This window comes from Jaculus jaculus, chromosome 1, assembly GCF_020740685.1.
Source record: "Jaculus jaculus isolate mJacJac1 chromosome 1, mJacJac1.mat.Y.cur, whole genome shotgun sequence".
Classification (NCBI taxonomy): Eukaryota; Metazoa; Chordata; class Mammalia; order Rodentia; family Dipodidae; genus Jaculus; species Jaculus jaculus.
This window is the reverse complement of record NC_059102.1, coordinates 105176478-105320147: the sequence shown is the minus strand read 5'-3', so window position 1 is coordinate 105320147 and position 143670 is coordinate 105176478. Positions and strand designations below refer to the sequence as shown.

The following is a 143670-nucleotide window of genomic DNA, read 5'->3' as shown; positions in this document are numbered from 1 at the left end:
ACCTCCCCATTACAATCATTGTAATTACATATATACAATATCAACCTATTAAGTATCCTCCTCCCTTCCTTTCTCCACCCTTTATGTCTCCTTTTCAACTTACTGGCCTCTGCTACTAAGTATTTTCATTCTCACACAGAAGCCCAGTCATCTGTAGCTAGGATCCCCATATGAGAGAGAACATGTGGCGCTTGGCTTTCTGGGCCTGGGTTACCTGACTTAGTATAATACTTTCCAGGTCCATCCATTTTTCTGCAAATTTCATAACTTCATTTTTCTTTACCGCTGAGTAGAACTCCATTGTATAAATGTACCACATCTTCATTATCCACTCATCTGTTGAGGGACATCTAGGCTGGTTCCATTTCCCAGCTATTATAAATTGAGCAGCAATAAACATGGTTGAGCATGTACTTCTAAGGAAATGAGATGAGTCCTTTGGATATATGCCTAGGAGTGCTATAGCTGGGTCATATGGTAGATCAATCTCTAGCTGCTTTAGGAACCTCCACACTGTTTTCCACAATGGCTGGACCAGATTGCATTCCCACCAGCAGTGCAGAAGGGTTCCTTTTTTTCCACATCCCCGCCAACATTTATGATCATTTGTTTTCATGATGGTGGCCAATCTGACAGGAGTGAGATGGAATCTCAATGTAGTTTTAATCTGCATTTCCCTGATGACTAGTGACGTAGAACATTTTTTTAGGTGCTTATATGCCATTCGTATTTCTTCCTTTGAGAACTCTCTATTTAGCTCCTTAGCCCATTTTTTGATTGGCTTGTTTGATTCCTTATTGGTTAACTTTTTGAGTTCTTTGTATATCCTAGATATTAATCCTCTATCAGATATATAGCTGGCGAAGATTTTTTCCCATTCTGTAGGTTGCCTCTTTGCTTTTTTCACTGTGTCCTTTGCGGTGCAAAATCTTTGTAATTTCATTAGGTCCCAGTGGTTAATCTGTGGTTTTATTGCCTGAGCAATTGGGGTTGTATTCAGAAAGTCTTTGCCAAGACCAATATGTTGAAGGGTTTCCCCTACTTTTTCCTCTAGCAGTTTCAAAGTTTCCGGTCTGATGTTAAGGTCTTTAATCCATTTGGACTTAATTCTTGTGCATGGCGAGAGAGAAGAATCTATTTTCATCCTTCTGCAGATATTTATCCAGTTTTCAAAACACCATTTGCTGAAGAGGCTGTCTCTTCTCCAATGAGTATTTTTGGCATTTTTATCGAATATCAGGTGGCTATAGCTACTTGAGCTTACATCTGAGTCCTCTATTCTGTTCCACTGATCTACATGTCTGTTTTTGTGCCAGTACCATGCTGTTTTTGTTACTATGGCTCTGTAGTATAGGTTAAAATCAGGTATGGTGATACCACCAGCCTCTTTTTTGTTGCTCAGTATTATTTTAGATATTCGAGGTTTTTTGTGATTCCAAATGAATTTTTGGATTGTTTTTTCTATTTCCATGAAGAAAGCCTTTGGAATTTTGATAGGGATTGCATTAAATGTGTAGATTGCTTTAGGTAAGATTGCCATTTTCACGATATTGATTCTTCCAAGCCAGGAACAAGGGATGTTTCTCCACTTTCTAGTTTCTTCTGCAATTTCTCGCTTGAGTGTTTTAAAGTTCTCATTGTATAGATTCTTTACTTACTTGGTTAGGTTTATTCCAAGGTATTTTATTTTTTTTGATGCAATTGTGAATGGAAGTGATTCTCTGATTTCATCCTCTGTGTGTTTGTTGTTAGCATATACGAAGGCTACTGATTTCTGTGTATTTATTTTGTATCCTGCTACATTGCTGTAGGTTTTGATCAGCTCTAACAGCTTGCTAGTAGAGTCTTTAGGGTCCTTTATGTATAGAATCATGTCATCTGCAAATAATGATAACTTGATTTCTTCCTTTCCAATTTGTATCCCTTTTATATGTGTCTCTTGCCTTATTGCTATGGCTAAGACTTCCAAAACTATATTAAATAGAAGTGGAGACAGTGGACACCCTTGTCTTGTTCCTGATTTTAGTGGAAAAGCTTCCAGTTTTTCCCCATTTAGTAATATGTTGGCTGTAGGCTTGTCATAAATAGCCTTTATTATATTGAGATATGTTCTTTCTATTCCCAGTCTCTGTAGGACTTTTATCATGAAGGGATGTTGGATTTTGTCAAATGCTTTCTCTGTATCCAATGAGATGATCATGTGATTTTTGTCCTTCAACCCATTTATGTAATGTATTACATTTATAGATTTGCGTATGTTGAACCATCCCTGCATCTCTGGGATAAAGCCTAGTTGGTCAGGGTGAATGATCTTTTTGATATACTCTTGTATTCTGTTTGCCAATATTTTGTTGAGAATTTTTGCATCTATGTTCATGAGGGAGATTGGTCTGTAATTTTCTTTTTTTGTTCTATCTTTGCCTGGTTTTGGTATCAGGGTGATGCTGGCCTCATAGAAGGAGTTTGGTAGGATTCCTTCTTTTTCTATTTCCTGGAAAAGCTTAAGAAGCACTGGTGTTAGCTCTTCCTTAAAAGTCTGGTAAAATTCAGCAGTGAATCCATCCGGGCCTGGGCTTTTTTTAGTTGGGAGATTATTGATAACTGCTCGGATCTCCATGTTTGTTATAGGTCTATTTAAGTGATTAATCTCATTTTGATTTAATTTAGGTAGGTCATATAGATCAAGGAAATCATCCATTTCTTTCAGATTTTCATACTTTGTGGAGTATATGCTTTTATAGTATGTCCCTATAATTTTTTGAATTTCTCTGGAATCTGTTGTGATGTTACCTTGTTCATCTCTGATTTTATTAATTTGTGTCTCTTCTCTCTTTCTTTTGGTCAGATTTGCTAAGGGTTTATCAATCTTGTTTATCCTTTCAAAGAACCAACTCTTTGTTTCATTAATTCTTTGGATTGTTCTTTTTGTTTCTATTTCATTAATTTCTGCCCTAATCTTTATTATTTCTTCCCGTCTACTACTTTTTGGTTTGCCTTGTTCTTCTTTTTCCAAGGCTTTAAGGCGGAGCATTAGGTCGTTTACTTGCAACCTTTCTAATTTCTTAATATAGGCACTTAAGGCTATAAATTTACCTCTTAGAACTGCCTTCATTGTGTCCCAGAGATTTTGGTATGTTGTGTTCTCATTATCACTTGACTCTATAAATTTTTTGATTTCCTTTTTGATTTCTTCATTGACCCACTCATCATTTAGTAGTGTATTGTTTAGTTTCCATGATTTTGTGTATGCTCTATAGCCTTTCTTGCTACTGATTTGTAGTTTAATTCCATTGTGGTCAGATAGAATGCAAGGAATTATTTCAATTTTCCTGAATTTGTTAAGATTTGCTTTGTGTCCTAATATATGGTCTATTTTAGAGAATGTTCCATGTGCTGCTGAAAAGAATGTATATTCTGCAGCCTTTGGATGTATATATCTGTATATATCTGTATATATCTGTATATCTGTATATATCCTGTATATATCTGTTAGGTCCATTCCTTCTATGACCTCATTTAGTCCAGATGCCTCTCTGTTTATTCTTTCCCTGGATGACCTGTCAATTGATGAGAGTGGGGTGTTAAAGTCACCCACCGCCACTGTGTTTGGTGTTATCTGTGACCTTAGATCTAATAGTGTTTGTTTGACGAATTTGGGAGCCCCCATGTTAGGTGCATATATGTTTAGGATTGTAATGTCCTCCTGTTGGAGTGTGCCCGTAATCAATATAAAGTGACCTTCCTTATCTTTTTTGACTAACGTCGGATTAAAGTCTACCCTGTCTGATATTAGGATAGCAACCCCTGCTTGTTTTCTAGGCCCATTTGCTTGAAACACCGTCTTCCAACCTTTCACCCTAAGATAATGTCTATCCTTTGTAGAAAGGTGAGTTTCTTGGAGACAACAAATTGTAGGATCCTGCTTTTTAACCCAGTCTGCAAATCTATGTCTTTTCGTTGGGGCATTGAGACCGTTGATATTAAGAGATATTATTGAAAGGTGTGTATTTATGTTTGCCATTTGTGTGTGTGTGTGTGTGTTACTTGTTCTACCTGTGCTCTCTTCTGTTAACTGGTATTTGAGTATAGCTGTTTTTTTCTAGGTTCCTTATATGTGTGCTTTTCCTTTTGTTCAGCATGGAGGATTCTATCAAGTATTTTCTGTAGAGCTGGTTTTGTCTTCAGATACTCCTTTAACCTGCTTTTGTCATGGAATGTCTTTATTTCTCCATCTATTTGGATGGATAGCTTTGCAGGATAAAGTAACCTTGGTTGACAGTTGTTATCTTTCAGAACTTGGAATATATCACTCCAAGCCCTTCTGGCTTTAAAAGTTTGTGTTGAATAATCTGCTGTAATCCTGATGGGCTTGCTTTTGTAGGTAACTTGATTTTTCTCTCTAACTGCTTTCAATATTTTTTCTTTGGTTTGTGTGTTTGGAAGTTTGAGTATAATGTGGCGAGGAGAGTTTCTTTCTGGGTTTTGTCTGGCTGGGGTTCTAAAGGCTTCCTGTATCTGTATTGGCACCTCTTTCCCAATTTGGGGAAAATTTTCCTCTATGATTTTGTTGAAGATGCCTACTATGCCTCTGGAGTGGAGTTCTTCTCCTTCTACTATGCCCTGAATTCTTATATTGGATCTTTTCATAGTGTCCCGAATATCTTGAAATTCCCACTCATACTTTTCTATAAGTTTGTCTTTCTCTTTGTTGGACTGCATTAGGTCTGCCACCTGATCTTCTAGCTTAGATATTCTGTCCTCTCCCTCATCCATCCTACTGGTGAGATTTTCTACAGAGTTTTTTATTTCATTAACTGTGTTCTTCATTGCTAGTAATTCTGACTGGTTTTTCTTTATTATTTCTATTTCCCTATTTATGTCTTGTATTGCCTTCTTTATTTCATTAAATTGGTGTCCTGCCTCTTCTTTGATTCCTTTGATTTCCTCTTTGATTTCTTCTTTGATTGTTTTCATGTGTTCTTTGACCTCTTTGAACATATTTATAATTATTCTTTTGAACTCTTTCTCAGGCATTTCCTCTAACTCTTTCTCACTGGAGGACATTTCTGATGCATTAATACTTTTAGGTGGATTTATATCGTCTTGCTTTTTAGTGTTTCTTGTGTTATAATGTATATATTTTTGCATCTTGGATTAAGTTAATGCTTGGATTTTCTAGCTAGCTGTGTATTCTTAGCTGTATCAATTGATTTGATGTAATATATTTTCAGGGTAGGACCTTAAGGTATTAGGTGTGGCTCTTAAGACTCTCAGAGTATCTACAAAGATGTTCTTAGGGGTTGAGTTTCCCTGCTATAGGAGTATTCAAGCAGGCTGAGTGGAATAAAATACTGGTAGATTCTAAAATTTAACTAAACACTGTACACATTCAATCAAAAACAGCCCCGAGTATGTATGCAAGAGTAGTTATTATAATGACCAGATCCTCTATCAACAAAGAGGTTTAGATTTCTGGTCTGTTGAGGTATCCAAGTCAGCTTGTGCCCAAGTGAGACCCTTCCCTGGTGCAATCCCAGTTACCTTGGGTGATTGTGGTCTCAGTCAAGTTGCTGCCTGGGTCGTCGGGCTGCTGTTCTGATTTCTGGAGCTGGGCACTTGCTTTTCCTACGGGGCAAACTGAGCCGCTGCTGCTGCCCCGAAGCCGCTGCTGCGGGATCTGCCGCCGCTGCCGCTCCTGGGTCCGCTGCTGCTGGGGCCACTGGTACCGGTGCTGGAGCCGCTGAAGTTGCTGCCGAACTCTGCTCCTGCTTGGGTCCTGCTGTCAGCCCAAGTTGGCGTGGCCGGTCCCGGGCCGCTGCTGTGTTCGCTGGAGCTGGGTTCAGGCGGCAGGGGAGGGGAGGGAGCCGCGGCTGTTCTGGTTGTATCGCTTCTCCACGTGTGCTTTTACCTCGCGGTCTGCTCCTCCCTCCGTTGCTCGCTGCCGCTCTCCCCTCACGTTTCCCGAGTTGCGGAGAGCGCGGTGTGAGGGGAAAATCCCGCACCTGGCTTGTCCTGCGGCTCGAGCCGAGAGTCCGGCGGCTTTCTGCCGCTCCGCGGCTGCGGCGGGTGGCCGAGCCGCCCCGGAGCCGCTGTTCCCGCCTGTGCAGGCTCTGGATGCTCTGGAACTCTTCTACTTCTCCGCTGCCGCCTCAATTTCCTATACACCTCACTTTTTAGTAAAAGTGTGTATTTTGCTGAGTTTTTTTGGTCTTTTTCCCCCGTAGGCTGCTTTGGCGTGGTACCTATGCCGCCATCTTAACCGGAAGTCTGCTTAGTTTTTTGAGACAAGATCTCACTCTGTAGTCCAGGCTGGGCTGGAACTCATAGCCCAACCTGGCCTCCAGTTTATAGCAATTCTCTTGCCTCAGCTTCCCAAGTACTGGGATAACAAGCATGACCCAGCATGTCTGGCTTATGTCTAATTTTGTGTTTTGTTTTTTTCAAGGCAGGGTCTCACTTTAGCCCATGCTGACCTGGAACTCACTCTGTTGCCCCAGTGGCCTTGAACTCATGTCAATTCTCCTACCTCAACCTCCCAAGTGCTAAGAATAAGGGCATACACTGCCACACCCAGACTAATTTTTTTAAATACTTATTTATTTATTCATTTGCAAGCAGAAAGAGAAAGAGAGAGAGAGAGAAAGAGAGGGACAGAGAGAAACGCAGAGAGAGAGAGAGAGAGAGATCAAGAGAATGGGCACACCAGGCCTCCAGCCACTGCAAATGAACTCCAGATGTACACACCACTTTGTGCATCTGGCTTATGTGTGCAGTGGGGAATCAAACCAGGATTGTTAGACTTTGCAGAAAAGCTCCCTAACCACTAGGCAATCTTGCCAGCCCTGAGTTTTTAAAAATTATTTTTATTTATTTATTTGAAAGTGACAGAGAGAGAAAGAGGCAGATAGAGACAGAGAGAGAATGGGCACGCCAGGGCCTCCAGCCACTGCAAACGAACTTCAGACGTGTGCGCCCCCTTGTGCATCTGGCTAACATGGGTCCTGGGGAACCGAGCCTCAAACTGGGTCCTTAGGCTTCACAGGCAAGCGCTTAACTGCTAAGCCATCTCTCCAGCCCCCTGATTTTTTTAATTGTTTTTTTTTAAAACTGAGATTCAACTATTCAATTTATCTGTTCTTTGCTTTGAAACAGAATCAAATAGCTCAGGCTGGCCTTGAAATCTACATATAGCCTATATGTGGTCTTGAACTCCTGATTCTCCTTCCTCCATTGGCCAATTACTAGGATACAGGTGTATGCTACCACACCATAGGTTATGGTGACTGTTCTGGTTTGGGGTGAGGATTTGCAAGGGTGAAAGATTAAGAGTCTGAAAGGAGCTGGGTGTGGTGGCGCACGTCTTTAATCCCCCAGCACTCAGGAGGCAGAGGTAGGAGGATTGCCATGAGTTCGAGGCCACCCTGAGATTACATAGCAAATTCCAGGTCAGCCTTAGCTAGAGTGAGACCCTACCTCGGAAAAAAAAAAAAAAACCAAAAAAAGAAAAAGAAAAAAAAAGTCTGAAAGTAAGAGAGAAGTCTGCAAAGCCAGTTGTGGCAGAGTTTGGAGGAAGGCCTTAAGTAACACTAGCCCTTGGGCTGCATAATACAGGAATAAAATGGTTATTGCTGCCCTAACACTCTCCCTTGTCCCCATAATGCCCCAGTGGGAGGTGGGGAGAAACCTCAGAATCTGTGGCTGGGAAAAAGGAGCTGAGGCGTCTGGAGCTAGGCAATGCCAGGCTAATTTTGTGGTCTCACCACCAGAGTGGGAAAATTCCAAGCCCTCCTCATAGAGTAAATCTGAAACGTAAGTATTGCTAGGAAAAAACTGTCTTAAGACACAAAAGACAGGGAGGGCCTGAGGCTAGACATGGTGGTGGCCCGCGCCTTCAGTCCCAGCTGAGGTAGAAGGATCACTATGAGTTTGAGGCCAACCTGAGGCTACAGAGTGAGTTACAGGCCAGCCTGGACTAGAGTGTGACCCTACCTTGAAAAAAAGAGAGAGAGAGAGAGAGAGGACCTGGAGAGATTGCCCAGAGGTTGAAGGCTTGGTCCTGGTTCACTTCCTCAGTACCCATGTAAATCCAGATGTACAGAGTGGAGCATGCGTCTGGAGCTCTGTTGCAGTGGCAAGAGGTCCTGGAATGCCCATGCTGCGCCTCTTGTGTTGGTTTGATTCAGGCCTCCCCCATAAACTTAAGCGTTCTGAAAGCTACTCTTCCTAGCTGATGGCAAGTGGAAATTAAAGCCTCCTGGAGGCAGTGTAGTGTTGGGGGTGGGCTTGTGGGTGTTATAGCCAGTTTCCCCTTGCCAGTGTTTGGCACACTCTCCTGTTGCTATTGTCCACCTGGTGCAGCCAAGGGGTGATGTCCACCCTCTGCTCATGCCATCATTTCCCCCTGCCATCATGGAGCTTCCCCTTGAGTCTGTAAGTCAAAATAAACCCTTTTATCCCAAAATCTGCTGTTAGTCAGGTGATTTCTGCCAGCAATATGAACCTCACTGCAAGCATTATGAACCTGACTGCAACACCTCTCTTTCTTCTTCTCTTTCTCCTTGCAAATAAATAACAAAAATATTTTAAAATATAAAAGAGGGCTGGAGAGATGGCTTAGCAGTTAAGGCATTTGCCTGTAAAGCCTAAGGACCTGGTTCAATTCCCCAGTACCCATGTAAGCCAGATGCACAAGGTGGTACATGAGTCTGGAGTTCATTTGCAGTGGCTGGAGGCCCTGGCTTACCCATGTGCTTGCTCTCTCTCTCTCAAATAAATAAAATAAAATTATATATATACATATACATATATGTATGTATGTATGTATACAAACACACACGATTACAATAGTTCCCTTTTGTCCATAGGAGACCCACTTCAAGACCCCTACCAGGACCCCAAAAGAATAAACAGTACTGAGACGTATATGTTTCCTATATATACTCAAGATAAAGTGTAATTCATAAATTAGGCTCATTAACTAATCAGCTTCTTCAGCTCAGAAACATGAAATATGCAAGGCGCTCCTTCACCAGAAGACAGACCTCCCAGTCACTTCTATACGACCCCGGCCATGCTCTTCCTTGGGAGGCAGAACCTCCATCATTTATGACTCAATGCAAACTTACTCCTGAGTCTGTGCAACTTTCCCTGGCTTGCAACAGATGGCTCGGTGTCACTCATTTCAAGGAATCCTTGCCTAAATCTTTGTATAGGTTCAGTGTTTTCTGATGTAACACGTTCTTGTTAATTAGAATCCATCCTTATTTCATGTTTGCCACTCACAAATCCCTTTTGCATCTTTTTTTTTTTAAAGTTTTTTTTAAAATTATTTATTTATTTATTTGAGAGCGACAGACACAGAGAGAAAGACAGATAGAGGGAGAGAGAGAGAATGGGCACGCCAGGGCTTCCAGCCTCTGCAAACGAACTCCAGACGCGTGCGCCCCCTTATGCATCTGGCTAACGTGGGACCTGGGGAACCGAGCCTCGAACCGGGGTCCTTAGGCTTCACAGGCAAGCGCTTAACCGCTAAGCCATCTCTCCAGCCCTCCCTTTTGCATCTTAACTTGGCATTTCTCTCACACTGTGGCCACAACTCTTGCGGGTAGAAGTGTGACAATAAAGAAAAAAAAAACTAGCATGGATCTTGTCTTGTTGTTTACATTTTCAAGGATGGGAGATTTGTTTCTATCACAGAACTCAGCTGTCTCAACATATGATTTCTTTCCTTTTCTTATACCAATAATTTTCACCTGTTCACTTAAATACTTTATGAGTACTGTTTAGTATATACAGATGGCCAGCATCATCACTCTGAGCTTGAGGCCATTATTAAATAGAATAAAGGGTACTTGATGGGCTGGAGACATGGCTTAGTGGTTAAGGTGCTTGTGTTTGAAGCCAAAGAACCCATGTATGACTCTCCAGATCCCACATCAGGCAGAAACACAAAGGTGAGGCAAGTGCAAAGTCACACGTGCCCACTAGGTGGCGCAAATGTCTGGAGTTTGATTTCAGTGGCTGAGGCCCTGGCCTACCAACCCTCTCTCTCAAAAAGAAAAGAGCTGGGTGTGGCAGTGCACACCTTTAATCCCAGCACTTGGATGGCAGAGGTAGGAGGATCGCCACAAGTTCAAGGCCACCCTGAGACTACATAGTGAATTCCAGGTCAGCCTGGGCCAGAGTGAGATCCTACCTCGAAGAAAAGAAAAGAATACAGGGTACTTGAACAAAAGTTCTGCAATAACACCAGTCACTCTGAAAACCCAAAAGGCTACTGAGTGACGTGGGAGGGTAGGATACGCAGCATGGCTACACTGACAAAGGGATAATTCCATTCTTTTTTTTTTAAATATTTTTTGTTCATTATTTATTTATTTATTTGAGAGCGACAGACACAGAGAGAAAGACACATAGAGGGAAAGAGAGAGAATGGGCGCGACAGGACCTCCAGCCACTGCAAACGAACTCCAGACGCGTGCGCCCCCTTGTACATCTGGCTAACGTGGGACCTGGGGAACCGAGCCTTGAACCGGGGTCCTTAGGCTTCACAGGCAAGTGCTTAACCGCTAAGCCATCTCTCCAGCCCGGATAATTCCATTCTTGGTGTGATTAAGGAGACTGGGATGAGATTTGATCATGTTACTTACTCAGAAGAGTACACTATTTCTTTCTTTAGATTTTGATTTCTCTTTAGCACAGGCTGACCAGGAATGAACTTTGTAGCTCAGGCTGGCCTCAAACTTAAGGCTGAATCTCCTCCCTATATAGTCAAGTGTGAACTTGAGTTGCTGCTCTTCTAGCCTCCACCTCTGAGGGCTGGGATTACAGGCTCAGACTGCCATGCCACATGTATGTGGTCATGAGAACTGTACCCAGGGCTTTCTGCTTGCTAGGAAAGTGGTCTACTAACTGGGAGCCTATGTGGACAATTTAAAACTTGTGAATTTTTTATTTCTGGAATTTTCCATGTAACATTTTCTGACCATAAATGACCATGGGTAACTAAAATGTGAGAAGCAAAATCACGGTTAAAGAAAGCCTACTATATTGGACTTCCTTTCAGTGGAATGCTTACCCCAATTGGAAGCACTAGAATGTTATAATTCTATAGAGCTGCACAATTTGAATGATTTCCTGTAGACTAGGCTATTTTACAGTTCTCTAAAAGTTCAAATACACTTGTAAACTCAATCTTGTCCTTGTTCATAGCAATGAAAATTAATTTTGTCTGATAAACACACAATTAATTTATCCTCTGAAGAAAATATAACGCCAGATAGTATATCTTATTGCACATGTAGAATATTAAATAATTTCGTCTCATAGTTCATCTTAGTTGAAGTTTTACTTACTTTTTTTTTTACTGTTTTTTTTTTTGGTTTTTGAGGTAGGGCCTCACTGTAGCCCAGGCTGACCTGGAATACACTTGATAGTCTCAGGGTGATCTCACACTCACAGTGATCCTCCTATCTCTGCCTCGCGAGTGCTGGGATTAAAGATGTGCACCACCACCTCTGGCTGCTTTCTTTCTGAAATAAATTCTCTCTGTGTAGCTCAGACTGGCCTCAAACTCCCAAATGCAGGGGTTACAGGTATGAGCCAAAATAACTTTTTTTGTATAGTATGTTGTTATAATTGTTCCTATTCTCTTTTTTCTTTTTTTAAAGATTGATTTACTTATGTATTAGAGACAGAGAGAGACGGAGACAGAGAGACGGAGAGAGAGAGAGAATGGGCACACCAGGGCCTCCAGCCACTGCAAACTCCAGATGCATGTGATACCTTGTGCATCTGGCTTACATGGGACCTGGGGAGATGAACCTGGGTCTTTGGCTTTGCAGGCAAATGCCTTAACACTGAGCAATCTCTCCAGCCCTGACCTTAAACTCTTGGTCCTCTTTGTCTCTCTCTGTAGTCCCAGATGGCCTGGAACCTATTGTGTAGGGCAGGCTGGGCTCAAATTTGTAACAGTCTCCTGCCTCTGCTTCCCAAGAGCTGAAATCAGAGGTATGAGGCACCATGTCCAGCCTATCTTGGTGGGGAGGCGGGAGTTGAGACAGGATCTCAATCTGTAGCCCAAGCTGGCCTTGAACTCACAGTGATCCTCCTGCCTCAACCTTCCAAATACTGTGGTTATGGGTGTGAGCCACTGTGCCTGGCTTCCCAGGAAATTTAGAAACGTATTACCGTCCTAATTTTGCAGGCAAATAAGAAAGCATTATGAGGGGATGGTAACATCCATTTGAAGAGCAAATCATGTAAGTGGGAAATTCCAATAGTGGGTCATGAGCCCGCGTGGTTAAAAGGAGTCACTGTAAACAGTGTATAAAACTAAACAAGCAGGGGAGTGAACGGACAGCCAGCAAGATTCACGTCATAAACAAGAAAAACCAGTGCGGAGGCTTAGGTGGTGCGTTTAATTACCAGGGCAGAACTTGAAGGCTTTCTTAGATTTCTTTCTTTCTTTGAGGCAGTGTCTCACTCTAGCCCAGGCTGACCTGGCACTCACTCTGTGACCTGGAATGGGCTGGACCTCATGGCAATTCTCCCACCTCCGGCTCTGCAGTGCTGGGATTATGGAAGCATGAGCCAAGATCACCCTGTTCCTTCAGTCCTCACTTCATAGCAATCCACCAACCCCCCCCCCCCACACATGCACACTTTTCTCTGTCTGCCACCTTTTCTGAGCAAGAAAGGAAGTTCAGAATCCACGTCAGCACCTGCCTTCCTCCCTCCTGACTTGCCCTAGCAAGTACTCAGGGGCCAGAAGGCAGCCTGATGGTCCAGATAGACATGAACAGCCTCTGTGACATTTCCTTTCTTTTCTTTTCTTTTTATTTTTTTCAAAAATATATTTTATTTATTTATTTGAGAAAGAGGCACACCAGGACCTTCAGCCAATACAAATGAACTCCAGATACATGTGCCCCCCTTGTGCATCTGGCTTACGTGGGTCCTGGAGAACAGAACTGGGATCCTTTGGCTTTGCAGGCAAGTGCCTTAACCACTAAGCTATCTCGCCAGTCTGACATTTCCTTTCTAAACCACAAGATCTTTGATGACATCTGCAAAATGTCATCAGGCTAGAGTTTAAAATGGGTTATATTTTTTTTCTGTGCTTGTCACTATACTTATTTCATGAGAAATAAATTTACTCCAAAAAACTATGGCTGGGGAGGTCTTAAACCCTAGGGGGAAGACTACTACTGTTGTCTGGCTAAATGGATATAATATGCAATCGAACTGCTCTCTAAATACTATGGTTATACCTGTGTGTGTGTGTGTGTGTGTGTGTGTGTGTGTGTGTGTATTTTTTTTTTTTTTTTTTGAGATTAGGCCAGGGCTGACCTGGAATTCACTATGTCTCAGGGTAGATCCTTCTACTTCTGCCTCCTGAGTGCTGGGATTAAAGATATGCTGATTTGGAGCAAAGTAAATTAATTTTGGGCACAATGACATGTGCCTATAGTCTCAGCTACTTGGGGGGACCACTGGAGCGCAAGGAGTTTAAGGACACCCTGAGCAACATGGCAAAACCCCCACCTCAAAATAATAAACAAGTGAACAAATAAGTAAATGTAAAGAAAAAGGAAGGAAGTTAGCTTATTGTTTTGACAAGGAGAGTGGGGAAGTGGGGAATGTTTAGATTATTTGTTTTGACTTTGACTTCAGCAAAGAGAAGAGAAAGAAAAAGGAGAGCGGGCAGAGCGGGGACGTGGTACCGAGCCCCGGGACTTCCTGCTGCCGCTGCCGCTCCCAGATCATGGCCTCTTCCAGTCAACTCTGGCCTTCCCAGAGAGCACCCTTCTCGTTCATCTTCTGCTGTATAGGCGTCCTACTCTTTTTTGTTGTTGTTGTTTTATTTTGTTTTTTGTTTGTTCAAGGCAGGGTCTCACTCTGGCCCGGGCTGACCTGGAATTCACTATGTAGTCTCAGGGTGGCCTCGAACTCATGGCGATCCTCCTACCACTGCCTCCTGAATGCTGGGATTTGTGCACCACCATGCCTGGCTCTGTCTCTCTTTTTTTTTTTTTATAATACTTTATTTATTTTTTATCGGCAATTTCCATGATTGTAAACAATAGCCCGTGGTAATTCCCTCCCTCCTCTCATTTTCCCCTTTGAAACTCCACTCTCTATCATATCCCCTCCCCCCTCCAATCAGGTGTCCTGTTCTTTTTTTAAAATTTTATTTATTTATTTATGAGAGGGGAAATATACAGATAGAGAGAAAGAGAGAATGGGCATGCCAGGGCCTTTAGCCATTGCATACAAACTCCAGACACATGTGCCCCCTTGTGCATCTGGCTTATGTGGGTCCTGGGGAATCGAACCTGGGTCCTTAGGCTTTGCAGACAAATGCCATAACCACTAAGCCATTTCCCCAGTCCCCAGGTGTCCTACTCTTGAACAACCTCTCTTGTGAATTTAAATTCATAGAGATCCAACAAAAAAAAAAGATATGCTGGAAGGCTGGAGAAATGGCTCAGTGGATAAGGCGTTTGCGTAATGACCCGGGTTTGTGTCCCCAATACCCACATAAAGCCAGATACACAAAGTGGCACATGCATCTGGACTTCACTTGCAATGGCTAGAAGCTTTGATGTTCTCATACTCTCTGTCTCTGTCTCTCTGTCTTGCAAATGAACAAATAAAATTTAAAAAATAATTTAAAAAAGATCTGCTGGGCATGGTGGCACACACCTTTAATCCCAGCACTTGAGAGGCAGAGGTAAGAGGATCACCATGAGTTCAAGGCCATCCTGAGGCTACATAGTGAATTCCAGGTCAACCTTGGCTAGAGTGAGACACTACCTTGGGGGGAGGCAGGGGAAGGAAGATCTGCTGGGATAGTGCATGTCTCTTGAGGCCTCATTTTCTCCTCTCCCCAACAACCCAGCCCCAGCATTATTTCTTAGTAGGGAGCAGACTTTGAGGGCTATGCTCTCCAGAGCAGCTCGCCTGGTCCTTCTGCTGCATTACACTCATGCAGACCCACCCTAGTACTGTGAAGGAATCTGGGCTTCCAGCTATGCTTGGGTGTGACTCCAGAAAGGCACTCTTTGCTCCTCTGCTGGGCACCTGTTGCTGAATGGTGAAACAAGGGAACATTTTGCTGGAGGCAACCCGGACCCACCGGAGTCGAGAACAGATTTTGCTGCTGCCAGATCCAAAGGCGCATCTGAGGACCACCTGGTCTCCACAGACAACACAGGTGGGCAGGATTGCCCTGGAACTGCTGCTGTGACTAATACCTGCGTCAGAGGCTTCCCAGCATTCATGCCTCAGCACCCTCTTTTTTTTTTTTTTTTTTTTTTTAACCCTTAACACCTCATTAGGAGCCTGGTCACTCTGACCGTCCTGGTGCCTCCAGGGCACTTCCTCATCCAGACTCCTATCCACAGTGCCTCAGGAGAAAGCATTTGATTCCCTCTCATTTGGCCAAAATCTCTTTGTCCATAGTAGCTCAGGCTCCTATGACAACCTTTGGTTGAGCACTGTGAACCCCAGACGCCTACAGCTTCACAGTCCCCTGACAGCTAGGTGCATTTGTCATCTGTGATAGGAAGAATTTGGCTGCTCTGGTGTCATCACCGTGGAAACAAATCCCTTGGCATATCCATTAGGGCTTTTCTAGATTAGGTTCATTGAAGTGGGAAGACCACGCCCCCCAACTGTGGGTGGTGCCATCACATGGGCTGGGGGTCCTGCACTGTATAAAACAGAGAAAGATGACTTAGCACAGGTGTTAACCGCTCTCTGCTTTCTGACTGTGAGTGCAACGTGACCAGCTGACTTCCTGCCAACATGCTGTCCCCAGAACTATAAGCCAGAAGGCCTTCCCGGAGGCCTGGTCCTGAGACCTTCCACATTCCTGGCTTGAGCTTTGGGCTCTGAAAGGGAGTGAAAGGAAACCCATGTGCCTGTCTTTCTCACAAGGAGGCGGCCATGCACTGCGCTGTGGTGCAGGAAGGCACACACGTGCTGCTCTGAGCCAGGATGAGTGCAAGACGGGAGAAGAGACCAAAGGACCCTGTGGTGCCCTCATAGGAGCAGGTAGGGAGAGAAGTTAAGTCAGGAAAGCCTTGAAAAGCAGACCTCAAGCCCATCAAGGCGAGAGTCAAGGAGGTTCAATGTGTCACAGGCCTAGAGGTAGACCAGGGTTGTGGCTGCTGATTTTTTTTTTTTTTTTTTTTTTGATTAATAGCATCAGGAAGGTGGTGGGCCCCAACACAGACTGGAAGAATTAAGGAATGTCAAGTGAAGAGCCTGTGGGCAGCTGGCTTGCCATGTCAGTGTTTGGAAAGGAAGGAGAGGTGGCTTCCCTAGGAGAAGGATAGGATGGTAGAGAGAACTGGTTTGGGTTGGTTGGTTGCTTTGTTTGTTTTTGTTTTTAAGTTTATTTGCTTATTTGCAAGCAGAGAGAGAGAAGAGAGGCAGGCAGAGAGAGAATGGGTACGTCAGGGCCTCTAGCCACTGCAAATGAATTCCAGAGGCATGTGTCCCTCATGCGTCTGCCTTGCATGGGTCCTGGAGCATTGAACCTGGGTCCCTTGGCTTCGCAGGCAAATGCCTTAACCGCTAAGCCATTTCTCCACCCCTGTTTTTTTTTTATTGACAACTTCCATAATTGTAAACAATATCCCATGGTAATTCCCTCCCTCCCCCACTTTCCCCTTTGGAATTCCATTCTCCATCATATCCCCTCCCCCTCTCAATCATTCTCTCTTTTATTTTGATGTCATGATATTTTCCTTCTATATTGATGGTCTTGTGTAGGTAGTGTCAGTCACTATGAGGTCATGGATATCCAGGCCATTTTGTGTCTGGAGGAGCACGTTATAAGGAGTCCTACCCTTCCTTTGGCTCTTACATTCTGCCACCTCTTCCACAATGGACCCTGAGCCTTGGGAGGTGTGATTGAGATGTTTCAGTGCTGAGAACTCCTCCGTCACTTCTTCTCAGCACTATGGTACCTTCTGAGTCATCCCAAGATCATTGTCATCTGAAAAGAGAAGGTCCTCTAACCAAAAGTGAGAGTAGCATTAATATATGGGTATGAACATTAAAGGAAGTGCTTACTGGGCAGTTTGGTGAGTGTAGTATATACTTTTAGCCAGACAGCAGCAGACATTACACTCCTAGGGCTCATGACTACCCCTGTTGTAGGTTTTCAGTATCAGGGATGTATTCCCTCCCATGGAGCAGGCCTCCAGTCCAATTGGAGGGCAGTTGGTTTCCACCATGACAGACACTATTGCACCTGTTGGCTCATTTGGCCTGGCTGACCAAATAAAAGGCTTGCAGTGTCTACTGTTGGGTATCTTCACTGGTGATTTCTCTCTCTCCCATTGAAGTGCATGCAGGTTGGCTTTTTCCAGCTTTCTGCCAGCTGGTCTACATGGAAGAGGTTTTCAGCTCAGCTCCAGCAGGGTTTCTCAGTGACCTTGTAGCCCAAAAATGTGGAGTCTTCAGCAATAGGGTCTTACCACCTATCCCTGTCCACCCTTGTTTTTAATTTTTTTTTGATACACACACACACATAATGTATGTAGTTGAGAGAGAGAGAGAGAGAGAGAGAGAGGGAGAGAGAGAGAGAGAGAGAAAATGGGTGTGCCAGGGTCTTTAGCCACTGCAAATGAACCCAGACACATGTGCCACCTTTTGAATCTGGCTTACATAGGACCTGGGAAAGCAAAACTGGGTTTTTCTTTGCAGGCAAGCGCACTAACCACTGAGCAATCTCTCCAACCTGTTTGTTTCCTTTGCTTTTGCCATAGAGGAATATGTTAATACACAGAGGGAAAGTGCTTAGAGAAAGGAAGACACTGAAAATATAAAAGAAACAGGAAGTAATTCACAGAGCCTGGTCTGGATGAGAAGCCATATGTTACTTGAGGCAGACTGCAAGGCACTAGGGTGCAGAGGCTGACAAGGCTAGGAGGTGGGTTTCAGCTTAGCCTAAAGGTAGCATCTCTTTCATTCCTGTTGTTTTGAGGTAGGGACTCACTGTAGCCCAGGCTGACCTGGAACTCACCTTGTTGTCTCAGGTTGGCCTCAAGCTCACAGAGATGTTCCTACGTCTGCCTCCTGAGTGCTGGGATTAAAGGTGTGCGCCACCATGCCTGCCTCACCATCTTAGGATCTTATTGGCACACGAGCCTAGAACTGCAAAGCAGTCTCATGAACAAGATGGACACTGGTAGGGAATGACCAAAGGATCAATGTGACTAGTTCACCAGTCCTTGCAGGTACTGGTCCAGTGCACTTCGGCAGGTGCATAGCAAAAGGACTTGAAGGGAAGAAAAAGAACATCAGCACCCAAGCGTGCCCACAGACGCACACACATCAACCCACAGAGCAGGCTCAACTCCTTTTTTTTTTTTTTTTTCAAGGTAAGGTTTTACTCTAGCCCTGGCTGACCTGGAATTCACTATGTAGTCTCAGGGTGGCCTCGAACTCAGAGTGATCCTCCTACCTCTGCCTCCCAAGTGCTGGGATTAAAAGTGTGCACTACCATACTCAGCGAATTTTGTTTTTTAGAGATATCTGGCTTACCTGGGATCTGGAGAACATGGGTCCTTAGGCTTCGCAGGCAAGCACCTTAAACTGCTAAGCCATCTCTCCAGCCCTTGAGAAGAATTTTAAAGTGCAAGAACAGATGCCAGATGTAATAATGGCTGAAGTTTGGTCCCCAACACCGCAAAAGCCAGGTGTGGTGGCCTATGCCTGTAATCCCAGCACTTGGGAGGCTGAGGCAGAAGGATCAGAAGTTCAAGGTCATCCCCAGCTACAGAATGAGTTTAAAGCCAGTCTGGGGTACATGTTCCCTCCCCCCAAAAATATTAATATAGTACTGAGGCCCCGTGAATAAAGCATTTGCTGGCAACTCTGGGTTCCTGAGTTTGGATCCGCAGGCCCCATCTAGAAGCTGGAAGCTGTGGAAGGTTCCCAGTGTGCCTATGAGAAGAAGGGAGGTGGAGACAGGAGAATTTCCTAGAAGCCTGGAAATAGACTTGTTCACTAGAGATCCTGCTTCAAATGGGATAGAGGGAGTTGTCTTTTGACTTCCACATGTGCTGTGGCATGTGTATGTGTGCATGTACTCACACACATCAAATAAGCTCAAAAAAACTAAAATAAGGACTGGAGGAATGGCTTAACAGTTAAGGTGCTTGCCTGAAAAACGTTAAGGACCCAAATCCTATTCCCTAGGATAAGCCAGTTGCACAAGGAGGCACATGTGCCCAGAGTTTGTTTGCAGTGGCTAGAGGCCCTGGAACACCCATTCTCTCTCTTTATATCTGCCTCTTTCTCTCTCCCTCTTTCTCTAATAACTAAATTGAAAAAATAAAAATAAATAAATAAATAAAATTATTACTTCATAGATACAGTAAGATGGAGCTAAAGAGATGTCTCAGTGATTAAAGGCCCTTGCTTACAAAGCCTGCTGGCGGGGTTCAACGCCGCCCCCCCCCCCTGCCAACTATCCATATAAAGCCTGACATAAGAAGTAGCTCAAAGCCAGGTGTAGTGGCACATGCCTCTAATCCCGGCATTTGGGAGGCAGAAGTAGGAGGATTGCTGTGTGTCTGAGGCCAGCTTGGGACTACATAGTGAATTCCAGCCTAGGCTAGAGTGAGACCTGACCTCAAAAAAAAAAAAAAAAAAAAAGTAGCTCAAGCATCTGGTATTGTGGTTGAAGATGCAGGAGGCCCTGGAACCCTCCCTGACATGTGCAAATAAACAAGTAAAATTTTATTTCTAAAATATGTTATTTGGGCTGGAGAGATGGCTTAGCAGTTAAGCCCTTGCCTGTGAAGCCTAAGGACCCCAGTTCAAGGCTCGATTCCCCAGGACCCATGTTAGCCAGATGCACAAGGGGTCCATGTGTCTAGAGTTCATTTGCAGTGGCTGGAGGCCCTGGCTTGCTCTCTCTTTTTCTCTCTCTCTCTCTCTCTTCCTCCTGGCTTGCTCTCTCTTTCTCTCTCTCTCTTCCTCTTTTTCTGTGAGTCACTCTCAAATAAATAAATAAAAGTAACAAAAACTTTTTTAAAATATGTTATTTATCATTTATTGGCAAGGAGAGAGAAAGAGAAAATGAGAATAGGTTCACTAGGGCCTCTTGCTCCTGAAAATGAACTCCAGATGCCTGCGTCACTTTGTGCATCTAGCTTTATGTGGGCACTGGGGAATCAAACACAGGCCATGGAGCTTTCAAGCAAGCACCTTTAACCACTGAGCAATCTCTTCAGCCCAATAAGTTAAAAGTTAAAAGATGGCCAGATATGGTGGGACATACTCTTTGGAGAGGTATCTCTTCCAAGCTCCTGAGGTTATCTCTTTGGAAATACTTCCAACCTTAGAAAAGTTAACTGTTGGGCTGGAGAGATGGCTTAGCGGTTAAGCGCTTGCCTGTGAAGCCTAAGGACCCCGGTTCGAGGCTCGGTTCCCCAGGTCCCACGTTAGCCAGATGCACAAGGGGGCACACGCGTCTGGAGTTCATTTGCAGAGGCTGGAAGCCCTTGCGTGCCCATTCTCTCTCTCTCCCTCTATCTGTCTTTCTCTCTGTGTCTGTCGCTCTCAAATAAATAAATAAAAAATTAAAAAAAAAAAAAAGAAAAGTTAACTGTTCTTACTACTGTTGGCTGGCTAAATGCATATATTTTGCCCACCAATCTGCCCTCTAAACACTTAGGTTTATGCCCATATACTAATGCTTCTCTCACTTTTGGTTAGAGAAGCTTCTCTTTTCAGATGGTGGTGACCACTAAGGTGACCCAAAACTCACCAAAGTGCTGAACGGAAAGGACAGCGGAGTGTTCAGCACTAAGTAAGTCATCTCTATCACATCCTCCAAGGCCCAGGAATCACTGTGGAAGAGGGGGCGGAAAGAATATAAGAGCCAGAAGAAGAGCAGGACTGCTTGCAATACTGTCTTCCAGACACAAAGTGGCCCAATGTTCATGACCTCACAGTGGCTGATGCTATCTACACAGACCTGTATAATAGGAAGGAAAAAATAATGATATCAAAATAAGATACTAGTTGGAAAGAAGAAGGCATTCAAATGTCCTGGCCAGCGGGGAGTTGAACAAGGACCCGAGGAGAAGCTAACCTGAATGATAAAAGGCAAACAGACACAAGAAGGAGACCATGCTAGATGTTTGTCAAGGCCTCAGAGTATTTATTTTTTACACAGTGGTTATATATATTTTTAACATAGTGGTTATATAGGGAATAAAAAGGGGGGGAATAAGCTGGCTGATGTGATTTTAGGGCTTTGGAATTGTCAGGACACCTAGAGGGGATGTAATTAGGTGTTCATCTAATCTTGCCTTAATGGCTTAACATCCTGACTGCACCAGGCTTCACATCCTGACTATAAACTGGCCTTTTGCAAAAGGTAAGATTCTGTAAGCAGTCTGCTGACCCGTTCCAGAAGTACCTAACAGAAAGCTGGGTGGGCCAGGCAAAATGGAGAGGCTTTTGCTCTATGGCTCCAGACATTCAAAGGAGGGGGGATTTGGGAGAAGGAAAAGGGAGGGTGGTGGGAAGGGATTACGATCATGGTATATTGCTTATACTTATGGAAGTTGTCAATAAAAATGTTTTTATTTTTTTTTAACAGAAAATTTAAAGCCAGGCATAGTGGTACACGCTTTTTATCCCAGTACTCAGGAGGCAGAGGTAGGATCGCCGTGAGCTCGAGGCCACCCTGAGACTGCACAGTGAATTCCAGGAGAGCCTGAGCTAGAGTGAAACCCTACCTCGAAAAACAAACAAACAAATAAAAACAAAAGAAAGAAAGAAAGAAAAATCAACTGTTCTAAGATCAATCAATAGTAAATGGCAGAGCCGGAATTCAAACACAGCTTTGATTGAGTTCAAAGCATTCCTACTTTTACGGTCTGTCAGCCAAGGTGAAAAGAGAGACAGAGAGAGGTAGAGAGGGGAGAGGGAGAGAGAGGCTTGGCTTGCAGGAAGGTTTGGCATGGGAGAAGAAGGATGGCAGTTTCTCTGAAAGGGTCTTTGCCTTTGGGAAGTCAGTCTAATGAGTCATAGTGTGGGATTTGGTAGAAAAAGTTCCCTAACTGAAGCTTTCACATTCTGATCGGACTGTAAATCCAAAGAAGAAAGCACTGGACTTTAAAGGGAGATCCGTAGGGGGTATGTGCACAACCTATGCTACCCTGACATTTTATGTTGGGGAACTAATGACCCCTCCCACCACGAGGCATGACATGGCTACAAGCCGCATAAGCCAAGAAAGTAGAAAAGCCAAAGAGAGAGTGTCTTGTAGAGCCTACAGAGGGAACACAGACCTATCGACACTTTGGCTTTGGACTTTGGTTATCAAATCAAAGGTGTGAGGGAAAACTGGGCATAGCGGCACACGCCTTTAATCCCAACACTTGGGAGGCAGAGGTAGGAGAATAGCTCTGAGTCCAAGGCCATCCTGAGACTACATAGTGAATTCCTGGTCAGCCTGGGCGACAGTGAGACCCTACCTCAAAAAAAAAAAAAAAAAAAAAGAGCTGGAGGGACTGGAGAGATGGTTTAGCAGTTAAGGCGTTTGCCTGCAAAGCCAAAGGATCCCGGTTTGATTCTCCAGGACCCACATAAGCCAGGTGCACAAGGGAGTGCATGCATCTGGAGTTCATTTGCAGTGGCTGGAGGCCCTGGTGTGCCCATTCTCTCCCACCCTCTGTCTGTCTCTCAAATAAAAATAACTTTTGAAAAAGGGGGTGCTGGAGAGATGGCTTAGCAGTTAAGGCATTTGCCTGCAAAGCCAAAGGATCTCTATTTGATCCTCTAGGACCCACGTAAGCCAGATGAACAAGTTGGCGCATGGGTCTGGAGTTCGTTTGCAGTGGCTGGAGGCCCTAGTGTGCTCAATCTCTCTCTCTCTCTTTGCCTGCCTCTTACCCTCTTTTGCTCTCCCAAATAATAAAAAATAAATAATTTTTAACAAGTGTGAGAGAATAAACTGCGTGTGGTGGCGCACGCCTTTAATCCCAGCACTTGGGAGGCAGAGGTAGGAGGATCACTGTGAGTTCGAGGCCACCCTGAGACTACATAGTGAATTCCAGGTCAGCCTGAGCCAGAGTGAGACCCTGCCTCGAAAACAAAAAACAACAACAAAAAAAAAGTGTGAGAGATTACATTTCTCTTGCTTTACGCTAGTTTGTGATCAGTCACTATGGAAGCCACAGGAAACTAATGGGAAAATTCATTGGTCCTTATCGCTAAATGAAAATGAATCTGAGCCAGGCATGGTGGCACATGCCTTTAATCCCAGCACTTGGGAGACAGAGGTAGGAGGATCACTATGAGTTTGAGGCCACCCTGAGACTACATAGTGAATTCCAGGTCAGCCTGGGCTGGAACGAGACCCTACTTCAAAAAAAAACAATTAAAAAAAAAGAAAGTGAATCTGAAATATAGAGGCACAAACATTATTTCATTAAAGGCATATAGACCTAAGCCCTAATCTTATTTACAGAAGATAAAGAACAATGGAGCTACATTTCCTAATCTAGAGTAGCTAAAAGTTTATATAGTCGTTAGCTCAGATACTTCAGGGCTGGAGAGATGGCTTAGCAGTCAGGAGACTTGCCTGCAAAGCCTAAGAACCCAGGTCTGATTCCGTAGTACTCACATAGAGCCAGATACATCTGGAGTTTTTTTTTTTGCAGTGGCTAGATGCCCTGGTGGACCCATTCTCCCATTGTCTCTCACTCTCTCTCTCTGCTTGCAAATAAACAGATGAATAAATAAATGATTTTTTTTAAAAAAAAAAAGAACATCAGGGCTGGAGAGATGGCTTAGCAGTTAAAGCACTTGCCTGTGAAGCCTAAGGATCTAGGTTCAACTCCCTAGCACCCACATAAGCCAGATGCACAAGGTGGCGCATACATCTGGAGTTTGTTTGCAGTGGCTAGAGGCCCTGGCATGCCCCTTCTCTCTCTCCCCCTCTTTCTCTCTCTCTCTCTCACACCAATAAGTAAATAAATAAAATATTTAAATTTTTTTCCTGTCTTTCTTTTTTTGAGGTAGAGTCTCATTCTGTAGTCCCAGGTTGGCCTCGGACTCACAGAAATCCTCCTACTTCTGCCTCCAAGCGCTGAGATTAAAGGCATGCAACGCCATGCCCAGCTTTCCTTTTTTTTCCTCCTTTCATATGTTTCTTTCTAATGAATTGCTTTAAATAATCTAAGATGTTTAAACACCTGATTTTTTTACAGTGAGCCCATTGGGACTACTTCAGATTATTTGGAAGAATCAATCTCTCCTGTGTGGGAACACAGAAGTTCGTACATTTATTGAGATCTTCTAAGTCTTCTAATAACGTCTTTGTGGTGGTGTGAATCAAGTGTCCCCCATGAGCTCATGAGTTCTGATTGCTTGGTCCTCAGGTGAGGGCAATTTTGGGAGGCGGACCCTTGCTGGAGGTGTTTTGTTGAGGGTGGACTTTGGGGTGATAGAGTGCAGCTTCCCCCTCGTCGGAGCTCAGCTCTCTCTGGCTGCTCTCTTCCACTTGCTGTGGCAAGAAGTGACGTCCTGCTTCTGTTCTGCCATGCCTTCCCCTGCCGTCATGAAGCTTCCCCTGAAAACTGTAAGCTGAAGAAAACCCATATTCCTCCTGCCAACAGTGATGTCTTCAGAGTGACCTGAAACTCAGTGTGTAGCCCAGACTGGCACGGAACTCCTAGCAATCCTCCTGCCCCAGTCTCCTGAATGCTGACATGATGGGCGTGGACCATCATGCCCAGCCAGTCTTTTTTATTGAGTGTGGATATATGTCTGTGCAGGGGTGTGGTGTGTGTATATGTAGGGTGGTGTGCGTGAGCAGGGGTGGTGTGTCAGTCTTACACATTTTAAATTAGGGTAAAGCCAGACGTAAAGTGCAGCATGCATCTGGAGTTTTGTTTGCAATGACAAGAGGCTCTGGTGCACCCATTCACACTGTCTCTCTTTGAAATAAATATTTTAAAATCTATTTCAGGGCTGTGGAGATGGCTCAGTAGTTAAAAGAGCTTGCCACTTCAGGATGAGGGCCTCTCGGGCTAGTGACTGGCAAGTTCAGCTCCTTGGGACCTATACAGAATGTTGAGTGTAGTCATGCGCATCTGTAACCCCAGCCTGGGGAATGGAGGAGAGACAGAGACAGAGACGCTCTGGGGCTCACAGACAGACAGATGGCAACTCTGTATGGAGGAAGCAACCCCATCTCAAGGAGGTATACAGATGGATTATAAGAGAAGGATATCCATCCTCTGCTGGGGACACGCGTCTACACACATATGTGCACTTATCACATATCACACATGCCACACCACATAATGCTACATACACACAACATGTGCAAAAAAAAAAAAATCCACTTCATACACAGGGTGTGGGTAGAACACACCTGTAATCCCAGCCCTTGGCAGGAGGAAGCAGGAAGACCAGAAGTTCAAGGTCATCCTGGGCTACATAGCAAGTTTGAAGCCAGCCTGGGCTACATAAAATCCTGTCTCAAAATATATATATATATATTTCACTTGAGCATGGTGGCGCAAGCCTTTAATCCCAGCTCTTGGGGGGCCAAGGTAGGAGGACTGTTGTGAGTTCAAGGCCAGCCTGAGATTACAGGGTGAATTCTATGTCTGTCTGGGTTTGGAGGGAGACCCCACCTTGCAAAAAGAAAAGAAATCATATTTCATACAACTTTGGGTTATGGCAGTCCAGAAAAATGTGCTCATTTTGGTTTGTCTATGCACTTCCCATTCTATTCACTCATTTTTTTGAGATAGCAATAAAATATAATATCTTCTTATAAACAGATCTCCTCCAACCACCTACTTCTTATTCATTTATCTCGAGAGTTTTTTCCCTCCAGGTCACCCAGGCTGGTCTTGAACTGGCTATATAACCGAGGATGACTTTGAACTCCTTATCTTCTTTTTTCTTTTAATTTTTATTAACATTTTCCATGATTATAAAATATATCCCATGGTAATTCCCTCCCTCCCCACCCCCCCTTTCCCATTTGAAATTCCATTCTCCATCATATTACCTCCCCATTACAATCATTGTAATTACATATATACAATATCAACCTATTAAGTATCCTCCTCCCTTCCTTTCTCCACCCTTTATGTCTCCTTTTTAACTTACTGGCCTCTGCTACTAAGTATTTTCATTCTCACTCAGAAGCCCAGTCATCTGTAGCTAGGATCCACATATGAGAGAGAACATGTGGCGCTTGGCTTTCTGGGTCTGGGTTACCTCACTTAGTATAATACTTTCCAGGTCCATCCATTTTTCTGCAAATTTCATAACTTCATTTTTCTTTACCGCTGAGTAGAACTCCATTAACTCCTCATCTTCTTGCCTCTACCCTCGGCTTACAGGTGTGTACCACCGTGCTCAGTCTTGGCCCCACTATGTAGCCCGAGGTGACCTCAGACCCAAGGTTCTGCTCCATCCTTTGACGTGCTGGGATTACGTGCACCCCCATGCCCACAAAGGTCCACTACATGGAGTGGGAAGCCCCGCGGCAGATAAGGCTCCGTGCAGTTAGGTCACTGTGCACGTGAGCATTTACCAATGACAGGGTGACCATACTTGATAACAAGCAGATCACCAACCAGTGTCCCTTTGTCAACCTTCTCGCCTGGGGGGCTCCCTGGGCCCTAAAAACCTAAGGAGCATTCTTTATCATCGGTGGCACAGGGGCTGGAGGGATGGCTCAGCAGTTAAGGTACTTGCCTGAAAAGCCTAAGGACCTGGATTCAATTGCCTAGTATGTTCATAAAAGCCAGATAGATGGTGGCACGTGTGTCTGGAGTTAGTTTGCAGAGGCTAGAGGCCCTGGAACACCCATTCTCTCTACCGCTTTCTCTCTGTGTGTTTCTCAAATAAACAAATAAACTACAGCACATTTTATTTATTTATTTTTCAATTTTTTTTAACTGTTTTTGTTCATTTATTTATTTGAGAGTGACAGACACAGAGAGAAAGGCAGAGAAAGAGGCAGAGAGAGAGAACGGGCGTGCCAGGGCTTCCAGCCACTGCAAACGAACTCCAGACGTGTGCGCCCCCTTGTGCATCTGGCTAACGTGGGTCCTGGGGAATTGAGCCTTGAACCGGGGTCCTTAGGGTTCACAGGCAAGCGCTCAACTGCTAAGCCATCTCTCCAGCCCCAGTTTTGTTTTTTTTTTTTTTAATAGAGAAAGAGAAAAAGGCAGAGCGAAAGAGATAATGGGTGCGCCAGGGCCTCCAGCACTGCAAATGAACTCCAGACACCTGCACCGCCATGTGCATCTGGCTTACATGGGTCCTGGGGAGTCAAACCTGAGTCCTTTGGCTTTTCAGGCAAGTACCTTAACTGCTAAGTCATCTCTCCAACCCTGCAGCACATTTTCTATCCTAATATAGCTTAGATAAAATGCAATGCTATTGATTTTCCCCTAATCCACGAAACCAAATGTTCTAAATATCTTGAAGTTTGAGATTATTAGAAATTCTTTAAAGTCCTTGTTTAATCTCTTTATTTATTTCCTCAAAATAGCATATCAACAAATGTTCTGAATGGACCTGAGTGTGAAAGCAATGTGAAAGAGACTATTGAGGTTTTGGTTGCAGATACTAGGATTTACATTCAAAAACTCAGATTTAAAAAAAGAAAAAAAAAACCCTTTCGGGCTGGAGAGATGGCTTAGCGGTTAAGGCATTTGCCTGCAAAGCCAAAGGACCTTGGTTCAGTTCCCCAGGACCCACATAAGCCAGCTGCACAAGGGGGCGCATGAGTCTGGAGTTCCTTTGCAGTGGTTGGAGGGAGACCCTGGCGCGCCCATTCTTTCTCTCCCTCTGTGTGTGTGTGTGTGTGTGTGTGTGTGTGTGTGTGGTGTGTGTCTGCCTCTTTCCCTCTCTCACTCTCTCAAGTAAATAAATAAAAATAAATAATAAATAATAAACCCCTTCTTTGAAAAACAAAGCCAGTGGGTAGAGCCGTTTATCAAGAACAGGGAAGTAACTCAGGTGAAACTGCCCTACTTTCAAGCACTGCCCAGGAATACAGGAACAAGTCAGAGCCAGGGTGTTTTTTTTTTTTTTTTCTTTTCTTTTCTTCCTTTTCAGTGAGGCGGAGCTTACAGTGTGATCTGGAGTTCAGATGCTTGTTAATGACTGCTCCGAGCTCACCCGAGAGAACAAGCAGCTGCTCAGCGCAGTAATTCAGAGCGCACCAGGGAAGAAAGCCTGCGCTGGGGATGGAAAGCCACACGCGTCGCCACCCGGAGTCGCGCAGCCGGGGACCTCACGTAAGTTCAGAAGCAAAGTGCCCGGCACTGCTGCTATTGCTGCAGAGGAAAGCTTTCCTTCTAGGTCCGTCACGTGCATTATTTTTTGATGTCTTTTTACAAAACTGCTCACACTGGCGAGACACTGTATGGTTGCTATTTGGTTCTCAGTCTGTGCTGAAACTCATGGTCTCTTTGCATTTCCAAACAGCAAGCTAAAAACATTCTTTCCTTCCGATTCTTACTGCTCTCATCAGACAGAAAGGTTTTGCTTTGATGTGTTTTTTCCTTTTTTTTTTTTTTCCGAGGTAGGGTCTCTGGTCCAGGCTGACCTGGAATTCACTATGTAGTCTCAGGGTGGCCTCGAGCTCTCAGCGATCCTCCTAACTCCTAACTCTGCCTCCTGAGTGCTGGGATTTAAGGCGTGTGCCACCAAGCCCGGTTTAACCTGAATATTTACTGAGACATATGGACAGACAGAGGTTTTACCAAATCATCATATTCCAATCTCACATTTCAGGAATGGTTAAGGAACTGCTTATAAGAACTTTTCAAGAGAAGGAGCCTAAGAATGAATGTGTCCAAAGTACATGATATACTTGAAAGAAACTTTTTTTTACATTTTATTTATTTATTTATTTATTTATTTATTTATTTGAGAGCGACAGACACTGAGAGAAAGACAGATAGAGGGAGAGAGAGAGAATGGGCACGCCAGGGCTTCCAGCCTCTGCAAACGAACTCCAGACGCGTGCGCCCCCTTGTGCATCTGGCTAACGTGGGACCTGGGGAACCAAGCCTTGAACCGGGGTCCTTAGGCTTCACAGGCAAGCGCTTAACCGCTAAGCCATCTCTCCAGCCCGAAACTTTTTTTTAATAAAGCCATTACTGTGTACAATGAATATATATCAATAAGATCTGTATTAAAGCCGGGTGTGGTGGCACATGCCTTTAATCCCAGCACTTGGAAGGCAGAGGTAAGAGGATCACTATGAGTTCGAGGCCACCCTGAGACTACAGAGTGAATTCCAGGTCAGCCTGAGCTAGACTGAAACCCTACCTTGGGGGAGGGGGGCAGTGCTGGCGAGATCTGTTTTAAAAGAAAAGAAATAAAAGCTGGATGTGGTGACTAACCTATAATTCCAGCACTTGAAAGGCTGAAGTAGGAGGATCTTTGTGAGGTCACGGCCAGTTTGGGCTACAGAGTGAGTTCCAGTTCAGGTTAATCTGAGTCTGGGGTAGAGTGAGGCCTTGCCTCAGGAAAAAAAAAAAAAAAAGGAGAAGGAGGAGAGAATACAAAAGAAATAAGCACAGAAAAAATAAAAAAAATAAAAAACTTGTGCAATTGCATATCATTCATTTATTTTCTTTTTATTTATTTACACATACACACACACACACATACACACACACCCGCACCAGGGACTCTTGCCATTGCAAATGAATGCCAGACCCATGTACCACTTTTTAAGCTTTGCAGGCAAGTGCCTTAACTGCTGAGCTGTCTCTCCAGCCCTCAGTTTTCTTCCCCCCCCCTCCTTTTTGACATTTTTTTGAGGTAGGGTCTCTCTCTAGCCCAGGCTAACCTGGAATTTACTTTGCAGTGTCAGCCTTAAACTCATGGCTATCCTACCTCTGCCTTCTGAGTGCTGGGATTAAAGATGTGTGCCACCGTGCCTTGCTCAATATTTCTTCTTCTTCTTCCTTTTGTGGTTTTTCAAGGTAGAGTTTCACTCTAACCCAGGAGGACCTGGAATTCACTATGTAGTGTCAGGGTGGCCTCGAACTCACAGCAATCCTCCTACCTCTGCCTCCTGAGTGCTGGAATTAAAGCTGTGCACCACTATGTCTGGCTTCTTCTTACATGAGAATTATTTTCAGTTTTAGTTGTATACTTATTAAAATTGATGGTTAGACTTTTCTGAACTTCTTGCTGAAACTGCTTCCCCCTCATGTCTTCACTGAAATCTATTAGGCAGCAGTCTCTAGTTATGAATGCAATTGTTACCCTAAGCAATCTTTCCATCTCCCCACCTATTTTTATATGACATTTTCATTGCAGCCTGGAATTATCAGTTCATTCATCTGCCTGACATTTCTGTCGTTTCTATGACCACATCCGTTCTGAAGTTCTCTACTTGGCCTTCAAATTACCTCCTAAGGTTTCCCACTTAATAATCCAATTATATTTTACAATATTAATCAGCAAAACATTTCTCCTGTCAGACTGGGCTCTCATTTTACTATCTTCAATCATACAATGTTCTCTTCCAGAAGGATTCTTTTAAAAAATAAAATTGAAGCCAGGTGTGGTGGTGCATGTCTTTAATCCTAGCACTCAGAAGGCAGAGGTAGGAGTTTGAGGCCAGCCTGGAGCTACAGAGTAGGTTCCAGTCAGTCTGAGCTAGAGTGAGACCTTACCTCAAAAATAAATAAAATAGGACTGGAAAGATGCCTTAGTGGTTAAGGCACTTGCCTGTGAAGTCTAAGGACCCAGGTGGCATATGCGTTGAAAAAAATAAAAATAAAAAAATAAATGGTAGGATTTCATGGCATACAAAATATGAGCACTGAAGGACAGAAAGAAGTCAAAGGAACCTTCCAGGTTACTGGGTAGATGGTAATTTTATTCACTGGGAACAGCAACAGTGGAGAAAACCCAGGCATATGAAGATAAGGAAAACTTCATTGAGACCAAGTTGACTTGCAGAGTCTGTGGGACGCATTCAAATAAAGTTGTCCTATAAACAGTTGGTTAGTGGGTTTGGAGTGTGAAGACCCAGCCAGAGTTTCATATGTAGGAATAACTTTAAGTGATTGTTAAGCCACTCAAGCAAATGAGGCCAACTTGGATGAATAAATACTAAAGTGACTTGCAAGGAAGGCTAATACAGAATCCTAAGAGACAAGAAGGTTTTACCTAGAGCTTTGGGGAAGTTTAGCAGCCAGAGAGGTTGGAGGTAGCTAGGAAATCAGGTGTCTGAGAAGCTCAGGAAAGAAAATGTTCTCAGAATGAGGCAGCAGCCCAGTGTAGCCGTGGAGGCCTGTGAGACCAACACTTGAGAGGTGGAGGCAGGAGAACCTGCTCAAGGTCATCTGTGGTTCATAGCGAGATGAAGGCCGGGCTGGGCTTCAGGAGAGCCTGTCTCAGAAAGAAATAACAGCTTAAAAAACAGGTTACATTGGTCTAGAGAGATGACTTAGCGGTTAAGGCACATGCCTGCGAAGCCTGAGGATCCAGGTTTGATTCTCCAGGTCCCACATAAGCCAGATGCACATGGTAGAGCATGCATCTGGAGTTCCTTTGCAGTGGCTGGAGGTCCTGGCATGGCCATTCTCTCTCTCCCTTTCAAATAAATAAATAAAATGTTTTTAAAATTGTTAAAAAAAAAAAAAAGAAAGAAAGAAAACAGATGACATGTCAGGTGTGGTGGCGTAAGCCTTCAATCCTAGCACTTGGGAGGGCAGCCTGAGCTAGAGTGATACCCTACCTCGAAAAACCAAAAAAAAAAAAAAAAAAAGTGGGGGCTGGAGAGATGGTTTAGTGGTTAAGGCATTTGCCTGCAAAGCCAAAGGATCCCAGTTACATTCTACAGGACCCATGTAAGCCAGATGCACAAGGGGGTGCACTCATCTGGAGTTTGTTTGCAGTGGCTGGAGGCCCAGGCACACCCATTCTCTCTCTCTCTCTCTTTCTCTGTTTCTTTCTCTCAAATAACTTAATTAAGTATTTTTTTAAAAAGAAATTAGTAGTAATCTGAATCACTTTTTTAAAAACTCTGTGGATGCTCAAGTCCCTTATAGAAAATTGCAAAGAATCTGCATGTAACTCACACATATTTTCCCATATACTTTAAATTTCTAGGTTGTTTAGAATATGTAATACATTGAGATACTATGTAACTAGTTATAATACTGCATTATTTGGCAAATGATGGCCAGAAATAAAACCTGTGCACTTCAGTACAAACTTTTTTGTTTGTTTCTTTGTTTTTTCGAGGTAGGTCTCACTCTAGCCCAGGCTGACCTGGAATTCACTATGGAGTCTCAGGGTGGCCTCGAACTCACAGTGATCCTCCTACCTGTGCCTCCTGAGTGCTGGGATTAAAGGCATGCGCCACCACGCCTGGCTTGTTTGTTTTTTTGAGATAGGTTTCACTCTAGCCCAGGCTGGCCTAGAATTTACTATATAGTCTCAGGCTAGCCTCAAACTCGTAGCAATCCCTCTACCTTGCCTCCTGATTGCTGGGACTAAAAGCATGTTCCACCACATCCAGCGTAAATATTTTCTTCTGAATACTTTTTGCTTAAATTAAATTTTATTTTTAAAAAGTTTTATTGACAACCTTCCATACATATAGAAAATATACCATGATCATAATCCCCTCCCACCACCCTCCCTTTTTCCCTGTCCCAAATACCCCTCCACTAAATTCCTTCTTCTTTTTAATTTATCTTCTGTTTTGATGTCATAATGTTTTTCCTCCCATTATCCAGGTCTTGTGTAGGTAGCATCAGTGGCTGTGTGGTCATGGATACCAAGGCCATTTTGTGTCTAGAAGACAGTATTGTAAGCACTCCCTTCCTTTGGCTGTTACTTCTTTCTGCCACCTCTTTCACAATGGTCCCTAAACCTTGAAAGGGGATGACAGAGATGTCTCAGTGCTGAACACTCCAGTGTCTCATCTCAGTATTTTGATGAACTTTGATTGTCCCCAGTGGTCAGTGCCCTCTTAAAAGAGACACTTTTCCAAATAGTTCTCTTCTTAGTTCTTTGAAACTATGGATGTGGAACTTGTAGGTACCAAAGGCTGACTGTACTATAAGATTTCTGAATAAACCCAAAGTATCACTAACTGGGAGTCAGGTGGCAAATTGGAAGTGAGGATGGCAAGAACATCCTAGAAGCCTTGGGCTAAGAGGAACATTATACTGCCTTTGTCGTCTTCTTTTTCTTTCTTTTTTTTTGGTGGGGGGAGGGCAGGGGGTTCGAGGTAGGGTCTCACTCTAACCCAGGCTGACCTAGAAGTCACTGTGGAGTCTCAGGGTAGCCTTGAACTCATGACAATCTGCCTCCCAAGTGCTGAGATTAAAGGTGTGCGCCACCACACCCGGGAGCATTATATTTCAAAACAGATACAAGGTTTATGGAATTAATCGTGCCTAGGACATATCTGTATCTCCAACCCATAATTTCCTCCAGATCCTTAATCTCATGAAAATCTACTATAGGTTTTGCAAATTTAACATATCCAAAACTACCACCTCAACTATTTCACCAGCTGATCCTCAAATCTGTTTCTGTTCTCTTTCAAACAACACCATTGCCAGTCGTTCACCTGAAACAGAGGACTCAGTCACTCTCTCAACCTGGTGCCTTCATTGGCATCTCTGCCATCAAGTTCTAATACGTTCTCCACATTCTTTTGATTCCATTCTCAGGATTCCTTCTCTCCTCCCTCTTTTCCCTCTCCCCTGACTTCCTCCTCCTTCCTCCACCCTCCCCTGCTCACCTCTCTTTTGGATTTTTTGTTGTTTGTTTTGAAGCAGGGTCTCCTCTAGCCCAGGCTGAACTAAAACACTCTGTAACCTAGGCTGGCCTCAAACTCATAGCGATCCTCCTACCTCTGCCTCCTGAGTACTGGGATTAAAGGTGTGTGCCACCATACCTGGCTTTTGACTCCATTTTTGTGTGGAGGGGGCAGACTTTGAGGCAGGATCTCACTCTAGCCCAGGCTGACCTAACACTCACTGTGTGGTCCCAGGCTGGCCTCAAACTCAGAGTGATCTTCCTACCTCTGCCTCCCGAATGCTGGGATTAAGGGCATGGGCCACCATGCCTGGCTTGACTCCATTTTTATTGACTGTTTTTTTAAAAAAATATTTTATTTACTTAATTGACAGAGAAAGAAGTTGAGAGAGAGAGAAAGAGAGAGAATGGGCATGCCAGGGCCTCCAGCCACTGCAAACGAACTCTAGACACGTGCACCCCCTTGTGCATCTGGCTAGCGTGGGTCCTGGGGAATTGATCCTGGGCCCTTTGGCTTTGCAGGCAAATGCCTTAACTGCTAAGCCATCTCTCAAACCCTGTTGACTGTTTTTTTACATAAGGTATATTCATGGAACTATCAGAGAGACAAACATGGGGTTGATTTCAAGGAACTTATGATCTGATTAGAGAAGTAGGTCACATATCATGAGGTAACTAATATGACTGGTTTTCTCCTAATACATCAGATGCGTAACTTTGCAGTTACAGATATGTCCATTCCAAGACAATAGATAAGAGGGTTGGAGGGATGGCTTAGTGGTTAAAGTGTTTGCCTGCAAAGCCAAAGGACCCAGATTCAATTCACCAGGACCCACGTTAGTCAGATGCACAAGGGGGTGCACAAATCTGGAGTTCCTTTGCAGTGGCTGGAGACCCTGGCACACCCATTCTCTCCCTCTCTCTCCCCCTCTTTCTCTGTCAAATAAATGAATAAATAAAATATAAATAAAAGACAATAGATAATTAAGTATGGACTGGACCGTCAAACCTGTGCTACAGGAATGTAGTGAAGGAAAGGTGACCTTTGGGCTACAGAGTTCAGATTAAGATTCAGAACAGAGGTGAGGTTTGTAAGGAGAAGAGACAAGCCACAGCCTTCTAACTGGTCAACAAGGTAAAGAAGGAAGTGTTCAAGACAGAAGGATGTGAAGTCAGCAAGAGGTTAGGGACTTGAGGCCCCACATGAGACCCCCCAGGCATACGCATCCTGTAGGGAATGTGGAGTCATTACAACTTTTCTTCAAGAGCTCCTTTGCTGACATGAGTCTTGTAAGGAGATTAATCAGATAGTAGTGTGCAAGGCAGGCAGGGAGCAGAACTAGAAAAAAGCACAGTAATCTAGATCTTGCAGCCGTCTAGTTTTGAAACACTTGTAACAGATATTTAAAACTTTGAAACTATTTTAAGAGCTAGAGAGATGGCTTAATAGTTAAGGTGCTTGTCAGCAAAGCCAAAGGACCCAGGTTCGATTCCCCAGTGCCCACGAAAAGCCAGATTGTGCAAGGTGACACATCATCTGGAGTCCTAAAAACAAACAAAGGGAGAGAGGGAGAAAGAGAAAGAGAGAGAGGATGAGAATGACCAGGTACACATGGACCTCTCGCCACTGTAAATTAACTCCAGATGCATGTGCCATTTTGTGCATCTTCATAGGAACTGAGGAATCTGACCCTGGACAACTCAGGCTGGCAAGCTTTGTAAGCAAGTATCTTTTTTTCTTTTAGAGAGAGAGAGATAGACAGAGGGAGGGAGAGAGAGTTGGTGTGCCAGGGCCTCATTCACTGCAATAGAACTCCTGACACTTGCGCCACCTAGTGGGCATATGCGACCTTGTGCTTGCTTCACCTTGGTGTGTCTGGCTTACATGGGATCTGGAGAGTTAAACATGGGTCCTTAGGCTTTGCAGGCAAGCACCTTAACCACTAAACCATCTCTCCAGCCCTGCAAGCAAGTGCCTTTATCAGCTGATCCATGTTGCTAACCCATAACAGATTTTTTCCATTTAAAATTTTTTTTTTATATTTTATTTTTTATTTATTTGACAGAGAAAGAAGGAGGGAGGGGGAGAGAGAGAATGGGCACTCCAGGGCCTCCAGCCACTGAAAACAAAGTCCAGATGCATGCACCCCCTTGTGCATCTGGCTAATGTGGGTCCTGGAGAATCAGACCTGGGTGGTTTGGCTTTGGAGGCAAATGCCTTAACCACTAAGCCATCCCTCCTGCCCCCATGACATATTTTTAAAACTTTTTTATTGACAACTTCCATAATTATAGACAATAAACCATGATAATTCCCTCCTATCCCCTACCTTCCCCTTCACAAATCCCCTCTCCATCATATTCTTGCCCCCTTTCAATTAATCTCTCTTTTATTTTGATTTCATTATCTTTTCCTCCTATTATGAGGGTCTTGTGTAGGTAGTGCCAGGCACTTGGAGATCATGGATATCCAGGCTGTTTGGTGTCTGGAAGAGTGCATTGTAAGCAGTCTTACCCTTCCTGTGGCTCTTACATTCTTCATGTCACCTCTTCTGTAATGGACCCTGAGCCTTGGAGGGTGTGATAGAGATGTCTCAGTGCTGAGCACTCCTCTGTCACTTCTCAGCATCATGGTGCCTTCTGAGTCATCCCAAGGTCACTGCCATCTGAAAAGAGAAGTTTCTCTAGCCCAAAAGTGAGAGTAGCATTAATATGAGTATGAATATTAAGAGAAGTTCTTACTGGGCAGTTTGGTGAGCATAATATATGCAGTTAGCCAGATACCAGCAGGTGTTACACCACTCGGGCTCATGACCTCCCTGTCATAGGTTTTCAGTACCAAGCATGTATTCTATCTTGTGGAGCAGCCCTCCAGTCCTGTTAGAGAGCAGTTGGTTTCCCCCATAACAGACATACTACTATTGCATCCATTGGCTCATTTGGATCTGGCTGACCAAACTTAAGACTTTCAGTGTCCACTGGTGTTTATCTCTACTGATGACTTCTCTCTCCCACAGGGCTATGTGCAGCATAGCTCTTTTCTGCTTTCTGTCAGCTGGTCTGCATGGGGGAGGCTTTCAGCTCAGCTCCAGAAGGATTTCTGTGTGACCTTGCAGCCCAAGTAAGTGGAGTCTTCAGCAATAGGGTCTGTGGTGGTTTGATTCAGTGTCCCCTACAAACTTAGGTGTTCTGAATGCTAAGTTCCCAGCTCTTGGAGATTTGGGAATTAATCCCTCCAGGAGGCAGTGTGTTGCTGGGGGCAGGCTTATGGGTGTTATAGCCAGTTTCCCCTTGCCAGTGTTTGGCACACTCTCCTGTTGCTGTTGGTCAGAAGGTGATGTGAGCCCTCTGCTCATGCCATCATTTTCCCCTGCCATCATGGAGGTTCTTTCCCTCTAGTCTGTAAGTCAAAATGAACCTTTTCCCCACAAGCTACTTTTGCTCGGGTGTTTTCTGCCAGCAATGTGAACCTGACTGCATGCGACAGGGTCTTAGAATCTATTCCTGGTGGGAAACCCAAGGGCTTGGCAATGGCCTGTAATGTATTAGAGGCATCAGGGACTTCCCTGGCCAACAACTCACTGGAAGGTATCCCATCTCTGGCACTGAAACTGACCAAAAAAGTAGGTTTCTGTGTGACTTATTCATACCCTCTTAAATTTTCATTAACTCTCTCCTCACCCTTCCTTTAGTCAATCTCTTCCCCTGACCTCACTTAGGCCTTTCCACACACAGTAACCTGTTCCTCTGCTTACATGTATACAGTACCATCCCCTTAAGACCTCCCCTCTACTCCCTACCTTACAGCCCTTTTCTAGCTTACAAGCTACTGATTTTTGTCCCAATTCATATACAAGTTTAAGCATTTGTAGCTAGGATCCACTGTGACAGAGAACATCCTGTGTTTTGCTTTCTGGGCCTGGGTTACCTCCCTTAGTACAATCCTTTCCAGATCCATCCACTTCCCTGAAAATTTCATACTTTCATTTTTATTTTTTCTTTTAAATATTGTTTATCATTTTTATTTATTTATTTTTGACATAGAAATAGGGAGAGAGCACACGTGCATGTGAGAGAGAGAGAAAGAGAGAGAGAGAGAGAGAGAGAATGGGCACACCAGGGCTTCCATCCACTGCAAACAAACTCCAGATGCATGTGCCCCTTGTGCATCTGGCTATCATTGGTCCTAGGAAATTGAACCTGGGTCCCTTGGCTTTGCAGGAAAATGCCTTAAAAAAAGCCATCCCTCCAGCCCTCATAATTTCATTTTTCTTTACTGCTGAGTAGACCTCCATTGTATAAATGTGCCACATCTTCATTATCCACTCATCTGTGGAGGCACATCTAGGCTGGTTCCATTTCCTAGCTATTGTAAATAGAGTGGCAATAAACATGGATGTGCAAGTATCTCTAAGGTAATGAGATAAGTCCGTAGGATATATGCCTAGGAGTGCTCTAGCTGGGTCATATGGTAGGTCTATTTTTAGCTGTCTCAGGAACCTCCACACTGATTTCCACAATGGCCATACCAGATTGCATTCCCACCAGCAGTGTAGAAGGGTTTCTCTTTTTCCATATCCTCATCAGCATTTATTGCCATTTGTTTTCTTTTATTTTTATTTAGTTTTTTAGTTTTTTGTATATCCTGGATATTTTAAGGTTTTTCATATTGTATTTATTTATTTGAGAGAGAGAGACAAAGAGAGAAGCAGAGAGAGAGAATGAGTGTACCAGGGCCTCTACCTTCTGCAAACAAACTCCAGATGCATGTGCCACCTTATGCATCTGGCTTACATGGGTACTGGGGAATTGAACCTGGGTCCTTAGACCTCACAGGCAAGCACCTTAACTACTAAGGCACCTCTCTAGTCCCCCAAACAGATTTTTATAATAAAAACTAGTAGACTTAGGCAGGTCATGCTTTTTGTTTGTTTGGTTTGTTGGTTTTTATAATTTATTGTTTTTATTAACAGCTTCCATGATTGTAAACAATATCCCATGGTAATGCCCTCCCTCCCACCACTTTCCCCTTTGAAATTCCATTCTCCATCATATCCACTCCCTCTCTCAATCAGTCTCTTATTTTGATGTCATCATCTTTTCCTCCTATTATTCCCCTTTGAAATTCCATTCTTCATCATATCCACTTCCTCTCTCAATCAGTCTCTTATTTTGATGTCATCATCTTTTCCTCCTATTATGATGGTTTTGTGTAGGTAGTGGCAGGTACTGTGTGGTCATGGATTTCCAGGCCATTTTGAGTCTGGAGGAGCACGTTGTAAGGAGTCCTACCCTTCCTTTGGCTCTTAACATTCTTTCTGCCACCTCTTCTACAATGGACCCTGAGCCTTGGAAGGTGTGACAGAGATATTGCAGTGCTGAGCACTCCTGTCACTTCTTTCCAGCACCATGATGCCTTCTGAGTCATCCTAAGGTCACTGCCATCTGAAAAGAGAAGCTTCTCTTACCAAAAGGGAGAGTAGCATTAGTAATGTAAAGCACCCACATTTATAAAGGACTTGCTCAAAGACGGTCTCACATAGAGAGTGTGCATCAGTTGTTAGGGAACTACAGACAAGACATGTTAGGCAAAACCTCAAACCTGGACCTCTCGTGTTAAAGATGAGGAAACTGGCTGGGTGTGGTGGTGCACGCCTTTAATCCCAGAACTCTGGAGGCAGAGGTAGGAGGATCACCATGAGTTCCAGGTCACCCTGAAACTACATAGTGAATTCCAGGTCAGCCAGGCTAGAGTGCAACCCTACCTTGAAAAACCAAAACCAAAACCAAAAAAAAAAAAAAAAGAAAGAGGCTGGGCATGATGGCACATGCCTTTAATCAAGGGGAGGTAGTGGATGTAGGAGGAGGATCTGTATGAGTTCAAGGCCAGCTTGGAACTACATAGTAAATTCCAGGTCAGCCTGGGCTAGAGTGAAACCCTACCTGGAGTAGGGGGAAGAAAGGTGGGGGGGGGGAGAAAGAAAACCTTGGGATTGAAGAGATGGCTTAATGGTTAAAGGTGGTACTTGCTTGCAAAACTGACCAGACTGGGTCGCGCGCACACACACACACACACACACACACACACACACACACACACACTGGGTCTAATTCCCCAGTACCTACATAAAGCCAGATGCAATAAGTGGTACAAGCATTTGGCATTAATTTCTAGTGGGAGGAGACCCTGTGGGACCTTCCCTCATCCTTAGCTGTATGGTGACTGACAAATGTGGATCCTAGTCCGCTCCAGGAGTTGTGGATAAGTATTGTGGTTATTTCCTCTCTAAAAGTTTGTTTCTAGTACTGAATGTTGTTGATTATAGCTAAATCCTTGAAAGTCCAAAAGAACAACTTTTTTTTTTTTGAGGCAAGCCCAACAGACTGGCCTTTTTTATGAGAGAGAGAGAGAGAAAGAGAAAGAGAGAGAGAGAGACAGAGAGAGAATTGGCATGCCGGGGCCTCTAGCCATTGCAGTCAAACTCCAGATGTGTGCGCCCCCTTGTGTGCATGTGTAACATTGCATGCTTGCTTCACTTGTGTCTGGCTTATGTAGGACCTGGAGATTTGAATGAGTCCATAGGCTTTGCAGGCAAGCACCTTAACTATTAAGCCATCTCTACAGCCCCTTTCTATAACTTCTAATGAGCAGCTACTCTAAAACATGATTATGTTAGTGCAGCATCTTATGTTAAAGGAAAATTAGTTGTTTTAGATACATTTTTAAATTTATCATTTATTTATTTGAGAGAGAGAGAGAGAGAGAGAGAGAGGGAGAGGGAGAATGGGTGCACCAGGGCTTACAGCCACTGCAAATGAACTCCAGATGCATGTGCCACCTTGTGCATCTGGCTTCCATAGGTCCTGGGGAATCCAGCCGAGGTCCTTTGGCTTTCCAGGCAAGTGCATTAACCGCTAACCCATCTCTCCATCCCCAAACTAGTTTTTAATACTTTTCCAAGTCTTGAGCTAGTTAAACTTACTGAACTTCTATTAGCCAGGAATAGCTGTACACTTCCTGATTTACATTGTCTCCTTAGCAGCCAGATAATAAAATCTTCTTTTTTGTTGAAGTAAGGTCTTACTCTAGTCCCAGGCTGGCTTCAAACTCATAGTAATCCTTTTACCCATGCCTCCCAAGTACTGGAATTGAAGGTATGCGCCACCACACCCAGCATAATAAGACATTTTATCTTCATAGCATATGATGAAAAAAAAATTTTTAAATCTCAATAAAGGATAATATGCTACAAAATAAGCACAATGCCATTTTATTTATTTGTATAACTCATCTATAGCTGGGAAGGCTAACACAGAGTGGCCTTATCACAGGAACTCTAAAAGGCAGGATAAACTGATTATTAACCAGGGCTATGAAGTGATTTGAAATATCAACTTGAACAAGGCTGCCCTTCCAGTTATGAACACCTTAACCAGTCCATTTGTGAGCCTATTTTAATCTCATACCTTTCAACTGTTGCATAATATCATATCCTTCAACTGAGGTTGACTTATGCAGTTTAAGGTGTTTCTGAATTCTTTTTCAGCCAACGTATTCATAATCCTTAAATGTTTTTCCTGGAGGAGAATTGCTTTCCTTGTGTAATGTTCCTTCATAAGGTCACTCAGTACAATAGGAGCAATTCTTGCCCTGGGGAGGTTATAAACAATAGAGAGAAAGGTGTGTTTTATCTCCATCCTCTAGACACTCTAGCAATTAAAAGCATATGAATACAGTTGAGAGGCTGAGGTAGGAGTTCAAGGCCAGCCTAAAATTACATGGTGAGTTCCAGGTCAGCCTGAGCTAGAATGAGACCCTAACTCAAAACACCCAAAAATAAAAAAGTTTATGCATATAAAGCTTCATATGGTAATTGGTTGCTTAGTTTTTTGTTTTGCTTGATTTTAAATATTTTATTTGAGAGAGAGAGAGAGAAAATGAATGGGCATAGCAGGGCCTCCTGCCCCTGCAAATGTAATCTAGACTCACATGCCACTTCATGCATCTGGCTTTGCATGGGTACTGGGGATTTGAACAAGGCCCACAAGCTTTGCCTAGGCCTTGTTTTGTTTTGTATTTGAGATAAGAGCTCACTCTGTAGCCCAGGCTGTCCTGAAACTTAGTGTGTAGAGCAGGCTAGCCTTGAACCCATGATGATCCTCCTGCATCACCCTCCTGAATCTGGGACCACCCAGGGTTGTCACCTGTTGGTAGATTCTTCCTGATGCTGGCTCGGCACCGAGATAGGCCACGTGCAGCAATACCCCTGCTCCCCTGCCAGGCCCCTTCTGAACAACGCAGCACATCCCGAGTCCCCTTTCCCACCAAACTCTTTTTTAAATTCATTTCCATATTTATCGAAGTTAGTCACAATTCCTATTTCAAAATATTCCATAACTTGGGCTGGAGAGATGGCTTAGCAGTTAAGGCGCATGCCTGCGAAGCTTAAGGACCCAGGTTCAATTCTTCAGGTTCCAAGTAAGCCAGATGCACATGGTGGCACATCATCTGGAGTTCATTTGCAGTGGCGAGAGGCCCTGGTGTGCCCATTCTCTCTCTCTCTCTCCGTCTCTCTGTCTCTAATAAATAAATACATAAACATTTAAAAACTATTCCACAGCCGGGCATGGTGGCGCACGCCTTTAATCCCAGCACTCGGGAGGCAGAGGTAGGAGGATCGCCGTGAGTTCGAGGCCACCCTGAGACTACATAGTGAATTCCAGGTCAGCCTGAGCCAGAGTGAGACCCTACCTCGAAAAAACAAAAAACAAAACAAATAAAAACTATTCTACAACGTGAATGGGAAGAGTATTTCAGCTGCTTTGAAAGAGTACAAGTTGAGTTAATGCAAATTTTAGAAATATAGTTTAAAGTAATTTTTCATAAGACAGGAATTTAATAAATGTGAATCTTTGTACTATGTTACCAAAGGGATGTAACTCCCCGAAAAGTCCTTGCATATAAAAAGTTCAAGATGAAACTGAAGGAGGACACAGCACAGGAAGGATTGGTGACCCAACACATCCTGATCAGGGACACATTCAGCTGCAGGGAGACACAGTGTAACAAAATATAGCACCTTTAAAACATCAAGCGATTAGTGACACGTCTGTAAAGTTGTTCTGAGCTTTAAATAGCTACATGAAAGTAATGTGTACAGGAAGCAGTAACACAACCGAGCACTTTGAGAAGTGTAATGTTACGGCTTGATTGTAAATGTAACAATACAGAACGCTGAAAGTCAAATTTACATCCACAGAACTCCAATAAAGAAAAAGCTGTCATGGCATCCTTACTGGAGATTTAAACCTGGGCAGTAAATCAGCACACATTAATACAGGAATGAAAGTGTAGGCCCTGCTTAGAAATTCAAGCAGCAGTGAAGTATACTCAGGGTTTCTTTTTATTACACACCAGTGAGGAGCTTTATTACAAGACTTCAGTGGAATTCAGAATAAAATTAGTATGTTTCAGATGATCTTTGGAAATTTTTAGTTATGTAAGTACCATAAGAGATTATCATAACATGATTGTTAAAAAAAAATATATGGGCTGGAGAGATAGCTTAGTGGTTAAGTGCTTGCCTGTGAAGCCTTAGGACCACGGTTCAAGGCTCGATTCCCCAGGTCCCACGTTAGCCAGATGCACAAGGGGGCGCACGCGTCTGGAGTTCGTTTGCAGAGGCTGGAAGCCCTGGCGTGCCCACTCTCCTCTCTCTCTTTGCCTCTTTCTCTCTGTCACTCTCGAACTCATGGAGATCCTCCTAACTCTGCCTCCCAAGTGCTGGGATTAAAGGTATGTGCCACCATGCCTGGCTTATATTTTATTTTTATTTTATCTGAGACAGACAGACAGAAGGAGACAGAGAGAGAATGGGCGCACTGGGGCCTCTGCAAATGAAAACATGCCCCCCCCCTTGTGCATCTGGCTTATGTGGGTTCTGGGGAATCAAACCTAGTTCCTTTGGCTTTGCAGGCAAGTGCCTTAACTGCTAAGCCATCTCTTCAGCCCCATAACATACTTTTTATAAGATACTTCTACAATATGAAAGAGCTTTTTATCAGCCAGAAATCTGAGAGCAATATGATCTTTCTTTTAACCAGTGGGCAAAGTATGCACCCGTATTTTTTTCTAACCTCTTGTAATTCTTACAGGTTTTATTTACGTGGTTAATTGAAATAAGAACAAATTTACTTAACAAGTAATTTCAGCAGCCTATAAAGATCTACACAGACTATTTTCTTGGGGCTGGATGCAGCTCAGCAAGAGAGCTCTTGCCCTACCTGCACACGGCCCCGGGTTCTATCCCCAGCACTCCCAACTCCTCCACAAAAGAAAGAAAAATCTCTGCTTGTGACATTTGCTTCAGTGTTGTTTTCAGACGCTGATACTTTACACCGTAAGTCCTACCATAGCAAGTGATGTCCATACTCCAAATGTTGATGTGAATCTTGAATGCCGCCTTCTGACTTGAAAAGGTAGATTGTAGGTTCTAACACATTTTTCAAGAAGTTGTTACCATTTCGTATTTGCTTTCATTTATAAATATGAATGTCACTGGCAAGTATCATAATGTTAAGTTATTAAACTAATTTCTAAATGTTGATTGTAAAAGCCTTGAGCATATGTTGCAACAAACAGTAAAACCAGTTATTGCAGTCCAGTTCGCATTGCTGGTAGAAATCACCCAACCAAAAGCAGCTTCTGGGAAAAAGAGATTTATTTTGGCTTACAGGCTCAAGGGGAAGTTCCATGATGGCAGGGAAAACGATGGCATGAGCAGAGGGTGGGCATCACACCCTGGCCAACATAAGGTGAACCTAGCAACAGGGGAGTGTGCCCAACACTGGCATGGGGAAACTGGCTATAAAGCCCATAAGCCCGCCCCCAACAATACACTCCCTCCAGGAGGCATTAATTCCCAAATATCCATCAGCTGGGGAGCTAGCATTCAGAACACCTAAGTTTATGGGGGACACCTGAATCAAACCACCACATTCTGCCCCTGGCCCCCATAAACTGATATCCATACATGATATAAAATACAATGCATTCAGTCTGACTTTAAAGTCCCTATAGTTTTATCAATCCTAATGATGTTCATACATCCCCATAGTCCAAGATCTTTTAACTGACACATAATACCAAAAAATAACCTCAAAAAACCCATAATGGCACAGAATAAATATTCACACTGCAATAGATGGCATTGGGCATAGCAAAGAAACATTCAACCAATACAAGTTTTAAAACAACCAGGGCAAATATCAAACTGTAGCTTCAAGTCCAGCAACTCTAGCCAGTGACAAATCTCCAAATCCAATAATTCTAACCAGCAACAAGTCTCTGGCATTCCAATTCCACCCCTCCAGCTAGGCTACTCACAGTCCTGGGAAACTTCATCGGGGCCGGCAGCTCCTCGGCAGCCATCTCATGGTCCCGGCATCTCCACTGGGTCTCCACTGCAAGCCACTGTTCATCCTCATGGCCCCATGGGGTCTCTATGCAGGCAACCAGCAAACCCGCTTCACACTGCCCATGGCCATTTCCAAAACACAAGACTGTGTTGCAAACTCAATGACCCTCTTTCCAGCATTTCCACAATACCAGGTAGGGTGCCAATTTGTTAATCCAGGGGGGGAATAAAGCAGACTTTGAAGAACAGGACACTCCTTAAGCACTCAGGCCCCTTCAAAAGAGTCTACATTCTTCTTGTTGCCCCAGAGCAGGTCAGCTAGCCCAGTCTCAAAGGTTGTAATCTCTCAGTTGCAGCTGAACAGGCAACAGTTCGCCCAAATATTTTTCTTTCTGTGCCATATCCCTCTGCACACACCAGTTCATTTCTACGCAAAGCAACCCTGCACAACTTCTCAGGACATGGGCACAAGAGCAAGCTTCTCACACAAACTGCTAGCCCAGTCCAAGCACAGCTCTTTCTCACCCTCATAAGCCAAACCTCACAGTCCATAGTTCTTACTGCATTCAGGTCTTGCAGCTCTGACCAGAATAGTCCATCAAGCTGTACTTACAGCACTGCAAGGCATCTCTTAGGCCAAGGTTTCAACTCCTTCCACATTCCTCTTGAAAATCAGCTCCAAAAGGCCGAAGTCACACAGTCAGGTGTCTAGCAGCAATCCCACTCCTCGGTACCACTTTACTGTTGCAGTCTGGGTTCGCATTGCTGCTAGAAATCACCCAACCAAGAGCAGCTTCAGAACACCTAAGTTTATGGGGGACACCTGAATCAAACCACCACACTAGTTAAAAAAAAAAAAAAAGGTTTTTTCAGGTTATATTCATTCAATTATTTTCTAAATGATCTAACCTACCCAAGAGTTTCTAATATTTGCAAAGTTCTTAGGAAACATAGATGTGGACAGTATGAAGACAAATGTTGACAAACACTGTGTGTGTTACTTGTATTTCAAGAGACAATTCAGTCCACGACATTGTTATGAAGGTGTTTATTTCTATTAACAGTTGGACTCAAGTGATCCTGGTTATTCTGGAAAAAGCACCTTGTTTTTATCATTTAATCAAACTTTTCCACAGTCACTTCTCCATAAAGCACCTGTCTTCTTTGACGCAACATATGAAAATAAAATTGTGGAAACAATGGTAGTTACGGGGCCATGGTTATAAGAAGAAAATGATAGTAGTCAAAAGAGACATTGTATTTGTTAGGAAGCCTTACTGAAAACATTCCCAATTTCTTCTTGTAAGGCAACGTAATGTATATGGCAAGAAGTTCCCCAGCATCTCCAGCAGGATATAAGATAATTTTTAAAAAAGTTATAGCCGCTTTATATTGTGAGCGATGAGCCACTCCATGAAGATTCCCGAGCTTACTTGGGCCTCAGTCGCAAGCACAGAAGTAGGAACAATTCCAATGAAACAGTGCACTGTCTCAAGCAAAAGCAAATGTTTGGAAAATTTCCAGCGTCTTCTGAATACTTCTGTGTAAACCTCTGTGTTCCCTTTTCCATATAAAAGTGGGCCGTGGCAACAGCTAACACCAGCCAGGCGGTGGCCAAGCCCCCCAGGCGCCTTGGCTGGCTGGGGGGCTCCTTCCCCTCGCTCGGCCAGGGAAGCAGCGCCCCATCACCCCCCAAACTCTTGCTGAGCCTGTGGGTCTCCGCAGTTCTCCAGGCAGCCGCTGTCAGGGATGGGGATGGAAATGGTCCTCCCCGGCTCGCGGTTTGTTCTGAGGATCTTCCGATGTCAAAGAACAGGTGTTTGTAGAAAAGTGGACACATCGAATGGGACACGTTAATGGAGATTGAAAGGCTTGGCCGACGCCAGGAACCAGGTCAGTAAAGCTGGTTCAGGTTTATTGGCCCAGCTCTCGGGCGAGGTTCACGGCTCCCAATATGGAAGGCCAGGGAAGTCGCACCCGGACCTAAGGTGCAGGGCTTTTAAAGGGGTGGGGGGTGCTAGCTAGAAACCAGGGGCAGGCTGAGGCAAGTGACTATTTCAAGGATGGGGGAAGCAGAGGTCTCCTAACAAGGTTCCAACTGGTGGGGAGGGGGGGCAGCTGTTGGCCGGCAAGGGAGGCTTGAAACTGCTGATGCCTGATCGTGCCCAGGAATGTGGGTGGTGGGGTTATTGGAGGGCATGGCTGTCATGTTAGGTGCTTTGTTCTGAGCACGGTCCCGCCTAACATTCCGACCTTTTTGTGCATATATGGGTGTCCACTTAAGTCCTGGCTACTTCAAGCTGGTTGGGGGCGTCGTGGGGGAGGGGTGTTGGAAGTCGGGTGGGTCTGTGTGCAAGGGAAGAGCATCTGGTTGACAGCCACCCTGGAAACTTCCCGGGTGCGCTCCTGGAGGAAGCGGAGGGCGCAGGGGCTATTAGAAGAGGAAAAGCCATCATTATTAATGGACTCATACGTGGGGCTAGGCGGGGTACAGGTGGGGATGGCCATCAGCTCGGGTAGTGAAGCTGCGTTTGAGGTCTTCCCCCAGTGTCTGGAGGGTTTTTACTCGGGTCTCCACCAGGCCTGATTCATTTATTCATGTATATCGCAGCAGTATTCTTCCCAGAGAGAGAGACATGTCTCCCCCTTTTGCTGTTAGTAGGTCCAGAGCCCTCCTGTTTTGTAGAGTTACCTGTGCCAGTGAGGCCAGCTGGAGCTGTAGGGCTGGTATGGCCATTGTGGTGGTCTCTTTCATGTCTGTGAGCCTTCCAGTTAGGCCAGTGAGCTCTTGGGGAAAGTGTGGGGCTGTCATCAGGCTGTGCCCTAGGCCTCTGCCCACCAGGCCTGGTGCTGTGATGGATGTGACTAAGCTTATTACTTCAACGAGTACAGTCAGTATTGTTCCTCTCTTTCTGTCTGTCTTTTTCTTTTTCTTTTTTTGTAGCAATTTCGGGGCACTTGAATATTGTTGATAATATAAATTTAAGTTTTTTTAAAGTATAGACTGTTAGACTGGGGATCAAGGTGATTGGGATGCATGGGACTTTCCACTGGGGGAAAGTATAGCGGTAAAATGATGAGTTACAAAGGAATAATATCCCTTCTGAAACAAGGTTATGGGTTTGTGTGGCAGAGGGACATTGTATCCCTGCTGGAGGCCAGCATTCAGAGGACATTGAGATATAAGGGTATGAACAGAAGAGAGGAGAGGTGATATCTTGGCTAATTACCTTTAGGGGTAACTGAAGGATTAATAGCCTTCCAGGAAAACTAAAGGGAACTAAATAGTTAATAGCTATCCCTAAAGTTTGCGGGCAAAAAGAAGTTTGGCATCCTTCCCTGATTGATGTATCCTCCTTAGTCTAGATGGCCCTTAGACATTCCTGGCTGAAGAAGCCTATTCTGAACAAGGACACAGACAGCTACAATTCTCTTATCAACTGCACCTGTAACAGTCTGTTTGCCTTAGGATCCTCCTTATAAACTTACACCCTAGCCTGGCCCCATGCCAGGGAAAGCTGAGGGCCCTCGCTAAACAGTCTATCTGTAGAGACCAAGTCCGGTGTTCTCTTTTGCTTTCCTCTTACACTTTCCTTACAGTGACATAGGGCTTTGTTGGAAGAGGAATAAAGGCATGACAAAGAAAACACATCGTGGAATTAAGAGACGTGCAGTCACACATGGGACTGAGAGTTATGTTTAATATTTTATTCATTTATTTATTTGCAAGCAAAGAGAGAAAAGGCAAGCCAGAGTCTCTTGCCACTGTATACAAACTCCAGACACATGGGCCGTCTTTGTGCATCTGACTTAACATGGGTGTTAGGGAATCAAACCTAGGCCATCAGGCTTTCCAGGCAGGCACCATTAACTGCTGAGACCTATCTCCAGCCCATGACTAAGAATTCTCTTTAAAATACTTTTTAAATTAATTAATTATTTATTTGTAAGCAGAGAGAGAGAGAGAGAGAGCGAGAGCGAGCAAAGGGCGGGGGAGGGAGAGAGAGAGACGGAGAAAAGGGGTGTGCCGGGACTTCTAGTTGCTGCAAACAACTTCTAGATGTATGTTTCCCTGCGCATCGGGCTTTATGTGGGTACTGGGCCATCAAACCTGACCTTTAGGCTTTTGCAAAGCAAGCACCTAAACTGCTGAGGCATCTCTCCAGCCCATGGCTAAGAACTTTGAGAGGGGAAAATTGTCCTGCACTACTGGGTAGGCCCGATCCTAAGTCTTCTTAAGTGAAAGGGGGCAGGAAAGTCAGTGGTAAGAAAAGCAGTGGTCAAGGGCCCAAGCAAAGGACTGTGGGTAGCTTCCACAATGAAGAAAAGTTAAGGAACATATTCTGTCCCGCAGCCTGCAAATAAAACAGTGCTGACAGCTTGACGTTAGACCCTGCAGCCCTTTCTTTGCTCCTAGCCTCCAGAAGTGTAAGACGAGTTTGTGTTTACGTTTGTAGCACTTTTCTAACAGCAACAACAGACAACGAGTGCACCATGAGATTGTGTGTAGGTTCATGTATTTTACTACTCACGTAATAGCTCCATGTAGCTATCTCCCAAGCATCCTGATTACATTATATTCCAAATTAAAAATTTACTTTCCTTTCCCAAACCTGTCCATTCACTTCCCTATCCTTAGTCATCTTAGTAAATGGCACAAACACCCACCTAACTGCTAATAATAAGAAAGTCATTTTTTTATTTCTTCCTGTTATCCCCTTATAGCTAATCCATAATGTCCATCAGTTTGACTTCCAAAATAAATTTTAAAAAATTTATGTATTCATTTGAGAGTGACAGACAGAGAGAGAGAGAAAGAGAGAGAATGGGCATGCCAGGGCGTCCAGCCACTGCAAATGAACTCCAGATGCATGCGCCACCTTGTGTATCTGGCTTAAGTGGGTCCTGGGGAATCAAGCCTCCAACCAGGGTCCTTAGGCTTCACAGGCAAGTGCTTAACAACTGAGCCATCTCTCCAGCCCTCAAAATAAATTTTATATGTATTTGCTTCAGTTGAATTTCACTGACACCTATTCTTTAACCACTTAGCCATTTACAAAATATTTTATTTCCATGAAAGAGTGACAGACAGACAGACAGAGGCATTGAGATAAAAGTACGGGCGTGCTAGAACCTCTTGCTGCTGCAAAGGATTTTGTGTCTTTATGTCTTTACGTGAGGTACTGGGAAACTGAACCTGGGTTTGCAGGCTTTGCAAGCAATTGCTGAGCCATATCCCCAGCCCCTGATTCTTGATTCTCAATGAATCCATATCTACCCAGAAGCCACCAAAAAAAACCAAACAAACAAAAACACTTGTGGTAACTTTTTTTTAAAATGAGATAGAAGTCTGGCTATGTTGATCAGGGTAGCCTTGAACTCCTGATTCTCCTGTGTTCTGTTGTGGTAATGTTGAAATAGTTGTTTAAAAAAAATGTTTTTCTTTTTCTCCTCTTGTTCTAGCCCAGGTTGACCTGGAATTCACTATATCTCATGATGGCCTTGAACTCACAGTGATCCTCCTACCTCTGCCTCCCGAATGCTGGGATTAAAGGTGTGCGCCACCACACCTGCATAAAAAAAAAAAAAGTTTTAATACTTTGTGACAACTCAGTTTCTTAGTAACAGAGACTCAGGAATTTTTTTAAATGTACTTATTTGAAAGTGACAGAGAAAGAGGCAGATAGAGAAAGAACGGGTGCGCCAGGGCCTCCAGCCACTGCAAATGAACTGCAGATGTGTGCACCCCCTTGTGCATCTGGCTAACATGGGTCCTGGGGAATTGAGCCTCGAACCGAGGTCCTTAGGCTTCACAGGCAAGCGCTTAACTGCTAAGCCATCTCTCCAGCCCAAGACTCAGGAATTTGAGAAAATAAAACGCTAAAACTCTTTTTTTAAAAAAATATATTTTTATTTGTTTATTTATTTGACAGAGAAAGAGGGAGAGAGAGAGAATGAATGAATGGGTGTGCCAGGGTCTCCAGCCACTGCAGACAAACTCCAGATATGTGTGCCCCTTGTGCATCTGGCTAACATGGGTCCTGGGGAATCAAACCTGGGTCCTTTGGCTTTGCAGGCAAATGCTTTAACCACTAAGCCATCCCTCCAGCCCAAAACGCTAAAACTCTTCATCAAAAGCCAGGTACAGTGGCTCATGCCTGTGACTCCAGCACTTGGCAGGCTGAGGTAGGAGGATTGCTGTGAGTTCAAGGCCAATCTGGGTCACAGAGTTCTAGGTCAGTGAGCTTTAAGTGAGAGAAAAAAAAAAATTCATCTAGAGTTAGCTATGCCAGCCACTTTCCTGCCGAATGTCTTCATTAAAAAAAATTTTTTTTTATTTATTTACGAGAGGTGGGGGGCAGATATATAGAGAATGGGCGTGCCAGGTCTTCCAGCCACTGCAAACGAACTCCAGATGTATGTGCCACCTTGTGCAGCTGGCTAACGTGGGTCCTAGGGAGTCGAACCTAGATCCTTTGGCTTTGCAGGCAAGCGTCTTAACCACTAAGCCACCCTCCCACTCACCCCCGCCACGTCTTTAGAAGTCCCTGGGCCTTGGGACTTCCCCAGGGCTCGCAGGAGAGGAGGCCAACGCAGAGTTGCCAGGCTTTCCAGCATGCCAGGCACTCCTCTCGCAGAAGTGCGAGGCCTCAGTCTGCAGCCGGTGGGCACCACAGCACGGCTTGGGGCCCTGCTCTATGAAATGAGAGAGGGGCCTGCAAGGCTGGTGGGAGCGCCAGGCCGAAGCGGGGAGCGCAGCCCGGGGGCGGAAGCGGAGGCCGGCGAGCTCCTCTGCAGACCCAGCGCCGCCACGACAACGGAAGGCGCCCCGCCAGCCGCCCCGAAAATCCGCCGGCGCCGGGCGGCGCGGGGCGGGGCCGGGGAGGTCACCAATCACCGAGGTCCCCGCGGTGTCGTCAGGGCGCCACCGGCGCGTCGGCGCGGCGCGGGAGGGAGGGAGGGAGGGACGAGGGGGTTCGGCCAGCGAGAAGCGGGGTTCGGCCGAGCGGCGGACGAGTCGTCGCCCTCCCTGCGCTGGTGGCGGAAGCCGGGGTCCGCTGTCCCCGTCCAGGGCGGCGGCGGCGGCGGCGGCGCAGGACGGAGCCTGGGCGGGCATCTGGTGAGCGCGCGGCGGTGGGCACTCGGGAGAGCATCCTGCGGGACCCCGACACCTCCCCCGCCGGGCCCCAGCTCCCCGCAGTCCCTCCAGCCCCTGGGCCTCGGTCCCGGGTCCCCCGGGGCTCCTGCGGCAGCCGCCGGGCTCGGGGTGCCGCGGGCACCGGGGCGGCACCGTGGCGGGGCTGGCCTAGCTCCTCGCTCCATCCGCACGTGCCGCGTGGTCCACCCGGAGGACACCGGCCCCTCGCCCGAGGAAGGAGAGCTGCGGGCTGGACAGAGTGCCCGGGGGCTGGAAAGGGTCGGACACAAAGGTGGAAGCCGAGGCCAGCGTGAGTCATAGCTTCCTTGGAAGTTTGATGGTCATTTTCTGCTCAACCCTGAGCACGCTTGTAAAACGCTAAGAACACGGGGTGTTGCTCTGCCCTCAGCTAGGAGGGGTGAAGTGGGGGCACAGCTTGGCCCAACTGTAGGAGCTCTAGAAGGAAGGCTAGGTAGGCAGATAGGTTCTGGGTTTCAGAATACTGGACAGCTCTGCCCTTCTTCCTGGGTGAGTTTCATCACATCTTCCAGGAAGGTTTGCGCTAGATGTTTTTGGAATGAACGCAAAGCTAACTGATCCGAAAGCAAGACGAGTGTCCAGACTTCGGTGTTTGATCCTGTCAATCATTAAGTATCGAACTGTGTATGAGGACAAACCTAAATTATTGTCTCCATGCCCGTCTGTAAAACGGGGCGAATAAGAGGGCTGGAAGGAAGACATGAGTTGGAGCTTATAAAGCTGTTAGCACCGTGCTTGGTAAAAGTGCTCGGCAAATGTTTACTGTTTATGATTGTTTATTGTAAAAGTGCTCAGCACGTGTTTACTGTTGTTTACTGTTTCCTCTGTTCCCCATGCTTGTGCAGATGTCCACTGTTGCAAGTTAACCACCTAAAAGAATTACCAAGACCTCTTTACAGTTGAGTGGAACTATTATTATTATTATTTTGCAAAGGGATAATCACTTTTGGGTACTGGCAGTTTTGAGTTTAAAGTAGAGATTGTTAGCGAGTTCAAGATGAAGACATGTTTTTCTGGATGCCAGGCATCTATGACTCTGGTTACAATTATGGAATTCAAGGTTGAAATGAATGCAAATATCTATGTCCTCCTTGTAACTTTTAGTCTTGAGGTAGATTAGACAATATCGCTGTTCATCTGTTTATTATTCTTTTTGCAATGCTAGAGATCAAACCCAGGCCTTCAAGTATGCTAGGCAAGTTGTTATCAATGAGCTACGTTCCCAGCCCCAAGATTTCTCCTTTTTAAAAATATTTTATTTTTATTTATTTATTAGACAGAGACGAGAGAGAGAATGGACATGCCAGGGCCTCTAGCCACTGCAAATGAACTCCAGATGCATGCACCACCATGTGTATCTGGCTTACATGGGTTCTGGGGAGTTGAACCTGGTCCTTAGACTTCACAGGCAAGCGCCTTAATAGCTAAGCCATCTCTCCAGCCAGATTTCTCCTTTTTAATGAAATATTTCAAATATCCTGAGGACAAGCTTCATTATGATGCCCTCTACCCACTACCAAAATGTATCATAAAGTAACACGTTGCTGTGTTTCCTTCTGATATTTGTGGTACAGGTTTTTTTTTTTTAATATTTTATTTATTTGAGAGAGAGAGAGAGGGAGAGAATGGGTGCACCTGGGCCTCTATCCACTGCAAATGAACTCCAGACGCATGCGCCACCTTGTGTACCTGGCTTACTTAGGTGCTGGGGAATTGAACCTGGGTCCTGTAACCTTAGCCTTGACCACTAAGCCATCTCTCCAGCCCTGCTTTTTCCTTTGTGCATGTGTGTGTGTATGCACATGCTGACTTGGGGTGAATGGAGAGGAATATCAGGCATTCCCAGTGCTATTCTCTTTTTTTCTTTCTTTTTTTTTAGTTTTTCTAGGTAGGGTCTCGCTCTAGCCGAGGCTGACCAGAAACTCACTATGTCGTCTCAGGCTGGTCTTGAACTCAATGATCCTCCTACCTCTGCCTCCTGCCTCCTGAGTGCTGGGGTTGAAGGCCTTCACCACCACACCTGGCTTTTTTTTGTGTGTGCTGCAGTTCTTTTTGTTCTTTTTATTTATTTATTTATTTTTGGTTTTTCGAGGTAAGGTCTCACCACTCTAGTCCAGGCTGACCTGGAATTCACTATGCAGTCTCAGGGTGGCCTTGAACTCACAGCGACCCACCTACCTCTGCCTCCCGAGTGCTGGGATTAAAGGCGTGCACCACCACGCCCGGCTATGCTGCAGTTCTTAATTAAATAGTTAATTTATTTATTTGACAGTGACAGAGAGAGAAAGAAGCAGAGAGAGAGAGAGAATGGGCATGCCAGGGCCTCCAGCCTCTGCAAACGAACTCCAGACGTGTGCGCCCCCTTGTGCATCTGGCTAACATGGGTCCTGGAGAATTGAGCCTCGAACCGGGGTCCTTAGGCTTCACAGGCAAGCGCTTAACCGCTAAGCCAACTCTCCAGCCCCAGTTCTTAATTAAGGTGATGTCTCCTACTGATCCTGGAGCTTGCCTGGCCCAGTGTAGACAATGCTCAGGTCTCTGCTCTACACTGGATTGGTGTTACAGGAGTGCCTGGCCACACCCGGCTGTGTATGTGTCCTGGTGATTGAATTCCATAGGTCTCTCAGACCTCCTCAGCACCTCATGCTTGCACTGAAAGTGCTTGTAATCACTGAGCCATCTCTGCAGCCTGTACAGCTTGTTTTTAAATAAATGTTTATGTAGACAAGTAAAGCCTTTTCACTATCCATTTTCCTTTCTTTCTCCTCTCTCCCTCTCCATTGGTAATTACTTTTCTGAGTTGAGGAGTACACATTTCAAAACAATATAAAAATTACTTTGTTGTAGCTGTATCTTTAGAATTTGCTGTTATTCACTAATGCTGTATTTAAGATTTATCAATACACATTTACTATCCTTTTCCAAAAATGCTTGTGACTTAGAGTGGTTTTTTTTTTTTGGACTTTGGAATATTGGCTTACATTTATGAGATATCTTTTGTGGGTTTTTTTTTTTTTTATTTTTTAGGCAGTATTCTTACTTTAGGCCAGGTAGACCTGGAACTCACTGTGTAGCCCAGGCTGGCCTTGAACTCATGACAAACCTGTTATCTCAGCCTCTCAAGTGCTGTGATCATAGGTATGAGCCACCATGCCTGGCTATAATGAGATAGCTTGTCTAAATATGAAATTGATTTGTTTCATATATGCCTTATACAGATAACCAAAAGGAAATTTTATAGTGTGTGTGTATATATACATATTTTAGTTGTTTATTGTCATTTTATATATTATTATTTATTTATTTATTTGAGAGAGAGACACAAACAGACAGACAGAGAGAAAGAGAGAGAGAAAATGGGTGTACCAGGGCCTCCAGCCACTGCAGACAAACTCCAAATGCATTTGCCACATTGTGCCTCTGACTTATATGGGTCCTGGGGAATTAAACTGAGGTCCTTTGGCTTTGCAGGTAAATGCCTTAACCACTAAGCCCTTTCTCCAGCTCCTTTTGGCATTTATTTATTTGTTTTATTTATTTTTGTGTTCTGAAATAGGGTCTTCCACTGTAGCCAGGCTATCCTTGAAGTCATGGTAATCTTCTTGCTTGTACCTCTGGATTGCTGATTGCAGGCATGAGCCACAATACACACTTAAAAAAATATATTTATTGAGCCAGGCGTGGTGGTGCACACCTTTAATCCCAGCACTCGGGAGGCAGAGGTAGGAGGATCCCGTGAGTTCAAGGCCACCCTGAGACTATAGAGTTAATTCCAGATCAGCCTGGACTAGAGTGAGACCCTACCTCGAAAAACAAAACAAACAAACAAACAAAAATCTATCTATATCTATCTATCTATCTTTATTTATTTACTTACTTACTTACTTGAAAGAGGGGGCAGGAAGGATGGGTACGCCATGGCTTCCTGCCACTGCAAACAACAAGTCCACTTCCACTGGGTCTTTTGTTTTCATTGAGGTAGGGTCTCGTTCTAGCTGAGGCTGACTGGGAATTCACTATGTAGTCTCAGGGTGACCTCAGATTTGCAGCGATTCTCCTATTTCTGCCTCCTGAGTGCTGGGATCAAACTTGTGCCACCATGCCTGGCTTGGTCTTGTTTTTGAACTGGAGTCTCTTTTTTCCTGCTTCTCAATTTGTGTGGCTCTGAAGATTCCCAGGTCTCTGCTACCCTGGTGTCATAGGCGTGTGTGGCCCATGCTTAGCTGTTCACTTGACATCTAGAGACTTTGAGGCTGGCCGTCTCAGGCCCTCAGGTCCTCATGTTCAGAGAGGACGTGCACGTAACAACTGAGCCATCTCTCCAGCCTCATGCCCCGCTTCATACGGTATTTGTTTTTATTTTGCTTGTTTTATTTTCCAAGGGAGAGTCTCAGTCTAGCCCAGGTTGACCTGTAACTCACTCTAGTCCCATGTTGGCCTTGAACTCACAGTGATCCTCCTGCCTCTGCCCCTGAGTGCTAAGGTGTGCACCACTAGGTCTGGTTTAGTATTTTCTTTTTTTTCCAGGTAGGGTCTCACTCTAGCTCAGGCTGACCTGGAATTCACTATGTAGTCTCAGGGTGGCCTCGAACTCCTGGTGATCTTCCTACCTCTGCCTCCCAAGTGCTGGGATTAAAGGCATGCACCGCCACGCCTGGCCTCGACATAGTATTTTTTATTTAATTGTATTATTTATTTATTTGACAGGGAGAGAGAGAGAGAGAAAAGAGTGTGCCAGCCCCCTTCCCCCCGCCACTTACAAATGAACTCCAGATGCTTGTGCCATCTTATGCATCGGGCTTTAAATGGGCACTGAGGAATTGAACCTGGGTCCTTTGGCTTTGTAGGCAAGTGCTTAACTGCTGAATCACCTCTTCAGGCACCCCCCCACACACACGCACACTTTTTTCTTTGTTTTTTCAAGGTAGGATCTTGCTCTAGCCCAGTCTTACCTGGAATTCACTATATAGTCTCAGGGTGGCCTCAAACTCATGGCGTTCCTCCTACCTTTGCTTCCTGAGCACTGAGATTAAAGGCATGCACCACCACACCTGACCCTTATTTGTGTCTTATGTATTTATTTGCATGTGTATGTGTGCACGCGTGCATACACCAGAGTGTCTTGTCACTGCAAACATATACCTATCTGGTTTTACATGGGGCTAAAGAATTGAACTGGGCTGGCAAGTTTTTAAGCAAGCATACTTAATCATTGAGCCATCTCCCTCACCCCCTATTTTACAGTGATTTTAATAATTGTGTGCCTGAAGCAAAGTTTCGTAGTGTTAATTTCTATTTGTTGTCAATAAGTTTTATTTGAAAGATATTCATTTTCTCAAAATAGAAAAAATACAAATTAAAAGCAAGCATACTTATACTATTTCTTAACTCTCATTACCATCATGCAAATCTTTGAAGTATTGGAGTATGATTTAATACATACAGCCTTTGAAAGAGATTTGGTGGTATTTTAAAAATTAAATAGGGCTTGGGCTGGAGAGATGGCTTAGTGGTTAAGAGCTTGCCTATGAAGCCTAAGGACCCCAATTTGAGGCTCGATTCTCCAGGACCCACATTAGCCAAATGCACAAGGGGGCACACATGTCCAGAGTTCGTTTACAGTGGCTGGAGGCCCTGGCATGCCCATTCTCTCTCTCTCTCCCTCTCTTCCTCTTTCTCTCTCTGTCTGTTGCTCTCAAATAAAAATAAACAAAAAAGATTTTTTAAAATCAAATGGGGGGACTGGAGAGATGGCTTAGCAGTTAAGCGCTTGCCTGTGAAGCCTAAGGACCCCGGTTTGAGGCTCGATTCCCCAGGACCCACGTTAGCCAGATGCACAAGGGGGCACATGCATCTGGAGTTCGTTTGCAGTGGCTGGAAGCCCTGGCATGCCCATTTCCCCCCCCCCCTCTCTCTCTCTCTCTCTCTCTCTCCCTCCCTCTTTCTCTGTCTGTCACTTTCAAATAAATAAATAAAAATAAACCAGAAAAAATCTAAAAAATCAAATGGAGCTGGAAAGATGGCTTAGCAGTTAGGGCTCCTGCCTTGGAATACTCAGGACCCGTGTTCTAGTCTGCAGATCCCACATTAGCCAGATGCACAAAGGTGAGGCAAGCACAAGGTTGCAAATGCCCACTAGGTGGCGCAAGCGTCTGGAGTTCAAATACAGTGGCTGAGGCCCTGGGCCAATTCTCTATCTCTCTTCTCTTTTTCTAAAATAAAGTAATCAAATGTATTCATTCCTTTACTCAATAATGCTTTAAACTAAATAAAACTACTACCATATATAAACTGTTACTACTAATATATGGAATGCTATGATTTCATTTTCTAGTTGTATTTGCATTGGCAAAAGAGTGATAACAACTTCAGTGTCCACATCATGACATGGGTAGGACTTCATTACTAAGCAAATATGTGTCAAGTATTTGGCTCGTATCAAATGAAGTGAAAATAAATCTACAATAGTAAAAGAAAAAGGAGATTGCAGAGTAATATATCATTTCTGTTAAAAAAAGCAAAAACACAATTATTCTTATAGGATTGTGTGCTCATGGAAAAACGAGTAGAACGTTACTAACATTGTTTGCCTCAGGAAAGGGACCCCAAGACTATGACTGGCTACAAAGGATGGCGAGTGTTTGCTTGTGATGTATGCTGAGGGTTGAACCCAGGGCCTCACAAGTTAATCAGTTGTTTTTACCCTGAGCTACAACACCTCCAACCCAAAGTTAAAAAAACCAAACAGTTAACCACTTTCATTGTTTCACTAGTTGGAATTAAACAAAAATCTTGTTCTTTTGGATATAGGTAAATTTTTTTTTTTTTTTTTTGTTTTGTTTTTCAAGGTAGGGTCTCACTCTGGCCCAGACTGACCTGGAATTCACTATGGAGTCTCAGGGTAGCCTTGAACTCATGGTGATCCTCCTACCTCTGCCTCCCAAGTGCTGGGATTAAAGGCGTGTGCCACCACGCCTGGCTGGTAAATAATTGTTTTTGAAAATACAAGCTTTAAGGCAGGTGTGGTGGCACACGCCTTTAATCCCAGCACTTGGGAGGCAGAGGTAGGTGTATTGCCGTGAGTTTAAGGCCAACATGGGACTACAGAGTGAGATCCAGGTCAGCCTGGGCTAGAGTGAGACCCTACCTCAAAAAAAGAAAGAAAGAAAGAACAACAACAACAAAATTTTTAGAATTTTTTTTTAAAAGAGTTTTATTTCCGTAAGCTTTTCCTTTAAACCAGAACACCTGGTGAATTCTAAGCACTGCCAGATAGAAAGTTTACTGTTCTTTGTAAAGTAAACAGGAATTGATCAATCAGGAGTGATTTACTTTGGCTCACCCAACAAATTAAATATCACCAGTAATTTAGTCAGCTCACATTTGATCAGTGAAAGAAGGAATATGAGAAATTATGTATAAGATCACTAAGACAACCACTTTTAGAAGAGCAGTTTGGTCTACTTAATAATTAGGAACTCTTGTCTGAATGCTCGTTTTCCTATTTTACAAGCACTTTCCATTGAGTGGATTAGCTTTTTTTGGGGGGAAGGGGTTGAGGTAGGGTCTTGCTCTAGCCCAGGTTGACCTGGAATTCACTATGTATTCTCAGGGAGGCCTCCAATTCATGGCGATCCTCCTATCTCTGCCTCCCAAGGGCTGGTATTAAAGGTGTGCACCACCACGCCTGGCTGGATTAGTTTTTACTAGGGATTCTGCTTTTAGAGCAGGCCTCATGTTGGGGCAATTTATATGGTTGGCATCCTACCCTATGCGGTACCAACAGCGTAGAGCTCCTGATGGGTACCCAGTGAGTTTCACAGGGCCAGCAGCCCCACTTGCATCAGTGTCCTTACTCAAGTTCAAGTTCTAAATATTGATGCAGTTCCTGAAATCGATGCATTAAGATCAGAGTCCATGACGTGCAACTTTACATTGATGTAGAAAAGTTTAAAATGTTCTATGGGGGCTGGAGAGATGGCTCAGTGGTTAAAGGCCCTTGTTTGCAGAGCCTAATGGCCCAGGCTTTGATTCCCCAGCACCCACATGGAACCAGATGCACAAAGTGGTGCCTGCATCTGGAGTTCATTTGCCGTGGCTAGAGACCCTGGTGCACCCATTCTTTCTCTCTCTTTGCAAACAAATAAAAATACTAAGATGTTCTAAAAAGAACCAGATACTTCCTGCCCCAAATTTTAAAATTTATCTATTTGTTTACTTGAGGGAGGGAAGCAGATACAGAGAGAGAATGGACAGCAGGGTCCTCTAGCCACTGCAAACGAACTCCAGATACATCTGCCAGCTAGTGCATCTGGCTTTGAGTACTTGGGAATCAAACCTGGGTCCTTAGGCTTTGTAGGCAAGTACCTTAATGGCTGAGCCATCTCTCCAGCCCCCAATTTTTTACTTAGCACTGAATAGCAGGCAGGCAGGGGAATGGGTGAGCAAAGGAGTTGAACAAAAGTATATTTGTGTATACTAGGGGCATGGTGTTCACAGAAAGGTAACAAAGAGGAATGGGGCGTGGACCTGAGATCTATGCGAAAACCTTTCCAAAAGAAGTGATATTTAGGGTTGGAGAGATGACCTAGTGGTTAAGGCGCTTGCCTGTGAAGCCTAAGGACCCATGTTCAACTCTCCAGATCCCATGTAAGCCAGATACACAAAGGTGAGGCAAGTGCAAGGTTGCACATGCCCACTAAGTGGTACAAGAGCCTGGAGTTAAATTGCTGTGGCTGAGGCCCTGGGCCAATGCTCTCTCTCCTTTTTCTCTTTATTTATCTATTTTTTTAAGCTTTGAAAGATTTTATTTTATTTTATTTATTTGAGAGCAACAGAGAAAGAGGCAGAGGGAAAGAGAGAGAGAGAGAGAAAGAATGGGCATGCCAGGGCCTCCAGCCATTGCAAACAAACAGACATGTGCGTCCCCTTGTGCATCTGGCTTACGTGGGTCCTGAGGAATCGAGCCTCGAACCGGGGTCCTTAGGCTTCACAGGCAAATGCTTAACCGCTAAGCCATCTCTCCAGCCCATCCCCATCTCTCTTTTACTCTCTCTACAATAAAAAAATTTTTTTTTAAGTAGTAATACTTAGACTGAATTTGAAGCATGCGTGGGAGTTAGGCAAGAGGGAAAGGAAGATTTATATAGAAGTACTTGTATCTAAAGACACAGAGGCTAAATTGTGGGCTTTTTGGTATGGCAGATACCTTGGCACACAGTAAATGTAGGTAGGGTTTTAAAAGTGTGTGAGGCTGGGAAGATGATAAAGAACTTGCTGAGCAAGCATGAGGACCTGAGTTTAGATACCCAGATTTCATGTTAAAAACCCTGCACGTGGTGGGCACCTGTAACCCAGAACTGGGGAGATGGGGACAAGAGGGTGTTGGCAGCTAGTCTAGCCAAACTGGCAAGCTCCAGGTTCAGTGAGAGAACCTATCTCAAAAAAAAATAAAGTGGAGAGAGACTGAGGAAGACACCAGTGTCAACATCTGGCTTCCACACACACATATACACAAACACACGTGGATCGGCATGTGTTTAGACATATATGAACATGTGTACACAAATGCATGCACACCACACACAGGCATGACACATACACACACACAATGGATGGGCTCCTGGACCCCATCCCATAGTGATGCATCCTGTTTAGCATGATAATGAGGTCTGTGAACGTTGGAGGAATCACATTGAATTGGGGAGTCAAGGGAGGACGTGAGACAGGCGCACCACTTTGACAGCTATTTCAAGTAGCTGAGACCCAAGAGACTGGAGTAGAGGAAGGGCTAGTGGGGGTGAGGAAGAGAAGACAGATTTGAAAGATATTCGGGGCTAGAGAGATGGCTTAGCAGTTGAAGTGTTTACCTGCAAAGCCTAAGAGCTCAGGTTTGATCCCTCATAACCCATGTAAGCCAGAAGCAAATGTTGGCATTGGTGGCACAAGTGTTCGGATATCGTTTACAGTGGCTAGAGGCCCTGGTATGCCCATTCTTTCTCCCTTCCTCCTTCTCTCTCTCATAAATAAATAACTGAGAAAAAATTTGTCTTTGCTGGGTGTGGTGGTGCATACCTTTAATCCAGCACTTGGGAGGCAGAGGTAGGAGGATCGTGACTTCCAGGCCAGCCTGAGATTACAGAGTGAATTCCAGGTTAGCCCGGGCTACCCTATTTCAAAAAAAACAAAACCCACAGATACTCAGGGGGCAACTGATGGGGCTTAGGAACACTAGTGAGAAATATAAAAAACAAAGATATCAAGATATTTGGACAAACTGTAATGCATAATTGAGTTAGAGAACAATTAAGGAGAAGCAGGCTTAGAAAAGAAAATGAGTTCAGTTTGGGACATTGACTTTAAGGTGCCTATGGGACATATCCAGGTAGGCATTGTGGTTGCCAGTGTTGCAGGCACTAGTATGTTGGTGCCAGTGAGGTCTTAAAGGTAAGGGTTTTATCTACTCATCCTGCTCCCCGGGACTGAACACATGCTTCGTATTAAAGGAAGTATATCGTGTGAGGCCAGGCACTGTGTTCATTAAGATGTGACTTCAATCTTGGGGAATGCTTTCCTTTCTAGACCTGTGTTTCCTTTTCTGTAAAATGAGGGAGTTAATTTTCTACACCAAATGAGTGTCTTATCAAATTTTGTTAACAGGGCTGGAGAGATGGCTTAGCAGTTAAGCGCTTGCCTGTGAAGCCTAAGGACCCTGGTTCGAGGCTTAGTTCCCCAGGTCCCACGTTAGCCAGATGCACAAGGGGGCGCACGCGTCTGGAGTTCGTTTGCAGAGGCTGGAAGCCCTGGTGCGCCCATTCTCTCTCTCTCCCTCTATCTGTCTTTCTCTCTGTGTCTGTCGCTCTCAAATAAATAAATAAATAATTAAAAGAATTATTAAAAAAATTTTGTTAACAGTCAGGTATGTTGGGCTCAACTGTGAGGTACAGCAAGTAATTTTTATTTTTAGTAAGTACTTTTAAAAATTTTTTTAAATTTTATTTTTCAAGGTAGGGTCTTGCTCTGGCTCAGGCTGACCTGGAATTCACTATGTAGTCTCAGGCTGGCCTCAAACTCACAGGGATCCTCCTACCTCTGCCTCCCGAGTGCTGGGATTAAAGGCGTGCACCACCACACCGGGCAATAAGTCCTTTTTACTGAACAATTGAAGGCCTGATGTTTGTTCATCTTTTGAGGGAGAGTTGGCTCTATGTCGCTCCCCACTTGCATTCCAGTGTGCTTGAGTAGGAGAAAGGGATGGAGCTGGTCAGCCTGCTGGAATTTCATAATGAGGGTGGCACACAGCGGCAGGGGTGGGAAAAAACAAAAGATTACAGACTTCTACTAAGTCGTAGGACTGACGACTGAAAAGTTGGGTTTATTAAAAAATCATTTGTTTATTTGTGTAGATCGGTGCACATGCCATGGCACCTACTTGGAAGTCCGAGGGCAGACAGGGTCCCTTGCCACTTAGATGAACTGCTAGACTGTAAACAAACTGAGAGGCTGGCCCACGAGCTTCCGATGCAGCTGGCTTTTCGTGGTGCCCACGCAAAGGTGGATGCTTGGGCATTGAACCTGGGCTGCCTGCTGGCTTCTTGCAGGCACCTACCTTTCACCGCTCAGCCGTCTCCTCAGCCCCGCGTCTTGTGTTCATATGTAGGGCCTTTTCTAATTGCAAACAGTAATTTTATTTTTTGTGACTTCAGGAACTCTATTTTCAGAAGCTCTCAAGTCAAAAGAAGCCCATCATGGAGAAGAACGGGAATAACCGGAAGCTTCGCGTTTGCGTCGCGACCTGCAACCGGGCGGATTATTCTAAACTCGCCCCCATCATGTTTGGCATTAAGACGGAACCCGAGTTCTTCGAGCTTGATGTGGTGGTGCTTGGCTCCCACCTGATCGATGACTATGGGTAAGGTCAAAGTGAGTTCTTACGTGTGTGTGTGTGTGTGTGTGTGTGTGTGTGTGTGTGTCTACGCAGAAGCCAGAGGAGAATGTTGGGTAAGCTCTATCCTTTATCGATGTATTTCCTTGAGACAGTCAAACTTAACCTGGAGCTGCCTTCCAAGTACCCCAGCAATTCTCCTGTGTCTGTTTCTGGGGGGGAGGGGGGATTTCAAACACGTGACCACACCCAGCTGTTATGCGGAGGAGGGGGACCCAGCTCAGTCAGCAGCAGCTCCTCTCCGGCTGTAGGGCTTGCAGGCAAATGCTCCTACTCGCTGAGACATCTCCCAGCCCATGTTCTTACTCTTCAGTGCAACAGTATGCGGGAGAGAACCTGGATTTTATAGCCATATGGACCCAGTATGAAATCCCAGCTCTTAGTCTCACTTAGTCTTTGTGGGACTTCAGAGGACTTGCTTAGCCTCTCAGAATGTTTCTCAATTAAAAAATAAAATAAGGGCTGGAGAGATGGCTTAGCGGTTAAGCGCTTGCCTATGAAGCCTAAGGACCCCGGTTCGAGGCTCGGCTCCCCAGGTCCCACGTTAGCCAGATGCACAAGGGGGCGCACGCGTCTGGAGTTCGTTTGCAGAGGCTGGAAGCCCTGGCGCGCCCATTCTCTCTCTCTCCCTCTATCTGTCTTTCTCTCTGTGTCTGTCGCTCTCAAATAAATAAATAAAAAATTTAAAAAAAAAACTTCAGCAAATGGTGTTGGGAAAACTGGATATATATCTGCAGAAGGATGAAAATAGATTTTTCTCTCTCGCCATGCACAATAATTAAGTCCAAATAGATTAAAGACCTTAACATCAGACCTGAAACTCGGAAACTGCTAGAGGAAAAAGTAGGGGAAACCCTTCAACATATTGGTCTTGGCAAAGACTTTCTGAATACAGCCCCAATTGCTCAGGCAATAAAACCACAGATTAATCACTGGGACCTCATGAAATTACAAAGATTTTGCACCGCAAAGGACACAGTGAAAAAAGCAAAGAGGTAACCTACAGAATGGGAAAAAATCTTCGCCAGCTATATATCTGATAGAGGATTAATATCTAGGATATACAAAGAACTCAAAAAGTTAAATAATAAGGAATCAAACAAGCCAATCAAAAAATGGGCTATGGAGCTAAATAGAGCATTCTCAAAGGAAGAAATATGAATGGCATATAAGCATCTAAAAAGATGTTCTACGTCACTAGACATCAGAGAAATGCAGATTAAAAAAACTACATTGAGATTCCATCTCACTCCTGTCAGATTGGCCACCATCATGAAAACAAATGATCATAAATGTTGGCAGGGATGTGGAAAAAGAGGAACCTTTCTACACTGCTGGTGGGAATGCAATCTGGTCCAGCCATTGTGGAAATCAGTGTGGAGGTTCCTAAAACAGCTAAAGATTGATCTACCATATGACCCAGCTATAGCACTCCTAGGCATATATCCGAAGGAATCATCTCATTTCCTTAGAAGTACGTGCTCAACCATATTTATTGCTGCTCAATTTATAATAGCTGGGAAATGGAACCAGCTTAGATGTCCCTCAACTGATGAGTGGATAATGAAGATGTGGCACATTTATACAATGGAGTTCTACTCAGCGGTAAAGAAAAAAGAAGTTATGAAATTTGCAGAAAAATGGATGGACCTGGAAAGGATTATACTAAGTGAGGTAACCCAGGCCCAGAAAGCCAAGCGCCACATGTTCTCTCTCATATGTGGATCCTAGCTACAGATGACTGGGCTTCTGGGTGAGAATGAAAATACTTAGTAGCAGAGGCCACTAAGTTAAAAAAGGAGCCATAAAGGGAAGAGAAAGGAAGGGAGGAGGGTACTTAATAAGTTGATATTGTATATATGTAAGTACAATGATTGTGATGGGGAGGTAATATGGAGAATGGAATTTCAAAGGAGAAAGTGTGGGGGGGAGGGAGGGAATTAACATGGGATTTTTTTTATAATCATGGAAAATACTAATAAAAATAAAATAAAATAAAACCAGGGCAGGAGAGATGGCTTAGCGGTTAAGGCACTTGCCTGCAAAGCCAAAGGACCAGGTTCGATTCCCCAGGATCCACGGAAGCCAGGTGTACAAGATGGCGCATGCATCTGGAGTTCATTTGCAGTGGCTGGAGGCCCTGGTGCATCCATTCTCACTTTCTCTATCTGCCCCCCCTCAAATAAATAAATAAGTGAATAAATAATTTTTAAAATATTAAAAAATAAATTAAGCAGATTAAGGAATAGATGTGTGATTTAAAACACCTTGATAAGTAATAAGTGTAGATAATATGACTATTTGTGATTGCATTCAGAAGAAATGTCACTTGTGCATTCATAGTACCTGATGACTATAGCTGATTCCACGTCCTCATCTTTCTGGTGCCAGGTTTGAACCCGGGGCCTCTTGCATGTTAGCATGCGCTCCGCCACTGAGCAGACCCCGCTATGCTCAAGCTTGTTTTGTGAGTTCCAGAGGCAGTTCTTCAAAACTAGTTTACTTGCCTGTTGTGATGGTGTATGCCTATAATACCAGTACTCAGGAGGCAGAGGCAGGAGGATTGCCTTGAGTTTCAGGCCAGCCTGGCTTATATGGTACGTTTGAGGCTCTCCATGGCTATATAGCAAGACCCTGTTTCAGGCAAAACAAAAACTAATTGGCTTACAGGTCAACAGCATACAAAGTGGCATATCTGAAATAAAATTTATAAAAATATAATTGTCTGTGAGGTAAAGTAGAATGTTACATGCCAAGACCAAGACCTTTTTTTTTTTTTTTTCTTGAGGTAGGTCTCACTCAAACCCAGGCTGGCCTGGAAATCAGTATGTAGTCTCAGGCTGACCTTGAACTCACAGTGATCCTCTTACTTCTGCCTCCTGAGTGCTGGGATTAAAGATGTGTGCTACCATGCCCAGCAACCTTTGGCTTTTTTGTGTGTGTGACATTGGGATTGTACTGATCATAGGATATATTTGAAAAAATGAAAGGCTGTCTTTGAGAACAAGTATATAAATCAGAAATGAATGTTCTCTTTGTTATATGCAGTAAAGTGGTATTTAGTGCACCCTGGTGGCATGAAAATGTCCATGCACTCTCCAAAGATTGCAATAAACACATTACCATATAGGAAAGAGGTTTGTGTTAAAGTTGTCCTTCCTGGGGCTGGTGAGATGGCTCAGCAATTAAAGGCACTTGCTTGCAATCCTTGATGGCCTGGGTTCAATTCCCCAGGACCCGTGTAAAGCCAGACACAGTAGCACATGGGACTGGAATTGTTTGTAGCAGCAGCAGAAGGCCATGATGTGTCCATTACACACACTCTCCCTTTCAAATAAATAAATAAAATATTTTAAATAAAATTGTCCTTTGGAGACTATCCTTTAAAAACACGACAGGGGCTGGAGAGATGGCTTAGCGGTTAAGCGCTTGCCTGTGAAGCCTAAGGACCCCGGTTCGAGGCTCGGTTCCCCAGGTCCCACATTAGCCAGATGCACAAGGGGGCGCATGCGTCTGGAGTTCGTTTGCAGAGGCTGGAAGCCCTGGCGCGCCCATTCTCTTTCTCTCCCTCTATCTGTCTTTCTCTCTGTGTCTGTCGCTCTCAAATAAATAAATAAATAAATTTAAAAAAAATTAAAAAATAAAATAAAAACACGACAGTAACAGTAAAGCAAATTTTATACACACACACACACACACACACACACACACACATACACACATACAATTATTTCTGACTAATCCAGTTGGGTGATAGGACAGGGTCAACATTTTAGGGCTGGGGAGAGATGGCTGAGCAGTTAAGGTACTTGCTTACAAAGCCTTAAAGGCTTGAGTTTGACTCCCCAGTATCTGCATAAAACCAGATGCACTAAGTGTTGCATGCACCTGGAGTTCTTTTGCAGCGGTTAGAGGCCCTGGTGCACCCATACTCTCTCTCTCCTTGTACATGAATAAGTAATTTTTTTTAAAAAAAGAAATTTTAGCAAGAGATGAATGTCTGAGTAATTTGTTTTACTTCACTTTTCTTTAAAAAAAAATTTAAAATGTTTTTATTTATTTGCAAGGAGAGAGAGAAAATGGGCATGCCAGAGCCTTTAGCCACTGCAAAAAACTCCAGATACATGTGCCAACTTGTGCATCTGGCTTATATGGGTTTTGGAGAATCAAACCTGGGTCCTTAGGCTTAGCAGGCAAGTGCCTAAACTGCTAAGCCATCTCTCTAGTCCTGTTGTTCTTTTTTCTTTCTTTCTCTCTGTCTTTCCTTCTTTCTTTTTTTTTTTGAGGTAGGGTCTCAGGCTAATCTGGAACTCACTCTGTTAGTCATAAGCTGGCCTTGAACTCACAGCAATCCTCTTGCCTCTGCCTCCTGAGTGTTAGTATTAAAAGTATGAACCACCACGCCCAGCTGGGTTCTTTTACTTCTATAATAAAGCTTTGACAGAAAGGCTAATGGGAAAGCGGCTCCCTGGGAAATTGCAGGGTTCTTATTGCCTACCATAGTAACTAAGAAATGTTTGCCTGGTGAGACATAAATAGGAAATATGTTTTAAAAATTTTATTTATTTATTTGAGAGTTACAGACAGACAGAAGGAGGGAGGGAGGAAGAAAGGGAGAGAGAGGGAGGGAGGGAGGGAGAGAGAATGGGCGCGCCAGGGCTTCCAGCCTCTGCAAACAAACTCCAGACGCGTGCGCCCCCTTGTGCATCTGGCTAACGTGGGACCTGGGGAACCGAGCCTCGAACCGGGGTCCTTAGGCTTCACAGGCAAGCGCTTAACCGCTAAGCCATCTCTCCAGCCCAAATTTCCTTCTATATATAATTCATTCTAGTAATTCTGTTCCTCTAGAGAACCCTGACTAATACACTTGATTACAGGGGAATTGACCCAGGGTCCTTAGGCTTCGCAGGCAAGTGCTTAACTGCTAAGCCATCTCTCCAGCCCTTAAGTAGGAAATTTGACTAATGCTTAAAGTACCTTTTTATTTTTGGAGACAAGGTCTCATGTACCTCATGTTGGAACTTGTCACCAGGAACAGTTTTATTCAGTGCTGGGGTTGGAACCTAGGACTTTGTGACTGCTAGGCACATACTGTATCCACTAAGCTATATCTTCAGCCCCTGCATAAAGGGCATTCTAACTTAAGAAACTGGTTGCTTCTAGGGTGACAAATTGGGTAACTTGAAGACTAAGAGACTGTACTATATCACCTTTTGAATTTCTTTTTTTTTTTTTTTGGAGGTATAGGGTCTCACTCTAGCCCAGATTGACCTCAAACTCATGGTAATCCCAGCCCTTGGGAGGCAAGAGACAAAAGGATCACTGAAAGCTTAAGACTAGTTAGGGCTTTATAGTTTCAGGTCAGCCTGGGCCACATAAAAAGACCTTACTTCCAAAAAAATAAAAAATCAAAACACCACAAAAATAAGCCCATAATCCCTGCACTTGGGAGACGAAGGCTAGAGAATCATCCTTGGCTAATAATGAGTTTGGGGACAGCCTGGGCTACATGAGACTGGTCTCAAAGAAGCCAAACCAGGGGGGCTGGAGAGATGGCTTAGAGGTTAAGGTGCTTGCCTGTGAAGCCCAGGGACCCAGGTTCTATTCCCAGTACCCACATAAACCAGGTGCACATGGTAGAGCACATGCCTGGAATTGATTTGCAGTGGCTAGAGGCCCTGGCACGCCCCCTTTCTTTCTCTCTCAAATAAATAAAAAACCAAGGGGCTGAAGAAATGGCTCAGTGGTTAAAAGTGTCTACTTGCAAAGCCTGCTGGCCCAGGTTCAATTACCCAGCCACACACCTACAGCCATACAGGCATTCGTTTGTAGGGCAAGAGACCCTAGCATGCCCCCCAACCCACATACCCACCCATCCCAAAAAAACATTTAAATCCAGAATCAGCTAGGCGTAGTGGCGCACACCTATAACCTCAGCACTGGGGAGGCAGATGTAGGAGGATCACTGTGAGTTTGGCGCCAGCCTGGCCTTACCTCAAAAAAAAAAAAAAAAAAATTATGGTTTTAAGAACTTTCATTACTAAGGGGAAATGAGTAATACTGTGTGTGTGTGTGTGTGTGTGTGTGTGTGTGTGTGTGTGTGTGTGTATACATATATATATATGTGTGTGTGTGTGTGTATGTGTATATATATATATATATATTTATATATATATATGAAGAGAGAGTCATATATTCAACTAAAGTTTTAGACTACTTTAAAATTTATTTATTTATGAGAGAGAGAGGGGGGAAAAAAGAGAGAAAGAGAGAATGGGTGCACCAGCGCCTCTAGCCACTGTAAACAAACTCCAGACACATTTGCCACTTATATGGATCCTGGGGAATCAAACCTGGGTCCTTGGGCTTTGCAGGCAAGCACCTTAACTGCTAAGCCATCTATCTTTCCAGCCCTAAATACTTATTTTTTTTTTAAGAAAAAGAAATTCCAGTTCTTTTTGTTTTAATTTTTGTTTATTTTTATTTATTTATTTGAGAGCGACAGACAGAGAGAAAGAGGCAGAGAGAGAGGAGAGTGGGCATGCCAGGGCCTCCAGCCACTGCAAATGAACTCCAGACGCATGTGCCCCCTTGTGCATCTGACTAACGTGGGTCCTGGGGAATCGAGCCTCGAACCGGGGTCCTTAGGCTTCACAGGCAAGTGCTTAACCGCTAAATCAGCCCTCCAGCCCTCCAGTTCTTTTAATCAGAGTAGCAAGTAACAGAACAGCAAGTAGCAGAATAGCATCTGATTAATCCTCTCACAGCTACCTTTCATAAACTCTGAGAAATTACTTTTTAAAGTTTGAGCCAGGTGTGGTGATGCAGGCCTATCTTTCCACCTGCTTGCAGGGCTTAGGTAAGAGTGTCTCAAGTTCAAGGCCAGCCTTGTCCATTTGAGAGATTGTTTAGAGGTTCTAGCAAGCGAGCACAGACCAGTCCTCTATTTGGGGAAGGCTGCCGTCTTCTGAGCCGGCATGAAGATTCAGGTAGGAACTGTAGGGATGCCCATGAAGTAGTGAGGAAGGAGACACCTGCCTAGCCAGCCACATCAACCCTGGCCATCAGTGGAGTGACACATGTCGCAGCCAGGTCGCCCTCACGTCCTCAGCCTTGTCAACTCAGTGAGACCCTGTCTCAGAACAAAAACAAGGCTGCAGATAGAGTTCAATGCTTGCGTAGTGTGCAGGAGATGCCAGATTCAATCTGTAGTGCCACCAAAAAATAACAAGAAGAAAACACAATTGAAAAAGCTCAAGAAAGCCATGGATCAAACTAGAAATCAAAGGAGAAATTAGGAAGTATTTTGAATACAATAATAACTATTATAGTACATCAAAATTTGTGGAGTATGGGCTGGAGAGATAGCTTAGCAGTTAAGGCACTTGCCACCAAAGCCAAAGGACCCAGGTTTGGTTCCCCAGGACCCACGTAAAGCCAGACACACAAGGTGGCCCATGCATCTAGAGTTCTTTTGCAGCTGCTGAAAGCCCTGGTGTGCCCATTCACTCTCTCCCTCAAATCAATAAATTTAATTAAAAAATATTTTAATTAAAAATTTGTGGAGTATGCAAGAGCAGTGCTTGGGGGAAATTTACAGCTTTAAATACTTATGTTAAAAAAAAAAAGTTAGCCGGGTGTGGTAGCACTCACCTTTAATCCCAGCACTCCGGAGGCAGAGGTGGGAAGATCACCATGAGTTCTAGACCACCCTGAGACTACATAGTGAATTCCAGGTCAGCCTGAGCTAGAGCAAGACCCTACCTTGAAAAACCAACCAACCAAAAAAAAAAAAAATTTAGGGGGCTGGAGAGATAGCTTAGCAGTTAAGGCACTTGCCTGTGAAGCCTAAGGAACTAGGTTCAATTCCTCAGTACCCACATAAGCCAGATGCACAAGGTGGTGCATGCATCTGCAGTTTGTTTGCAGTTGATGAAGGCCCTGGCATACCCATTCTCTCTTTCTCTCACTTTCAAATAAATAAATAAATAAATATTTTTAAAAAGTTTAGGGCTGGAGAGATGATTGTTCAGTGGTTAAAGGTGCTTGCTTGCAAAGCCTAATGGCCTGGGTTAAATTCCCCAGTACACATGTATAGCTTTAGACCAACAAAGTGGTGCTGGCAACTGAAGTTCATTTGTAGTGGCAAGAGGTCCTGGTGTGCCATTCCCCCCCCCCAACATCCTTTCTCTTTCTGCTTGCCTATAAATAAATAATTTTTTAAAGTTTAGAATTAATGATAATGTAAGAGTTAGTGATTAATGTCTTCACTCTAATTTAAAAAATTAAACTCAAAATAAGTGGAAGAAAGCAAAACATGGACATCAGTGGAATGTAAAATGGATAAAAGGGACCATAAGATGGGTGTGACGGCGCACTAATCCCAGCAGGCTGGGAGCAGAGGTAGAAATGGCCTGAGTTGGAGTCTAGCCTGGAACTACAGAGTGATTCCAGGTTAGCCTGGGCTATAGCGAAATGCTATCTCAAAAAGAGAGAGAGAGGGAGTCCCCAAAATACTTTTGATATATTAATAATAAAAGCTACAAACATCTAGCAAAACACAAAGAAAAGAGAGAGAACAAATGAGTTAATAAGCTATGGATGACAATAGGGACACTACACAGACATTAAAAGGATAAAGAGGGGGCTGGAGAGATGGCTTAGCAGTTAAGTGCTTGCCTGTGAAGCCTCAGGACCCCGGTTCAAGGCTCGATTCCCCAGGACCCACATTAACCAGATGCACAAGGGGGCGCACACCTCTGGAGTTCGTTTGCAGTGGCTGGAGGCCCTGCCGTGCCCATTCTCTCTTTCTCTCTTCCTCCTCTCTGTCTGTCACTCTCAAATTAAAAAAAAAAAAAAAAGGATAAAGAGGGACTAAAATGTCAGAAAATTCAACAATTTAGAGGAAATGGACAAATTTGAGGAAAAAAAGTAGCTATAACATTTCACAGCCCCTTTAATTCTGTAAAAGCTACATATTTCATTCCAAAAGACTCATTCTTGGATTAATGGTACCATACAAAGAGAAATCAGAAGGAAATTTCGTTTTTCTCCTGGTTATTCAAGGTAGTATCTCACTGTAGCCCAGGCTGACCTGTAATTCACTGTGTAGTCTCAGGGTGTCCTTGAACTCATGACAGTCCTCCTATCTTGGCCTCTCAAGTGCTGGGATTAAAGGTGTGCACCACCACGCCCAGTCAGAAGGTGATTTCTATCATTTGGTGTAGTCTTGGAACCTAAGGAGGCCTGAGGGGAACAGAACTGCTAAAAAGCAGACATGTCTGGAAGGCGCTGGGCAAGGCCTGGACAAGGGAGCACACAGCTCTGCTTAAAATGGAAATGGTTTAGTCTGAGATAAAACTGAGTTCTGCTTGGGCAAGAGATGTGTTTATGTACAAAGCAAAGACTATGGTGGAAATCAGTAATCTGGAGAAAAGGTTACTTGGACCCATGGCTGAGACCAAGTTTCAAAATAACCTTCCTGTGAAGGCCATTAGAAATGTCATCTGCTGGGATGCTGTTACTCCTCAGGATTTCTCAAGTTTCACATGGAAGCACAAAAGACCCCCAATATCCAAGGCAGCCCTGAAGAAAAGGAACAAACCTGGAAGTACTGCAGTATCTGATTTCAGACTGTACCACAGAACCATAGTAATAAACTCAGCAAGGTGGTGGCACAAAAACAGACATGTATATCAATGAAATAGGATAGAAGACCTGGAGGCTAGAGCTAGGTTCAATGAGAAACCCCACCTAAAAGAATAAAATTGGGACTGGAGAGATGGCTTAGTGGTTAAGACGTTTGCCTGCAAAGCCAAAAGATGCCGGTTTGATTCTCCAGGACTCACATAAGCCAGATGCACAAGGGGGTACACGCATCTGGAGTTCCTTTGCAGTGGTTTGAGGCCCTGGCATGCCCATTCTTGTCTCTCTCTCCCTCTCTGTCTGTCTGTCTCTCTCTCAAATAAATAAATAAAATATATATTTTTTTAAAAAAGAATAAAATTGGAGGGCTGGAGCAATTGCACAGCAGTTGCCTACAAAACCTAATGACCAGGGTTCGATTCCCCAGTACCCACATAAAGCCAGATACACAGTGGCGTATGCCATCTGGAGTTTGTACGTAGTGGCTGGAGGCGCTGGTGTGTCCATTCTCTCTTGCTGTCTCTCTTCTCTCTCTCTATCTGCTTGTAAATAAATAAATACAAACATTCTTTTTAAAAATAAATAAATAAATTGAAGGGGACTAGCTGGGAAGAAGGGACTCAATGGAGAAGTATTGAGGGGGGAAGAGGGAGGATGTTGGAAGGGAACTGTGGTCATGGTGTATTGTCTATATGTATGGATACTGTTGGTAAAAAGTTCAGGAAAAGCAAAATTGGAGAGCAATAGAGGAAAACATCTGATGTCTACCCCTGATCTCCACATACATGCATACATGCATTTACACAAACCACACATACATACATGCAAAAAGAAAAAAAGAAATCTAAAAATAAGCCCATATAGCTATAGCCGTCTGGTTTTTGACCAATCTATGAAAAATGTACACTGGAGAAATAACCTCTTTAACAAAATAGTATTGGAAAATTAAATATTCATATGTATAAGAATGAAACTAGGGCTGGAGAGATGGCTTAGCGGTAAAGCACTCGCCTGTGAAGCCTATGGACCCCGGTTCGAGGCTTGGTTCCCCAGGTCCCACGTTAGTCAGATGCACAAGGGGTCGCACGTGTCTGGAGTTCGTTTGCAGAGGCTGGAAGCCCTGGCGCGCCCATTCTCTCTCTCCCTCTATCTGTCTTCCTCTCTGTGTCTGTTGCTCTCAAATAAATAAATTAAAAAAAAAAGAATGAAACTAGATCTGTAGTTCTCATTTTATACAAAAATCAATTAAAAGTGGATCAAGCCGAGTGTGGTGGTGCATGCCTTTAATTCCAGCACTTGGGAGGCAGAGGTGGGGGATCGCTAAGAGTTTGAGGCCACCCTGAGACTACATAGTGAGTTCCAAGTCAGCCTGGACTAGCATGAGACCCTACCTCGAAAAACCAAAAAATGGAAAAAAGGATCAAGATGGACGTGGTGGCACACACCTTTAATCCTAGCACTCGGGAGGCAGAGGTAGGAGGATCGCCATGAGTTCGAGGTCACCCTGAGAATACAGAGCAAATTCCAGGTCAGTCTGGGCTAAAGTGAGACCCTACCTCAAAGAGCAAAAAAAAAAAAAAAAAAAGATCAAGATGGCTCTGTAGTGCAATGGACTTCTACTTGACAAAAAAAATGGATCAAAGACCTTAAACTTTGAAACTGCTCTAAAGAAAATAGGTAAAACATGGGCTGGAGAGATAGATGACTCAGCAGTTAACGCATTTGCCTGCAAAGCCTAATGACCTAGATTCGATTCCTCAGTACCCTTGTAAAGCCAAATGCACAAAGTGGCGCATGCATCTGCAGTTCATTCACAACAGCTGGAGGCTCTGGTGTACCCATTCTCTCTCTCTCTTTCTCTCCCTGCTTGCAAATAAATAAATGATTTTTTTTTTTTAAACAAAAAGGGTTGGGGAAATGGCTCAGGTGTTAAAGGCACTTGCTTGCAAAGCCTGACAGCTCCAGGTTCAGTTTCTCCAGTACTCATATAATTCCAGATGAACAGCTTTGCACATGTGTATGGAGTTTGTTTATAGTGGCAAGAAGCCCTACCATGCTCCTCCTAATGTACACACACTCTCATAAATAAATAAATAAGCAAGTAAATATTTTTTTAAAAATAATTGATTTCTTCCTAAAAAAAATTTCCCGATACTGACTATGAGAGGCTCAAGTGAGTACATTTAATCTTGATCTGAGTGGTGGCTATTTATGTATTTATTTACAAAACCAAATCAGGCTATAGTCATTGCTCTTGTAATTTACACTTCAATTTCTTTTCTTTTTTTTTTTTTTTCCTGGTTTTTCGAGGTAGGGTTTCACCCTAGCTCAGACTGACCTGAAATTCACTATGTAATCTCAGGCTGGTCTCGAACTCATGGCGATCCTCCTACTTCTGCCTCCCGAGTGCTGGGATTAAAGGCATGAGCCACCAACCCCGGCTTTTTAAAAAATTTTTTCTTATTGACAACTTCCATGATTGTAAACAATATCCCAAGGTAATTCCCTTTCTCCCCCACTTTCCCCTTTGAAACTCCATCATATCTCCTCCCCCTCTCAATCAGTCTCTCTTTTATTTGTCATGATCTTTTCCTCCTATTATGATGGTCTGGAGGAACACGTTGTAAGGAATCCTATCCTTCCTTTGGCTCTTACATTCTTTCCGCCACCTCTTCCACAATGGACCCTGAGCCTTGGAGGGTGATAGAGATGTTTCAGTGCTGAGCACTCCTCTGTCACTTCTCAGCACCATGGTGCCTTCGGAGTCATCCCAAGGTCACTGCCATCTGAATATGTATTTATATACAAAAACAAATCAGGCTATAGTCATTGCTCTTGTACTTTTTTTTCTTGTACTTTTTTTTTTTTTTTTTTTTTGAGGTAGGGTTTCACTGTAGTCCAGGCTGAGGTGGGAATTCACCTTGTAGTCTCAGGCTAGCCTTGAACTCACAGTGATCCTCCTACCTCTGTCTCCTGAGTGCTGGGATTAAAGGCATGCACCACTACACCCAGCTATTTTGGAAATGCATATTTTTTTAACTTAAAACTTTATTTTTACTTTATTTATTTGAGAGTATGTGGGAAAGAGAGAAAAGAGGCAGAGAGAGGGAGAGAGAATGGGCACGCTAGGGCCTTCAGCCAACAAACTCCAGATGCATGTGCTGGCCTCCTTGTACATCTGGCTTACATGGGTCCTAGAGAGTCGAACTGGGATCCTTTGGTTTTGTAGGCAAATGTCTTAACCACTAAGCCATCTCTCCAGCCCTTGGAAATATTTCTTTCTTTCTTTCTTTTTTATTTTTTTTCGAGGTAGGGCCTTGCTCTAGTCCAGGCTGACCTGGAATTCACTATGTACTCTCAGGTAGTCTCAAACTCAGGGCAAAACTCCTACCTCTGCCTCCTGAGTGCTGGGATTAAAGACATGGGCCACAATACTGGGCCAATTTCTTTACTTTGTTTTAACAAGTTAAAATATGTGCCTCTTTAGGCTTTGTGGGCAAGTGCCTTAACTGCTAAGCCATCTCTCCAGCCTCTGTTGTTTTTTTCCTACAGTTTTTTTTTTTTTTTATTTTAGAAAGAGAATTGGCCCCAGGGCCTCAGTCACTGAAATCAAAATCCAGATGCTTCCGCCACCTAGTGGGCATGTGTGACCTTGCGCTTGCCTTGCCTTTGTGCATCTGGTTTATGTGGGCTCTGGAGAGTTGAACATTGGTCCTTAGGCTTCACAGGCAAGTGCTTAACTGCTAAGCCATCTTTCAAGCCCAGCTTGTTTTCTTTAAATAAGAAAATGCTCTGATATCCTTGTTTCTCTCCTGCTTTAGGAATACGTACCGCATGATTGAACAAGATGATTTTGACATTAATACTAGGCTGCACACAATTGTTAGAGGGGAAGATGAGGCAGCCATGGTGGAGTCCGTAGGCCTGGCCCTAGTGAAGCTACCAGATGTCCTTAATCGCCTGAAGCCTGATATCATGATTGTTCACGGAGACAGGTTTGATGCCCTTGCTCTGGCTACATCTGCTGCCTTGATGAACATCCGGATCCTTCACATTGAAGGAGGGGAAGTCAGTGGGACTATTGATGACTCTATCAGACATGCCATAACAAAACTGGCTCATTATCATGTGTGCTGCACCAGAAGTGCCGAGCAACATCTGATATCCATGTGTGAGGACCACGACCGCATCCTTTTGGCAGGCTGCCCTTCCTATGATAAACTTCTCTCAGCCAAGAACAAAGACTATATGAGCATCATTCGGATGTGGTTAGGTATGTGTGCCAGACTTTATTCAGTCTAGTGGCTGTATTTTCTTTTTCTTTTTTTCTTTCATTTGATTTTAGACAAAAGGCTGAGAAGCGACTTTTTTTCCCCTCCAGAATTGTTGTGTATATTTCACTGTTTTTGGAAATCCATGGATAGATTCTTCTAGTAGCACCCATAAAGCTAAGGTTTTTTTTTGTTTTTTTTTTAATTATTTGTTTGTGTGTGTGTTTGAGCACACCAGGGTTTCTTATTGCTTGCTGCAAACCCTAGATGCTTGTGCCTTTTTTTTTTTTTTTTTTTTTTTTTTTTGCGTATGGCTTTACATGGGTGTATTAAATGCTACTGAAGATATTATCTTAGTAAAAATTTTTAGGCTGGAGAGATGGCTCAGCAGTTATGGTGCTTGCCTGCAAAACCTAACAACTGGGTCCAATTCCCCAGTACTCACGTAAAGCCAAATACACAGTGGCACATGCATCTGGAATTCGTTTGCAGCAGCTGAAGATCCTGGCACACCCATTCTCTCTGTCTCTCTTCTGCTTGCAAATAAATAGAAGCCAGGTGTGGTGGCACACACCTTTAAAAAAATCCTCACTCCTATTAGATCATAAAAATATAACTGCCACTGGTTGAAGTTGGGAGATTATTTATAAGCTATATGTTCATAACATTGATCATTAAAATTAATATCATAGAGAAAGATATTCTTTCATTAAAAACAAGTGACAGCCAGGCATGGTAGCACATGCCTTTAATCCCAGCACTTGGGAGGCAGAGACAGGAGGATTGCCATGAGTTTGAGGCCAACCTGAGACTACATAATGAATTCCAGCTCAGCCTGAGCTAGAGTGAGACCCTATCTTGAAAAACAAACAAAAAAAGTGAGAGCTGGGCATGGTGTCCCACACCTTTAATCTCAGCAGAAGGATTGCTGTGAGTTCGAGGCCAGCCTAAGACTACATAGTGAATTCCAAGTCAGTCTGGGCTAGAGTGAAACCCTACCTCAAAAAAGGTTTCTGGGCATGGTGCCACATGCCTTTAATCCTGGCACTGAAGAGGCTGAGGTAGGAGGATTGTGATGAGTTTGAGGCCAGTCTGGAGCTACACAGTGAGTTCCAGGTCAGCTTGGACTAGAGTGAGATAGATCCTGCCTCCAAACACCACAAAAACTCATGTCAGTATTTGGGAAGCCAACACAGAGGTTGCAAGTCTCAAGCCATAACAAGACCCTGTCTCAGTTTTAAAGGTGGGTGTGGGAGGGGGAGTGGAGCTCCTTTTGTCTTACAGGACTAGAGACACTTGTTGATTCTAGGAGGCAGTGACATGGAGTAGAGCCTGTGCAACATGTGGAATATGGTGAATGCCCACTCAGTCTCCAGATGTTCTGCTATACAAAATACATTCGTTAAAAACATCACTTAGAAGCTGGGCATGACTTTAGTCCCCAAACCCGGGAGGCACAGGTGGGAGGATCATCATTGAGTTTGAGGCCACCCTGAGACTACATAGTGAATTCCAGGTCGGCCTGGGCTAGAGCCAGACCCTAGCTCATCAAAAACAAAACAAAACAAAACAACTAACATTAGTTAGAAATTAGGGATATTCCTTTTTTTTTTTGGTGCTTTGCAATATTTTGAAGTTTACAACTATTTCTTGTTCCTGCTGTTTAAAGGTATATTTTATGTGGGGGTTAAGTTTAGAAAGAAAATGTTAAGTTTGAGTCCTTGAACATGTTGCTCTTTTCATTTGGTCCTGATTTGGATGTCAGGCTTGGGTGGGACAAGCAGTTTCTAGCATTGGAATGAGTTGAAGCATGCACTATAAGGTCTTGCTCTTAGAAGATGCTTTTTCTTCCTCTAAGATTCTCAACTAATGCTCCAATGTGATTTTCTTTAACAGGTGATGATGTAAAGTGTAAAGACTACATCGTTGCACTGCAGCACCCCGTGACCACTGACATTAAGCATTCCATAAAAATGTTTGAGTTAACACTTGATGCACTCATCTCATTTAACAAGCGGACCCTAGTTCTCTTTCCAAATATTGATGCAGGTAATTGAACTTAAAAATGAAATTTATCCTAGTGGGTATGGTGGCACACGCCTTTAATCCCAGCACTCGGAAGGCAGAGGTAGGAGGATCACTGTGAGTTCGAGGCCACCCTGAGACTACACAGTAAATTCCAGGTCAGCCTGTATTACAGCGAGACCCTACCTTGAAAAGTCACAATAAATAAATAAAGTGTTTTTTGTTTGTTTGTTTGTTTGACAAGTCTAGTAGAGACTAATAGGAAACAAATATTCTTTAAACAGTCTCTGGGGCCTCCACTTGGCTCTCATGTTTAGTCTCTTCCCTCCAGTTTCCACCAAGAAGAATCTATGAGTCATGAGACATCAACATCAAGGAGGGTCTCAAGGAAAATGATACCAGAGACCACAGCAAATCATCATTACTTCTGACTTTCCTTCTGTTTGGATTAGCTGTGCTAGAGTAATCCTGAGCTGAGGCAGTTTGGATCTGGAAGTACCCAACCAGCCAGTCTTCAGGCCTGCTTTGATCACCTGCTGGTGGACAGAATCATGGGCTCTGGTGCTGGCAAGACCTGCAGGTGCCTGGGGATGTGAGATAAGGACAGCCGACACCAGAGCCTATACTGGCTGTTGTGTCCGACAGCGCTCACTGCAGAGCTCTGGCATTCTTTCAGGAAAGGGGCTAGAAGCTTTTCTTTGTAGTACCAACATATCACCATCTTACCCTGAAAGAACCTCTTCCAGTATCCTTTGAGTAATTTTCTCTGTTGGAGGCAACCAACTGACAAGACTCAACCTAGATTTTTCCAGGTGTATCAGTAGTTCAAAAAAGAAACCTAAAGTTTTTTTTTTTTTTTCTTTTCTAATCATTTAAATCCTGCGTAACTATTTGTAAAATATTTATGCATCTGTCAATGATATATCCCATTTGTACAGCTTTTCTGATTGCCTACACTTTCGAATTAATTATTTGTCATTAAAGCTATCATCTGGCTTAGTGCCTCCAGTTCTCCAGTGAAGAACTCTCTGGAAAACTAGATTAGTGCATGTGTTTAAGCTGCAGGTCAAAGAGGAGTCTTCAACAGAATCCAGATGTAAATCTTGGAATAATGGACCTTCTAGAGTAGCAGATATTATTATAACTCTAGGTGAGGCTGGGATACTCTGGTGAGACTGGGTAGAGAGAAGTGGCCAGTCATGTACCAAGGAATTGGACTGTAAGTCCGTTTACCTGCCCTGCCATGTAGAGAAAGTGAAAAGAAAAGAAGAAATGCCAACACAGCTTCTGACCATGGTATAGTCACTGTCCTGCCTTCCAGCCAGGAGATGAGCAATTTTCCCTCTTGTGGTTAGGAAGAAATGAACAGAAAAACCAGCAGACCTTTTGTGGTTGTACAGGCTGATCATCCCAGCACTCCAGAGGCAGAGGTAGGAGGATCAAGAGTTCCAGAGCTACATAGTGAGTTCTTGTGTCAAAAACAAACAAACAAAAACAAAGAAAAGGGAGAGAAGGGCTGTTAAATACTGCTTCTCCTTCATCCCCCATATCTCCCAATTGTTTTGAAGTCATACATTTAAAATAAAATGTCAGCCATACTGCTTGAGGTAAAATCCAGAGGTGGAAACTTGGGTTAGTGGAAATGTGAATGGAATTGGGCAAAGGCTCTCATTGGCTTACAGTATGGGCCTTGTGACCTTCCTGTTTAAAAATTGCTGGCTGGGCCTGGGGAAATGGCTTTGCGGTTACAGCATTTGCCCATGAAGCCTGAGGATTCTGGTTTGATTCCCCAGGACCCACGTAAGCCAGATACACAAGGTGGCACATGTGTCTGGAGTTCGTGTGTGGTGGCTAGAGGCCCTGGCATGCCCATTCTCTCCTTCTCTCTCATAGATAAATAAATAAAATATTTCAAAAATGCATTGGATCCAGGCGTAGTGGCACATGCCAGCACTAAGGGGCAAAGGTAGGAAGATTGACGTGAGTTTGAGGCCACCCTGAGTCTACATAGTGAATTCCAGGTCAGCCTGAGCTAGAGTGAGATCCTACCTTGAAAAAAATAAAAAACCTGCTGGCTTGTCTTTAGCCACTTAGTTGCTGTGTAAGTTTTTACTGGGGTGTTATCATATTTGCTTATTATTCCTTTGCCTCAGTAACCAGTTAATAATACAAAAACTGGCTCTTTGCTTTCACAGGCAGCAAAGAGATGGTTCGAGTGATGCGGAAGAAAGGCATTGAGCATCATCCCAATTTCCGTGCGGTTAAACACGTCCCGTTTGACCAGTTTATCCAGCTGGTCGCCCATGCTGGGTGTATGATCGGGAATAGCAGCTGTGGAGTACGAGAGGTTGGGGCTTTCGGAACGCCTGTGATCAACCTGGGAACACGTCAGATTGGAAGGGAAACAGGTATTTACCTTTCTTATATCTCACCTGACTAGATTCGTATGCGTTATTTATTGTAAACTTTGCATGCGTCATTGTTGGCCATATATATATATTTTTTTCTTTTCAAATTTTTTTATTAAAAACTGCCATGATTATAAAAAATATCCCATGGTAATACCCATTCTCCCCTCACTTTCCCCTTTGAAACTCCATTCTCCATCATATCCCCTCCCCACCTCAGTCTCATATATATGTATGTATATAATATATATGTGTGTATATATATATATATATATATTCTTTTTTGGTTTTTCGAGGTAGGGTCTCACTCTAGCTCAGGCTGACCTGGAATTCACTATGTGGTCTCAGGGTGGCCTCGAACTCATGGTGATCCTCCTACCTCTGCCTCCCAAGTGCTGGGATTAAAGGCTTGCACCACCATACCCGGCTCCCATATATATTTTTTAATAACCTCTATGGTGATTTCCAAAGTTTTATAGCTCTATTTGCATTTTTATTGCCCTGGCAAAGTTAATTAGCACTAAGCGGTTCTTAGTTGTGTTCTTTGATGGTCTTAAGAGGGAATACAGTTGAATGTGTCATGAGTATCTTGTATTTTCTGGGCTTGGTATAATGACCTTTCAGTCAGTCCTTAAGAGTATGGTAATTCTATGGGATATATTTTATAATCATGGAAAATGTTAATAAAAATTTAAAAAAAAAAAAGAGTATGGTAATTCTAAGTGGGACCATTAATGATTATGCTGAGCCACATTATTAACATCAGTTCAAGTTCTAACGCCATGTCTATGTAACTACAGAGCCATGGCTAATGGACGTTATTTACATGCTGTAAATGTAAAGGAACTAGACTACAGCTAAGACTAGTTCCCGTCTAGTCCTTCTTCCTCTCTCCATATTGGCTCTTCTTAGTTTCTACTCTCTGAAGCTCTCCTCCCATTCCCAGCATATTACTTTACTCCCTGTTTCACCAAGAAAATAAAAATCATGAGATAGAAATCTTTCAAATCCAGGCCAGATGTAGTTGCACACGCCTTTAATCCCAGCACTTGGGAGGCAGAGGTAGGAGGATCACCATGAGTTCGAGGCCACCCTGAGACTCCATAGTGAATTCCAGGTCAGCCTGGGCTAGAGTGAAACCCTACCTCAAAAAAACAAAAATATCTTTCAAATCCATTCCTAAAATACGTAACAAGCACTTGGATTTGGCAGTATACTAGACTAACAAGAGATGAGCTCCTCTGTAACTTATACTCCAAAGGAAAGGGGCAGGGGAAAATAGAGATGACAAACTACCAAAAAGAAAAACACAGGACTTGTAGCTGCCATGCAGACTGTAACACTAGGTACTGTGATGGGCCAGGTTGCTAAAGGAAAACTGCTTTCTTTCTTGCTTTTTTTTTTTTTTTTTCAAGGTAGGGTCTTGCTGTAGCCCAGGCTGACCTAGAATTCACTGTGGAGTATCAGGGTGGCCTCGAACTCATGGTGATCGTCTTACCTACGCCTTCCTAGTGCTAGGATTAAAGGCGCGCACCACCACACCCGGCAAGGAAAGCTTCTTTAAGGAGATGACACTTCGGCTTTATGAGGATCAGAGCAGAGACAGCTTGTGTCAAGGCCCAGTTTGATGTACTGAAGAAACAGAAGGGCCAGAGTGACTAAAAGTAGTGGAAAAGAGGCAGATACTTTGATTTTTATTTACTTATTTATTCAATTTTATTTATTTGCGAGAGAGAAAGAAAGAGGCAGGTAGAGAGAAAGAGCGTGCACACCAGGACCTGAAGCCACTGCAAACGAACTTCAGATACATGTACTTCTTTGTGCATCTGGCTTACATGGGTCCTGGGGAATTGAACCTGAGTCCTTAGGCTTTGCAGGCAAGTGCCTTAACTGCTAAGCCATGACTCTAGCCCTTTTAAAAAATTATTTATTTATTTGAGAGAGGGGGGAGGGAGGGAGAACAATGTTTTATTTTTTTGAGATGTGGTTCCATGTAGCATAGGTTGGCCTTAAACTTGATATGTAGTCAAGGATGACCTTGAACTCTTGACCCTTCCAAGTATTGGGATCACAGGTGTGCACCATCATATCTGGTTCAAGGCAGGCTTCTGTAAGCCAAAATAGTAATCTGGGAGTTTTTCTAAATATATGGGAAGCCATTAAAGAGAGGGAGTGCCACAATGTGACAAGCATTTTAGAAAGATCACTCTGGGAGCTTATACAGGATGTGGTGGGACATGATGGGGGAAGAGACGGGTTAAAACACGTTAGCAGTTGTTCAGATGAGATGATAGTAGCTTACGGCATGTGGTAGTATTAGAGACAGAACAACTAGATCTAGATTTTGTAACAGTACTTGCTGATGCTTGTATGTGGGCTGTAAAAGGAAGAAATGAATCAATAGTTATGAATAGATTTGTAAATTTTTTAAATTTAATTTTTTTTTTTGAGGGGGAGAGAGAGAGAAAGAGGAAGGTAAGAGAGAATGGGTGTGCTGGGGCCTCCAGCCACTGCAAATGAACTCCAGATGCGTGTGTAACCTTGTGCATCTGGATTTATATGGGTTCTAGGGAATTGAACCCAGGTCCTTAGGTTTTTCAGAAGCACCTTAAGTACTGAACCATCTTTCCACACACTTAAAAAATATTTATTTATTTGACAGAGAGAGAGGGAGGCAGATAATAATCAGATTTTGTGCTGAGCAGTGGGGTATTCTTCCCAGATATGGGGACATTGAGAGAGAGCAGATTTAGTAGGGTTAGAATGAAGAATTCTTTCATGGTCATGAAGTTGAAGGTGTTTCTCCTTTTTTCCTCCTCCTCCTCCTTCTTTTCTTTCTTCCTTTCTTCTTCCATCCCAACACTCATGGGGGAAGGAGGGGGTGGCAGCACAGAGGCAGGAGGATCGTCATGAGTTTGAGGCCATCCTGAGACTACTTAGTGAATTCCAGATCCTACCTCGAAAACCCAAAAATAAAAAAAATATTTTTATTTATTTGAGAGACAGAGAGAATATGGGCATGCCAGGGCCTCCTGCTGCTATAAACAAAATCCAGACATATGTGCCACATTATACATCTGGCTTTACATGGTACTGGGGAATTGAACCTAGGCTGGCAGGCTTTACAAGGAAGCACATTTCACTACTGAGCCATCTTTTCAGCCCTTTAGATGCTTAGATAATCAAAACAGTGATGGCAAGGAAGGAGATGGACGGTGCCGGGGAGAGTTCGGGTTGAACTTAAGTTTGAGAATTAATGGTATGTGGATGGTACAGAGCTAGTGATCAGGTACCACAGCAAACAGCTAAGGTTTTCTTTCTTTCTGGTGTGCTAGCTCTCCAGTCATCAGAGATGGCCTGTCTACTGGATGGGTATTCTAAGTTTTGCTGTCTAGTCCACATTTTCAGCCTTTGGGGGAGGGAAGCTGCCTCGAAAGTTGCAAATATCCTTATTGTGGTGGTTTGATTCAGGTGTCCCCCATAAACTGATGTATTCTGAATGCTAAGTCTCCAGCTGGTGGCAGTTTGGGAATTGGAGCCTCTCAGAGGCAGTTGGGGTGGGCCTGTGGGTATTATAGCCAGCTTCCCCTTGCCAGTGTTTGGCACATGCTCCTGCTGCTGTTGGCCAGGAGGTGATGTCCACCCTTTGCTCATGTCATCATTTGCTCTGCCGTCATGGAGGTATCCCTTGTGTCTGTAAGCCAAAATAACCCTTTCTGCCGCGGACTGACTCTCGGGGAGATCAGGACCGAGGGAGAACAAGGGCGAAGGCTCAAGGAGAACTCGGGATTCGGCGAGGAAATGACAGACAGACACACTCTAAGTTGAATATGCTGCTGCGATTTACTGAAGTTTTTATCAAGGTTTTATACAGATTGAACAAGTGATCTCAAGAATTATTAATCTAAACAATCTTAAGTATTGTTCTATTGTAAGCATACATGTAGTGTTTATCAGGCAGGAAATGTACCCATTTTCTGAGAAGCACGTCTCGCACCATTGACCACAACATTATACGAACAGAAACTAGGGTAAAAGGTGTAAGGTGAATAACAGGTTACTTATTTCTTATACCCCAAGGACTGTATAAACACCAAGGCTTACGCTTCCTTGCTAAGCGTTCCCATAAATGGAAGAGAATGCCATAGCCTCCTTTTTTCTTCATAATTCACCCATCTATTACCGAATTCATCATATCCTCCCTCATAGGGGAGTGGAACTAAGTAGATTCCAGCTCTAGGAGTCCACCATCTGCCCTTGATCAAGTACTGAACATATCCCCCAGGAAGTTTCCTGGTGGGAATGCCTAAGTTTTGTAACTCCTTTTCTGCAGAACTGTCATGCTTCTTATGAACACTACCGATCAACATTTCTACTTTCATATTCTCAGGCTCAGTATCGTTCATCATAAGCTGTTTTTGCTCTACACCATCAAAAAATTGTCCTAAAGTTAATTTTTTATTCCTAGTAGAGTTATACATTTCCTCCATTGCCCTAATCATAGGAGGGGCACATTCAATACTCAAATTGTTTTTTGTACTCTGATTGCGTGCATGATTAATAGTAAGTGTAGCGTAGAAACTAGCTGTTCTTTGACAAACAACTAGAAGGAAGCAGGAAAGAAACAGAACGCAGAAAACAGCTCATTGGCGCCAGCAATTAGGTCGTCGTGACTTCATGGGCAGCAGGAACCATTACAGTAACTGACTGCCAAGGGGTCACCGGGGGCATCCCTCCGAGGAGTGCTGGCCCTCTGTCCTCAGCTCTCTTCCAGTACAGAAGCATCTCTGCTTGCTACACAGGCGAGGTCGCCATGGACGTAGCACCTTTCCTCCAACAAGATCTTGGTCAGGTGTTTTCTGCCAGCAGCGCGAGGCTGACTACAACACTCACATGCATCAGAACCTAGTCTTTGTCTGCCACATCTAGCTGCAAGGGATGCTGAAGAACAGTTCTGGGTGGATGATCAGACACTCAGCTAAAACTCCCTTGTTTGCTACACGGGAATGGGAGAGTACTTTGCAGTCTGCTGGGTTTCAGGACTAAATCATGAGTACAGTACACTACTAACTTCTTCATTCTTTGGATGTTCATACTTTAAATCATTGTAATGGGGTCTGGAGGGATTGCTCAGTGGTTAAAGGCACTTGTTTGCAAAGCCTGATGGTCCCAGTTTGATTCCCCAGATGCACAAAGTGGCACATGGTGTCTGGAGTTCACTTGCAGTGGCAGGAGGCCCTGGCACGCCTATTCTCTCTCTCTCTCTGTCATAAATGAATGAATGTTGTTTTTTTCATTTATTTATTTGAGAGTGACAGACACAGAGAGAAAGGCAGAGTGAGACAGAAAGAATGGGCGCACCAGGACCTCCAGCCACTGCAAATGAACTCCAGACACGTGCACCCCCTTGTGCATCTGGCTAACATGGGTCCTGGGGAATTGAGCCTTGAACTGGGGTCCTTAGGCTTCACAGGCAAGTGCCTCACCGCTAAGCCAGCCCAAAATGAATGTTTTTAAAGATCATTGTAACGTGTCTTTGGATTTACCTAGGGGAGAATGTTCTTCATGTCCGGGATGCTGACACCCAAGACAAAATATTGCAAGCGCTGCATCTGCAGTTTGGTAAACAGTACCCTTGGTGAGTAAGTGACTTCTACTTTGGAGTGATTTAAAAGGGGCACACGCAGTCACACACATCCACACATCCATATATCCATCCCACACATACAAGGTTTTTAATTCTAGCTTAGCAACTTAATTTTGGCTTGACTCTGTGCTATTTCAAATTGATAGTTTTTCTCAGAAATGTAAAGATAAAATTTCTAAAACAATAACAAAAGTAAATGCAGTACTCAGTTGTTATGTTGCTGAGAAACTCTACTTAATTCTGTGTAATTATTTCTAGGGTTTTCTTTCTCTCTCTTTTTTTTTTTTTTCCTTTTGTTTGCTTGCTTGTTTTTGCCAGGCAGTGTCTCACTCTAGCCCAGGCTGACCTGGAACTCTCTTCTGGGACTAAAGGCATGCAGCATCATGCCCAGCTTTCTAGGTTTTTCGAGGCAGGGTCTCACTCTAGCTCAGGCTGACTTGGAATTCACTACATAGTCTCAGGGTGGCCTCAAACTCACAGCAATCCTCCTGTCTGCCTTCCAGGTGCTGGGATCAAAGGCATATGCCACCATACCCGGCTGGTTTTTTGTTTTTTTTTTATCGTTTAAAAATTTTTTATTTATTTGACATAGAGAAAGAGGGAGGGAGAGAGAGAGGAGAATGGGCCCACCAGGGCCTCTAGCCACTGCAAATAAACTCCAGACATATGAGTCACTTTTTGCATTTGGTTAACATGGGTCCTGGGGAATTGAACCTGGGTCCTTTGGCTTTGTAGGCAAATGATTTAATTGCTAAGCCATTCCTCGAGCCCTGTTTTTTTTTTCCCCAAGGTAGGGTCTCACTCTAGCCCAGGCTGACCTGGAATTCACTATGTAGTCTCAGGGTGGCTTCGAACTCACAGAGATCCTCCTACCTCTGCCTCCCAAGTGCTGGGATTAAAGATGTGTGCCACCATGCCTGGCTTTTTTTCTTTTTCTATTTTTAATTGACAGAAAACAATTATACAGCATGAGTTATTATTTGCATGATGTTTGAAAATACACATACACACACTGTGGGGATGTTATACGAATTTTTATGGTACTAGGGCTTGAATTCAGGGCCCTGTACATGCTAGGCAAGTGCTCTAACATTGCACTATGTGGTAGGCTCCTAGCCCAAAGGGGTTATTTTAAGAATAGAAGTATGCCTGGTGTGGTGGCGCATGCCTTGAACTCCAACACTCAGGAGGCAGAGGTAGGAGGATCGCTGTGAGTTCAAGGTCACCCTAAGACGACATAGTGAGTTCCAGGTCAGCCTGGGCTAGAGCAAGAGCCTGCCTCAGGACACAAACAGAGAAGGTATAGAAGTATATATCATGTATGATAGATTTACTTGATGTTTTTTGATATTGCAGTTCGAAGATATATGGGGATGGAAATGCTGTTCCAAGGATTTTGAAATTTCTTAAGTCTATTGATCTTCAAGAGCCACTACAAAAGAAATTCTGCTTCCCTCCTGTGAAGGAGAATATCTCTCAGGACATTGACCATATTCTGGAAACTCTGAGTGCCTTGGCTGTTGATCTGGGAGGGACAAACCTGAGAGTCGCCATAGTCAGCATGAAGGTAACATCGCCGCTGCCTTCCTGCCCTTCCCCCTGGAGTAGCTGACTTGTGGATGTGCTGGTGGGAGGCAGGACTGGAAGACACAGAAGAATGTGTCATCACTTGCCTATAGTAGTGACTTTTGATCCATTACAATGTTTTTCTCACTATCTACCAATCATTAACATTTTAAGCCACGTGTGGTAGCTAATGGCTATAATCCCAGTACTTGGAAGGCTGAGGCAGAAGGATTACTGCAAGTTCAAGGCCAGCCTGAGCTACATAGTGAGTTCCAGGCCAAGCCTGGGCCAAAGTGTGAGACCCTGTCTTAAACAACAACAAAAGCAAACCAAAACAAACATTTTAAAGAAATGAATTCTTAGGGAATCCAATACAGTAAACTTGAGTTGACAATGGGGACAGCCCTTTAGGCATTAGAGAGGAATTTGCCACTCAGACCTGAAATTCTATAAGTTAAAAAAAAAATTCTTTAAATTGGTTACAACATTTTAGATGGCCTCTTTTCCTCTTTTCTCTCTCTCTTTTTTGTTGGTTGGATTTTTCAAGGTAAGGTTTCACTCTAGTCCAGGCTGACTTGAAATTCACTACGTAGTCTTAGGGTGGGGAATTGGCCCCTTTTCTAGGATATGACCAGCTGTGTTGGTTTGTGAGGTTTTAAAAAGGATTTTATTTATTTGACAGAATTTGAGGGAGAATGGGCTCACCAGGGCCTCTAGCCACTGCAAATGAACTCCAGATGCATGTGCCACTTTGTGCAGCTGGCTTTACGTGGGTACTGGGGAACTGAACCCAGGTTATTAGGCTTTTCAGGCAAGTGCCTTAACTGCTGAACCATCTCTCTAGTCCCTGTGTTTGGAGTTTTACAAGTTTGCTCTTTACTGAGTATAACGTATCATTAATCTATTAACCACACCATTACCATACCACTGACAGCCTTCATAAAAATAAGAAGCTATGAGAGCTGGGGAGATGGCTCAGCGGTTAAAAGATGCTTGCTTGCAAAGCCTGAGGATGCAGGTTCAATTCCCAGTACCCACCTAAAGCCAGCTGCACAGTGGTGCATGCATCTGGAGTTCATTTGTGATAGCAAGAGGCCCTGGTATACCCATACATTCTCCCCCTCTCTCACAAATAAATAAATAATAAAAGTATTTTTTAAAAAACAGATATGGTGACTTATGTCTTTAGTTCCAGCACTGGGGAAGCTGAAGTAGGAGGATTGCTGTGAGTTCAAAGGTAGTCTGGAGCTACAGCGTGAATTCCAGATCAGCTTGGCCTTGAGTAAGATCCAGCCTCAAAATAAATAAATAAATAAATAAATAAATAAATAACCCAAACTAAGAAACTATGTTAACATGATCTGTTAATGATTTAGTGAAGGATAACCCTACCAGGGAAATCTTTGTTTGCAGTATCATGTAAGTAGAAAGTTTCAGAAATCCATTAGTAAAGATTTTTAAGCTGGGCGTGGTAGTACACGCCTTTAATCCCAGCACTCAGGAGGCAGAGGTAGGAGGATCACTGTGAGTTCGAGGCCACCCTGAGACTACATAGTGAATTCCAGGTCAGCCTGAGCTAGAGTGAGACCCTACCTGGAAAAACAAAAAAACAAACAAACAAACAAAAAAAGATTTTTAACATCAAATTATAGGAATTAAACTGGGTGTGGTGATGTATGTCTTTAATCCAAGCACTTGGGAGGCAGAGGTAGGAGGATCGCCGTGAGTTCAAGGCCACCCTGAGACTCCATAGTGAATTTCAGGTCAGCCTGAGCTAGAGTGAGACCCTACCTGGAACCCCCCCCCCCCAAAAAAAAGACCTTTTAATGAACTAAATTCAGATTGGACAACGTTGACCCAAGAGAGGCGTCCTCCTCATTGGCTGTGGAGCTGTCAGACTTAGCAGTCTCTGGCAGGATGGATTCCCAGGAAATCACTTGGGCTCATCCCACAGCCAGGCCTTCCTCGGCAGTCATGTAGATCTATAGCACCCATCTCACAGCAAGGTTTGATTCATCATGAAAAAGCCCAGTCAGTTCATAGTATTGTCAGAGAGATCTTACTACTTGTTTTGCTTTGTGTGTGTGTGTGTTTCTCTTAGGGTGAAGTAGTTAAGAAGTACACTCAGTTCAATCCTAAAACCTATGAAGAGAGGATTAACTTAATCTTACAAATGTGTGTGGAGGCTGCAGCAGAAGCTGTAAAACTGAACTGCAGAATTCTGGGAGTAGGTGAGACTATAAATTACAAGTTATGAAAGTAAGTTCCTTTGGGGGGCTGGCGTGAGATGGCTCAGCAGTTAAACGTGCTTGCATGCAGAGCCTGAAGGCCCAGGTTTGATTGCCCAGTGCCCAAGTAAAACCCGATACACAAAGTGGCGAGTGCATCTGGAGGCCCTGGAACAACCTCAGAGTGCTCAGTCTCTCCCAGTCTACTTCACTGTCTACCTCTCAAATAAATACATATAAATATTTTTTTAAATGTTCATTTTTATGCTTACAGTTCACCAAACTCTCATGCTTAACTGAACATTAGGAAAATGTCCTGCATATAGGCTCCAAGCATGGGACTTCTTGAGATGCCAAGAAGCATTATGGGAGAAGTATGGATGGTTGTATAAATCTGTGAGGAACTATAGATTTAGCTCAAGGCTGCCTGGTATTCTTTTTTAGTCCTTGGCAATGTTAGGATATCTTAGGTGAATTAATTTGTGTTCTGAGCCAAGAAAGCCGACATGCTTTCCTAAGAGGACTACTGAAAAGAAACCCTGTTTGTGGTGCTCAGGAATTTCCACAGGCGGCCGTGTGAACCCCCAGGAAGGAATCGTGCTGCATTCAACCAAACTGATCCAGGAGTGGAACTCTGTGGACCTCAGAACCCCCCTGTCTGACACTTTGCATCTCCCTGTGTGGGTGGACAATGATGGCAACTGTGCTGCCATGGCAGAAAGGAAATTTGGCCAAGGAAAGGGACTGGAAAACTTTGTCACACTCATCACTGGCACAGGTGAGAGAAGCAAGAGGAAGCTGCTTGTGAGGACATGACTGCCACACGAGACACCGTGCTTGGCTGCAAGATAGACTTTTGGCATTCCCTACTGTCATTTTTTTTTAAGATTTATTTTTATTTATTTATTAAAGACACAGAGAGAGAATGGGCATGCCAGGGCCTCTAGCCAGTGCAAACGAACTCCAAATGCATGCGCCACCATGTGCATCTGGCTTACGTGGGACCTGGAGAATCGAACCTGGGTCCTTAGGCTTCACAGGCATGTGCCTTAACCACTAAGCCATCTCTCCAGCCCCCTACTGTCATTTTTATTGATGCCCTAATTTGGTTTTTGTTCATTTTTCTGAGACAGGGTCTCATTGTGTAGCCCAGACACACTTGAAACTTGATCTATGACCAAGGCTAGCTTTAAACTTAAAATCCTTCTGTCTCTGCCTCCTGAATGCATGGATTACTGGCTATCACCTCTGGTTGTTGTTTTTAGGGTTTATTTATTTATTTTTATCATATGTACTTAAGGTGTACAAATTATGTTTTTAAACTTTTTTTTAGAGAGAGTGAGGGAGAAACAGAGAGAGAGAGAGAGAGAGAGAGGCACCAGGGCCTCAGCCACTGCAACCAAACGCCAGACACTTGCGCCACCTAGTGGGCACCTCAACCTTGTGCTTGCCTCACCTTTGTGCATCTGGCTAAGGAGGGATCTGGAAAGTAGAACATGGGTCCTTAGTCTTCGCAGGCAAGCTCCTTAACCACTAAGCCATCTCTTCAGCCCCAATTTATTTATTTATTTTTTTAAACAGACTCAATGACTAAGTGTTTGAACCAGTATTTGATCTCATATCTGTATGCCTAACCTCAAAAGTTGTGTTCAGGGCTGGAGAGATGGCTTAGCAGTTAAGGTGCTTGCTTGTGAAGCCTAAGGACCCACGTTCGATTCCCTAGACCCATGTAAGCCAGATACACATGGTAGCGCATGTGTCTGGAGTTCGTTTGCAGTGGCTAGAGGCCCTGGTGTGCCCATTTTCTTTCTTTTTCTCAAAGAAATAAATTAAAATATATTTGAAAAAAAAGTTATGTGCAATCTGGACGTGGTGGTGCATGCCTGTAATCCTAGAACTCAGGATTCTGAGGCAGGAGGAACATGAGTTTGAGGCCAGCCTGGGCTACTTAAATAAATGAAAATAAAAGCAGGGGCTGGTGAGGTGACTCAGTAGTTAAAAGCTCTTGCTTGCAAAACCTGCCAGCCTGGATTCAATTCCCCAGCCACCCACGTGAAGCTGGATGGGCATGGGTTCACAACAGCAAGATTTCCTCACATACACGTACAAATAAACAGATGACAAATAAAGGGCTAAGTAGTAAAAGCATCTGCCTAGCATGCCTGAGACTCTGGGTCCAATCCTCAACATTGACGGAAGATAATTAGCCAGGTGTGGTGGCTCACATCTGTAATCCCAGCAACTGGGAAGAAGAGGCAGGAGGACTGCGCGGAGTTCATGCTATGCTAGTGTACCCTAAACTTCCAGGCCAGCGAGGGCTTCCCAGCAAGAGTCGTTTTATTTATATATTTTTTTTCACTTAATTCTATATTACGTCACTTCCCTTTGAACCTCTAGTATTTGTTTCCTGTACTTCCTTTGTCTTGGACAGTTTTACAAGCTTGGATACCACTTTCAAGCTCAGAACAGTTTAAGAAAGCTACAGTTAAGGACAGGGCTGGAGAGATGGCTTAGTGGTTAAGCGCTTGCCTGTGAAGCCTAAGGACCCCAGTTCGAGGCTCAGTTCTCCAGGACCCATGTTAGCCAGATGCACAAGGGGGCGCACGCATCTGGAGTTCATTTGCAGTGGTTGGAAGCCCTGGCACACCTATTCTCTCTCTCTCTCTCTCTATCTGCCTCTTTCTCTGTTACTCTCAAATAAATAAATAAAAATGAGCATTTTGTTTTTTAAAAAAAAAGAAGGACAGGAGTTGAATAGGCACCCTAAGAATTGATAGATGGCAGGACAGCAGAGCCTTTAGCCAGGCATGATGGTACATGCCTTTAATCCCAGCACTAGGGAGGCAGAGATAGGAGGACTGCTGTGAGTTCAAGGCAAGCCTGTGACTACAGAGTGAGTTCCAGGTCAACCTAGGCTAGATTGAGACCCTGCTTCAAGAAAAAAAGAACAACAAAAAAAAACCCCAGGCTGCAGAGATGGCTCAGCAGTTAAAGTGCTTGCGTACAAAGCCTCAGGACCCAGGTTCAGTTACCCCAGTACCCATGTTAAGTCGGATGCATAAAGTGGTGCATGCTTCTAGAGTTTGTTTACAGTGGCTAGAGGCCCTGGCGTGCTCATTCTCTCTCTCTCTCTCTCTCTCTCGATCTGCCTTTTTCTATCTCTCTCAAATAAATAAGAAAGTAAAAATTATTTTTAAAAATGTATTTATTTATTTGAGATAGAGAAAGAGGGAGAGAATGGGCACACCAGGGCCTCTAGCCACTGCATGCACCACCTTGGGCATCTGGCTTATGTGGTTCCTGGAGAGTTGAACTGTGATCTTTCAGCTTTGCACGCAAATGTCTTAACCACTAAGCCATCTCTCCAGCCCAGAATTATTATATTTTTTACAAAGCTTTGCTCAGCTGTATCATAGTTTTCTGTTTGAGGTCGAAGGCCCCGTCAGTGACTTCTGCCTCTTGCAGGAATCGGCGGTGGGATCATCCACCAGCATGAGCTGATCCACGGAAGCTCCTTCTGCGCTGCGGAACTTGGCCACCTTGTGGTGTCTCTGGATGGGCCCGACTGTTCCTGTGGAAGCCATGGGTGTATTGAAGCCTACGCCTCTGGGATGGCTTTGCAGAGGGAAGCCAAAAAGCTACACGATGGTTCGTATCTTCCTCCTTTAGGCACTGGCTAACAAAATACAGACAAAGAGAGCTGAGCATGGAAGCCACAACTCTGAACCTTTTTCATCTGCTGCAAACTGATGCTGCGGAGTGTCCTTGGTGCCCACCCAGATGTACAATCTTCTTTGCCCAGGGGAGAGAGTGGTAGACAGGAACCTAGAGCTCCAGGACTCCAGGGAAGAGTCCGTTCATTGTTGTTTTCTCAGCCATTAGCAGAGGGTGGAGTTTACTATACATTTTAATGATGGAATAAATGGACGAGCATCTTACAGTTTGTAAACTCTCAGAGATCTGTTATAATTAAAACTTCCTAGTTAAAGTTATTAACATGAGGATGATTTCTAGGCAAATACAAGAGGAATTTAGTTCATATCATCATAATACAGTGTGCCAAATGTGTTGAGAATGATGGTCAAGGCGGTAGATACATATACCAAAGACATGAGTTCCCTCCCTGCCCTCTGCATCCCAGGAAGGGAGGGGGTGCCAGGGTTCTCTCCTGCGAGTTGAGCATTAGAGGATACTTGCAACGAGCCAGGCAAGTTTGGATGGCAAGAGCACCTTTCTGGGTGAGGAAAGAGTGATGCTGCATAAGTAACAAGGCATAGAGTAGGGGAAGGGACCCCAGGCCCAGTGGCTCTACGAAACTATCAAAAGCTGAAATAAAAGACAGTCTGATTTGCATTTCAGATTCTGAACTGAACTGTGACCTTTTGGTTTCTAGGAGGAAAATGGTAGTTAAATGGAGGAGGATGGTTTTAAGTTCATATGGTTCTAGACTGACTTTGTTTTCTCCTCAGACCCCTTGGAGTTGGAAATATTAAGAGGAGGAATAGGCGAAAGTGAGAGATGGTGTTTGTGCGCTAGACATCCTGGTAGAAATCCCTAGGAGACAGGTGGATTCAGACTGGAGTGAGAGGGAAGGATTTAGGGATTATGGGTATTGAGGTGGTAGTTAAAACTTAAAGGAGGCCCAGGAAGTGAGGCAAAGACAGTCAAGGGTGAAATCCTGATATCATCAGCATGTGAGGAGTAGGGAGAGAGATGGGGGATACAGAACCGAAGCCCCCAAAGGAGGATGTTACAAAGGATCTGGTCACTGTGGTCAAGAATTGCTTATGAGGATATCAGAAAAGTTAGCTAGTTTTGGCCACAGGGCATTTTTAAAATCTTTAAAAAAATTTTTATTTTCATTTTTTTTTATTTTTTTGAGAGAGAGAAAGAGGCAGAGAGAGAGAACGAATGTGCGCACCAGGGCCTTCAGCCACTGCAAACAAACTCCAGATGCATGCACCACCTTGTCCGTCTGGCTTACGTGGGTACTGGGGAATCGAGTCTCAAACTGGGGTCCTTAGGCTTCACAAACAAGTACTTAACCACTAAGCCATCTCTACAGCCCCCACAGGGCATTTTAATGACCTCAAAACAGCTCTTATTTTGAGTCTTGTTTACATTACCAATCCCCTAAGAGGCTTGTGGAGATCTTTTGTTTCCCTCCTAATCACTTTCCTCTCATGCAACTTTCACAGCACAGATACATGTATCATTATGCTTTATACATACAATAAATAGCTGGGTGCTATGGGGAGCCAAGACAGGAGAATTGCTGGCTCTCACTGGTCAGTCTGACCAAAAACAGCAACTCCAGGTTCACTGAGAGACTCCAGTGGGTAAATGGTAAGAGAAGGACATCCAATGTGTCCTTGGAGCTCATGCAATGTCACATACATGCATACATATACCATGTGACATGTGACACACATGCATGCAAAATGAAGGAAAGAGATAGAGTTTATTTTGGCTTGGAGTTTCAGGGGTTCCAGCCAATGATTACTTGGTACTGTTGCCTGGGGCCCACGGCAGCACAGTGCAGCGTGCATTGGCTGGAGCACATGATAGAGAGGGCCTGTTCACCTTGTGGTGGACAGATGCTAAGAGATAGGAAGGTACCAGGGATCCAGATCTGCATTTAAGAGCACGTCCCCAATTACTTAACTTACTCGTACTGGACCCCAGCTCTTAAGAAGTTCTGCTCCCTCCCAATCATACCATCACTTGGAAACAGCCTTTCACCTATGGTCCTGTGGAGGACACTTATCCAAATCATAACATTGCTGGCTGGCAGAATGACGATGACAGAGAACAAAATAGGAATTCTGGAACCGTCCTAGGTACTATAGTCCCAGTTGTCTAGAAAAGAGAAGCAGAGATGAAGTGGCATGGGTGGGCCCACGTAGCTAGTGGTGACAAGCTGGCCAGGCCTGTTGCTCCTCAGCCACTAATCGCTCCTGCCATGACCATGGGACATTGGCAAGTGGCGCTACACTGCACGTGGGGTGGTTGCTGAAGGGGGGACTAAGCCCAGATGGGGTGGGGAAAGGACATTTCGGGGTTTTCTTTAGTATCGTGAGAAGTGAGGAAGACACCACGTAGGAGGCCATCTCCAGACTTGAGGATCTTCCAGGTAGCAAGAGGGCAGCCAGCAAAGGCTTGGGGTGTTGTGAGAGGCCGAATGCCAATGACGCGGTGCCCCACAGTTGCTTTCTCGCCTCCCCGTGGAGCTGCTCGCTGCATTAATGACCGCTTCTCCCCACTTGCTCAGAGGACCTGCTGTTGGTGGAGGGAATGTCAGTGCCGAAGGACGAAGCCGTGGGCGCCCTGCATCTCATCCAAGCTGCGAAACTTGGCAATGCAAAGGCCCAGAGCATCTTAAGAACAGGTGGGTCTGTGGTCCGGGCAGCTGTGCCCAAGATGTGGTCCCGGGACTTCCACAGAGAACCGTGTTCCCTCGGGACCACGGCTCTACCTGGGCTGCTTAGAGGTATTTTTCCTACTTGCAGAGAAAGGAAGAGAAAAAGCATTAAAGGTCTGTGGCGGCACGCTCCGTTTTTTTCTTTTAGGCAGTCTCACTCTTGCTTAGGCTGGTTTCAACCTTACAGCTATCCTCTTGCCTCAGACTCTCAAGAATTAGGTTTTCTTTTTATAATTTTATTCATTTGAAGGGGCAGGAGGAAAGAGGGGAGGAATGGAGAGAATGAGCACACCAGGGCCTCCAGCCACTGCAGATGAATTCCAGACGCATGCGCCCCCTTGTGCATCTGGCTTATGTGGGTCCTGGGGAATCAAACCTGGGTCCTTAGACTTAGCAAGCAAGTGCCTTAACCACTAAGCCATCTCTCTAGCCCAAGAATTAGGCTTTTTTTTTTTTTTTAAATTTGCTTTGGTTTTATAACTGAGAAAATACTACCTGACATAGGATAAGAAATTAAGTAACGGGGTTTTACCATTCCGAGTTACCATTAGGATTTCTTTCCAGTCTTTTCTGTTCATTTCTCCTGTATATTTTGAAAATTGTGTCTTTGGTAGAAATGAATGAGCCCTTTTACATGCTAGGCAAGCACTCTCATTAAGCTAGACTTCTAGCCTTTTTGTTTTGGTCTCAGATGGGGTGTCACTTTATGCCAAGGCTGGCCTCGAGGGAGAAATGGGAGGCTAAGTTGGCTGTGAGTCATAGGGAAGACAGGAGAGGTTCAGTTTGTTGGTGATTTTCTCCCTTCATAGCCCAAGAATAACATAAGGAAACAAACTGACCTGAGTTGGGCTCAAACAGTCCTCCTGCCTCAGCCTCCTCAGTAGCTAGGACTGCAGGCTACATGTACCACTATGCCTTGTTTGTTTTGTGTGTGTGTGGAGAGAACAAGTCTGGCAGCTGTACCTGGGGGCTGGGGAATTAAACCAAGACCAAAAGGCATTGCAAGCAGGTACCTTTAACTGCTGCGCCATCTTCCCAGCCCCTATGCCCTGTTTGTATACAATTTTATATTCTACTTGTAACTTCAAAAAATATCACAAAGTCATCTTTAAAAAGTATTTTTCTTTTCAGGGAGAGGGAAAGGAAAAGAGAAAGAAAAAAAAGAGAATATAGGCATGCCAGGGTTTCTAGCTTCTGCCAGTGAACTCCAGATGAACGCACCACTTTTTTGGCTTTACATGGACACTGGGGAATTGAACATGGGTCATTATGCTTTGTAGGCAAGCACCTGCTGAGTCATCTCTCTAGCACCCCCAATCATGATTTTAAATTTTTATTCATTTGAGAGAAAGAGAAGTACGTGTTCACCAGGGCTGTCTGCGTCTGTACGTAAACTTCAGGCACATGTGCTGCTTTGTGTGTCTGGCTTAAAATGGGGTACTGGGGGACTGGAGAGATGGCTTAGTGGTTAAGCGCTTGCCTGTGAAGCCTAAGGACCCTGGCTCGATTCCCCAGGACCCACATTAGCCAGATGCACAAGGGGGCACACGCATCTGGAGTTCGTTTGCAGTGGCTGGAAGCCCTGGTGCACCCATTCTCTCCCTCTCTCACACACTCTCTCTCTCTCATTCTTTCTCTCTGTCGCTCTCAAATTAAAAAAAATGCAAAACAAATGGGTACTGGGGTTGGGCGTGGTGGCGCATGCCTTTAATCCCAGCACTCAGGAGGAAGAGGTAGGAGGAGTGCCATGAGTTCGAGGCCACCCTGAATCTATGTAGTGAATTCTAGGTCAACCTGGACTATAGTGAGACCCTACCTTGAAAAACCAAAAAAGAGCTGGGGAATTAAACCTGAGCTGTCAGGCTTTGCAGGTAAGTGTCTTAACTACTGAGCCACTTAAGGGGGCGAGCTTTCCAGGCCCATTTTCATATATTAAGAATAAAGCAGGGGCTGGAGAAAAGGCTTAGCAGTTAAGGCACTTGTGTGTGAAGTCTAGGAACTCATGTTCGACTCTCCAGGTCCCACATAAGCCAGACACACAATGACACAAACGTGCAAGGTTGCACATGTGCACAAGGAGGCGCATGCCTCTGGAGTTCAATTGCACTGGCTGGAGGCCCTGCCAGTTCTTTCTTTCTCTGTCTCTCTCTCCCTCACACACACACACACACCACACATTTTTTTTTTTTTTTAAAGCTAGCCGGGCGTAGTGGCGCATGCCTTTAATCCCAGCACTCGGGAGGCAGAGGTAGGAGGATCGCTGTGAGTGCAAGGCCACCCTGAGACTACATAGTGAATTCCAGGTCAGCCTGGGCTAGAGTGAGACCCTACCTCACAAAACAACAACAAAAAAGAATAAATCAGCCAGGCATAGTGGCACAAACTTTTAATCCCAGCACTCAGGAGGCTGATGTAGGAGTTCAAGGCCAGCATGGGATTACAGAGTGAGCTCTAGGTCATCCTGGGCTAGAGTGAGACCCTATCTTGGAAGAGAAAAAAAGAATAAATCAAGCCAGGTGTGATGGCTCTTGGCTATAAGTCTGACACTTGCGAGGCTGAGGTAGGAGAATTGCTGTGAATTTGAAGTCAGCCTGGGCTACAGAGTTCCAGGTCATTCTGGACTAAAGTGAGACTATCTCAAAAATAAAACAAGCTGGGTGTGGTGGCGCATGCCTTTAATCCCAGCCCTCAGGAGGCAGAGGTAGGAGGATCGACGTGAGTTCGAGGCCACCCTGAGACTCCATAGTGAATTCCAGGTCAGCCTGGGCTAGAGTGAGACCCTGCCTCGAAAAACCAAAAAATAAAATAAAACAAGAAAACAGACAAAAGGGCTGGAGATAGAGTTCAGTAGAGGTGGCAGAGTGTCTGTTCAGTCCCTAGTGTCACCATCAAAAATAATAGAAATAGGCTGGAGAGATGGCTTAGCAGTTAAGCGCTTGCCTGTGAAGCCTAAGGACCCCGGTTCAAGGCTCGGTTCCCCAGGTCCCACGTTAGCCAGATGCACAAGGGGGCGCACGCGTCTGGAGTTCGTTTGCAGAGGCTGGAAGCCCTGGCGCGCCCATTCTCTCTCTCCCCTCTATCTGTCTTTCTCTCTGTGTCTGTCGCTCTCAAATAAATAAATAATTAATTTAAAAAAATAATAGAAATAATTACATAAAAAACAACAGGTGTAGAGAGGCTGAGGTAGGAGGATCTCCATGAGTTCCAGGTTAGCCTGGACTAGAATGAGATGCCTCAAAACTAAGACCAAAATAAAAAAAAAAAAAAAGAATAAATCATGACCAGCTTTTAAAATGCTACTTCTCATCACACAGTGTGAATATACTTAACTATCACTAGCCACAGTGTTTTTCTATTCTATTCTATTTGTTACTCCCCCAGTGTCTTTGTTGAAGAAGTTTCACACAAGCAGAACTTGTAAGAGTTTGGCAAGGGATCTGAGTGAATTTTTCTTTTCCTGTAGCCGGAACTGCACTGGGACTTGGGGTTGTGAACATCCTCCACACTATGAATCCTTCCCTGGTGATCCTGTCTGGAGTCCTGGCCAGTCACTATATCCACATCGTCAAAGATGTCATCCGCCAGCAAGCCTTGTCCTCTGTGCAGGACGTAGACGTGGTGGTTTCAGACTTGGTGGACCCTGCCCTGCTTGGCGCTGCCAGCATGGTTCTGGACTACACAACCCGCAGGATCCACTAAGCGTGCCGGGAGTGGACGTGGACCAAGCCCCGGGACCTTCTCACTGGAACCAGATTCTTCTCTTTGGGAGGAACATTTCTCAAAGGGCAAATCTGCCATCTGATCGCCAGCAGCACTGGCAGCGAAGGGCTTTGCTTTTTGTCTTCTTTCCTAAATTTACCTTTCCCTGTGTACTTTTGTATAGGCTGCTCTCCCTGTTTTCCTGATAGGGGTTATTCTAGTGCAAATCCTGTAAGTTTCAGTCCTTTGGCACCCAAAGGAGCTACAGTAAGAGACTAGGAAATCTTAGGACTCCATTACTAATGTGCAACCTGGATCTGCAGGCTTCCTTGGGATATGAGTGTCACAGCAGAGTTTGGGCTAATCACCCTTCCGCCCCACACCATGGAAAGGAATCCAAGGCAGGGAAAGAACATCTTACCAGGAAAGGATTATATTCTATTTGTTTAATTTTTCTTTTTTTTTCAGAACGAATTGGCACGCTAGGGCCTAAGCCTCTGCATGAGCAACCTTGTGCTTGCTTCATGTCACCTTTGTGCGTCTGGCTTATGTAGGATTTGGAGAGTCAAACATGGGTCCTTAGGCTTCACAGGCAAGCACCTTAACCGCTAAGCCATTATTTCAGCCCTACATCTACTTTTTTAAAGCAGTACAACTTTTCAAGTGTATGTTATAAAGCTCTGATACACATACACCTGTGAAACTATCACCATGATCAAGACACTGAACATATTTGTTACTCCACCAGTGTCCTTGTTGAAGATGTTTTATGTAAGCAAAACTTATGCGTTAGGCCAGGGATCCAAGTTACTGTTAACTGGCCTTAGTGACCTTGTCCTTGTCGTTTTAAGAGCTAAGAAACTAGGACTTACCACAGCCTCAGAAATAGGATAGATTAACTGTCCTCCACGTGTCTACTCCTGGCCAGCAGACAATTCTTCCTCTAAAATTATTTTTCATACTGTGTTGACTGTGACCCCAGAGGATGTGTGAAGGTGGTGTTTGTGTATGCTAATGTTAGAGTCCAGGACCATGGTAAGTTAGAATCTGTTTTTACTTATTTATGTATTTATTTTTGTCAGAGTCCCATCCTGTATAGCCCAAGCTGGTCTTGAAGTCATGGCAGTTCTCGTCTCAGCCTCCTGAGTATATGGGTCATCACATCTGCCTTAGAATCTGTGCTTTCATCGATGGCAAAACACACACACACAAAGGCAAAAGTTCTATGAATGGCAACCTGCAAGAAGTACTAACCCACCACACACATGTAGTGTCTACGTGCCAGGCTCGGAACTAGGTGCTTCACACATACATTACCCTAAATTCTCAGAACCTAAGAGCTGGTATTGGACTTCCCATGTTAGAGGTCCCAAATTTAGTGTCTATGAGCACATACCTAAAGCAGTGGGGCTTGAGTCTCGAGAAGGATTGAGCCCAAGTCCTGCTTTCATGCTAAACCACACAACCTGTCATTTCAAAGTGCTGGTATATTTTATTGTAGGTTACCAAAAGCTTTAGTAAGAGTATCTGAGCAGTTGGGGAGATGGCTCAGTGGTTAAGTGTTTGCTATGTGAGTTTAATCACCAGTAGCCACATAAGAAGCCGAGCATGGCCACACATGCGTGTAACCCCAGTGCTGAGGGGGGTAGAGACAGGAGGATCACTGGGCCTCACTGGTCAGGCAGGCTAACCAAAAAATGACCAGCTCAGAGTTTAGTAAAGAGGTCTTGCCTCAAGGAAATGAGGAAGAGCAAGGGAGGACACCCAGTGGCCTCCTCTGGTTTCCAACGTGCACAAGGCGTGTCTCTCTGCGTTCACATCCCCGTACCACACCCCCTATCTCCCCAAATCTCTAACAGATGACCTGATTTATTCTGATCCTCTCTCAACTGTGAATTCAATCAAACGTCCTTTTGCTTTGGAAATCTTGCCAGAACAGTATTTGGTCTAGTTGGCAGGCTTTTATAAGTACTTTTAGAGTATCTAAAAAGTCATATGCATCTATTTTTCTGACTGTTTTTAGTGTGCTGTTTTAGTGTTGACATATTTTAAGTTAAAGTGAAGGATTAAATCCCACATCTGAATGCCTTCCTTCCTGGTGGGTTATGTGAAAAGGATAGATTGGTTGAGTCCTAGAATTCTACCAGCCCTTAAAATCATCTCCAGGGCCTGTTGTTCAAGCATTCCAGTGCCAGCCAGGAAGGGCGCTCAGCTGCCCAGGTGTCAGTGTGTGCAGCAGGTGACACACACAGAGCCTCACTCCATGGTGAGACCCATATAACTGCTACCAAGTTTGATGCCAAACATTTGAAAGAATGGTACCAAGTTGGAAACAAATTGTAGCTTTTATCAAAATCATGGAAATTAATATATTCTGACATAAATTATTAAATATGGTTGAATCACACCTTTATTTATTTAATGTAAATATTTTTATTACTGTTCTGAACTAAATTCAAAAGAAAAAATAATTTCTTTGTTCAAATCTAAACACTACTGTGGTTTTTCTTCCTTTTACTTACCAGATAAAAAGCATTTCCTTGCTCAGAAGACCTCAAAACAACAGTAATTCTCATACTTTTGTTTTTTAAATTTTTTATCTTTATTTATTTGACAGAGAAAGAGGGAGGGGGAAAGAGAGAGAATGGGCATGCCACGGCCTCCAACCACAACAAATGAACTCCAGATGCGTGTGCCCCCTTGTGCATCTAGCTAACGTGGGTCCTGGGGAATTGAACCTGGGTCCTTTGGCTTTAGCAGGCAAATGCCTTAACCGCCAAGCCATGCCTCCAGCCTTTTTCTTTTTGGTGTTCCAGTTTTTTGAGGTAGGGTTCCACTCTAGCCCAGGCTGACCTGGAATTCACTGTGTAGTCTTAGGGTGGCCTGTAACTCAGTGATTCTACCTCTGCCTCCCAAATGCTGGGATTAAAGGCGTGCACCATCACACTAGGTTCAACAGTAATTCTCTTTCATAGTTTTTGTAGGTTAGAAATTAGCGGTGGTTGGCAGGTGCAGCCCAGTATCTTGGTCTGTAGCTACAGTGGCTGGGGCTGTAATGGAATACCTCTGCACTGACACAGCCCTTCTAAGTGGTAGCTGTTAGCTTGAGCCTGCTCACATTTGATACAGCGGCTCAGGGCTCTCAGGGAACAAGTCACCTGGACTGTGGTGCCTGTCTGACCTAGCCTTGTAACTCACAGCATCACTTTGGTCATCTACTTTCCTGTCCTCTTGATCTGGACAATCAGATTTTAAAACTGTGTCCTCTTCAAGAAGCCCAAATGGTGTAGAAGGACTGGTCCAGACAATAGCACCAAGACAATACCAAAAATCTGTCCCATCTAGAGGGCCATGGAGTTGAAGGGAACAGGAGTAAGGCTGGTTTGAACTGGTTCTTATACTGGATTTCAACACTTCAAAGTATTACAAAGGCCAGGAGGAACAAATATTTTGTGAACAGGAGTGCCTGCCAAACTGCAACCAGAGGGAGCCAGGTGTTAACAGGTAGGTCAGAAATATGGTCCAAGCTGGGTGTGGTGGCGCACACCTTTAATTCCAGCACCGGGAGGCTGAGGTAGGATTACTGTGCATTCGAGGCTAGTGTGGGCTAGAGTGAGACCCTACTTAGGAAAAAAAGAAAAGAAAAGAAAAGAAAAGAAAAGAAAGCAAAACAAATATGGTTCAGCTCAAAGAAAGCCTCACTAAAAAGCTGGGAAAGAAAGAAGTTTGAGCCAGGCGTGGTGGCACACGCCTTTAATCCCAGCACCTGGAGGCAGAGGTAGGCGGATCACTGTAAGTTCGAGGCCACCCTGAGACTGTACAGAGTGAATTCCGGGTCAGCCTGGGCCAGAGTGAGACCCTACCTTGAAAAACCAAGAAAGAAGACAAGTTAATGGAAGCTCCTCTCCCATCCAAACATTAGCATCCAGAGACAACGGCAAGACCTAACCCTTTTCCTCCAATTTGGAAATAACGCCAGCTGAGTAGAAATGGTTACTCCGCTGCTTAGAGCGTGACCACAAGCCCTCCGCAGGCAGAGCATCGGTGCGGGAGCTGTCTCATGGAGTCTGCTGTGCGCCTCAGCATGAGCCAATAGCTCTCTGGGCTTATGGAACTATTCCGTAATTAGCACTGTCCCACCTTTTGGGTGCTACCTTCCCACGTGCTGCTAATAGGTGCACGACTTGTGACTAGAGCTAAATATGTATTGTGAGCCTAAAGAGGTCCGTGTGCCTGGTGAGAGCTACACTGCGTAACAGAAGCACAGACAAACATCTGTTGAAATGATGGGGCATGCACAGTAGTCTAGGTTCAATCCCCCCAGTACCACAAGAAAGAAAGGGAAATTTGGAGCTATTTTAGTTTCAGGAGGGGCGGATGTCAATGGCTATGCCTCCTTACCCCCAGAACTGCCGAGAGGCTCTCACTCCTGAAAGCCTGCCTCCATGCTACAGTACATCTAGAGATCAGTAAAGAAGCCTTGTGTATATTGTCTGAAACAGAAATTTATTCCCAGAATAATGCACAAAAGCACAAGCTGAGGCTACTGTTGGGCGCTTTCTTCCCTTCCTCTTCCTCCTCCCCCTCCTTTCTGAATGCCAGGGAGAACACAGTTGAAGGAAACATGCAATCACAAACAATGATCAACTAAAGACAAAAGGTTTGGTCCAAAAGAACTCAACATAATTAATCCAATTATGTGAACAGCTTCACTGAGTAGGATTAAGAAATTGCAGATGTAGTGTTTACACAGAGTGGGTCTTCAGTGCACGAGGGGGGCCTGCTTGAGGGAGATGAGGACTGAACGCATGCGGGAGACGTCTTTGGCCTGTTTGCTGGACTTGGGGTTAAAGTCACAGAGCCGGGCCACCCGCTCCCACTCAGTGCCTGGGGATGACTCATCAATGTCATTTACAAAGGCTTCTTCTGCTGCCCTGAAAGCAATCAAAACAAAACAAAACAGTCAGTTTCATGTAAACTCCACTTTAAGCAACCTGGTGGTGGCTGCCTTGTTACAAAAGTGATTGCCTATCCATCCCTGACTCATTGGCATTCTGATTTTCCCAAGAGTAAACACTACAGCCCCTGGCTAAGGTCGGATGCAGGGGCAGACATGTGGCCCAGCTCTCCTAGGCACAGGGGCCCAGGCTACTGTGTTCAATGGTGGAATACAGGTGTTCGGTTAAGGACTCAGTCTGTCTCTTAGCTCATAAGAGCACTGAAAAAGCCAGCGCTCAGCTATCTCACACACTGCTTTTATCAACAAGGGTGAAGCAGCAGGCCAGTTAAGAATTTGCAGAGTAGCCTATGTTGGGCTATATATACTGATAGGAAAATTTGAGACTTCTAAAAAAAACCCCACTGGTCATTGCACAATAGCCTCTAGACTTACTCCTAAGGCTGGAGAGAAACAGGGCAGAGCAAAAGGAATACAAAACAAAGCTCTCATGCTAGCAAGCACTGAAGCCATTCTGGATAGGACATTTGTTAGGACATTCTCCAGTTCAGCCAAGTGTGCCATTTTCTCTCCAGCCAGGCGCCTGGTACCACTAAGAGCACACTCTGGCAGGAGAGCCAACATTAGCTGCTTTCTGGCAGGAAGCCACTCCAACATTCTTTAACATCACGATCAGCCCACCCTCAGTTCAGAACTAACTGGTGGGAGGGAGCTGCAGCCTGAAAGGACAGTGGTAAGAGGTGGACGACACAATATATTCATCTACTCCAACAAGCATCATCACGGGCAAAGCAAAAGCAATGGAGATGACTGGTCTGTGGGGACAAAGGGGTGGCACTATCACAAGGATGGCCGTGGCAAACACTGCTGAAGCCCAGAGCCACTACAACACTGCAACTTCATGGCACACACAGTTAGGAGCAGTGAGAAAGGTTTACTTAACTGTTCTAGGCTGTAGCAAGGATGGTTTATGTTTGTGCTTAAAGGTGAAGAGAAGAAAAGAAACAAGGAGAGAAACTTTAGGTCAGATATAGAAAATGAGAATGAGCTCAATGCAGATGGTCAGTAAGCTAGACATGCCCTTGCCACTCTATGCTTAGGAACGTGCAGTTGGCTTTGCTGGGCCACCCTGCTGCCCAGCAAAACCAGACTCGACCTTTCCCGTCTCCATTTCTACTCCAGAAAGAATGTGCCAAAGTCAAATCAAATACCCCTGTGGGCCCGGCATTTCACAAGCCTCACTACTTGTGCATCCAGGGCCCAGGAAACCCAGTTCTGCTTCTAATGATAGGAAGATCTCAAGGTCTTGAGCCCTAAGAAACCTCAGCCTGCCACCCACCTTCCAGAGGTGTCTCCTCTTCCATTCCATCCTTACTCTCTTACATGAAAAGGGGATTCTAAGTTTTAAGGAGGAAATACTGAGGACTGCTTCCAAGCCTTCAGCAATACTGCTTTCATAACAGAAATCCTTACTAAAAACAAGCATTTTCCAAGGAAGATGCGGGTTTTCTGTGGCAGGGAGACTAAAGCGTGGCTTTTATCAGAAAGCTTTGGCTATCTTGGCCTCACAGCTCCATGGTGGGGGACATGGCATCAGAAGCTTGTTACTAAAAATCAATTTCTGACATCTAAGACCAGGAGGAAACAATGACAGATACCCATCATAGGTAGCCCCTCTGTTGTGAGCACCTCTGAGTGAGAGACAATGGGCCTCATTCTCTGAAGGCTCAAGTACAGAGGAGGCAGAGCTTCCCCCCAGCTCTGACTCTGGCAACGTAAGATGCTGCTGCTCACTGGCTACTAACTAAGGGAGAGGCTCTCCTTCCCATCTGGGGCAGGCAGACAGGCAACAGATCCCTGGAAGTAGCACGCATGGCAGCAACAGCAAAAGGTCACCCAAGTTCTATGCCATTCCCAAAGAAGATCATGAAGGATCCACATTTTGAAAGTTGTTTCCCAAGATCCCAAGTATGAAAATGGTCACCAGGGGGTACAAGGAGTTATAATTCTCCAAGATTAACAATGGATCATATCTAGCTTATCAACTCTCAGGCAGCCCCACAGTGCTTAATGTGAAATATTTTAAAAAGCAAAGAAACTTGTGACAAAAGGAGCATTAACTCTAAAACAAAAAGAAGAAAGAATCAAAACAAGAAAAGGAATTAGTTTTGCAACATACACATAACCAATCACGTCAGCGAAGGGTTGTTTGTAGAACGCTTCATCTGCCACCCTAGACAGCAAGAGGTCCAAAAGGCAGGCAAGCAGGCAGGAAAAAAGAGAGATCATTGAGAAGCAGAAACATCTAAAATCCACAGTAGAGGCACGACTAGGCTCTCTAGGGAGCTGTTGCTGGCTCCATTCTAACCCGGGGGCTGCAGGGGCAGATGCTGCAGGGCGGCTTCTTCAGACCTGGCTGTCCCACATGAGGGTCCTCTGCGAGCAGCGAGTGTTGCAGCCTTCAGCTTGGGCCTTACTCAGCAAGGACCTTTAGTAATAAGCACCTGATTACACACACACACACACACACACACACACACACACACACACGTACATTATATTGATTCACTCCTCAACCACACCAACTCACACCACCAAGTGCTCTTACCCTGTTCTACAGAAGAAACTGAGATGAAGCAACGTGCTCAACTACAACAGTGGCAGGCAGCACTGCTCTCAGAGCAAGGCTCGTTTTACTTACGAATAATTAAAGCTGCTTCCCAGCTGGTGTGTGCCCAGGAAGCTATGCCACCTTTCTGCCAGACTTAGTCACACTGGGCATGAATACTACCAGGCAACAGATGTGCTCAGTCTCAAAGATTTATTTCCAAATCTAGAATTCAATGACTACTTCCCCAAACTGGCTGGCTGAATAAATTTTCAGTGTTCTAGCATCACAAGTGGCTGTTTGAAAATGCCTACCTTAAAGAGAAGCAAGCAGTTGTAGGTTAACTGGTCTGGTGGAAGGAACACAAACTAGCCCTGGCTTTCTACGTGTCTGCTTAAGCTAGGGAAGTTTCTGAACATTTCTATGCTGATCTTGACTGTCTGACAGAGTATAGTTCAGCATCTACAACTTCATGCCTTAACTCACTGAGATGGGGAAGCAGGTCAAACGGCAGGGCTTTGGGATAGGGAGGGAGACATCGTAGGTAAAGGAGTATTTCAAATAGAGTTCCTCAGGCAGTCTCAGCCTGCCCTTTGCCAGATTAGTTAGGATGGAAAATTAAATGGGGCTATTTCATTTTGGTTTTTCAGTAGCCCAGGCTGACCTTGAACTAACTGCAATCCTCCTGCCTCAGCTTCCCAAATGCTAGGATCTTAGGAGTGAGCCAGCCATCATGCTGGAAGAGACATTTTTAAATAATAATCATGCCATTAACTTAAGTCATTAACTTAAGCACACGTGTATATTAGAAGGCAAGTTCTAGTAATTTTAATTTCCATTTGTACTGATCGACTCAGAGGGTCTCATGTATCCCAGACTGGCCTTGAACTTACTATGTACCCAAGGATGACAAACTCTTGATTCTTCTGCATCTACCTTCCGCCCTGGGATTAGAGACCATTATCACTACACCTGGTTTGTGTGTAACCCCAGGACCTAGTGAATCATAGGTAAACATCCTGCCAACTGAGTTATACCCTCAACATAATTTCTGGTATTTAAATATTGTCATTATTCTCATAAATGCATGCATATTCATCTTTCTTCCTTACCATAGTTTATACCCAGAAGGTATTTTTGTGGAAATTTAGAGAAAGGAAAAAAAAAAAACCAGCCTGATTGTAACTCAAGTGACTCAGTAGCAAAAGAGTTGTTTGTGGGCCAAGTGTGAGAAAAGCAAGCCAATTTGTAAATCTATAATCCTTTTAGTTTATAAAAGGGCTCAACCCAATTGATTTCAATTGCAGCTTGCTTCAAAATTTATAATCCAGAGACTGCTTCTCTTCTGGCTTGGAAAAGGGTATGTTCTGGGGCTGTCCGTCCTAAGTGAACTGCAGGAGCTCATCACTGCTCTGAATCCTCTGCAAGGAGAAGCCATCACTAGTGCACGCTCTGCTGCAGTGACATGGGGGCTCTGGCTTGGACCAAGAGGAGGAAGATGCAGTCTGTGAACTGAGAACACACTATATACATTCTACCTGCAGGCCAAGGACCCCACCTGACTGCTCTAACCCTCCACCCAGCACAGTGCCTGGTCTGGATGTAGACCCAGTGTGTTGGTCAGGCCCAAGGACACACTCACAATTAACTGAATGCCCTGTCCCAAGCTTCCTTTTAAACAGCTCTCCTTTGTTTGTTTGTTTTGGCTTATCTCGCAAGTATCACCCAGGAAGAATAACACCTGCTTGAAATGAAATGAGCACCTCATTTTCTTTTCTAAAAATTCAAACATTAGAGGCAATGAGTCACTTTGTAGACATAAATAGTATCTATTGCTTTGGCTCTAAAATTCAAAGGTAAGCAGGGATGGAAGAACAGAGTGGTCAGGAAACAGCATAATCTCACTGGTCCAAGCCTATAAACCCAGCACTCAGGAGTTAGGGTAGGAAGATTCTAAGACTATGGCCAGCCTGACCTGCAAAAATGAAAAATAAAGTAAAATAAAATCTCCAGGACAGACATATACTGGGGGGAAAAAATTCCTGAAAATGTTTTCTTGTTTCTTTTTTCTAAGGTAGGGTCTCACTTTAGCCCAGGCTGATCTGGAACTCTCTCTGTAGTCTCAAACTGGCCTCAAACTCAGTGATCCTCCTACCTCTGTCTCCCCAGTGTTGGGATCAAAGTCATGCACCACCACACCTGGTCATCTTTTCTTTTTTATTAACATGATCTCTCTCAATGTACCCCAGGCTATCCTTGAACTTGTAATCCTTTTGCTTTGGCGTCCTGACTGTGAGATTACAGGAGTGTGACTTGAGGGTGGTGTGTGTGCGCGCGCATGTGCATGTGTGCATTGCTAGGGATCAAACCCGGGGTCTTGCACGTAAGTCAAGTGCTCTTCCACTGAGCTTCATTCCTAGTTATACAAATGACTGGTGAATGGATCCTAACACCGTCCTCTAAATAATCACGGGAAAAAAATTTGAAAAAGGGCCGGCCGTAGTGGCACATGCCTTTGATCCCAGCACTTGGGAGGCAGAGACAGGAGGATTGCCGTGAGTTCGAGGCCACCCTGAGACTCCATAGTGCATTCCAGGTCAGCCTGGGCTAGAGTGAGACCCTACCCCCTACCTCAAAAAAAACAAAAAACAAAAAAAAAAAAAAAAGAAAGAAAGAAATATCCCTTCTGTGCTAGGACTATGGTGACAATCCTGCACACACACTGGCTCAAGTGTGTCCTGTACTGTTCACAGGGTAAATAAATGACCTGGGCTCCTACAGCGCTATGCGCCCATTACACAGTAAGCCTCTTCTCCTCTCTGGTACTTGAGAGGTTCATCCGAGAGGAGCCAACTCTAGATTCTTTTACAATTCCAAGTAACAGGTACCATGCCCCTGACCCCAAGTTGAGAGTCTCAAACTCTACGAGCCTACAACAGGCAAGGAAGCAACTCCTTCTTTTCTTTACTATCTGTATGTGTGAGAGCGTGGGTAGACATGTGGAGGTCAGAGAATGCATGCAAGTCCCCGTCTTCTACCTTGTTTGAGGCAGGGTCTCCTGTTCACACTGCTTTTAACAAGGCAGCTGGCTCACAAGCTTTCAGAAGTCTCCTATCTCTACTTCCCTTTCCTCGGAAGGGGCACTGGGATTAGATGCTCACTACAGCATTCAGTTTTACATGGGTTCTAGGGCCAAACTCTCGTCTAAGGAATCCTGTCCAGGATGGGCTAGCACATTTGGCTACGGAATGTAGAAGAGGTCTGAGTACTGAGGCACTTTTTGCTGGAGATCACCACACTGAAGCATCATTCTTTACGACAGACCAGGACTTGGACTTGAGGGGAAATCACCTTGAGTAAGCACAGGGTAGAGGAGCATGAGGCCAGTAGCACCTCACACTGACCATAGGCTCAGCAGAAGCCCTGGGCATCTGGAAGGAAGCCATCCCTTCTGACAACTAACAGCTTGACCAGACAGAACTTCAAATGGAATCCGAAAGGCACTCTTCAATGTATCCCTCAGAGACAAGTGACCAGGACAGAGACCTGGGCCTAGCATCCAAAGGGGCAGCTGACAGAACCAAGAATGACCACACAGGCTACTGTATGAGACAAAGTGCCCATCATTCTGTCTCAGTTGCCCTACAATGGCATCAGTTGGCTGTCAAAGTGGTTAGCTACCTTTTTCCTGACAGATCTAATGCACCTGCCAGAGATGAGGGCACATGACCTAGCCTGCTTCCTGCCCAACACAGAAACCTGTGGCTCTACCTGGAAAATTAAAAACTACCCCCAGGTCCAGTCTGGCCTGGAGCAAGTACAGTGCCTATTATTCAGTGAAAGTGGACTCTGAAGCCATCAAAAGCAACCCAATGTGCCCAAACTGAGGGGACGTCTTACCGCATATATGCCTCTCTAAGCCACTTCTAAGCTTCTAAAGTCAGTGCACACCACAGCCACTGGCTGCCAGGGATGCGAATGTCTGTGCTTTCCCCATGCAACTGCTTAATTTTCATTAAGTGTAAAATATATCCTGAAAAAAAGTACTTTTAAGAGCCAATTCAAGGTTTCTTAGGCATAGCTAATACTCAGTGAACCCTTAATCCCAAAGATTATGTATTGGAACATCCTTAGCTACATAGTAACAGAGCACATTTCCATGCCAAGTACCTCATGAAGACTTTTTCATGGGGCAGGTTACATTTAGGGGTGCAACATGACCAAATCTACAATCATCTCCAAAATAATGAGCGTGGCAGAGTATGAAACACATCTTTTGTCTGTGGGTTTTCTATTAAATAACTTTCCCTTTCCTGAGTCATACTACTATAGCTTAACTGATGCAAGCCAATTTCAGTTTAAAAGCCAAACTCACTACCACTGGGATGGCTAAAGGACAGGATGAATTATGCTCACAAGACCCAAGAGACTTGTAATCGCTGTTTCAAGCACTTTCTTCCAAACCTGCAAAGACACACTGAAGAAGAGCAGCCAAGTACCTAGACTGTGTGCTGAAAATGGATTTGAGTCAGTCTTGGATAACTAGCCATGCCAGAACCACCAAGGACGGACCTGTTGTTTGCTTTCGTTTTCTGTAGCTGCTCATCTTGTCTTGCATACCACTCTTCTAGCTCCTTCATCGCCTTTTCTTTCCATTCCGCTTCTTGCTTCCGAGAATTGGCATCTTTGAAAGGAGGAAAAAAAGGAACATACAAATGAAGGCAAAATTCAAATTCATTTCATCTACTTTTAAAATTTATTATCTTATTCTTTTATTTCTTTGTATGGGTGTGTGTGTGCCTGAGACCTTGCCTCATAAAAAAAAAAAACAAAACCTCAAACCCAAAACAACAAAAAATCTTCTAACTCTTCAGCAATTCGAAGATTTTTTTGTTTTGTTTCCCTATCATAGGTTTTTAAATTATTTATTTATTTATTACTTGAGAGAGAGAGAGAATGGGCACACCAGTGGCCCTAGCCACTGCAAATGAACTCCAGACGCATGCACAACCTGTGCACTCAGCTTTACAAGGGTACTGGGGAACAGAATCAAGGTCCTTAGGCTTCACATACACCTTAGCTGCTAAGCCATCGTCTCTCTAGCCCCCACATCACAAGTTTGATCATTAGTGGTTTTATAAAATACCAAGTGGTCCTCTCTTAACTAATATAGTAGATAATGATTCAGGGCCTGGCATGGTGCCTTTAATGCCTGCACTCTCAAAGCTAAGGTAGGATTGCTTAGAGTTAGAGTCCAGCATGAGGTTACAGGGGCTAGAGCCATGGCCCAGCAGTTAAAGGCACTTGCTTGCAAAGCCTGACAGCTTGGGTTCAATTCCCCAGTGCCCACATAAAGCATAAAGTGATACATGTGTCTGGAGTTCCTCTGTGGTGGCAGGAGGCCCTGGAATACCCATACGAGGGAGGGAGGCAGGTGGCAAGAACTGCAGGGAGCCAGGGGTGTGAGATCATTATCAGCATTATCAGTTAACCAAGCCAGACATGACAGTCAGAAAATACACATCTATGTTTTTATTTATTTGCAAGCAGAAAGGCGGTGGTGGTGGTGGGGGGCCAGAACAAACTGCAAATGAACTCTATATGCATGCACCACTTTGTGAATCTAATTTTCCATGGGTACTGGGTAATCAAACCCAGGCCATAAGGTTTTACAAGCAAGCACCTTTTAACTGCTGAGCCATCTCCCTAGCCCCTCAAACATGAAATTTCTTAGGATAAATATGGTTTTCTCTAAAGCCTTTCACTGAAGAGATCTACATCACCGCAGTGAGGTAAAGAAATACATGTCACAGCTAGTGGTACAGCCAACACCTGAAGTCACTGATGACTCAAGCATGTTCTCAGTACACCACCAGTGGCATCTCTACCTTCACAACAACCCCATGAAGGCAAACAACAGGCCCATTTCTGGTAGTAAAAAAAAATAAAGCTCTGGGGCTGGAGAGTTGGCTCAGCAATGTGCTTGCCTGCAAAGCCAAAGGACCCAGGTTTGATTCCCCAGGACACATGTAAGCCAGATGCACGAGGTAGTACATGCATCTGGAGTTCATTTGCAGAAGCTGGATGCCTTGGCACGTCCATTCTCTCCCCCACCCCAATAAATAAAAAATAAAAATAAAATAAAATAAAAAGCTCACAAGTTTGAGTGAACGTCTCAAGGTTACATTAAATGACAGAGCCAAGTCACAAACCCAGGTCTGACTCTAAAGTTCATACTTTACTTGCTCCATTATGCAAGCCTGGTAATAATCATATGATGTGACCGTTACTGCTATGAGTAGTCCAGATAGAGCTTTCAACGTGCACAGAAAAAATAACCAACCTGTAAATTAGTATCTTGAAAGACAGAAAGCAAGGGTGGAATCAAGTAATAACATGAAAGTAAAATAAATAAATAAAATTAGTATTCTTGGGCATTTTTAGGGCCTCTGCAAGAAATGTAGTTTGTAAAACGTTATGTCTATAATAACAAAAATAGCCTAGGGGTGGGAGATGGATCAGCTAGGTCAAGTGCTTGTCCCACAAACATGCAGACATGAGTTCAGATCCTTACACCCATGGAAGGCTGGCTATAGTATCACACATCTGTAATTCTAGTAGCTCTGTGATTGAGATGAGAGGCACAGGTAGACTCCCTAGAAGCTTGTGGCCTAGCCAGCCTATGGTACACAGCAGCAAACAAGAGACCCTGCCTAAACCGAGGAGGAAGGTCAAGAGTGACCCTATGGCTGTCCTCTGACCTGCTCATGCTCTCCATGGCATGAACGTACACACCTGCACTCACACACAGAGAGAAACAGCACAACAGCAGTTAGAAACACCCCAAAGTTTAAAATTATCAGGAGTACATTTTCTAATTCATCAGAGGGTGACCTATCATTCAAAAGGGAGAATCATTTTTTACTTGGCATTTCCAGTGATGAGTGATGATAGTAACGTATATCTAGGAAACATCTGCTGTGGTGTCCATGGCATATGTAGACTGGAGGATACTCTTCTCCTGCAGTGAGATACTAGGCTTTGATGGCACCACATAAGAAAGGAACTAAAAGACTACCACCAACCCTAAATGCAAAACTCCTTTTATATAAGTGAAATTACTTACAAAGTACTTTCTGACTGGAAAGGATATTGTTTTAATGTATCCTAATGATCTCAGAATGGCCTGTAACTTGCCTATATAGCCCAAAATGGCCTCAAATTCATGACCCTCCTGTCTCTACTTCTCAAATACTGGGATTACAAGTATTTTACCACTCAGCACAAAATATTTTATTACACATTAGGACCAAAATGCCATGGAATTTTTTTCTGAGAAAAATTAGTCTAATGTAAGTCAAAATTGTAAACATCAACTCAATGTAGTTACTGTATAGATCAGGACATTTGTCCACTGGCCTTTACAGATTTTTACGTTTCACTGCCAGTAGGAACTCACAATCCTTCAGTGCTTAGCTCGATGGGACGCATGTCGCATGAGCTGAGACAGTGGGGCAGGAAGAATCGCTAGAGAGCAAGGCACATGGACAGGCACCTTCTTCTATGGCCACCCTTAGTTTGAACTAGGAAAGCCGAGAGCTGGACATGGTGGTACGTGCATTTAATCCCAGTACTTGGGAGGCTGAGGCTAGAGTGAGACCACACAGAAAGAGAGGAAAGGAAGGAAAGAAAAGAAAGAAACTGAGAACACAGACAGTGGCTAGTGCTAAAAACCACTCTATTTTTAGCTTCTTCACAGCTCCTGCAGAGAAAAAGGTGAAACTGAAGAAACACCTATTTGTGGACAAATGTGACTGGAACACAAGGCTAGCTGTCTGACTTCCCTCAGAGAAGGCATCTTGACATCTTGAGCCTGGTGTGGTAGTGCATCTCTGCACTTTCCACACCTGGGAGATAGAAGCGGATCACAAATTTGAGGTCAGCCTGGTCTACAAAAGTTTCATGCCAGCCAGGGTTACAAATTAAAGACTGTAGGGTTTCACTCTAGTCCAGGCTGACCTGGAATTAACTCTGTAGTGTCAAGGTGGCCTTGAACTCATGGTGATCCTCCTACCTCTGCCTCCCAAGTACTGGGATTAAAGGGGTGCACCACATGCCAGACTGGACCTATCTTAAAAAATCTTGACTAAGGCCAGGTGTAATGGTGCACTGAGGCCAGCATGAGACCATAGTGAATTCCAGGTTAGTCTGGGCTAGAGCAAGACCTTACCTTGAAACACCAAAGGAAAAAAATCTTGAGTCAAGAACTTGATAATAAAAAAAGAAATAAGGAGCTGGGCATGGTAGTGCATGCCTTTACTCCCAGCACTTGAGAGGCAGAGGTGTAGGAGAATCACTGTGAGTTTGAGAGCAGCCCAAGACTACACAGTGAATTCCAGGTCAGCTTGGGCTAGAGTAAGACCCCACCTCAAAAAAAAAAAAAAAAAAGAGAAGAAATAAGCCACTCCTGAGGTAGGACTACCAAGAGTTACAGGGCAGCCTGGCTAGACTGTAACCCTGCCTTGAAGGGAGGAGGGGGGGGAGGGGAAGAGGAGAGGAGAAGAGAAGGGAGAAGGAGAAAAGATGGGAAAGGGAAAGAAAAGAATGTTTCTAGCACCAAAGTATACTGGCTGTGTAGAAGACAAATTTTTGCAATAAGCCTCTACAAAAAATTAAAAAAATAAATAAACAAGGACCAAGCCTGTTAGCACCTGACAACCTATTTCATCTTCCTAAAGATGCACTGTCCAAAACAGCAGCTACCAACCCCATGTTGCTACTTGAATTTATATTTATTATTAAGATTAAAGCAAGTTTAAGATTCAGTTACTTGGTCATGCTAGTCACATTTCAAGTGCTTAAATAGCCATATATGATCAAGAGGCTACCATGTTGGACACTGTTGACAAATATTTCTGATGTTACCATTGGACAATGTTACTATACAGGTTCAATCTTAAGTGCATCTATTTTGAAAACTGTGCAAACTGGACTAAAGACAAAAAAATCTAGCACGGATTGGCTAGGTAATTTGGGCCAAGTTCTTTACTATTTCAAGGTGTCAGCTACCCCATCTAAAAAAGAGACTCATGTTTTCACTAGGTCAAGTTTTCACTAGGTCAATGGTTCTTGAAAGAAAAATATTGCTGGCATTGTGGGTCTATGGAGAATGTCGCTGTTTCTAGGATCATACAACAAAATACAATGAGATAGAGAACTGCTGTGAGTTCGAGGCCACACTGAGACTACATAGTGAATTAATTCCAGGTCAGCCTGAGCTACAGTGAGACCCTACCTCAAAAAAATAAAAAAAAAATAAAAAGAAAATTATTCAATGCTTATTTTCCTCTTTCAACTTTTGTATTTGAAATTTTAATAAAATGTTGAGAAAAGAATACATGATGTTGTGCTCCGCCACACCTCTCCAACCTACCAGGTTCCATGCACACAACTTTTACACAGGCCAGGCTGGCCGGTGTTAAAATTGGGTTTGGCCTGACCAACTATACGGTTGTGTATACTGAATGCAATTTAGAAAGCAATGAGGCTGAAGGGAATGGGCTTGAATTTTGAAGCAAGGCAAACAGACATTGCTTTACCACTTAACTGTGTGCTTGAAACACTCTGCCTGTGATCCCTATTTAAAAAAACAAAACAAAACTTCCATTAGGGCTGGAGAGTTGGCTAACAGTTAAGTGTGCTTCCTGTACAAGCACGAGAGCCTGAAACCACCTAGAACCCAAGTAAAAAGTCAGACATGCGACTATAACCCCAGTCTCACAAGGTGGACAGAGACCAGGAAACAGCCCCGGCTCATGGAAAAACAGGAAGAGACTCCGGAACAGGCACAAGAGCGATGGAGTGGAACATCTTCACGTCAGCTCCAGCCACTGCAGATGAGCACCCCACGGCAGCTGAGTGCGTGGGGCACCCCAAGGGCACAATCAGGTGCATACATCACACACACATTACATACACACAAGCAAAAAAAAAAAAAACAGCACAATCCTGTGCATACATCAAACACACCATATTATACACACACACACACACACACACACACACACACACACACACACACAGCCTTGGGGCTGGAGATAGCTTAGTGGTTAAGGCATTTGCCTACAAAGCCTAAGGACCTAGGTTCATTTCCCCAGGATCCACATAAGCCAAATGCACAAGGTGCTGCATGTGTCTGGAGTTTGCAGTGGCTGGTAGTCCTGGCATGCCCATTCCTTCTCTGTCTGCCTCTTCTTCTCTCTCAAATAAATAAATAAAAATGAAGTATTTTTTAAATTTTTACTTATTTGAGAGAGAGAAAGAGGGAGAGTGTGTGAATGAGAGAGAGAATGAGCACACCAAGGCCTCCAGTCTCTGCAAACGAACTCCAGATGCATGTACCACCTGGGTCCTTTGGTTTTGCAGGCAAGCACTTAATGTTACTATGTCATCTCTCTAGCCACAAAAATGTTTTTTTTTTTTTTTTTGGTTTTTCAACATAGGGTCTCACTCTAGCCCAGGCTGACCTGGAACTCACTATGGAGTCTCAGGGTGGCCTTGAACTCCCAGAAATCCTCCTACCTCTGCTTCCTGAGTGCTGGAATTAAAGGCGTGCACCACCATGCCCAGCTTGAAATTTTTTTTTTTTAAAGGCTCACATGAAGGCTTGGTCTTGAGCTGGTAGCACTATTGAGAAGTGGCTGGATCATAAGTCTCTGACCTAATCAATAACTGATTCATAGCTGAATGACCACCAGAAGGAGGTAGAACAGGTGAAGGCATGGCTGGGGGGTGTGCCTCTGAAGTTATATCTTGTCCTTGCCCTCCCCAACCTCTCTGCTTCCTAGCTGCCATGAGGTGAACTGATTCTTCTACCATGGTCTTCTGCCATGTCTCTGCTTTGCCAGACCTAAGAAGAGTGGAACCAGAGCCCATGGATGAAACGGAAACTGTAAGCCAAATAAAACCTCCTTTAAGTAGATTTTCTTAGATATTTTGTCATAACAACACATTTCCTAACATACCTCAGATATTCTTTTCCTCCTTTAAATGATAAACGAACTGTCAATGTCTTTCTTCTGGTTATAATACTTCATTGCACTCATAAATACCACTTTAGCTATCTGGGATAACACTTCTTTCATAAGAAGACAGACTTTGAAAGATTTAAGTAATAGCCATGTGCCCATAGCCAGTAAGGTCTTGAACCCAGCCACCCCTTCTATTACAAGTCAAGAGCTCTTACATAGCACCAAACTGATCTTTCTGAAGATTGCTAAGGCTGCCATGCTCCTCATGCGATAGCCTACAATTACGTGTATCATGTCAGTGACTTCTGACCTTCAGACTGAGAAAGACACTTCTCAAAAGACCAAACAAGAACACTATGGTTAATTCAAGTTTAAAAGGATTATAAAAAGAGTCCAGGGGCTGGGAATATGGCTCAACTGCTAAAGACGCTTTTGCTTGTAAAGCCTGACATCCTGGGTTTGCTTCCCCAGAATCCATGTAAAGCACAAAGTGGTGCATGTATCTGCAGTTGTTTGCAGTGGCAAGAGGACCTGGTACACCCAGGTTCAATTCCACAGGACCTACATAAGCCAGATGCACATGGTAGCACATGCATCTGGAGTTCATTTGTAGTAGCAGGAGGCCCTGTCACGACCATTCTCTCTCTCTCTCTCTCTCTCTCTCTCTCAAAAAAGAAAAGAAAAAACTAAATAAATAATTGTTTTAAAAATGAGTGCAGGTTAACTATATCACTGAAAACCGACATCCAAACACAGAAAGAGATTCCTTACCAAGGGCTTCCAAGCGTTCCATTTGCTCTTCTCTCCATTTACGGATACTTTCAGGCTCTGACTGCAATCGATCTGCTTGTGAAATAGCTGCATAACTGTCTGTTGGACCATTACTCTCCTTAACACAAAACACAATGACACTGATCAGCACCAAAAATACCTTCTTGAAATGTGCTTCACAAAACTTAGAACTTCTGGTGACATACAGCAGTACATTTTCAGCACTACTGCACTGAACCCTTGCGATCTCATGAGGGAGGCCAAGTAGTCATTCGTTCCCAAGTGGGAGATGAGGAGGTGAGAGGAAAGTTGGGGGCAGGTCAGTAGCAGACATATTAGGAAACTGTTATCAGCTTTGTTTTCTCACTTGACACAGACGACATGGCATCTGCAGTTACAAAGGTAAGCACACAGCAAGGCAAAGCCAAGAAGGGTTTAAATGTTGTTATACCATGTGAAAGCAAGGCCATTTAACACAGCATAGTAAATTCTAGGAAAAAGGCCAGAAGGAAATGTGTAGTAATTACTTAAACCACCAAGGACAAAAAGGCAAGCAAATGTGAGTCATGGGGGTGTGGGAGAGCATCTTCATACAGGGTATGATTTCAGAGCTGATAAGCTGACAAAAGCAGAAACTGATGTTAACTGTTGGAGGCTTACTCCACTTGGCCAACTAAGCAGTATGTATTTTCAGCTTATCCATCATAGAATATAAACAAAAATGGAAAGAGAATTTCTTTTTTATTGAGGGGGTTTATTTATCAATATATTTATTTTATTTTTGAGTCAGGATCTCACCCTAGCCCAGGCTGACCTAGAACTCACAGCAATCCCTCTACTTCCTGAGTGCTGGGACTAAAGGTGTGTGCTACCATACCCCACAGAAAGAGAATTTGTAAACTACTAGTGGCTAACTTACAGTGCTTGACAGTGTATGATACAGTGTTTAGTATTTTACCTATTCATTTGCATGTGTGTATAATATAATGGGCGTACCAGTCTCTCCCCACTGCAAATGAAAGCCAAATACTTTTCCTGTCTGGCTTTATGTGGGTGCTGGGTAATCAAACTTGGGCCAGCAGGCCTTGCAAACAAGTGTTTAAATGAGCCATCATGGCCATCAGGAAGGGTCACTTCTTGAGGAAAAAAAGAGTAACACTAGGACCAATTCAATCAACTTTAGAACAGTTCTTTTAGCTGGGAACAGTGGCTCAAATATCTATAATCACAGCACTCAGGAGCCTGAGGCTGAAGGACTATGGTGAGTTCAAAACCAGCTTAGACTATGGAATGAGACTCTAGCTCCTCCCCCCCCCCAAAATACAGTGTCCTATCAATGCTACCTCTTCTGTGTAAGAGAGATGTGTATGAATGGGATGTGGTGCATGCATATATATACATATGTATGGGCCCCATATGGATGCATGTGGATATTAAGTGTCACTCTTCAGCCTGACTTTCTTAAGAAAGGGTCTCTCATTGAACCTAGAGCAGGGAGCCCCAGCAATCCTCTCTAAACCCTTCAGTACTGGGGCGACAGGCACGCATGGCCACGCCTGGCTTGATGCGTGAGTGCTGGATTGAAATCAGGTCCTCGTGCTAGTATAGCAAGTACTTTTACCTGCTGAGTCATCTCCTGAACCCAAACGCTACCTCTTAAAATCTTCCACTTTGGTACATACTATACCAGCTAATGTACCAGAAAAGTTAGGAGACTGAAATTTCCAGGTCAGTCAATTCAAATCACAGGTAACAATCTAGATCATTAACACACAATGTTATCAGAGTACTCTGTACCTGGTAGTATTCTCCATTCACCACTCCATCAACAGCATCTGTAAGACATAAGATTTCAGTCTATCAATCAGGGGTGGTCAAATCCTGGGCCAAACAATTACATAGAATATAATATCATGTTTATACTTGGGGTGCAAGGTCACTGAGAAATCCTGTTGGAGCTGAGCTGAAAACCTCCTCCATGTAGACCAGCTGACAGAAAGCTGGAAAAAGCTACACTGCATGCAGTTCAATGGGAGAGAGAAAAATCACCAGTGGATATACTCAACAGTGGACCCTGCAAGTTTTATATTTAGCCAGCTAGGCCAAATGAGCCAACAGGTGCAATAGTGGCACGTCTGTTATGGGGGAGTCCAACCACCCTCTAATTTTACTGGAGGCCTGCTCCATGGGAGGGAATACATCCGATACTGAAAACTACAACAGGAGTAGTCATGAGCCCTAGGGGTGTAGCGTCTGCTGCTGTCTGGCTAAATATATAGATACTATGCTCACCAAACTGCCTAGTAAGTACTTCTCTTAATGTTCATACCCATGTATTAATGCTACTCTCACTTTTGGTTAGAAACCTTCTCTTTTCAGATGGTGGTAACCTTGGGATGACTCAGAAGGCACCACAGCACTGAGAAGTGACAGAGGAGTGCTCAGCACTGAAATATCTCTATCACACCTTCCAAGGCTCAGGGTCCATTGCAGAAGAGGTGGCAGAAATAATGCAAGAGCCAAGGAAGTAAAGGACTCCTTACAACGTGCTCCTTCTGACACAAAATGGCCTCGATATCCATTACCTCACAGTGCCTGACACTACCTACACACGACCACAGTAATAGGAGGAAAAGATGATGACATCAAAATAAAAGAAAGACTGATTGAGAGGGGGAGGATTATGATGAAGAGTGGAGTTTCAAAGGGGGAGGTGGGAGGAAGGAAGGAATTACCATCAGTTATTGTCCACAATTAAGGAAGTTGTCAATGAAAAAAATTATTAAAAATATTGTATGTTTACATACTGAGCTATTAAATTCTCTCTTTGGTAGGTACTAGAAATTATAGTAACGTTTTTCTTTGTTCTTTTTTTTTTGGTGGGGGGGGGTAGCTCCAGATAGGATCTTGCTCTAGCCTAGGCTGACCTGGAATTCATTATGTAGTCTAAGGCTGGCCTTGAACTCACAGTGATCCTCCTACCTAAATGCCTGGGCTACCATCAATTGAACAAAATTTTGTTTGAAGAAACCAAAGCAGGGTGTGGTGGATCACACCTATAATCCCAGCAAATGGGAAGTTGGAGTAGGAGTTTGAGGTCAGGCTGAGGCTACAGAGTGAATTCAGGGGCTGGAGCGATGGCTTAGTGGTTAAGCGCTTGCCTGTGAAGCCTAAGGACTCCAGTTCAAGGCTTGATTTCCCAGGACCCATGTAATCCAGATGAACAATGAGGCACATGTCTGGGTTTTGTTTGCAGTGGCTGGAGGCCCTGGTGCACCCAATTCTCTTTCCCCTCTCCCTCCCTCCCTCCCTCCCTCTCTCTCTCTCTCACACTCTTACTCTCACATAACTAAATAAAGATAAACTGGGTTACAGAGCAGCCTGGGCTAGAGTGAAACCCTGCTTCAAAACAAGAAAAATCAAAATATAGGTGGTAGGTGGCACACATTCTATCAAACTTGACAAACACAAAGTTTTCTAAAAGTAAATAAAAGGGGCTGGAGAGATGGCTTAGCGTTTAAGGTGCTTGCCTGCAAAGCCTAAATACCCATGTTCGACTCTCCAGATCCCACATAAGCCAGATATACAAAAGCGAGGCAAGTACAAGGTCACATATGCCCACTAGGTGGCACAAGAATCAGGAGTTCGATTGCAGTGGCTCACTCCCTAGCATGCCAATCCCCCCACACACACTCTTAAAAAAAAGTGAATAAAAATATTTGCCTGATACACTGGAGAGATGACTTAGCAATTAAGGCACGTGCCTGTGAAGCCTAAGGACCTAGGTTCAATTCCACAGGACCTATATAAGCCAGATGTACAAGGTGACACATGCATCTGGAGTCTGTTTGCAGTGGCTAGAAGCCCTGGTGCACCCATTCTCTCCCTACTCGCCCTTTCCTCTTTCTCTCTTTCTCTCTCTCTGAAATAAATGGATTAATTTTTTTTAAGAAGCATTTGGCTGGCATACTTAACTGGTCTTCTGTAATTGATTCTTTGTTGAGAATGACTACATCACTCAATATATTATTTTAAAGACTTCTAAAACACTAACCAATCACTTACTGCTCTTTACTTGCTAACTTATAGTATTAGCAGCAGCACTAAAGTGTCCCACTTCTCAGACCTTCACTGATACCAGCACTGAGCTTTATCAAGGTTTTAAATCTTTACTAAGTTGACAGCAGAGGAAGAAAACTTTATAGCTTTGTAAGGCCAATCTTACTTCTTATGAAGTTATAACATTTGGCAATTGATTTTCTTTACTAAATAATCTGAATTTTGCCTATTTTTTGTATCTTTTAATCAGTTTTTTGTTTGTTTGTTTTTCAAGGTAGGGTCTTACTCTGGCCCAGGCTGACCTGGAATTCACTATGTAGTTTCAGGGTGGCCTCGAACTCATGGCAATCTTCCTACCTCTGCCTCCCGAGTGCAGGGATTAAAGGTATGTGCCACCATGACCAGCTCTCCTTTAATCTCATAAGTATTCTTTACCAATGGTACTGTCATATTGAAATACTTCCCCCTTCTCATCTTTAGATTTGGTTCATGACATTTAACACCCAGAACTCTTATGATTTTTCCCATCTATTTTTTAAAATTTTTTGTTCACTTTTATTTATTTAGTTGAGAGTGACAGAGAGAAAGAGGCAGATAGATAGAGAGACAAAGAAAGAATGGGCACACCAGGGCCTCCAGACACTGCAAAAGAACTCCAGACGCGTGTGCCCCCTTGTGCATCTGGCTAACCTGGGTTCTGGGGAATTGAGCCTCGAACCAGAGTCCTTAGGCTTCACAGACAAGCGCTTAATGGCTAAGCCATCTCTCCAGCCCTTCCCATCTATTTTTATGCTGCAGGCATCTCCTACACCTTTAGTCCCGCATTCTGGAGGCTGAGATAGGAAGATCACCATGAGTTCAAGACCAGACTGAGCTAAAATGAGACCCTGCCTGAAAAAGGCACGGAGGGGGAAGCTTAAAAAAAGTGGAGGACGGCCGGGCGTGGTGGGGCACGCCTTTAATCCCAGCACTTGGGAGGCAGAGGTAGGAGGATCGCCGAGAGTTCGAGGTCACCCTGAGACTACATGGTGAATTCCAGGTCAGCCTGGACCAGAGTGAGACCCTACCTCGAAAAGCAAAAAAAAAAAAAAAAAAAAAAAAAGTGGAGGAGGCAGGAGAGATGGCTTAGTGGTTAAGGTGCTTCCTACAAAGCCTAGGGACCCAGGTTTGATTCCCCAGTACCCAGGTAAACCAGATGCACTAGATGACACATGTGTCTGGAGTTCCTTGGCAGGAGCTAGAGACCCTGGCATGCCCATTCTACCTACCTCTCTCTCTCAAATAAATTAAGTTAAATGGAGGGAGGGCTGAAGACTTGGCTCAGCTGTTAAAGCACTTGCCTACAAAGCCTAACATGGGTTTGGGTCCCCAGTACCAATGTAAAGCCAGATGCACAGAGTGACACGTGCATCTGAAGTTTGTCTGCCACGGCTGAAGGCCCTGATGTGCCCATTCTATTTCTCTGCCAGGTGTGGTAGCACATGCCTTTAGACCCAGCACTCAGTAGGCAGATGTAGGAGGATCACTGTGAGCTCAAGGCCAGCCCGAGACTACATAGTAAATCTTAGCTCAGCCTGGACTTAAACAACAGGGCTGGAGAGATGGCTTTGTGGTTAAGGTGCTTCCCTGCAAAGCCAAAGGACCCACATAAGCCAGATGCACAAGGGGGTGCATGCATCTGGAGTTCATTTTCAGTGACTGGAGGCCCTGGAGCACCCATTTTCTCTCTCTACCTGCCTATTTCTGTATCTCTCTCTCAAATAAATAAATAAAAATAAAAGGCAGAGTTAGAAGGACTGCTGTGAGTTTGAGGCCACCCTGAGAATGTAGAGTGAATTCCAGGTCAGCCTGAGCTAGTGAGACCCTACCTCGAAAAACCAAAAGTAATTTTTTTTTTTTTTTTTAAAAAAGCTGGGTGTGATGGTGCACGCCTTTCATCCCAGCACTTGAAAGGCAGAGGAAGGAGGATCACCGTAAGTTCGGCCACCCTGAGACTATGCCAGATCAGCCTGGGCTAGAGTGAAACCTTACTTCAAAACCCGACCCCCCACCAAAAAACAGTGATTTAAAAAAGCTGGAGAGATGGTTTAGCAGGTTAAGAGCTCTTACTGCATAAACATGAGGTCCAGATTGGCCCTGAGTTTGATTTCCCAACACCACCTCAACCACCATGTAAACAGCAGAGACTGAAGAATCCCTGAGACTCAATGGTGAGCTAGTCTGACCCAAACACAGCTGCAGGTGTGGTGAGAGACTACATCTGAAGGAAACAAGAGATCAGCTATTGCGGCATAGGGTTTGCTTCTAGCTTACATGTACACACATATAAAATAATGCTTCTCGGGCTGGAGAGATGGCGTAGCGGTTAAGCGCTTGCCTGTGAAGCCTAAGGACCCCGGTTCGAGGCTCGGTTCCCCAGGTCCCACGTTAGCCAGATGCACAAGGGGGCGCACGCGTCTGGAGTTCGTTTGCAGAGGCTGGAAGCCCTGGCGCGCCCATTCTCTCTCTCCCTCTCTCTGTCTTTCTCTCTGTGTCTGTTGCTCTCAAATAAATAAATAAAAATTAAAAAAAAAAATAATAATGCTTCTCTTTAGTTCAACTGGAATTTATTTATTTGAGAGAGATGGAGAGGGACAGGGTGGCGGAGAAGGAATGGAAGAATGGGCACAGTAGGGTCTCCTGCAACTGTGTATGAACTCCAGACACAGGTGCCACTTTGTGCATCTGGCTTCATGTGGGTACTGGGGAACTGAATCAGGTCATCAGACTTTGCAGCAAGCATCTTTAACCATCTCTCCATCCCCTGGAATTTATTTAATAAGTATGGTGGTTTGATTGAGGTGTCCCCCATAAACTTATGTGCTCTGAATGCTAAATTCCCAGCTGATGGAGATTTGAGAATTAATGCCTCCTGGAGGCAGTGTATTGTTGGGGGCAGACTTATGGGTCCACCTGATGTTGGCCAGGGGTAATGCCATCGTTTTCCCCTGCCATCATGAAGCTTCCCCTTGAGTCTATATGTCAAAATGATTTTTTTCCCCCCACAAGCTGCTCTTGGTCTGGTGACTTCTATCAGCAATGCAAACCTGACTGCAACAATAAGATAGAAAAGATTGCTCTAAATTCTAGAGTCTACAATGGCTAATCTGGCTAGTCCAGCATTATGGTTAATCTATTACAGCAAACATACCAACTATCCAGTTAATACAGTCCAGCCCAGGGCCAGCGCCAAAAGAAAAAGGACTTTGGTCACTATTCCATACATAAAACTACAGTCAATGCTCATCCCATACTACCTGAACTATAACCTGCCTTTAGGTCTGAGGACTTGTCTGGACCAACCCACACATGCTTTGAATTTTTGATATATATATACATATTCTCTCTCTCTCTTCAAACCTTTTTGAAGTAAGGTTCAGGTAGGATCCCTGGAACTTACTATGTAGTCTCAGGTTGGCCTCAAACTCACATCTACCTTTGCCTCCCGAGTGCTGGGATTAAAGGTGTGTACCATCACACCCAGCATGCTTTGAGTTTTGTATTAGTGATTATTAGTGCTATACTGTACCACCATGTTTACATGAATTAACTGACACAAGTCAAAGGATAGTCTGTTGCTACAGAAACAAACAAATGAAATCTAGGGCCCTTGATTTACTAAGCTAAGCAGCTCATCTTCAGAAGTAAAGAGAGAGGGAGACAGAGACAGAAACAGAGATGGGGGAGGTGTGGAGTGAAGGTCACACTGGGTGTGTCTTCCTAACCCCTCTCTACCTTATTTTCTGAGGAAGGGTCTCTCACTGAACCTGGAGTTCACCTATTCAGCTTGTCTAGCCAGCAAGCCCTGGGATCAATCTGTCTCTACCTCCCCAGTGCTGGGATTACAAGTACACATTACCACACCTCATATTTTATGTGGGTACTGGGGATCTGAACTCAGGTCTTCATTGCTTGAACAGGAAGCATTTTACCCACTGAGCCATTTCCTCAGTTCCAGAAGGAAATTTTTTTTTTTTTTTTTGAGGTATGGTCTTATTCTAGCCCAGGTTGACCTGGAAGGTAGTCTCAGGCTGGCCTTGAACTCATTAATCCTACCTCAGCCTCCCCAAGTGCTGGAATTAAAGGCATACACCACCACCATGCCCGTCCCCAGAAGGAAATTTACTAATCACGTTCTCAAACTCCAGAAAGAAAGAAGAACCATATAAAGTTTCCAAAGAGAAAACCACCTTCTACTTGCCATGCACTCCCAACATTTAAAATCAGAACGACCTAGGCCTGAGCCCAGTTGAGTCACTGATTAGCTTGCTACCTTAGGAACACTATTTAACTTCCACAATGATCAGCTTAGTTTGCAGTTACTGCATGGACCAAAGTATACGGAGCACCTGGTATAGTACTATATTTAAATACTATGCATGGCATTCTCTAAATTTCTCTATTACTGGCACCAATAAAAATACTATCCTTCCCCAACAATTCCCTTGAATTCACCAACCTCTGTGTCTTCCAAGAAAGAACTTGTCAGAAACACAGTGTCTAGTTGCTGTACTCTGTGTAGTTCAAATGCTTCAGTTCTCCCTGCTCAGCCCTCACAAGGGAAGAATTGTCAATGGCTGGACTGAGCAGCTGCCTCCTTCCTGACCACTTTTCTTTCTCAATAGCTACAGCAACTTCACCCAGTTGGTTACCTCCTGCCTTTAAATTTATGTCTCCTCTCTGGGGCCCCTAACAACTAGAAGTCATGCAGGGCTCAGCCTTCTGATTTTTCTTATGCCCATCTCCCACGGAAATTTCCCAAGGAGGGAGCAGATCTTTTCCTTCCTCTCCCTCAGTTACAGCCTGCTGCCCAACTCTCTCTGGAGAATACACCAGACACAGAACTACCTACAACTTCTCAAATTTACTCAGTGTACACAAAGCCTATGTAAACCTTGTAACTACTTTCCTTCCCATCCCTAGGAAGTAACAGCTGGCAAAATTCAGTACTACCAGTTAGTATTTTATAGTCACTCTTTAATGTAAGCACAAAAATACGTGGCATATACTAGGCACCTTTTTACATAGAAAACATGCCGAACAATGGTAGGAGTTATATATAAATTGCCTCAGACCACAAAGCTCAAGCAACACAGGGCAGAACCACAACTGTGTGTATGTTGGGGGAGGGGCGGGGGAGACGGAGAACTGAGAGAAAGTGTCCACGTAGTTCTCCAGTCCCAAAAGGAAGTGCTGATACTGCACTACTAGCAACCTCAACATACTGTCAGGATCTGGTGTTAAGTCACTAAATGCTTAGTTCAAAAGAACATCTTTCCCAGGAACTAAGTCAGCAATCATTCCTTTCCTTCCCTTTGCTGAAAGCAAATGTCCAACTCTACTCTCTCCACTCTACCTTCCCAACTGCCTGCCCCCATGACCAATGTGTTCTGTACAGGACCCTTTTTGCACATTTCTTTGTCAAGTTTATGAAGATCCATCATGCACCAGACACCCGGCTGGGTAATCCAGACATGACTGTGGGCAAATGTAACACTGTTCTTGAGTCACAAATTTCTTGCTGCTCCCAATTCTCACCTATGCACAGCAACCACGAGGCCTTTCTTTCCTCCCAACACACCTGGGCTAAATAGGGACAAAATGCTATTGGGTGTAAAGGTGGGGCAGCTTGAAACTCAACCCATTTTTTTTTTTTATTTGAGGTAGAGTCTCTCTCTAGCCCAAGTTGACTTGTAATTCACTATGTAGTCTCAGGAAGGCCTTGAACTCACAGCAATCCTACCTCTGCCTCCCAGGGTGCTGGGACTAAAGGCATGCACCACCACAACCAGCTCAACCTTTTTTCTTCACCAAGTCATCTCTCTTTAGGATTCAGTTTACTGAATGAAAGAACACTAAGGATCTAAAGTGAAAAAATTTTTAAATATGTATTTTTATTTGAGAGGAAGAGAGAATGAATGGGCGCCCCAGGGCCTCCAGCCACTGCAAATGAACTCCAGATGCATGTGCCCCCTTGTGCATCTGGATTATGTGGGTCCTGAGGAATCGAACCAGTGTTCTTTGGCTTTGCAGGCAAACACCTTAACCGTTAAACCATCTCTCCGGCCCTAAAGTGAAACTTTCTAATTCTCAAGCAAAAACCAAAGACATCATCCAGTGAAAACAATCCCTAGTCACTGTCCAATTCTGCTTGCTGTAAAATGCATGTCTGGACACATACATTTTCTCACCTGAGTTCCTGTTAGGGGCTGGTTTGCTTAAAAGGTAGCATAGTAGAGTTTTAAAACCTAGAGGCTGGGTGGGGCGTGGCAGCACACATCTTTAATCCCAGCTTGGGAGGCAGAGGCAGGAGGATCACTGTGAGTTCAGGGGTAGGCCAGCCACCCTGACACTACACAGGGAATTCCAGGTCAGCCTGGGCTAGAGTGAGAACCCGACCTCAAAAAAACAAACAAACAACAACAACAACAAAACACAACCTAGAGACTGGAGTGGTTAAGGCCTGCAAAGCCTAACTGACCCAGGTTTGATTCCCAGTACCCACATAAAGCCAGATGCACAATGTGGCGGATGCATCTGGAGTTCGTTTGCAGTGGCTAGAGACTCTAGAACGCCCATTCACATTCATTCTCCCCTCCCCTCCCCATTCTCTAACAGGCATGGTGGAGAACGCCTTTAATCCCAGCAGTCGGGGGACAGAGGTAGGATTGTTTTGAGTTCAAAGCCCGCCTGCAACTACACAGTGAATTACAGGTCAGCCTGGGTTTAGAGAGAGACCCTACCTCAAAAAAACAAAAATAAATAAAACCCTGCAGACTAGGCAGGTATGGAGGCTCTAACCTTTAATGCCACAGGCTAAGGTAAAAGAGGAATGTCATAAGCTCAAAAGCAAGCAAGCCTGGGCAACAGAGTGAGCTCTAGGTCAGCTTGAGCTAGAGTTGGAGCCTATCTCAAACAAAAAAAGGGGAGGGCTGGAGAGATGGCTTAGCGGTTAAGCGCTTGCCTGTGAAGCCTAAGGACCCCGGTTCGAGGCTCGGTTCCCCAGGTCCCACGTTAGCCAGATGCACAAGGGGGCGCACGCGTCTGGAGTTCGTTTTGCAGAGGCTGGAAGCCCTGGCGCGCCCATTTTCTCTCTCTCTCCCTCTATCTGTCTTTCTCTGTCTGTCGCTCTCAAATAAATAAATAAGTTTTTAAAAAAAGGGGGGGAAACACTCAAAAGCTGCAAACTAGGAGCACCTTACCCTACTAAAGTTCTGCCTGGTGATTATAAAAATTAGATTCCTGAGTCTCAGTTATATATACAAGGCACTACTCTGTACCAAAACCTTTATTTCCAATTCTCACTGTCTTATGAGTTTGTTTTCTCATTTATGTTACCTGGCCCCACCCCAAGGGAAGAGTGTAAGGGAGTAAAGACATTCTTACTCGCCCACTTTTAAGGGTTTCTTCTCTGTATGTATGTTTTGTTTTGTTTTTGGTTGGTTAAGTACACGGAGGTTCTTCCTATGTAACCCAGGAAGGTACGAGACAACCTGCCCCAGTCTCCCAAGGAGCCATGCTTGCATCACAGTGACCAGCTTTTTAAAGTAAACGAATAGCCACCGTCTCCTTTCTTCTACTGGTTCCAACTTCCCTATACGATCCCTCGGTCTTTTTTCCACTTAACCTCCGCTCCCACAACCACTATCCTAAGCAGCACACACAGCTGAGGTATCCATGCAGAGGTCAAATTGTCATCCTATCGCTGCCCCGCCTCCCCTCTTTCTCTTTTGCTCGAGTCTGGCTGGAAAAAAAAAAAAGGCCACACTACACCCTACATTCATCTCATTTTTCTTCCTCTGTTGGGCTTGAGTTACCCTTAGACAATATGCGTGTAGCCTTAGTTAACGCTGTTCTCAGAGGCAGAGGATGCTCGAGTACTGGGTAAAGACAGGTGATGCCTATCTTCCTTGGAGAGTTTCTTTCTCCGGGGGCTTGAACCATCATTCAACCCCTTCCTTCCTCCTGGAAACGCAACACTGCTGGACCGCACTGCCGTTTCCGTTTGGCTATACGTCTCAAGAAGACAGAGTTGGTATCACTTTCCCAAGCGGGGCCAAACTGCGCCTCTGCGGTTCAAAGCACGGCGAGAGGCTGCCGAGGTCGGCCGGGCTGCCGCGCGGGTCGCCGGGGGGTGCGTTCCCTTCTCTTCCGCCCGGGCCCAGCAGCACTCCTAGAGTTCGGCGCGGCGGGGCGGGGGGGTTGAGCCTGCCCGGCCCGGGGGTCGCGTTTCCTCCTCGCGGCCCCCAGGAACCCCTTCGGCTCCGTCCCCGGGCACTGAGCCACCCGGAAGCGCGGAGAGGTTCCCAGGGCCGAGGTCCCTCCCCGCCCACCGCCAGCGCGTCGGCCTCCTCACCCTGACCCCCCCGGCGGCTCGCCGTGCGCCTGCGGCCCGGGGGCGCCGCCGTCCAGGATGGCGAAGGCCTCGTCGTTCTCGATGCCCGCGATCTCGCTCTCCTGCTGCGCCAAGAAGGCCGCGGCCGGGTCTTCCTCCCCGGCTCCCGTCACGCCGTTCCCCAGCGCGGGGCCGCCGGCAGGGGCGCCGAACGGATCGAGCTCAGCCATGGCGGGCGACTCAACGGCACCGACACAGCGGCAAGAGTTAAGACACCAAGCGACCGACCCACCGACCGATCGCCCGAGCGCCCCGCACGGACAAGGCGACCCGCAGCCCACCCCCTGCGCTGGCGACTGCCCGCCGAGGACGCGCCGGGAGGAGGGGAGGAGGGGGGGAGCGGAAGCCCTCCCTCGGTATCCGGTCGGGTTGGCCAGCCAGAAAAGGAATGGCCAATCAGAGGACGGGCGCTGGCCAATCAGCGGGCGGAAGGGCAGACGCCCCCTCCCCCCGGGAACGACTCGTGACTCGCGAGGAGGGCGGAGCGCGCCGGCGGCCAGGGAGGCGGAAGTGCCACCTGACCGAGCTCTGAGCTGCTTAGCTGTCGGTAGCCAGCCGCCGTGACCCGCGACCGCCGCCCGGCACGGGACGTGGCGAGGTGACGAGGGCGGCCACGGTTAGCGGACTGCAGCGAGGAGCCAAACCACCGGGGCTTTGTGAGCCGCGGTGCTTCCTCGTTTGTAAGGTAGACATTCCTGCAGCTCCTTCCTCCAGAGATGATTGAAGGACTGGATTCTTTTGCTGGTATACACTGGCTTTATTTAAAAAAAAAAAAAGTGGGGGGGGGCAGTGAGCTGGAGAGATGGCTAGGTGGTTAAGGCGCTTGCTTGCTTGCTTGCAGTGCCTGAGGACGGCCCCGCTTCGATTCCCCAGTGCCCACATAAAGCCAGATGCACAAAGTGGGCCATGTATCTGGAGTTCGTTTGCTGCTGCAAGAGGCATTGGTGCACCCAGCCTCTCTTTCCTCCCTCCCTCTCCCTCTCTCTTCCTCTCTCCCACTCTCTCCCTCCCTCTTCCTTCCCCTCTATGTCCCTCTCTCTCCATCCCTCCCTTTCTCTCCCTCCCTCCCCCCCTCCTCGTCTTTGTCTTCTGTGTTTGAGATAATTAAAAAAAAAAAAGCAGCAGCAGCTATTAGCTGGTTGTGGTGGCTCACCCCTTTAATCCCAGCACTTGGGAAGCTGAGGTAAGAGGATCACCATGACTTCATGGACAGCCTGGAACTACACAGTGAGTTCCAGGTCAGTCTGGGCTACCGTGAAGCCTTATAAGAAAAAAAAAAAAAAAAAGTTGTTAAACATACATCATTCACCCAGCTTTGATTATCTGCCCCCCGTGGAGCCGAATATGGAATTCTCCATACGGATCACCTACTTCATAGGGAAACTGTGGCCCTGGTGTTGAGGAAAATCGCTATCCTGGGTTCTTCCCTGAAAGTACTAGGCACAACCTCTTATTCACTCCTTCTCAAAACTCAACACTCTCTGTCTTCACTGCTGAACTGCATTGCCATTTTTCAGCTTTTCCCAACTAAGGACAGCAGGAACGTTAGAGATAAAGTTCCTTCAGTATTTCTTTTAAATCAGGAACATGTTAATAACACAGCTAATACTAATCAAGCTAGAGCTAATCGAACAAGCCCTGTTAATCGTGCTAATATTGAGGAAGGGTGGTTATGCATAAGCCAGAAATACCCTTCTTCGACAGTGCCACCACCTGAAAAAGTAAAACAAGGACTGGAGAGATGGCTTAGCAGTTTGCCTGCAAAGCCAAATGACCCCGGTTCAATTCTCCAGGACCCACTTAAGCCAGATGCACAAGGAGGCATATGCGTCTGGAGTTCATTTGCAGTGGCTGGAGGCCCTGGCGCTCCCATTCTCTTTCTCTGTCTCTGTCTGTGTGTGTATGTGTGCGTCTCTTGCTCACTCATAAACAAAATATTTTTTAAAAAGTAAAACAAAACACTACCACCACCAAAAAGAAAGAAAAGACTGCAACACCTCTGTGGTTTTGACTAACTGAAGCAGGAAAATTAATTGATTGAGCCCAGAAATTTGAGGCAGGCCTGGGCATCATATGTAGACTACCCTTAAAAAAAAAACAGGGTTGAGTGGGGAGGTGGCTCAATCAGTAACGTGCTTGCAACACAAGCATAAGGACCCGAGTTCTGATCCCCAGCATCCACATAAACACCAAATGTGGCAGTACACGCCTGGTTGAGGCAGAGACAGGCCAAGCTGGGTAGCTAAGCTAGCCGAGTCAGTGAGCTCTGGGTCAGTGAAATACCTTCTCTCAGCAAATAAGGTGGAAAATAATTGGACCTCTGTCCTCTACACAGCCCTAAATATTTATTTATTTATTTATTAGCAGAGAGGGAAGACACACACATATACAGAGAGAGAGTGGGGTTGCCAAGGTCTCCAGCTGCTACAAACAAACTCCAGATGCACACACCAGTTTGTGCATCTGGTTTTACGTGGGTACTAGGGAACTGAACCAGGGTCATTAGACATGGGAAGTGGAGGCAAGAGGATTAGAAATTCAAGGTCATCTTCAACTACACAGGAGTTCAAGGTTATCTTGGGCAACATGAAACCTTATTTCAAAATAACAAAATTGGCAATGTCTGAAGTATTTTTCTCATTCGTCTCTTTGAAACCTCTCTATGAGAAGAATAGGGGCAGGGAGTACCAGAAGATCTCTCCCCCACAAAAAAAAATTTTTTTGTTTGTTGTTTTGGCTTTTTGAGGTAGGGTCTCACTCTAGCTCAAGGCTGATCTGGAATTCACTATGGCCTCACACTCATGGTGATCTTCCTACCTCTGCCTCCCAAATGCTGGGATTAAAGGTGTGCTCCACCACATCCAGCAAGAAAACTTTTGGTTACTCACAATAGTAGAAACTAAAAGACTAATAATATTCTCTCTGAAAAACACATGAATGAGGATGTATGATTCCCTGGCTGGAAGAGACCTCACATTTCATGCAAAATCATCAACAGCCAAAACTGAAGAAATCAATTGATGTGTTTATTGACAACTTCACAGAGGTGTGACTTGGAGCTCAGTTTTGATATGTGGATAAAATTGAGAGAAAAGGCCTAATAATGAGCACCTACTATTATTGTTTAAACCTTCAAGAATGAGAAAATACCTGACATACTAAGGGAACAGTGGGTAAACTCACTGGATTAGGATTTTAGGTTCTCTTTCTTAGGACCTCATTTAACTTTAATTCTTGTTTGTAAATATTTTATTTATTTACTTGTTTGAGAGAATGGGCACACCAGGGCTGGTAGCCACTGCAAATGAAGTCTGGAGACATGTGCCACTTTGTGCATCTGATTTATATGGGTACTGGGGAATCGAACCTGGGTCCTTAGGCTTCACCAGCATTTTAACTGCTAAACCATCTCTCCAGCCCCTAACTTTAATTCTTTAGAGCCCTTATCTCTAAATATGGCTACACTGGGAATTAGGGCTTCAACATATGGGTTGAAAGGGGGAAAACAAATATTCAGTTCATAATAGTAGTGGATGTAGAGAGACACCAAGAGAGAGGTGGAGAGGCAGAGGTGTATTTTAAGGAACCGATATATGATTATCTGAAGGCCCAAGGAAGAGTTGATATTGCAGTTAATATCCAAGGGCATTGCCAGGCATGGTGGTGCATGCCTTTAATCCCAGCATTTAGAAGGCCAAGGTAAGGGGATCACTGTGTATTTGAGGCTACCTTGAAACAACATATTGAAATCCAGGTCAGTCTGGGCTGTAGCAAGATCCTGCCTCAAAACAAAATATCCAAAGGCATGTGCTGGAGAGATAGCTCAGTGGTTAAGGGCTTGCCTGCAAAGCCTAATAACTTGGGTTCAATTCCCCAGTACCCATGTGAGGCCAGATGTACAAAGTGGTGAAATGTGGGAAGCCATGCTGGCTTCGTCAGGCTTTGCCATGTCAGCTTGTTTACTGCTTTTGTATCCTAATTGTCTGCGCATGAGCACATGATGTTATTCTAATATGGTTGCTCACCCATCCCGATTGGGTGATGCAAAATCATCTGATGAGACTTAAGCCAATCAGACGACGCTATACAATCACATGACCATAAGTATATAAGCTTGGCGCTCAGTAGGGTCGGGGTCCTTCTCTCTTTCAGTTTGGAGCTCCCAATAAAGTGTGCTTGAGAAGAATCCTGTTGTTGTCGTTCTTCCTGCTGGCGGGAGGGGCGCAACAGTGAAATATGTCTAGAGTTCATTTGCAACAGCTATAGGCCCTGGTGTGTCTCTTCTCTCTGTCGATCTCTCTTCTCTCTATCTCTCTGCTTGCAAGTAAATAAATAAATATTTAGGGCTGGAGAGATGGCTCAGTGGATAAAGCTGCTTGCTGGTAAGGCCTGACAATCTGGGTTCAACTCCCCAGTGCCCACATAAGCCAAATACACAAAGTGACTTATGCATCTAGAGTTTGTTTGCAGTGGCAAGAAACCCTGGTGCACTCATACATTCTCTCTTTCTCTCCCTTTCTTTGTGTAAAAAATTTAAAAATATTTTTAAAAATCTAAAGGCAATGCTGGGCATGGTGGTACATGCCTTTTTAATCCCAGCACTCAGGAGGCAGAGGTAGGAGGATCGCCGTGAGTTCGAGGTCACCCTGAGACGCCATAGTGAATTCCAGGTCAGCCTGGGCTAGAATGAGACCCTACCTTGAAAATTAAATAAATAAATGCAAGGCAGTCTGCTGGCAGCTTTTGTTGTTGTTTTTCTTTTTTCTTTTTTCTTTTTCTTTTTCTTTTGTTTTTTTGAGGTAGGGTCTCATGCTAGCCCAGACTGACCTGGAATTCACTATGTAATCTCAGGGTGGCCTCGAACTCATGGCAGTCCTCCTGCCTCTGCTCCCAAGTGCTGGGATTAAAGCCGTGTGCCACCATGCCCCGGCCAGAATTATTATTATTATTATTATTTTTGGCATATGTGTTTGTTTAGAACATGCAGTGTGTTGTATGCATATGTGCAATCAGATGTGTGCACTGTGCTGCAGCCAGAGGAGAATTTTGGGTACCTTCTCTATTGCTCAGTCACATGCTTCCTTAAAATGAATTCTCTTGCTGGGCATGGTGGCACACACCTTTAATCCCAGCACTCTGGAGGCAGTGGTGGAGGATCATCATGAGTTCGAGGCCCTGAGACTCCATAGTGAATTCCAGGTCAGCCTGGACTAGAGTGAGACACCACCTCCAAAAACAAAACAAAAAAAAAGATGAATTATCTTCCTCAATTTGGAGCTGCCATTTTCAGTCAGCTAGCCCCAGAAATTCTGTCTACTGATTGAATGTTAATGTTAATCTTTAAAATATACTTTCACAGAAATATCTGGGAAGTTTGACCATATGTTCTGGCCAAGTTCCCACATAAAATTAACCATTACAAATATTACTTCCTTTAACCCGACATGGCAGCACATGCTTATAGTTCCAGCACTTGGGAGGAAGAGGTAGATGGATCAAAGAGTTCAAAGCCAGTCTCAGGTGCATAGTGAGTTTGAGGTCAGCCTGAACTACATAAAAAATAAAATAAAGCCGGGCGTGGTGGCACACGCCTTTAATCCCAGCACTCGGGAGGCAGAGGTAGGAGGATCGCCATGAGTTCAAGGCCACCCTGAGACTACATAGTTAATTCCAGGTCAGCCTGGACCAGAGTGAGACCCTACCTCGAAAAACCAAAAAATAAAAAAATAAAAAACAGCCTGAGCTAGAGCGAGACCCTACCTTGAAAAACCCCCCAAAAATAAAAAACAGCAGCCAGGCGTGGTGACACACACCTTTAATCTCAACACTTGGGTGGGGGGGGGGGCGGCCAGAGGTAGGAGGATCACTATGAATTCAAGGCCACCCTGAGACTACATATTGAATTCCAAGGTCAGCCTAGACTAGAATGACAACCTCCCTCAAAAATAGCCAGGTATAGTGGTGCATATTTTTAATCTCAGTACTCAGGAGGCAGAGGCAGGAGGATCACCATGAGTTCGGGGCCGCCCTGAGACTACATAGTGAATTTCAGGTCATTCTGAGCTAGAGTGAGACCCTACCTCAAAATAAAAATTTAAGGGCTGGAGGTCATGGCTTAGCAGTTAAGGTGTTTACCTGCAAAGCCAAGGACCTTGGTTCGATTCCCCAGGACTCACGTTAGCCAGATGCACAAGGGGGCGTACATGTCTGGAGTTTGTCTGCAGTGACTGGAAGCCCTGGCATGCCCATTCTCATTCTCTCTCACCCCCTCTTTCTCTGTCAAATAAATAATAAATACACACACACACACACACACACACACACATATATTTAATTTAAGAAGAACAGCCAAAACAAAACCATGCAAATACTCCATTTTATGTGGGATGTGGTGGCACATCACTGTAATCCCAGCCCTGAGAAGGGTGAGAGAAGGGAGTTGAGCATTAAAGGCCAGCCTGGGCTATATAGTAGGAGCTTGTATCAACCTCCCCCACAAAAATTCCACTTTAGGGGGCTGGAGAGATGTTTTAGCAGTTAAGGCACTTGCCTGCAAAGTCAAAGGACCCAGGTTTAACTCCTCAGATCCCACGTAAGCCAGATGCACAAGGTGGCACCTATATCTGGAGTTAATTTGCAGCAGCTGGAGGCCCTGTCATGTCCATTCTCTCTCTCTCTCTCTCTCATAAATAAATAAATAAAAATATTTTTTAAATTTTCCATTTTAGAACTTCTGGATGCAGAAGGAGCCCAGGCAACAGTCCTGAGACTGTGAGAACAGGAAATATTCAAGGAGTGAGAGCTGAATTGAAGATAGGAAAGAGGCATGCCAAGGACTTCTGAGTAGAAACAGAATGTCAGGATGCTGTGTTAGATTTTCATTGCTGTCACCAAACACCTAAGAAAACCACATAAGTGAGGAAGGAGTTATTTGGGCTCATAGTTTCTGAGATCTTAGCTAATCCAGGTTACTGTGACTCCTTGCTGTCAGGCTCATGCATGGTGAGGCGTAGACCATGATGGCATGGAACAAGTGTTGGGGCAAAGTGGTTCATCTCATGGTAGATGAGAGGCAGAGAAGCCAAGAGGATGAGGTTTAGGACAAGATATACCCTTCAAAGGCTGATCTGCTTCCTGGTTTCCACTAATAACACCATTATATTATGAATTGATCAATAGATAAATCTATTGACCAGCTCAGAACCTTCATGATTTGATCCATCAGCCTGGGACCAAATCTGCAACTCATAAGGTTTTTATTACACTTTATATTCAAACCAGCAGTCCTGGCATGAGCAGAAAGAAAAGAATGGAGATGGGGAAGTAAAAGCGTAGCAGGAAAGAACTTGGACACAAGAAGGAGGGGAGGCAGAGATTAGACGTGTGTAGGACCCTTGCTTTTCAATACTCTTCCCAGGGCCAGACAAGAGGGCTGGCTACACAGTTCTTTCTGAAGGGTCCTGAAAGACAGAGTAAGACATATTTCCTACCATTCAAAGAAAAAAAAAAAAAACCCAAACAAATAAAAAAATGATCTTAGCCAAAAGACAATTAAGAAACTCTAAGATAGATGCTAATGATGATGAGCAGGGAGGGGTGTCCAAGACAGTGGAAAGCAAGTACTAAAAAGATGGAAGAAAGCCTAGTCATAGTTGGCTGAGGAACCCCAACAATTTTAATATTGGACATAAGTACTTTGCCAATGCTTATTTCTCTCATTGGATTTTTAGACCACTTTTATATTCTTGGGATTCAGCATTATGCCTAACCACATAGCAGGTGCTAGAGAGATGGCTTAATGGTTAAGGTGCTTGCCTGTGAAGCCTAAGGACCCATATTTGACTCCCCAAATCCCACGTAAGCCAGACACACAAGGTGGCACATATGCAAGGTCGTTCATGTGCATAAGGTGGCACACACATCCAGAGATCGACTGTAGTGGCTGGAGGCCCTGATGTGCCAATTCTCTCTCTCAGTGATTAAGGTACTGCCTACAAAGCCTAATGACCCAGGTTTGACTCCCCAATATGCATGTAAAGCCAGATGCACAAAGTGGTGCGTGTATATGAAGTTCATTTACAGTGGCTAGAGGCCCTGGCACATCCATACTTATTCTCTCTGTCACACTCTGCTTGAAAATAAATAAATAATATTAAAAAACAGTCTTAAAGAACAAGTCAAAAAAGAGCAGTCTTGGGCTGGAAAGATGACTTAGTGATTAAGGTGTTTGTCTGCAAAGCCAAAGGATCCTGGTTCGGTTCTCCAGGACCCACGTAAGCCAGATGCACAAGGGGGCACATGCATCTGGAGTTCCTTTGCTGTGGCTGGATGTCCTGGTATGCCCATTCTCTCCCTCCCTCTTTCTCTCTCTCAAATAAATAAATAATATTTTTTTTAAAAAAGAGCAGTTTTGGCTCCTCGCTGGCCTTCCTTTCTTACCACGTGACCTTCACTCTCATGCACGTTCTCTGTATGTGATGCCATCTTCTGTTTCATGTCACAGCCCGGAAGGAGGCTCTTGCCAGACACTAGTATCGTGCTGTGTGGGACTTCTCTACCACCAGAATCATGAACCAAATGAACTTCCTTGCTTTATATATTCCTCTTCTCTCTCTCCCTCTCACCTTCTCCCTCCTCCTTTCCCCCACTCTTGTGTTCTCTCATAGCCACAGAAAATGAACTAGAGGAGAAAAGAATACTACTCAAAGAGTATACTGTACTCACAGAAGTGATTAGGTTAGATCATGGAAGAACCAAAATAGACACAGCTGAAGAAAGTACATTGGAACCAAATCATGGAGGGTCTGAGTCCCAGGTGGGGATTATCCTCAACTGCAAAGGCTGCGAGGAGGCTTTAAGCAGGTAATAAGTGGGCCAGAGGCCCTGTTTTGGAAAAGTTATCTATAGTCCAATAGTGTGAGTGCAGAGGAAAATTCTGAAAGCAAGATGTACACTTAAGACTGCTTCAGGGCTGGAGAGATGGCTTAGTGGTTAAGGCACTTGCCTGCAAAGCCAAAAGGACCTCGGTTTGATTCCCCAGAACCCACATTGCCAGATACACAAGGGGGCGCATGCGTCTGAAGTTCGTTTGCAGTGGCTGCAGGCTTTGGTGCGCCCTCTACCTCTCTCTGCCTCTTTCTCACAAATAAATATTTTAAAAAAGAAAAAGAAAAGAAGACTGCTTCAACTTGATAACCCACCAGAGCTAACAGGTAAAATATCACAAGCTGCCAGCACAGAACATTGAGAGATCATGCTGGAATGTGGAAGGAAGCCAGCTTCCTGATGGTGCTCACAGTGCTGGAAAGTGCTACATGAGCTGCTGGGGGGAAAATGGCCACCAACGCTGTGAACAAGCACAGGGTCCTGCTAGACATGAGATCAGCCAGGCGGACAAGATGTCCACACCTGTGCAATAGTGGCACTCAGCCTAGGCAGGTAACCAGGGATACAGGGATTGGCTAAGAGACCCACTCAGTGGGAAGGAACTCATAGCTGGAACTGGGAACCAAGTCAGAATCCTGTGGACATGAGGGTC

The 143670-nt window shown here is 44.5% G+C and overlaps 2 protein-coding genes and 1 pseudogene across 7 annotated transcripts; 1 reads left to right on the top strand and 2 right to left on the bottom strand.

Moving 5' to 3' along the window:
• Nucleotides 1–28234: 28234 nt before the first annotated feature.
• On the top strand, nt 28235–104680 carry Gne (glucosamine (UDP-N-acetyl)-2-epimerase/N-acetylmannosamine kinase). 3 transcript variants are annotated; one of them, XM_045152476.1, is made up of 13 exons: nt 52294–52362; nt 53265–53317; nt 64125–64330; nt 77830–78281; nt 80176–80328; nt 82500–82712; nt 88263–88350; nt 89716–89926; nt 92027–92156; nt 92710–92931; nt 95619–95801; nt 98425–98541; nt 102038–104680. In XM_045152476.1, exons 3-13 carry the CDS (start codon nt 64167–64169, stop codon nt 102271–102273), a joined length of 2169 nt encoding a protein of 722 aa, XP_045008411.1. In that variant the 5' UTR covers nt 52294–52362; nt 53265–53317; nt 64125–64166; the 3' UTR covers nt 102274–104680. The 3 variants fall into 3 exon arrangements, with proteins under 3 accessions (XP_045008403.1, XP_045008406.1, XP_045008411.1); XM_045152468.1 differs by lacking the exons at nt 52294–52362; nt 53265–53317 and adding an exon at nt 28235–28316; XM_045152471.1 differs by lacking the exon at nt 53265–53317 and having other exon boundaries at nt 52259–52362.
• Nucleotides 46359–47082, bottom strand: LOC123464390 (annotated as a pseudogene).
• A 2078-nt stretch (nt 104681–106758) lies between the features above and the next one.
• On the bottom strand, nt 106759–134429 carry Clta (clathrin light chain A). Of its 4 annotated transcripts, XM_045158576.1 has the most exons (8): nt 134100–134429; nt 131319–131323; nt 123437–123474; nt 121640–121757; nt 114411–114522; nt 109410–109463; nt 108174–108209; nt 106759–107207 (listed from the first exon to the last, which is right to left on the bottom strand). In XM_045158576.1, exons 1-8 carry the CDS (start codon nt 134300–134302, stop codon nt 107036–107038), a joined length of 738 nt encoding a protein of 245 aa, XP_045014511.1. In that variant the 5' UTR covers nt 134303–134429; the 3' UTR covers nt 106759–107035. The 4 variants fall into 4 exon arrangements, with proteins under 4 accessions (XP_045014511.1, XP_045014520.1, XP_045014515.1 ...); XM_045158585.1 differs by lacking the exon at nt 109410–109463; XM_045158580.1 differs by lacking the exon at nt 108174–108209 and having other exon boundaries at nt 134100–134428.
• Nucleotides 134430–143670: the final 9241 nt, after the last annotated feature.

Coding starts and splice junctions, on each gene's coding strand:
- Gne (XM_045152468.1), top strand. CDS start 28,266: ATGGAAAGCCACACGCGTCGCCACCCGGAGTCGCGCAGCCGGGGACCT. Junction 28,317..64,124: donor CGCGCAGCCGGGGACCTCAC/GTAAGTTCAGAA, acceptor TTGTGACTTCAG/GAACTCTATTTTCAGAAGCT. Junction 95,802..98,424: donor AGCCAAAAAGCTACACGATG/GTTCGTATCTTC, acceptor CCACTTGCTCAG/AGGACCTGCTGTTGGTGGAG.
- Clta (XM_045158576.1), bottom strand. CDS start 134,302: ATGGCTGAGCTCGATCCGTTCGGCGCCCCTGCCGGCGGCCCCGCGCTG. Junction 114,523..121,639: donor GGAACGCTTGGAAGCCCTTG/GTAAGGAATCTC, acceptor CTCCTTTCAAAG/ATGCCAATTCTCGGAAGCAA. Junction 108,210..109,409: donor GCTGACGTGATTGGTTATGT/GTATGTTGCAAA, acceptor TTCACCTTTAAG/CACAAACATAAACCATCCTT.